Genomic DNA, 144179 nt, shown 5'->3' on the forward strand with positions numbered 1-144179 from the left:
TGCACGTCAATAACACAATATCATTTGCCAATAGAACGCTAGGATTCCTAAAACGTCATCTTCATCACGCTTGTCAACATGATAAGTTACTAGCCTATAAATCTTTCGTTAGGTCAAAGTTGGAATTCTTATCAGCAATGTGAATGCTCATCAACCTTATCTCATTAATTCTCTTGAGTCCGTCCAAAATCGCGTGGCCAAGTTTATTCATGCATCCTAAGCTTTTAACATTAGCGTTTCTGCCTTAAAAACGCCATCCGTTTACCGTCCTTATCACTCCTTTGTCGTACTTCCAGCTTATCTTTATTTCATCAAATCTTCAAAAGCCCCATGCTCCCCGCTCCTTTAATTCTTCCTCCCCCAGCACGCATATCAATCCGCACCAGTCATCATTTTTATGTGGACCAACCACTCTCGCGCACTGGCACCATCGCCAATTACTTTTTTCCCCGAACAGCCGCAGACTGGAACGGCCTTCCAAGAGACACTGCCACAATCACCTGCTCATCCAACTTCAATGAAAATGTAACAAATTATGTACAGTTTAAAGAACTTTTTCTTTATTAGTCACCACCCCATATGTTATACCCCAAGCATGGGCTTTTAAGGAAATGAAATGAAATGAAATGGAGCAGCATTGATTTCAAGCTACAACGAGTAACAGAGAGCCGCACATTGCTTTGAGTAGAGGCTGCGGGCCATGCGCATCGAGCTATGCAAGGTACCTATCTGGGTTGACGACGGTTCCTTCCCCCACAGATGAAAATCTGTTCGCGCGAGTTAGTCGTCATCATAGAAACCACCACTGCATGCTGCAAAACACACCAGAAAAAAAAATTAATTCTATCAAGGTATACACGTGCTCAAAAAGATTGCAAGCCCAGTTTTTTTTCTTTCATTTCAGAAACTGATTGGGGATTATAAAGTTGAGAGTTTTAAAAAAGGCAATTTACCTTTTCAGTCTCCACGTTATCTATCGTGGTTTCAGGCTCGTTACGATAAGGATCCGCTGATGGTGGTGGTGAAAACACTTTTTAGGAAGGGACAGGAGGTATGTTTTGATCAGCCCGTACGGGACCGAGTTAAGGTTTTCGTAAACGTCGGATGATGGCCAGTTTGGGTTGGTCGGATGCTCGTCGCAAGCGAGGATAAGGATGGTATGTTGGTCGATGGTCCTATACACGGCGGTTAGCAGTACGAAAAGCGTTTCGCATCTTCGTGCACTCCTCCGGAGACACGTTGCCGGTTGGGGCAGCAACTCCAACTTCTTGACAATAAACACTGATTTATTAAAGTCAGGACCAAAATACAAGCAGTAAGAGAAAAAGGCGGTTTAAAAGAAAGGCTGTTTAAAACCGCCAGTGATTAAGAATCGGTGCGCTCCTCCCAACTCTTTGTTTGCGGTTGGTTTTAAATTCTTCAATAATTGGGTGGAGATTCACTAAATCTGCTCTGCGCAATGGTACTATACATACAAGTAGGCGAAGCCCAGGGCTCGCCAGAGTCCGACTCAGAGGACCCGGCACTTCCGGCAACATGCAGGGTGCGCAGTTCCGCATATACATCTCGCTACACCTGCAACCTGTCTAGGCATCCCCGCATCGGCTTTACTGTCCCTGCTGCAAGTCAACAAAATCTCATAGCTTAGTGGACAGTCGGGTGGTTTGAGAGGTCGCCTAACCTAATCACCCCCCCCCCCCTCCTACCTGAGAATTCATTTCTCCTCAACGGAAAAAGGTCGCCGGCCCTTTGCGACCCTAACAAGGTCGTTCGCAGTGTCACTCCCCATTTCCCACGGCCTTGGACACCCTACGAGGCGCGCGATGCGCTGTCATTATTCTTGACCCCTCTAGACTTCCCAGGGACATGGCAGTTAGCGGCGAAAGGGGCAAAGGAGCCGCCGGTGCCGTAGGCTTCTAGCTTAACGCCTCGCCGACGAGAATGTGGGAGGGACACGCCTGTCGTACACGCAACATGCCAAAGCGCGCAAAAGCACAAGGGACCCGGCCCTCAGCAACATAAAAAAAGCGCAACAACACAAGGAACCCGGACCATGACTGGGAGCGGCACCAATTACTGAAAAAGGAGCGCTTCTGGGTCCAAGCAGCAATTGCAAAAAAAATTCCCAGGAAGAAACCTTCAGGTATGCAGATACAAGCGCAATCCTTAGCTTGCACATTTCAGTCAGAGGCACACAAGCAAATGGAATCCTCTGGTAAGCTCATTATAAAAACCACAGGTGCATGCAACAACACTGCAATAAATACGGAATGAAGAAAACATATGACGGCACAGTTTTCATGAAGTTGCATATACATAGCAACATGATCCCGACGAGGGCAAGACCGACATTATAACACGGTGCTTTTCGTCAGACGCGAATGATATGTCAACACAATAGAAAACAGATCACACAAGACAAAATCAGCACATCAGCATGGCTCTGTCAATTCATTTTCAGACTCTTAGCTGTAAACTGTTCTCGTTCCCCCACTCTCACCCACCGCCCCATCGCGTGCTCTAGCCTCACTGTATTTTTACGCTTATCGCGATCTGGCAGTGGCAGAGTGGGTTAAGGCGGTGGCCATTAGGCGTTTGTCGCTATCAACCAGGATCGAACACGCCGTCTGGTCGCGTAAATTTGAACTCCCCGTGTTGCGGCGAGCACAGTTCTCTCATTCGTCCTGCTTTCCGGTTGTGTCGCCCCTCTTCTGCCTCGGTGAAGGCGCCGACCGTGTGCGCATATGGGTCGCAAGCCTCCGCCAAAGGCTCTCAGCTCTCGTTCCCAGAGGGCCCATTGGAATGTGACATGGCCAGCTGAACGGTCCCTGATCAGCGACATCTAGGATCGTGGTCCACCAGCTGGGCTTACCCGTAAGGAGATCGTGGTTCGCCCCTATCAGCGCCAGTGTAACTTACCCTCTCTGAGCGCACCGGGCGAATTCGCCATCGCCACTGCTCAGGTTATGCTCATTTACCACTAAGCTTATCGCGGCGTTGCACGAGTCTGGAGTTTCCAGCTCAAAACACCCTCGCTTACCATGCTGTGATGCTGGCTTCTGTAATTCCGCTGTGAGTGCTGAGCATGCTGCATTAAAGTACGCGCTGCTTTCACCAAACTCTACCTGGCAATCCGACGCATCACTTTGCAACAAAAGATCGCACTGGGCATCTCGGCCAGACGAGAATTTCATGTCGTTGCACTGATCAGTGAAATTAGAATCTCTAATAACATGGTGGCATGCCTCGCAGCAGTGGACCTGCACAGTATGATTATAGGTCGAATTTTTAGCACTCAAATCCGTGGAGCTCTCCTCCACCATGGGAATTAAAGACTGCTGGTATGTTTGAACATTATTGGCTGACTACACAACTTGCGGCTCCTCGACGCTAACGATAGCTGGACTGTTTGCAGGAACCTGTGATGCCCCTTGTCAGTTCTCAATAGGAACCGAATGAATTCCGCAGCTTTTATCCTCTTTATTTGCCACCTCGATCAGCATTTGACCAGCGTCTTTCGCGCTATTAACGTATGGCTTTGTCTGTGCCGGCTCCGGCAGTACACACGCAGCTCTCCTTGAGTGTTACTCCACCTCAGTTCTCTTCCTCTCCTGCCGCAGGTTCGGCTATCGATATCTGGGGATTCAAGTCTCGGATATACGCGTCACTTCTCTCATTTTGTCTGGCCCGCTTGGCCTCCGCCATTGTGCTCGCTACTGGCTATGCCGATACCCGTAGCCGTATCCACTCCGCCAACTGAATGTAGCCACTTGCCTTGTTTTTTCTAACCTTGCGGCACATCATGGCACCTGCTGTGCAGCAGCGGTAGATTGCGTCCATAGACGCAGATGTCTGGTCGGCATCCAGGCCTCGCCGCAGGCCCATTGCGCAGACGAAGTCGCCAACCACAGGTGCCGCCGAAGTCGCAGCGCTTCGGATCGCCGGTCTAGTTCCGATCACTCCTCGCCGCTGTCCTGGATTCTTGGCTCCGAGGCATCTGACAAAGATATCGCCTCAGTTGGACCTTGGACACCGGGGCTTCTCACCAGAATGCTACCCCGTCAATCTTCGGGAAGTACTGCCTCCAACCGCTTTGCAGAAAGCTGCTCAGATGATCCTGGTCACGTCACCAGTTAAGTTTTTCTTAAACGTCGGATGGCCAGTTTGGGCTGGTCGGATGCTCGTCCCGAGTGACGAATAACGACGGCACGTTGGATACACGGCAGTTAGCAGTCCGAAGAGCACTTCGAGTCTTCTTCCACTCGTCCGGCGACACGTTGCCGCTTGGGGCAGCAACCCCAACATCTTCGCAAACAAAACTGATTTATTAAAGACGGGACCAAAATAAAGCAGTAAGAGAAAGAGACGGTTTAAAAGAAAGGCCATTTAAAAGCCGACGAGATTGAGACACGGCGTGCTCCTCTCAGCTCTATTTTTTTGCAGCTGGTTTTAAACATTTCATTAATTGGGCGGAATTTTGCTAAATCTGCTCTCGCCTAATTTCGACCGATAACAGCGGAATGGCACGATACATAAAAGTCGGATGAGCCCAGGGCTCGGCAGAGCCCGACTGAGCGGACCCGGCACTTCCTGGAACATGCATGGTGCGCGGTTTTTCGCATGCATCTCGCTACACCTGCAACCCGTCGAGGCGCGCTGGCATCGGATTTACTGCCACTCCTGCTAATAAACAGAAACCCACTGCTAGCTGGACAGTCGGGTGGTTTGAGAAGTCGCCAACGCTAATAACTCCCCCACTTGAGAGCTCCTCCTTCCTCAACAGAAAAAGGGAGACGGCCTTTTGCGACAGTGCCAAGGTCGTTCGCGGTCCCACTCCCCATTTCCCATAGCCTTGGACAGGGTCCAAGCGCGCGCGCGCTGCCATCATAACTAACCCCTCTAGACTTCCCATGGACGCGGCAGCTACCGGCCAAAGATGGAAAAGAGCGACCGACGCCGCAGGCCTCTAGCTTAAAAGACCGATCCTTACAAGCACCAGGTGGAGAACCATAGTTTGGGACCCAGTGGCGGTGGCCGCCACCCGGGCACGCCCGACTAAGGCTTGTTGGGCCTGTAAGTCGTCGCAGCCGAGCAGGTTCACCTCCCAGTCCCCGGGTTGGGTTGGGGATTGGAGGGAATAGCGCGGTTGGAGGGGCAGGTCCACGCCAAGTGATACGTGTCCGAAGAAACTGCTCTACAGTGCGGGAAGCTGCCGTTAAAGCAGGGGTCAAAATTTTGTAGTGCTGCCGGGCACAGCAATGCATTGGTGCGAAGGCGGAGAAGGAGCCGCTCATCAGCCTTCTTGAGGCCTTTACATCGGCGAAGGTAAAGGCTATGACTATCTTGACTGTGGCATCATTGAAGGTATAGACCGTATTAAAATCGGGTTCCTGATCGGGTAGGGTGGAGAAAACAGCTCTGTAAGAGAGCCCGCGGGCGGCTGTATCTGCTGCCTAGTTTCCTGCCAGCTACGCTTTCGTCGTCATCAACCACGACGAAACCTTCCTGGTTTCCATGCAAAACCTCCTACCTAGAATTCAAGGTGACATAATATTCGTAGGCAAGCTTTTGTGATATGTTGACAATAATAATTAGGCTTTTTACTGTAGAACAGATTATTCTCTAAACATTACACTCGTTCATATGTGATACATATAACTATGCACTTAACCCATGAGGTACCGTCTCTGTCAAAGGTAACTAGGCTGCATGGTTTCCTTCTACCTTGTATAGTGGAGCCCCTGTGACTTTCCTAAAGATGAAAAGGTGTTGGAAGGTAAAAAGGCCCCATGTCCTTACCTTTAACGACCATTTCAGCTTGAGAGAAGGTGTAAGGGCTCCGCTGTACGAACTAGAAGCAAACAATGCAGCCTGGTTACATCTGGCTCACCTTGCAAGAAATGTTTCTGCGTGCTTAAATATGCTCTAATTTTTTCCAACGACCATGGCAGAATGAAACCGACCTTCCTGCTGATATATTGGCAAACTAAAAAAGCAATTGCCCTCTAATACGTCCTACACATAGATTACACCGCTGCAGGGTCGCATGTGTAATTTGTCTCGTTCTGTTGTCATGTGTGCATAGTCAGTAGAGCTAAACAAACCTTTATACACTCGTCTGGTCACTCCAGTACCAAAGACTCAGATGTAACAAACGGCGACCTAGTGGTTTCTTCACGACGACTTAAAGCCCACGCTTGTTCTCGGCGCGACCGTTGGTGTATATTTTGATTTTCTTTCCGCTGTTGTAACGTGCGCCTTTATGAGGGGCTATAAGGAAAGAAACCGCAGCTTTGGCGCAAGCACCGATAGTTTAATGCACGCGGCACATTATAGAGGTTTTTCACCATCACGCGCCTCCTCGAGACAGCGACACTGTAATGCGGCTACGCTTAACAGGCGCCTGGATTGGACGCGGAGCCCGCCACGCGCCCTATCTAGGCGGCCATGCTGCGGGTTTCCTGTGGCGCTTTTTCTAAGAACAAAGAGGGGCAAGAAAGTCTGGTTAGGTCCAGTTTTAAATACTTCAGCACATCTGGCGACTGGACGTGAACAAATGCTTAAAATTGAATGATTCCATCCCAAGCTCAAAGCGTGGTAAGGCTCCGGCTGTGGTCGAATTGTCTGTGTGACCGGGATACGGATAAGTTTGTTTCTGCTGGATACCGCTGTCATGACGACGATACGACGGCCTAGTTCGCTTCCCTCCGGCCGTTATGGGAGGATGGTTCCTAGCCTTGGCAAAACCCCGCTGAAAGAGCTTCAAAGCGTTTGGCGGCGAAGTGTGTTGGCGGGGGCACTCAGCCATTACGCCGTGATTGCAGAATCGGCAGTCCGGATATACTTCTGCTCTTTGGAAGTGGCACGTCCGATTTTTCGCACAGGTCCATCGTATATTCGTCAAGTAAATAGCGTACCTGTGCTTATGTTCTCTGGGAGGTTTGAATGCGAAAGGGTTTCTGCATTCCCAGTGGCAGTTTTCGCAACAACCCAGACAGATTTCCAAGCAGAAAAAACGCCGGTAATGTCCCCAAACAATAATCAATGCATCTCGCGTAAAGCCTTCTCCTCACAAGGACATCAAGAGGGCATTTGAAAATATCGTCCACACAACCATCCTTAACGGCCTTATTCCTATCAATTGTGCACCAGTATCTATAAGCACACCATCTCCTTCCTCTTCAATCGCACCGCCACAATCGGCATGGGCACCATGCGATCACAGCCCTTGTACATTCCTAATATGGACACTGCGAAAAGATCTGTCCTCTCCACGCTGCTTTTGAATATCGCTATGGCCCCATTGGCGCACGGACTAGCTGCTGAAGAGGACATCGGCTATACCTTGTATGCAGGTGATATTACCTTAAGGTCTACTCGTGGCTCCCTCGCGGTTAAGGAAATGCTCTTCAATAAGCCATTCTAACCGTCGAGGATTTCGTCACTGAAGCGGGCCCCGGAGAAAAAAACCGAAGTCATTTGAATCCATTCATCGTATTCTTACAACATCAGTGTATCAGCGTTGAAAGCTGAATCCGACTTACTGCCCTTATCGCTTCGTCGCCGCATTGCCAGCCTTTGCTTGTTCCATAAATTTTTCCATAATTCAGTTGGCCACGCACCCTACATCGTCCCTCCAGCCCGCATATCTCATCGCACTCGTCATCCTTTTCAAGTTTCCAGACCTCGTGCCCGTACTACCACCTTTGCCGCATCATTTTTTCCCGTACTGCAGCAGACTGGAACGACCTACCCAACGAAATCGCTGCCATCATGTGCTCATCCAACTTTGCTAATAATGTTACCAGTCATGTTTCTTTGTGTTAACACTTGCTCACCAAAATATATGTACCCACCCCTTATGTAATACCCCTCGTGGGTCTTTAAGGTAATAAAATGAAATGAAATGAATACATGGAACCCGCAGCAACTCGCCTGGCATTATCTACCTTCGAATCCATGACCGGATTGCAGTGGAACGCCCGCGTATCCGAGTCCTCGGCCCCTGTGTTCAACGCGACGGCAAACCCATCCACATTCTTCAGACCCTCCACACCTCGGCTGTTAACATCACCCGCTTGATCCGCGGCAAAGCGGGGCACAGAAGGGCACGCACGAAAAGGGCACACTCCGACTCGTCAAAGGTCTGGCTATCAGCCGCATTGAGTGCATCCTTCCCGAACTCCACCTCACTAGGACTAAGCAATACAAGGCTGAAGTCTTAATTCGTACTCTTTTTCAAAACCGCTCTTGGATTCCCCATGTGCGCGTTAACATCTCGGTTAGTGACTAACACCTTCAATGAAATCGGAGATGTGGTCCTCTCTTGCCCAGACACGCGGTTACTACCTCCGCGTGATGGGCTCGTGGTCATTAAATAATCTCCTGTCAATCGTTCAACGCACCTAATTGTTCGGATGGCTGCCAAGTAACATTTGGCGCGGGTTCCTGGTGCGGGTTCAGCTGCGGGTTCCTGGTGCGCGTTTTCCAGCTGTGCTTTAGCCTGTCAGACCCAAACCGACCTCGCTGTTTCCCCCCATCACGTCCCCTCCTTCGACCACCCGACAGGACGAGCTCGAAGTGACGCCGTGACCGACCCGACATACCGAGCCTCCCGATGTGAAATGCTGCTCATATGTCAAAACACCGTCCCACTGCGCATGCCGTTTGGCGCGTTCAAGGGCCTAGGTCGTCAGCTCCTGGCTAACAGTGGCTAGGAAGTTATGTGGACCAAGACACAATTGCTCAACATTCATCGCGGTGGACAGCCCAACACCACCTTGTGATCTCTGTTTCACCGTCATTGATTGGTTGGCCTTAAATAAAATGGCACATACCCATACGGAGGAGTGGCCAAGACACAGGCGGTGAACTGCTGGAAAGAGGAGCATTTTTAGAGGAAAAGGAGTAGTAATAGGGTATAGGCTGCCAAATTGGACGACGCAATGATAGGGGTCCTGTTAGCTGGGAGATCGAAGAGGGGACGATGGCTTTATGTTCAGATTCCATTACAACACATGGAATGGTTCAATTTTTCACTGACTGAGAGAGAGAAAAAATAAAATAAGAAAATAAATGTTTGAAAGTAAAAAAAATTAAAATAAATAGTAAAAAATAAAATCAATAAAACTAAAATCAGCAGTGGAGTCGCTGTGTTTCTGGAAGAAAATTTTGAACAGCACAGCGCGCACTCTTGTTGCTTCGTCCAAGCGAACAAGCGCCAAACGGAAAAACAGCCGCAGTGGACACAGCCAGACCCAGTTGGTGAAACGGAATTTCTAATAGGCGCCTCCTCAAAGAAGAAAAGCAGCGGCATAACAGCAGGTAGTGATCCACTGTCTCAGGCTAGGCACAAGGCACAGTAGAGAAACCGTCAGACCAGATCTGTGAAGGTAGAAATTTAGCAGAGGAACTCGGCATCACAAATTCGTGAAAATGACCTCCAGTCTGCGCGAGCGCCAATATTGCCTACTTCAAGAATGCAGAAGATGCTGATATTCGGGGGATGATGCGAGCGCCGTGGCTGAAAATTCCTGAAATAATTTGTAACTGCGAAACCTCACCGCAGCTGTATATGCGCAGGTTGGCAGGACAGCAATTACTGGTATGCACCGAGAAGCCCTTGTTAGGGAATCGGCAACTTCATTTAACTGGATGCCCATATGCCCCGGTACCCAGAGCAACCGTACTGAATTTAGATGGAGCGGGATCAGCTGCTAAAATTGGCGTAATACCCGAAACTCAGTGGGTGATGATAATGTAGAGCAAATTGATAGAGAGTCCGTCATAACCATGACTTGGGAAACGGTAAGATCTACTTTACGTAAGGCTAGAATTACTTCCAATATTTCGGCCAGATAAATTCGAGTGAAGTCAGGAAGACGGAGAGAAAAGGACCATCAAAATGTAGGGGGAAAAATGCCCACACCAGTCTTATCATGATCCTGCGAGGCATCGGTAGCAAAAAGAATATGGAACAGAAAGGTCCTTAGGTGGTCCAGCAACAAACCATGAAGGGGAGGAAAGGCTGCAGCTTTGCATTCGATGGGAAAATTTCATAAAGTGCAATCTTGACTGAAGGAGAGATGTTATACATTGGATGAATACCTGTGAAATGAATGTTTAAGGGATAAAGGAGAGACTGCACGAAACACATCTGCGGAGTATGCAAACGAAACCACGTGGCATTTAAAAAGACTGCAGGTAGACAAAGAAATATTGCGCTTGAGGTGTGAAAAGGAGAGTCACACAAGTTTAAAAAGGTTTGGACTGTGAAAAGGCAAAACCTAGTTACTAAAGATGGAATTCGCGCCTCTAGATGCAGAACAACATTAGCTACATATTTTGGAAGTGCCAAACAGAGGCGCAACGCCTGACGCTCCAAGAGCACAAGAGGGCGAAGTTCATAGGCAGGAGCTCCTGAGAATGAAACAGAGCTGAACCCCTAAATTGGGCGGACATACAATTTACAGATCAGCAGGAGTGTGTGCCTTCTCATGCCTGACCTAGCGCTGCAAAGCCTACGCAGGATGTTAATGGACCGAACTCCTTTTGCAGAAGCTTGCTCAATGTGTGCCCACCAGGAGAGAGTAGAGTCGTATATCACTTCAAGATACTTTACAGTTTGAATTTGAGGAACTATATGGTTTTTATAAGCAACGCAGATATTTACGGGATGAGAAACAAGGATCATTTTATCACATTGAGGGAGAGATGAATACTTCCTAGCCAGTTGCCAAGAACATTGAGGTAATTCCGAAAGGTTTCATAAAGAGAGTGAACATCACTTGCAGAAGCAAAAAATGCGATGCCATCAGTGTACACGTAAGTTGTCACATTATTGATGCATGGAATTGAGCTTAGAAAGATGTTAAACAGAACACGAGAAAGAACTGAGCCTTGCGGTACACCTCTTGTCTGTCGAAATTCCCTACAAGAAACACCATTTCGGGAGCAATAAAATTATCTGTTTAACAAGAAAGCATAGGTCCAGGCTACGAAATAGTTTGGCAAATTAAGGTCCTGTAATGTGTGTAACAGCGTCGAGTACTCGGCGCTGTCGTAGGCTTTACTCATATCCAGAGTGACCAGTGCGGCAAACTGTTTAGTGCTCCGAGCTAATTTAATACGGCTCACAAGGTCTGTATGAGCACACCAAATCGAAAGCCCGGCCTGAAACCAATTTGACAAGGATTGAAGAGATCATTTGCAGAAATAAAATACAACGAAGCAGGACCCGTTCCACCAATTTCATTGAATTAAATGTTAATGAAATCGGGCGTATGTTGTCTGAAGTGAAACCCTCCTCTTGTTTTTTAAGTAGTGGAACTATTTCCAGAAGACGCCACTCATGGGGTATCCAAGGACCCTTAACGGAATGGTTAACCAGAGCCAATAGGTCTTCAGGAGTTCATACTGAAATATGCGCAAAAAACGAAGACACAGAACGAGAAGGTACGACACGGGCGCAGACCATCAACTGAATTTTTATTCACATGAAGAGGCCTATATAAGTATCTTCTGCCCACAGTGAGACAAGCACAAAAATACAACAACCGCGAAAATCAACCCAAAACACAATCACTCACTATCCCTTCGCGTGCACCGTGATGCAACTGTCAATTACTCTTCCAAAAAATTGCGCACAAACAAGAGCACGACAACCTTAACGGTCGCGCTGATATCACGCCAAAGACCCATATCGCCTGCTCGCCTTAAGAAAACTGGCCAAAAAGGCTATCTCCCTATCAAGCAAGGCCACAGATGGTGATGCCACACAGGAATCTGAGTCTTTCTTGGTTAGGTAAGCCTCCACCATCTCCCTGCATACCTGATCGCTATGTTTGAACAAGACGCTGGTCCTGTTCAAATGAATGTAGGATTTTTCGCAACCCTTGCAATGCACGGCGAGATTAGAGGAAGCCGCGCCCTTCAGCGACCTGCGATGCTCCGCCATCCGCTCGTTCACACAACGACCCGTCTGGCCGATGTACTTTTTTCCGCACGAGAACGGCACTTCGTAAAGAACACCAGTGTTACACTCTGTGCACCTAGAGTCTGAGGACAGTCGTGCTGGAACCCGTTGTTCGGTAGCGCACAGGAAGAAAACTAGGTTCACAGAGTGTAACACTGGAGTTGTTTACGAAGTACCGCTTTCGTGCGGAAAAAAGTACATCGGCCAGACGGGTCGTTGTGTGAACGAGCGGATGGCGGAGCATCGCAGGTCGTTGAAGGGCGCGGCTTCCTACAATCTCGCCGTGCATTGCAAGGGTTGCAAAAAATGCTTCCCTCATTTGAACAGGACCAGCGTCTTGTTCAAACATAGCGATCAGGTATGCAGGGAGATGGTGGAGGCTTACCTAATCAAGAAAGACTCAGATTCCTGTGTGGCATCACCATCTGTGGTCTTGCTTGATAGGGAGATAGCCTTTTTGGCCAGTTTTCTTAAGGCGAGCAGGCGAAATGGGTCTTTGGCGTGATATCAGAGCGACCGTTAAGGTTGTCGTGGTTTTGTTTGTGCGCAGTTTTTTGGAAGAGTAATTGACGGTTGCATCACGGTGCACGCGAAGGGATAGTGGGTGATTGTGTTTTGGGTAGATTTTAGCGGTTGCTGTATTTTTGTACTTGTCTCACTGTGGGCAGAAGATAATTATATAGGCCTCTTCATGTGAATAAAAATTCAGTTGATGGTCTGCGCCCGTGTCGTGCCTTCTCGTTCTGTGTCTTCGTTTTTTGCGCAGATTTCACTATGAACTCCTGAAGACCTATTGGCTCTAGGAGCCGCTGGGGTTAGGCGCAGAACAATTTTCGGAAGCTCAGACTTAGTGACCACAATGAAATCACTTGAGATGCATGTGAATGTAGCTAGAGAACAAAGTGCAGATGTAAATCATCGTTCTAGGCCGCACGTAATTCCTTCTAAGGCCTTAGCGATATCAGCAGAGGACTGAACGAGGGATTCAATGGTGACAGCCGGTGGAATCCCTTTCGTTCTCCTCAAAAAATTAAACAAAGCCTGTTGTTTCCTTACTGAGAAAGAAAATCATAATGACGTAATATACTCCAACTTCGCGCGGAAGACTCTGCGCTTAAATATTACTGGGACGTACTTATAACCCAACGAATTTTTGAGCATTGATTTATAACAAGTTTCTTCCAGGCTGCTTTCCGCCGTCTATAGGCACGCGTGCACTAAGCATTCCAAAAATTATTGGTGACTGCATCCTTGGTTCCTGTGACAATGAATTCAGACTTTTGGCTTGCGCGTTCCAAAACTGAGCTTAGATGTGTAGGTTTGCATTCGGAACATGTCGCGGGGTTTCGATCTAAATTAATTGTGAGCTGAATTGAGGGTGTCTTTAAAACGACCGTAGTTTATGAAGGAGCGCTATTGTCGTTCGGAAAGAGTTAATTTACCCGCAAGCTTCAAACTAATCGGTAGATGATCACTGTTTGCGGCGCAGTCCACAGGCGCCCAAGATGTGACAGAGACTCCTGGGGAGGAAAAAGTTAAATCTAACGCAGAGCGCATTGACCACGTACAAGTGTAGAGATTCCTCAATTGTTGCAGACTCTGTTCTCACAAACCGAATAAAATAGTTTAGAGCCGAAGCAATCTGTTTGAAAACCCACGTCACGTGGTGCAAATTGAAATCCCCAACTAATAAATCCTGAGATCGGCTACTAGACATGAGTGAGTCAAGAGGCCGAGTGTCATGCACACCTGCAGGGAAATATGCATTAGGTACAGTAAAGGGCTGTTGACCTAGGATATTAAGATCAACCGCAAGTATTTCACATTGATTGTCCGAATACTGAAAAGAAAAGGAGGCCCTGCGACAAAACGTTGAAGAAATCAGCACTAACAACCGCTCCCCTCCTCGTGAGGACTGGTCAAGTTGGAACGAGCGGTAATGTTTGACCCGATAATAAAAATCTGTAGTAAGCCATGTTTCCTGTAATGCAATCAAATCCGGTAGAAGTTGGTTGCATAGACATTTCAAATGTGTTGAAGCTGAGAATATAGATCGGCAATTCCATTGGAGTACACTTATCGACCCTATCTTAGCGGGAGTGCCGCAACAGAACTGCCGCTTCTAAAATATTCGTCCTGGAATTTTGACTAGCGTGATTTTTCTTTCACTTGGACTCAATACTCAAAGAAGACCGACTTCGTTTTCGGGCGCGGATATCAAATCCTATCTCAACACATTCATCAGAGGATGGATCCATAACGCTGTTAGCTAGGGATATTTCAGAAGACGTTTGTCGCTCGTGCTGACTTTGGCCCTGCGGAGTGCTATTGATGACCACAGATAGTGGAGGAGCATCCCAAACCACACAGGGCAACAGCGGAGCGGTGGGTAGCTGCGGCAGATTGGTAGTCTGGGTAGCTATGACCTGGGAATTGCACGTGGATACGACTTCCATAATGCGTTCTATTGCATTTGACATCGCTTTTTGAACTCCCGCTGTGATTTCCTGTGGCCAAGAGGCGTCCATTACGGGTGGACATTTGGAAGACACACTAGAATAACATGAAGCTGCCTGTTTGACTGCCGCAAAGGCTTCTCGTCGCGTGCATCGGCGTTTATCTATTACCTCTAGAACTTCAACATTTTGAGTTCGTGCAGGACAGTCAAGTTAGCTGAGTGGCAACCACCACACAGACGTTTTCCTTGCTGTTCAGGACATTTCTCTCTAGCATGACTTTCGCCGCATGCACAGCAACGTAAGCCCGGTTTGCAGGCTTTGCTGCTGTGGCCAAACCCCCAGCAGTTCTCATACTGAAGGGCACGAGAGTTAAATGCATCTACTCTAAACACCAGTGGCCACACTTTGATCTCTGACGTGCACACTATACCTGCAAATGTGGCTGTGACGGACTCTGTAGGAATGTGTTTACCTCCACTACCAGTATGCTGCAACGATGGACAGCAAGGACGCGTGCAGACGAGAGCTTCTCAAGCGTTTCTGAAGAGCTCAATCGAGAGTCGAAACCTCGATCTAAGCACTTGGAGCACGAGAGATGAGGTGGAATGAATGCGCTCACCGGGTGCTTTTCGAAAGAGGTACAGTCTTTGTCAAAAGTTTAGAGCCCAGGGGGTTTGCTTCTAAGCCTCGCAGTGGGACTCCTGTAACATTGGTGGTAGTCCTACCCATTGGAGGAGGCAGGACCAGAAATATTATTACCTTCAGCAAATTTGGAGCGCTGGAGATGCATTACGAACCAGACAGTGTGCTTCAGAAGCAAACCCCCTGGGCTCCAAACTTTTGACAAAGGCTGCACACTTCAAAACGTTTGGCGACTCAATCCTTGACCGGAGACCTGCACAATATCCTAACCCTGCAGAACTGCCGCACATCTGAGATCCGCATGTAGTGAGGCGATGTAGTCTGAAGGGCCACCTGTACCACTTCCGGGTTGTTCAAAAGGGTCGCGCCTCCATCAGAAGGAACTAAAGCCACAGGAATGCTGGTTACTCCACTGCGAAAAAAGGACATATATTAGGAGCTGGTCCTGAGGAAGAGAGGCCGACCAAGAGGAAAACCTCTGGCCGGGAGCAAAAGTAGACATTAAGCCTTCGTCCTGCGCCCAATAACTCTTTAACTGGAGCAGGCACACAGAAAAAAAGTGGGCAAGCTAACACAACACCGCCAGGTACTTAGCCACTACCCCGCAGCAGGACAAACAACGCGGCCAGGCCACTATTCTCCGTCACCGTGATCTCAAGCTCATCATTTCACGCGCATTTTGATCATTGTCTTCCTTTTACGATCGCGGCGCTTGCACTAGGCCAGCGGCCATTAATCTCTTTTCCATCGTTCATCAAGTCTCATTTTTCGGCTTGCCGCTGCACAACAATATTAAGGTGAAAGCCTTTTATGGCTCATGAGTGGCATGGACAGGATGTGTCACACTTTCACCAACCCATGGCCAATCCACAATCCAATCTATAGTAATCCAACAAGCAAATCTATAACCCAATCCAGCAAGCCAATCCATATTCCACAATCAATATACACAGAGCATAACCTTTTGGTATTCAGTTACAACAGCACAGCATGCAATCAAAAAAGCAACAATTCTCCGCGCTTCTCTCAACACTATCAACATGACCACATCAAGCCTGGGTCCTATGTCACTATAGCTGTCATCACATAAGTAGCGGCATCTTGGACAGTTGGAGGTTACAAAAAAAACACATCCCCGTCGCTGTCATTCCTATTCCACTTAGCACGCGCACAGATCATATTTTAGGCTTTGTTAAGCAACCTCCGATGCAGCACTACTAGGCGCCGCTTGAGACGTGACTGCATGAAGAGCTCGCCAACGAAAGCGCCACATGACAGCGCGCAGCCCAGGAGGTACACTGCACAGTACAAGACAAGGGGCTCCTTCTGACTCCCGTCGTGGCTCGCACGCGCGTTTCCCGCTGGTCGTCGGTGACGGACGGCGAGCCCTGCTTCCGCAACGGCCAGAACGAGGCGACGATGCTGGTACCTGCGGAAAAATGCGTCCGCGAATCCACATTGACATGGCGGCAGCAGAACGAGGTAGTTTGACAGGCTTTCATATCAAACTGCAATGTTTTGCACGAATACACCGGCTTTTTTCTTCTACAAATTTTCGCCCCTGTTTGCTAAGAATGAATAACGTCTACAGCAATCACGCAATCTAGAAACACAATATGTTTTCTTTGAACTGCAGGCAAGTCTTGTTTCTTTACGATGCACAAAATCTATCCCTCTGGCGTAAGCCAAGAAGGAAAAATGATCGCCTAGTTGAGACAACAATCCACCAGTTTGGGCGACCTTTTAAAGGCTTCGAAAAACAACTGTTCAGTCGTTTCAATTGCGCCCGCAAAGTTACGAAAAACTCAGCTACGGTGATAGCATCAAACAATCTTGACAGTTGTCGAAAACAATCTCCACGGCTCTCGGCCACGCTGATTTCTAAAAGATGCTTCGAAATAAGTCGCAAAAGTCACAAGGACAATCCCGAACAAAGTAAAAGCCCTTGCGCGTGGCTTTGATCATAGTCAAATCTGGTCGCTTCTCGCATAAAAAACAAAGTGTAAAAGCAGCCTGCCCGTCGGATTTTAGCAAAACAAACAATAAAACCCTTCGTGGCCATACTCCCCTCTCTAACAAGCATCGACACGAAGCTTTGCAATGAAAGGAAAAGTGGACACAGATAAACTTTGTAAATACGAGAGCAAAACAAACGTTAAACGCCCCAAAAATGGCTTTTGATGCACGACATCTAGCACTTCTTGTGGCCAGCGTCACAGGGATGCTTTCACTTCATTAAAATAACTTCGTAGTCTAGTCGATAGCCTGCGAATGATGTTATATAGGCCGAATTGGCGGCTTAAAAGTTTCACGCTCAGACAACAGCGGTGAACAGGTATCGACAACAAACCTAGCCAGTCCCCTGGCTTGCATTCTCCGTGGAATCGACGCAGACTGTAGCTTCGGGCATTGGTGTGCTGTGCTGGGGCAGGTGGTTACCTCCAGGTTGTCCTCGTCGGCGACGACCGGCAACATTGCATGGAGCGTTGTCGTGCCCTTTCCTTCTCAATAAAGCAAGCGATTGCTCCCAGAGGCTCTCCGACACCTGGATCATGTTGTAGATGGTGCAATTCTTCCGCTTGATCTCCGACGGCTTGGCTTTCTGGCGGCGACACGCGGTAGGGGCTACGGCGCAGAGTTCGACAGTGTTCGTCAGCTACATTGCGATGTTTGTTAATTGGCGCTTGTGGGACCATTGTCCAAGACGGAAAACTTTCGCTGTAACTTTGATTAAGACTTCGTTCTTGGTATTGTCTGTTACGGCGCAGGGCCGGGATGATGCCAAAGGCGGGCCAGTTCTCTCGGTTGGGCGAATCTCCGGCAGATTCCCCGGACATGGCGAAGGCATCTTGTAAGTCAGATAGCTGCTCTAATAAACCGATATTCAAGCCTGAGGAGGTGTCGGTATTCTTCACCTTTTTGTCAACACCGCCTCAGATTGTACATTTCACAAACAGGCGATGTCTCTAGCGATGGCCAGTCTGATCTAAGACCAATTGCGTATTTCCATCAAAGAATCCCTCAGTTTTCTCTGCAATCACGGTACCTGCCAGAAAAGTGATATTTCACCAGCCTGGAACATTCACTTCTTATTAAGCACACTCAATATGACCCAGTGCTTTGTTCTTGTCTTCGAAGTAAGGGATTCATCCGTCGAAAACGCGACAGACTTTGATTGAATGCCGATGGCTGCTTGGTGCTCAGTCCAACGCTATATGCCAAAGACACCTTCTCGGGAACAGTGCTAGAGGAATATATTGTTACATTGCATAGTTGCTAGGCGAAGACGACGTTGATTTGTACGTTCGGGAGTGGACGACGACGAGGACGTGGTAATTTGGGCTGGAGTGATTTAGCTCGGCGTGCCTTCTGACTGTGGCCTGTCCCGTTTGCTGCTGGGCTAACCCCCGTAATATTTGATGGAGGTCGTGCTGGGTATCACACCGGGACCCTGCCCTGGGCCTCCGCAGCGGTCGTCAGCTTCGAGCCATCACTATGCTGTCCAACCCACCTCCGGCCGCAGCATCACCTCCAGCGCCGACCATTGCCGAGGCTCAGCCTCGCGACCCGGGCGCCTTTTGTGGCACCGATGACGTCGATGTCGAGGATTGGCTCGCCATGTATGATAGAGTCAGCAAGCACAACCGCTGGGACGCGACGCTCATGCTTGCTAACGTTATTTTCTACCTGGCGGGCACGCCGCGCGTCTGGTTTGAGACGCATGAAGAAGACCTCACCTCTTGGGACAACTGCAAAGGAAAGCTCCGAGACTTATTTGGCAAACCAATTGGACGCAAGCCGGGTGCTAAAAAAGACCTTGCTTCTCGAGCACAGTCGTCTATGGAGTCATACCTCTCGTACATCCAGGACGTCCTCGCTCTGTGCCGAAAAGTAGACAGCGCCATGCCAGAGACCGACAAGGTGGGCCACATCCTGAAGGGGATTGCTGATGATGGATTCAACCTTCTTCTGTGTAAAGATTGTGAAACGGTCGACTCCGTCCTCCAGGTATGCCGGCAATTCGAGCAGGCAAAACAACGCCGTATTGCTTCTCGTTTTGATCACCTTCCGAACACGGCGGCGACATCCTCCTGCGAAGACCTGCCAACACTGCGACAACCGTCCCATCCTGCCAATTTAACAAGAATTGTACGCAGAGAACTGGAAGCTATGACTCCCGTCACCTTCGCCCCTCAACCGGTCGACTCTACGATTGCGCTGATCCAGGCCGTCGTTCGCCAGGATTTTGCGAACGTGGGCCTCAATTCTGGCCTGCCGTCTGCGTCGCCCTGTTTGCCAAACACCGCTCCACTGGTTGCTGCTGCTTCACCGACTCCGACCATACTCCCACGTTACCGCTACCGGAATCCTGCGGATTGGCGCACACCGGACGACCGCCCAATTTGGTTCACCTGTTCGCGTGCCGGCCACATTTCCCGTCACTGCCGCAGCCGTTGGTTTTCACCACCTCACCATCGTTCCACTTACCATCGTTCCACTTACGACCTAGTTCCAATTATGATCGCCGTGCCGGCTTCGCACCACGCCAGACGTCTTACCGTGCTTAGTCTCCACACGCTTTCGACACTTCGACCCCGCGAAGGTCCAGCCGCTCGCCTTCCCCTCAGAACCGCCGCTCTCGTTCTCCGCAATTTCGACGCCCGTCCACTCCACCCTTACCTGGCTCTCACTCGGAAAACTAACCAATGCAGCTCCAAGAGGTGATGCTGCATTGATGACCCGGCCCGAAAATCTCTTGACCCCCGCTCCTCGCCGCAGCCTTCTCGATATCTGCGTGGACGGTGCACCAGTTAACGCTCTTATTGACATTGGCGCCCAAATTTCTCTCCTGAGCTCCTCGTTTCGCCGTCGTCTGAAAAAGGTTGTGACACCTGTTGTTTCCTCAGCCGTTCGCGTCGCCGACGGAAGTGCTGCTGCCGTTGTTCGACTGTGCACTGAGCGTGTTTCCATTGCTGGTCGTACAACCCCTGTCGCGTTCATTGTTTTCATTTCATTTCATTTCAGTTCATTTTATTACCTTAAAGGCCCCTTAAAAGGGGTGTTACATAAGGGGTGGCAAGAGTAAAAGCACAAATTCACAATGACAGGAAATTTTCTACGTTATCAGTGAAAAGACTTGGGCAAGTGATGATGGCAACGTTGTTCGGAATTCCGTTCCATTCTGCGGCTGCACGAGGAAAGAAGGAATTAGAAAAAGTGACGGTGCGTGATCCTGGACGGGCAACTTGTAGGCGATGGCTGGTGCGGTGAGATATGCGTGCGGGTGGAAGAATATAAGGTGCGATGTGCATAGGGCTGTGGAAGAATTTTTGAAATAAAGACATGCTGGCAATGCGACGGCGGAGCGATAAGGGTGATAGTCCGGATGCTGTTTTTAAGGACGAAACACTGATGTCATAAGAGTAGGATGAATGAATGAAACGAGCAGCGCAATTCTGAACAGATTCGAGGGCATTGATGAGATATGCTTGATGAGGATTCCATATGGGCGACGCAAACTCTAATTTGGACCTGACTAATGACTTGTAAGCTAATAACTTGACATGATGGGGAGCATGATGAAGATGGCGCTTTAGGAAACCTAATGTCTTGTTTGCTGACGATATTATATTAGTAACATGCAGGCTCCAAGAAAGATCGCTAGAAATAGTTATGCCTAGATACTTGTATGATTGAACTAGTTGTACAGGAACTTCAGATATTACGTAAGAGAAGGTTAAAGGATTACTGCGACGGCTAATGGACAAAAGATTACACTTACGTGGGTTAAGTTCCATTAGCCATTTATTACACCACTCCTGAACGGCATTAAGATCATTTTGAAGAGAAGATTGGTCAGCGGTGGTAAGAATAGCACGATAAAGTACACAGTCGTCAACGAACATGCGTATGTTAGATGTTACATTTAAAGGCAGATCATTAATGTATATAAGAAACAGTAGTGGGCCAAGCACAGATCCCTGTGGGACGCCCGATGTTACTAAGAGTGAGTTAGAGTTCTTATTGTTAACGGAGACAAACTGCGAACGATTAGTCAAAAATTCTTCGATCCACTTCAAAATATGGGGGTGCAAATTTAATCGAGAAAGTTTTATCAGCAGGCGTTTATGGGGTACTTTATCAAATGCTTTGGCAAAATCTAGAAAAATGATATCAGTCTGTAGATTAAAATCAAGGTTAGCATGCAGGTCATGAATGAATGTGGCAAGTTTGGTCTCTCAGGAGTAACCCCGGCGAAATCCGTGCTGAGCAGAATGGAAGAAGATATTCGAATCAAGGAATGCCATGATGTGGGTATAGATGACGTGTTCCATGATTTTGCAGGGAATACTAGTTAGAGAGATGGGGCGGTAATTAAGCGGAGAGTTCTTGTTACCTGATTTGTAGACTGGGACGACCTTCCCATTTTTCCAGTCTATGGGCAGCTGACCTGTGAAGAGTGACTGAGCGAATAACAAGCACAACAGAGATGAACATATATCTTTGGTATTAATCAGTATTTTAGCGTTGATACTGTCAATTCCAGCAGAGGATGATATTTTAATATTTTCTATTAGTGACAAAATTCCTGCAGAAGAAAATATCAGAGGAGGCATAGTATCTTGAATAATTGGGGGGTTTGGAGGAAATGTCGGCTCTGTTTCATTAGTAAACACGGATGAAAAGGCTGTGTTGAACATGTTGGCGCATTCAGTTTCAGAGACATTTGCACCCGAAGCATCAGTGAGGGAAACAGTGCGTGTGCGCTGGGGGTTAATGACTTGCCAGAACCTACGGGGGTTAGTTGACAACATTTTAGACAGATCGGAGTTAAAAAAAGTGCGTTTGGCTTCTCGAATAGTTGATAAATAAGTTTTTTCGGCTGCATAATATTTGTTCCAAGCGTTCTGACTAGGAAGCAACTTGGCTGATCGGAAAGGACGCTTCTTTTTATTTTCAAGACGTTTGAGTGTGTTTGTGAACCATGGGTTTTGAGGGTTATTTCGTATATTTATGTTTGGAATAAACCTGTCGACCAAATCTTCGATTTTCCTCTTAAACAAGGACCAGTTATCATCATGGATGGATCTTTGATAAAAGCTGGATTGAAATACTGGTAAAAATGCGCGAAGTTCATTATTTATTGCTGTGTAGTTTCCTTTATCGTACAGTCGGATAGTTCGTTTAGAAGTTACGCGTAAGGACGGTTTAATCGTGAAGCCGGCATGTATGACGTGGTGATCGCTGACGCCTGGTAGATACGTGACGGAATGAACGCATTCAGGATTATCCGTTAATATTAGGTCCAGGATATTAGCGCAGTCTTCTGTTACACGGGTTGGTTCGGATATAGTTTGAACGAGGTTAAAATTAAGGCAGACGTCTAGAAATTCATTAGCATCCTTATTACCTGTAGCGGTTAGATTATGCCAGTCAATGCTCGGAAAATTGAAATCTCCGAATAGGAGAGTGCAGGTGTTAGGGTGCTTAGCTTTAATTTCATTTAATGCGTTATTAAGTTTTCGAGGGAAGTCTGGGTAGCTAGGAGGCCTGTAGCAAACGCCAATCACAACTGATTTAGGTGAAGCATGGCATAAAACCCATAATATTTCTATATCTGATGAAAGGTGGACAGCAGAGCATGATAGATCCCGAGCAGTTGCAATCAGTACCCCCCCTCCCCTTCGGTCTGGGCGATCTTTGCGAAAAACACTGAAATTAGGAAAGGCAGCAAGGACTTCACTATCAGGAATGTCACTGTTTAGCCACGTTTGCGTCAAGACTAGTATGTTGCTAGCAGATGAAGTGACAATATGGGAAATAATGTCGCGCTTTGAAATGAAACTCCGCACGTTAGTAAAGGTTGCTGACAATGAAAGTGCTTCTTGCTGTGCATGCTTCGAACGATCTGTCGATAGGTGCTGAGATGGTTGCTATTTCACTTCTTTTACTGTTTGTGATGATTCATCGAATATGTAGCGTTTGGGACCAATATGTAATGTTTTGAAGCGCAAAGAGAACTTATCGGATACTGATCTGGCAAAGGTTACAAGATGTTTGCGGGCGTTACGAACGGGAAGGGAGAAGTCTTCGCCAATACTGTAGTTGGTGCCTTTAAGTTTAGCTCCTAAAGAAAGGATGCTTTCTTTAGTTTTCGATGAGGTGAATTTAACGATGATTGGCCTGGTGCGATCAGTTGAGTGGCGCCCGAGGCGGTGAGCACGCTCGACTAGATTGGGTTCGATGGCAAAATCTAGTTGAGTGGGGCAATGACGAATGACTGTTTCTTCCGAGTCTGCATACGTTTCAGTGGGGTTAGTGTCAGGAATATTGTAAAATATGAGATTGTTACGGCGAGAGCGATTTTCTGCATCGTCCATACGTGCTTCAAGTTTGTCGATCTTGCAGGTAAGTTTGGTGTTTAAAGTTTTCAGGCCGTCTATCTCAGAATGAATAGTGGAAAGTGTGGCGTAGTGTGATTCCAGGGTGTCCATGCGCTTGTTTAAGTCGGTCAAGGTTGTTTGGGTAGTTTTTAGTTGATCTTAAATGTCCTGTAGATCGGAAATTAATGTATCTTGCCCGGTAGTTAGTTTCTGGAGCTCGGAAAGTATGCAATCGTAACGGTCGGGGCCTGGGTTAGATTCGACATCGCCTGACAATAGTAAAAGAAAACGGAGAACACGTGAACACTCGGCAACAATACTACAGCAGCACTGAGGGCTCGGCAGCTGCATTAAAAAGTAGTTACTGGTTTTTTTAGCAAATAGGGAAAACTTGTTACTAACCTGCATTGCGAAAAGCAGAGGATTAGTAGTCTGCGTTGACACACAGCTACCGAGCCCACAGAGCGGCGGCGATGACAGCATGGGCTTTATATGCCTGATAAAATTATCAGATGTTGATGTTCCTGGCGACGGGGCTGGCCACTATTGGTCCGGGATCACGTACTCTGGCGGCGAAGAGGCAGTTGATGGGGTAGCAATGGTGATGGGGCAGGCGGATGAAAATAGTCTTCTTCATGATACTTCACGGCGGCCGTAGACATTGATGAACAGGAGGCAGACGGCAGAGCGGCGAAAAGCAGTTTCAGGGCGAGGGTAAGCACCTGCATTGCGAAAAGCAGAGGATTAGTAGTCTGCGTTGACACACAGCTGCCGAGCCCACAGAGCGGCGGCGATGACAGCATGGGCTTTATATGCCTGATAAAATTATCAGATGTTGATGTTCCTGGCGACGGGGCTGGCCACTGTTGGTCCGGGATGACGTACTCTGGCGGTGATGAGGGCAGTTGATGGGGTAGCAATGGTGATGGGGCAGGCTGATGAAAATAGTCTTCTTCATGATTCTTCACGGCGGCCGTAGACACTGATGAACAGGAGGCAGACGGTAGAGCGGCGAAAAGCAGTTTCAGGGCGAGGGTAAGCACCTGCATTGCAAAAAGCAGAGGATTGGTAGTCTGCGTTGACACACAGCTACCGAGCCCACCGAGCCCGAACATTTCCCCCACGATGTGATCCTCGGTATCGACTTTTTAACGACGCACGCGGCTCTAATTGATTTCGCCACTGGCCTTCTTCGTTTGGACTTGCCGCTCTGCTCCGAAAGCGCCGACACAAAGCCGCCTCGCTTACGTGCCGCTCAATTTACTCGCTTGCCGCGTGACGCTGCAGTCCATGTCCCTATGTCCCCGTTTCGCGCCGTTCCTGATGGTGTCTACGTCACGTACCCAATCAAGGACGTTGTCCTCCAGCGTAACGTCGTCCTTCCACAGACAGTCCTGACCGTCACCGGCAACCGCACCTACCTTCCGATTTTGAACTTCAGTCTCTCTCCCCAAGTTTTGCCCTGTGGCATCGCACTCGCTGAACTGGTTCCATTGGCCGAATGTACAGTTTCTGCTCTAACAGCTGAGCCTAACGTTGGTCTCCATGCCCTTTCCCGATCGGCCGCTTCACGCCCGGACCCTACTTTTGCAATGATCGCGGCGGATTTTCCATCTGACCACGCCAACGCTCTCTGCGCCTTTTAGCTTCCTACAGTGATGTCTTCGACTTCGGGAATCATCCTCTTGGCCAAACTTCTGTCGTGACTCATCGCATCAATACGGGCGATGCCAGCCCTATCCACAGAAGGCCCTATCGTGTCTCTCTTCCTGAGCGCCATGTCATCCAAACAGAGGTGGACAAGATGCTGGCAAACGACAATATCGAGCCTTCTAGCAGCCCTTGGGCATCCCCTGTGGTGTTGGTCAAAAAGAAAGATGGCAGCTGGCGCTTCTCTGCCGACTATCGTCATCTTAATGAATTAACGAAGAAAGACGTCTATCCTCTTCCGAGAATTGATGACGCCCTCGACTGTCTACATGGTGCCAGCTACTTTTCTTCTATTGATCTCCGTTCAGGCTACTGGCAAATCGCTGTTGACAAAAGGAATCGTGAGAAGACTGCCTTTATCACCCCGGATCGCCTGTACCAATTCAAAGCTATGCTTTTCGGCCTCTGCAACGCTCCTGCGACATTCGAGCGCATGATGGACTCACTTCTGCGTGGCATCAAATGGACAACGTGCTTGTGCTACCTAGATGACGTTGTCGTTTTCTCCTCAACGTTCGAAAGCCACATACGCCGTCTTGCTACTGTCCTTGCGGTCTTCTGTCGCGCTGGTCTCCAATTGAACTCCAAGAAGTGCACCTTTGGCCAGCGCCAAATTAAGGTCCTCGGCCACTTGGTTGATGCGTCTGGTGTAAAGCCCGACCCTGATAAAGTTCGTGCTGTTCGTGAGTTCCCCAGTCCCCGTTCCTCGAGCGATGTGCGCAGTTTCCTCGGGCTCTGCTCGTATTTTCGCCGGTTTATCCCCAACTTCGCCGACACGGCCCGTCCCCTTACCACCCTCCTGAAGAAGGATGTCCCTTTCTCCTGGGGCCTTGACCAAGCTCGCTCCTTCACGGCACTTGTTGCGGCCCTCACTGCTCCTCCTGTGCTGGCCCATTTCGACCCATCTGCGCCTACGGAACTTCGCACAGACGCCAGTGGCCATGGTATTGGCGCCAATTCTTGCGCAGCGCCAATACGAGCACTTCCGTGTGATTGCTTACGCCAGCCGCCTGCTCTCTCCTTCCGAACGTAACTACTCCATTAGTGAGCGGGAGTGCCTTGCTCTTGTTTGGGCGTTAACGAAATTCCGCCCTTATTTGTTTGGAAGGCCCTTCTGCGTAGTTACGGATCACCATGCTTTGTGTTGGCTGTCTTCTCTTAAAGACCCTACAGTCCGTCTGGGTCGCTGGGCCTTGCGTTTGCAAGAATACACATTTAATGTTGTCTACAAGTCCGGCCAGCTGCACCAAGATGTTGACTGTCTGTCCCGCCATCCTCTCGATACTCCTGATTCCCACACCCGTGATACCGACGACTGTGTACTGTCCGTATCAGACTTTCTAAACATTGGCGACGAGCAGCGCCGTGACCCATCTCTGCGCCTCATAGTCGACCGCCTCCGCAGCTACCCATCTGATCCTGCTCTACGAATGTTCGTGCTGCATCATGATACTTTATACCGACGCAATATGCACCCAGATGGCGCCCACCTCTTGCTTGTCGTCCTGACCCATCTCCGCTCCACAGTACTTGACCAACTTCATGATGCTCCTACTGCAGGGCACCTAGGCGTGTCACGCACATACGACAGCGTGCGCAGGTGGTTCTTCTGGCCTGGTCTTTACCGCTCTGTCCGCGGTTATATTGCTGCTTGCGATCAATGCGAGCGCCGGAAAACGCCCCCACTTCCACCCAGTGGCCAGCTTCAGCCCATCGACATCGCGGCTGACCCATGTTTCCGTGTTGGCCTCGACCTGCTTGGTCCTTTTCCCCCATCAACTTCCGGGAACAAGTGGATTGCCGTTGCGACCGATTACACTACCCGGTAAGCTATCACGCGCGCTATCCCTACCAGCTGTGCCTCCGATGTCGCTGACTTTCTTCTCCATGACGTCGTCCTCATTCATGGCGCTCCTCGTCAACTGCTTACGGATCGCGGCCCCTGCTTTCTTTCTAAAGTGGTCCACGACCTTCTGCGCTCATGCTCTACCCGCCACAAGTACACGACAGCCTACCATCCTCAGACCGACAGCCTTACTGAGCGTCTTAACCGCACCCTGACGGACATGCTGTCCATGTATGTCTCAGACCACCATTGTGACTGGGATGTCAGTTTACCTTTCGTGACGTTCGCCTACAATTCCACACTCCATGATACCACCGGCTACTCCCCCTTCTACCTGCTCTTTGGCCGCGACCCGTTGCTACCCTTCGACAGCCTCCTGCCTCACGACCCTTCTACCAGCAGTTACGCTTGTGACGCCATTGCCCTAGCTGACGCCACCCGACAAATCGCTCGAGATTGCCTCGACGCTTCACAACTCGCTCAAAAACGACGGTACGACCTTCATCACCGTGACGTCCATTACCCTCCCGACTCCCTCGTACTCGTCTGGCTCCCTGCGCGCCGTGTGGGCCTGTGTGAGAAGTTGCTGCCTCGTTACGTGGGTCCTTACCCCGTCTTGCGGCAACTGAGCAATGTGACCTACGAGATCGCGCCCCTGCAACCCCACACTCCTCGTGCGGCTCCCTCCACACAGCTCGTACACGTCGCCCGTCTTAAGCCCTACCATTCAAACCCACTACCTTAGGACGCCCAGGGACTGTGCTTCCTTCCGCCCGGCGGAGGAGGGGCGGGGGGGGGATAGTGTTACGGTGCATAGTTGCTAGGCGAAGACGACGTTGCTTTGGACGTTCGGCAGTGGACGACGACGAGGACGTGGCAATTTGGGCTGGAGTGATTTAGCTCGGCGTGCCTTCTTACTGTGGCCTGTCCCGTTTGCTGCTGGGCTAACCCCCCGTAATAATATGAAGCTCGCAGGGTACATATATTCTCCGTCTGTGTATTGTCCTGACGGTGAGACAAGATGGCTTCCAACAGCCGCTAAATTTCAGGGCCGTGAGAAGTGGCTGTAAATATCTTGAGCTCTGCCGAAAACTCTCCAATGATCAAAGAGTAGTCCGCTCCTGAGACCGCTCACGCCGTTAACGTGCTTCCACTGACAGCCACTTCAATGAAGGCGGTTCGCATACTCGCATTGCAGGCTGTAGGGTCCGCTCGCGGGCCAACTCAAATCCCGCGCCGCTCACCGCGGGTAACCTCGAACCTTTCCATCCGAGTGGTGGGGTGGGGGGAACCAGGCTACGCGAGGGAGCCTTCTTAAGGCGCGACCTCCAAGGCTCTCTCTCTTTTTGGACACCGGATCTCCCGACACCTGCCCTGCCCGAGGACCACCTGACCCCCGCTGCCCAACGACGCCCGATCCCCCTGCAATGTGAGAATAAACCTTTTGTTACGAAGACCTGCCTCGAGTCACTGCCTGTGCGTCCCCGCGCAGAGGAATTGCCCACAAACAATGGCGCCCAGCGTACGGCTTTAATTAACACCTGTGTGGACTATTTCTCTGCCGATTTTGGGACGTGCAGCCAGACTCGTGGCAGGCCCTCTTTGTTTGGAGCCACGCCGGACCGCTGGGGTTAAGGAGCAGGTCAAGCGGAATGTTCGCGGGGTAGCGACTTGTACAGTGTTTTAAATTTGTTAGGAGTTTTGAGTTGTATATGTAGTTTTTTTCTGGCGTTTTCTGTTGTATATTTCATGCGTTTGTAGATAGATTGTTGTGTATATGAATGTTTTTGTCCGCTCGGTTGCCATGAGCCGTTAGCCGGTGCGCCCGGACAGTTGACGCGGGCTTTCCTGGCAAAAGTAGCGCGCAGGGTAGAGCCTCGGCTTTTCCCCGTCAATTTGCGCGAACTATGCCTCCCAAAAGGCACGTTTCAGCCACGGCTTTGGATGGCGGGGCAACCGGTAGTGAGGCGAGGAACGCGGCAGAGATTCCCGACGCGGCAGCCGTAATAGGGCAGGTGACTGAGATGTTTGCCGCATTAGCCCGCCAGCTCGGTTCGGTAGCTGGCGCCAACCAGGCCGCAGCATCGATAGCATCGGCGACAGCATCGCGCCCGTGGATAAATATGGAGGTCCCCTCCTTTTGCGAGTACACGGACGCGAAATCACTCCACGAGTTTTTACAACAACTCGAAGACTACCAGACGGCTCTGGGCGCCCCGAATGACGTGATGCTTGGGCAGGTCCTGCCTTTAGCACTCGTCGAGAGCGCGGCGCGGTGGAGGCGCTGGCAGCCGACCTTCCAGTAGATGGCGGACTTCAAAGACCGTTTCCGAGCCAAGTTCTTGCCGCCTGACTATGAGCGCCGGATGCTGGAGGAGCTCGCGTTGCGTACCCAACACCCAGAGGAAAGCCTCTTCGAGTACGTACGCGTAAAGCAGGAGCTGTACAAGAGGGCATATTCGACGGCAACCGACCGAGATCATGTTGCGCGTGTGATCAGGCAGTGCCATTCACGCTTCAAGCCGTATCTGCGGGGCCGCAGTTTTACAAACCTCGAGGCCTTAGCACAGGAGGCCAAGACCGTGCAGGCGGATTTACTTGCCGAACTGCTCTATCAGCCACCCCCCGGCCAGCCGCAGCGCTAGAACCGGGATGCGCATGGTATGGAGGCCGAGAATACGCGACGAGGGCTCGGCGCGCCGAGCTAATGGCCGTGGAAAGGCAGGCGGAACCCCCTGTTGTCCCTCGCGCGCTTGACCCGTACGTGTTCGAGCCGCGGCGTCGTGCCGGCCTCACAGACCGCGCGCCGAGCGAGCGTCAGGAATGCGCGGAGAAAGGGGAGAGTCATCCCCAACTGCTTCGTGGTACGAGGGGTCCCCAGTCCACGCGGCGGGCGAACGACCGGCTTTGCTGGAATTGCAACCAGCTAGGCCACATGGCACGCGATTGCCAAGCTAGGCGTATGCAGGGAAACGCCAGACTCTGGCGGTGATGTCTGGTGGCACCGGCCTTTCACCGTCAGCGGGAGAATGTCATGGTTGTCAAGGCGCTAGTCAGGAAAAGAACTCGCGCGCCGGCGACGGAGACGCCTTTGTCCCGCTCGCCTGTAGAGCTCAGGGAGTTGTTCCGCGTTCAAGCCCATTTTTGCTAGTGCAGTTAGCGGGTTGATGCTGCTCCGCACTCGTAGACACGGGCTCAACGCTGTCACTGGTCGGTGACGAGGTGTACGAGGCCTGCCGGATAGCTAACATTCGTGTCAGACCGGCCGAAACCCCGTTTAGTTTAGCAGCTGGGCAGAAAAAGCAAAGGGAGCAGTACGTCTCACGATGCGCTTTGATGGCAGAAAGCGGAGACATCGCTTCGTCTATCTGCCTGGCTTGTTGATACCAGTAATTCTGGGGAGAGATTTTCTCTCGAGCGAAGGCATTGTGCTCGACATGGGGGAGAATGGCTATCGTTAAAGCCCGCTCGCCCCCCTCATTCCCTTCGAAAGCGCACCCTTGCCCGGCTGTCGTGCACAAAAGGCGGGCGTCCACGCCTGTGCGACAGAAAGGCAGGGGAGCTCCCTCGAGATGCAGAAAGACGGTGGCCCGTTAGAAGCAGATATTGCGTCTTTATCAGGACCCAGTAGTCAGCGCCGAAGGTTCGCGGCAACTTTACTCCCATTTTCGGATTGCTTCACGGAGAAACCCGGCAGAACCGACCTGCTTCAGCACGAGATTCAAACAGGTGATGCGCGCCCTTTCAGGTGTAACCCGAGGCCGTTAAGTGCACATAAGCGGCAGCTTCTCGACTGTGCCCTTGACGATATGATTGCTACCGGTGCGGTGAGACCCTTAGAAAGTCCCTGAGCGTCACCAGTGGTTCTAGCACCGAAGAAAGATGGATCGGTCAGGCTGTGTGTTGATTATCGTAAGCTCAACTCACTGACGCCTACGGTAGCGTACCCTTTTCAGTCAATCGAGGCTGTGATATACGCGTTAGGGAACGCGAGGTTCTTCAAAGTCCTAGATGCAAGCAGAGGATACCTGCAGATTGAGGTGGGCGGAGGTGATATTGAGAAAACCGCATTCACCTGCCACCGCGGGCTCTTCGAATTTACTATACTCCCGTTTGAAATGTCTAACGCCCCGAGCATGTTCATGCGACTGATGGACATCGTGCTGGGCGATGCAAGGTTCAACTAAGCCATGGGGTACCTCGACGAAGTTGTGATATTCTCACAGTTGTTCGAGGAGCACCTCATTCACCTGAATTCCATTCTTGATAGAATGAGACGTGCCGGTCTAACCATCAATCCAAAGAAAGTGCAGTTGGTATCGAAGAGACTGAAACTCTTGGGCTTTGTCGTGGATGACGGCACACTGAGACTGAATGATGACAAACTGCAGGCAATTCTGAACTACCTCTGCCCAGTAGAGCAGAATGTTGGGCCAGTTGGTGCAGCGACATATTCACCCATGCTTGTGAAAAGTTTGCAGAGGTTTTTGGGGATGGTTGCCTTCTACAGGCAATTCATCTCGCGCTGTTCGAAGCTTGCAAGGCCGCTGAACCTGCTGTTGCGCAAAGGCTCGAAGTGGATCTGGGAAAAGGAACAGAGTGACGGATTTGTTGCCTTGGCTCGCGCGAGAGCAAATGCCGGTAGTTGCACCTCCCCGACCTGAACAAGCAGTTAGTCTTGCAGACAGACGCTAGTGACTACGGTGTTGGAGCTGTTTTGTTGGAGCTGTGTCCTTGACTGAGTGACTGTGGCTTCGGTTTCTTTCTTTTGTCTTGATTATGTTTTTATTTTTCTGGTTTTTATTTTGTGGCCGGCGCTCAGTGCTTTCTTTGACTATTACGGTGATAATGACATTGCAGTGACATGGGTTTTCTCTTTTTTTATTACTATTATTTATTCCGTGGACTGCACGCTGTGCTTTGGCTATCTGCCTGCGTCTAACTTATTATGACGATACTTTTGTTTTCTTTTCTTATGAGTTTTTTTTAATGCTCTGTTTTTCGCTTAATTTTTTTTTCTTCTTTGGAACATTTAGTTATTTTTCATTTATTTTGAATTGACGTTAAGCCTGGCAAAGCATTGCTGGTCCAGGCATCCTCTCTCTTTCTTTTATGTTTTTTACCTGTTTTTTTAGAGGACCAATAAAAGGAACACGAGGGAAAACTGCGCCCTGTCGCGTTTGCTAGTCGCACGCTCACATCAGCGGAGCGGAATTACTCCGTGACCGAAAAGGAATGCCTGGCGATCACGTTCGCATTGTCGAACTTCGACATGTACCTAAACGGAGTGGTCTTCACCGTGCAGACAGATCACCAGGCATTGTCTTGGTTAAAGAGGCTCAAGAACCCCGCAGGTAGAGTCGCGAGATGGGCGCTGACGTTGCAACGTTACGCGTACGCCATTGAGCACCGCTGGGGCAGCTTGAACAAGGTGGCCGATGCTTTATCGCGCGCACCATGGAAGGCTGGCGGAAGCGCTTCGGAGGCGCAGCCCAGCTTTGAAGAAAGTGGCGTCACCGCTTTTAGAGAGGAGGACAGGGCGGACGGGAGTGTCACGCCCGGTTTGGCGAAAGAAGAGACGGACAAAGGTCCCGCATGGTGCTGTGCGAGAAAGGAAGCACAGCAGCTCGTGGCGGCGACGGTTGGCCTGCCAAGGAGCGAGGCAGAAAGAAATCTGTCTTGGGGAGTAGCGGTCAGTAGAGAAGAGCTGATCGAGGGCCAGAAAGCAGACGGTCTTTGCCAGCGGGTGCTGAAGGAGCTTGCGAGCAGCACAGCTTGCACCGGGAACGCTGAGGGCAAGTACGACGCGAAACTGGTGGGCGATGATAGGTTGCTGCTCCGCTACATACCCCAACTTGACGAGGAAGAAGCGATAGCATCCCGTTTCCGAGTCTTGGTCCCGAGAAGGTTGCGGAAACGGTTCCTTCAGTACTTCCATGACTCAGCGCTGGCAGGCCATGGCAGCGGCAGTAAGACTTACACAAGTTATGCCGTGTCGCGACCTGGCCAGGCATGAGAAAGGATGTGCTGGGATGCGCGCGTACCTGCCCGGCATGCCCGGTATGCCAGGTAGCCAAGCCTCGGGCGCGCAAGCCCGCTGGCATGATGAAGGCGGTAGTTAGCAACTACCAGTGGCAAGTGGTCGCGTGCGATATCATGGGACCCCTCCCTCGGTCCGCGCGCGGAAACCAATTCATCCTTGTAATAACGGACCACTATTCCAAGTGGGTCGAGGTTTTCCCCCTTAGGAAGCTTGTGTCGGAACGAATTTGGGAAAAACTGTTGGAGACATTCACTCGTTTCGGTTTCCCTTCCGACCTGATTACGGACAATGCTTCTTATTTCAGAAGCAAAGTTTTTGTAGACTCTTGTTGGACGATTCAAATTCGTCACAGGAGAACGAGTCCCTACCACGCTCAGAGCAAGATAACCGAGCGGGTGAATCGAAATCTGAAGAGCATGCTGGTCGCGATGACCGAGCAGCACAGAGACTGGGACGCGCGGCTGTCCGAACTGGCGTTCGCTACAAGGACAACCGTGAACAGGTCATTGGGTATTACACCAGCTTATCTGAATTTTGGGAGAGAGATCGCTTTTCCGCTAGAGAATGCCCTACTGGACGCGGCGGGGCCCGCGCCCCCTCCGCTTTCGCAGTACGCGGCAAGGCTCCGGGAGCGCCTGGAGTCAGCGCAGCGCGTGGCTCGCGAAAACCTCAATGTCGCTCGCATGGAGTAGGCGGATCAGTACAACAAAGGCCGCCGTCACGTCGTTTTCAACACGGGCGACTTATTACTCAAGAGAACGCACCCGCTTAGTAACACAGCACGCGGTTTCGCCGCGTCGCTAGCTCACAAGTGGACTGGGCCGTACGAAGTTACGGCACAGACTACGCAGCTCACCTACCAGCTGCGGTTGTTGACAAACGGCGAAACCGCCGGTCCGGTGCATGTCGCTTATTTCAAGGCTTTCCACCTTCGCAAGTACGATGACTGCGAAGCGGTGGAAAATCAGCGCAATGCGGCGATCTCACCCCCGGGAGGACGAGCAGGTAGCGGTACGGTTCGCAACCGACGCTACAACCTGAGGGCCAGGTAGCACCCGTGTCTCTCAATTAATAATCACTCGCAATGCTCTCGCCCTTCAAGTATGCCTTCTAAGAAGCTCCAGCGGACCGACACCCGTGGCTCGGACTCCAGAAGGGAAGGCAGACCACGTCCAACGGTGGCCGCCATCCAGGCGCGCCACCCAGCCGGAGGTAGGAGCCGCGCGAGTGGCGCCGGTTACACGGCTGCGGTGGCCCCCACCGCCAGCCTAGCCGCGCCGCCAACTACTGGAGAGCACCTCCCAGTGGTGCAGGCCAACGCAAGAGGGACGATCAAGCGCAGGGCAAGCCAAGCGGCCCAGGGTCCTGCGGCACGTGGCCACCTGGACCATGGTCGCCAACGGAGCGGCCGTCTCTTACTGCGCGCGGTTCAGGTGGCGGGACCAGGCGCAGCACCTTCGCACGGCGACCTCCAGGAAGTGCCGCTGCCTTTCCGCAGCCTGACCCTGCAGGAAAGGGACCAGGAGCCACCGGCCGTGTACAACGACGAGGAGCGGGCCGGCCTGTGTTCCCTCTGCGGCACACTTGTTGTGCACCAGCTCCACCACGAGGCCGGTGCGCTGCATAGAGCGCGAAAGAAGGCGGCGGAGAAGTGCTTGGCGGCTACAGCAGCTTCCCCCGCTGCGCCACTGCTGAGGGGCAGCCCGGAAGAGGCGGCCCTCCGAATCCTCCAGTCCAGCCGCCCAGACCTGCTGTCCCCGGCGGCCGAGGAGCTTTGCAGGGCGCTGCCGGCAGCGCCCCCAGTGGAGCCAGGCTCCTCGCTCCCACAGGCGGCTGGTGAGGAGCCCATCCATCCAGCGGTGAGCGGCCCCCCAGCTAGCTCCCCTCCCCCCTTCGACAAAACCATGGACGCCGACCCGGACCCAGAGGTCGTCGAGCGCCTACTGGCGGAAGCCGAGAGGGACGTTTGAGGGGGGGGGGGGGGCGAGATGTAGGGTCCGCTCGCGGGCCAACTCAAATCCCGCGCCGCTCACCGCGGGTAGCCTCGAACCTTTCCTCCCTAGTGGTGGTGCGGGGGGAACCAAGCTACGCGAGGGAGCCTTCTTAAGGCGTGACCGCCAAGCCTCTCTCTTTTTGGACACCGGCTCTCCCGACACCTGCCCTGCCCGAGGACCATCTGACCCCCGCTGCGCAACGACGCCCGACCCCCGCAATGTGGGAATAAACCTTTTGTTACGAAGACCTGCCTCGAGTCACTGCCTGTGCGTCCCCGCGATGAGGAATCGCCCACAAGGCTCATCTTGGACTTCGGTCTCGTCTTCTTCGGGGATGTGATCGCGCCTGAGGTCGGTCGTTGTGATTACGCTGCAAGGTGGCCTCATTATGAACTCATGTCAATTCGTGGTAGAGCTTGTCTTTGCCTGCGCCGCAGACGTACTAAATACGGCAGCGTCGTTGGGGGACCTTCGGCGTTTCGTTGTAACCTGTAACGTGTAACCTTTAGGTTGGAGCCCCGAAGATATGCAGCATGCCCTTGAGTCACTGCCCACGCACGACCTGCTCGATGACAACCGAAAATCCTTGCTCACTCATTTGGTAGACAGAATGGAACAGCGTTTACGACTGCAGGCGTATTGCGGGAGACTCTAAAAAGATAAGAGTATTGATTGTCAGTGAAGTTTGCTCCTCGCAAAGGCCGAAGCTCCAAAAAATAAATATCTGCGTAAAACTCAATGCCTGTAGAAAGAGACAGGCATTATTTCTTTATTTTTAATTTCCCAAATCAGCAAGCATTTGACATTACTTTTGCTTTGTTTTGTTCGATCATTTCAGCATTTTGTTTCCTTTGAAAGGTGTCTAAAAACAGAACCCTGTGACAAAGATCGAAATATGTTGCCGGCAGAACCCAGCAAAAAACGACGCGATCAGAAGAAGTAAATAGGACGATGCTGGAAACATATAAAATACGGTAAAGAGGGCGGCTTTGTTTTAATGCCCAAAAGCCTGTTATCCACGAAAGCCCAAGAGGCTATTAACAATTTCAAGCCTGTGAAGTCTAAATCGTCAACGATAAAATGTCGCGCTCTTGAGCATTTTAAGAACATAAATCTCGGCAGTTTTCTTGAAGATGTGAACAGAAAGAGAGCGACATACACTTTCCTACAACGGCACACAGAACTGGAATCTCCGGCGGGGCTCCAGAGGCTCGCTTTCTACATTTGAACCGCGCGCTGTCTTCCAGTCATCTGGTGTCTACAGGTGCAGCGCAACTGCGCATGACCCAACAGTTGCTAGCGAGATGTGGCATGTATTCACTGGGGCGACTAATTAATTAGGGCGGCGAGAATAACGTGCGAGGGGATTCCGGCCGGGGATCGCTGCTGGGGCACGGTCACGCTATGGCCGGTTAGCGCGAGCTGTCGGTATGGACACGGAGTACAGGTCGGTATCTTACCGGGATGCAGACAGATGATGGAAGCGGCATCCCCGCAGAATGCATAGCTGCTTGGCGTGAGTGGTTGCTCTTCCAGCAGCCTGGTTTTTTTGTGCTGCTTCACGCCCTTATCTCTGCCGCTTCGTTCTCACTGTGTCTCAGTGTGTCTTTGTGTCATCAAGCTCAAGTGTTAGCGCAGGTTTGTTGTAACTGCATTGCGCCCACGAGAGCCTTAACCGCATGCTCTGCGCCCCGTTTGCATTCCATGTTGACCCTCTGTAAATGCTTTGGCATGTTCTGGAATAAACCGGTGTCTTTTATGCTGAGTGTAGTTTTGTCACTGGTCGGGAGAGGCCCTGGCTAGCGAACCGCGTACACTGGAAGGCAGGGCCTTCATCCCTTAAGGACATTTCCATCGAGAACGGCTCGTGGCAAAAAGCGGTAGACGAGTTCTTGAAACGTTCACTGGACCTCTTAGCGCCCGACGACACCTCGGGCGTCCAAACCTCGATGTGCGTTGTCGACTTCTTACCTAGAACTGGCGCCTGTGCCATTTCTGCCATTTCCGAGGACATGGAGGACTCGTTGTATTCAGTAACCCAACACAGGTTTAACGAAACTTTGCGCGAGGAAGCTTTGCGAAACTGTGCTTCAGGTCATGCCTGGAGCTCTTATTTTGTGCTGCTCGTTTCGGCGACACATGAGGCGTGGTGAACTTCTTCCGAACCGCGACCCTGAGCGACGCAAGATGAGACAGCAAATAAGATGGCACGAGTGTGCAAACTCCTACCGAACAACCGCGTGGATGTTAACACATAAGCTGCCATTGCTGGTCGTTGAAGTATCCGCATGCATCGTAGAGAAGGCTGCTAGCGTCTGGTCGTATTGGAGAGCACGGGCCTCGAGGATCTTCTTTATTGTAGTCACATTATCTGTGGCTGCGGTCTTTGGCGGGTTTCGGACCACCTCGTCTAAAAGTTTTTCCTTGATGTCCCGCATGAGGAGCGCAGCTACTTCTCCTCGGTCATGTTAGAGTCTTCGGGACAGAATATACACGCCACAGCTCATCACCGTATGAAACGATGCTCTCATTTGCCTGTTAAATGCGCGTCTGGAACAACGAATTAATTTTTTCTCGGCAGACGATCTTCGTGAGTAATTTCAAGACCTCGTTTTTAAATGAGTTCCAAGACTGCAGGGAAGCATCGTGATACTCGTATCAGGTTCTAATTTGGCCACTTCGAACAAAGAATGCTTAGCGTAGTTTTCCTTGGTCCTCATATCGGTCGAAGTCCGTCACACGCTCTTACTGGCCCTTCCATTCTTGGCGCCTTCCTAGGCCAGTCCAGAGAACCCAAGATAATTACGTGGCTTTTGAAGAACCATCTCTGATGACGCAACGTCACCCCCCATTTTCTGAGCATTGCAGGTTCGCGGTGCACCAGCTCTAGCAGATGCCACGTATTGGTAAAGGTGGTCAAATTTTTTGCACACAATGAAAGGTTCTAAAAGGGAAGCCTTTATTTGTCTGATTTCAGCCCAAAATAGCCGAAAAACTAGGCGACGGGAATAGAATCAAACATTCTGGGCGGTCGTCGAAGAGCGAGATCTCCACTGCTGTCTGTCGCGCTGAATATGAAGCAAGAAAATAACCTTCGAGGTAACACTAAAAAATTACGACAGTCTCGAACAATGGAGAGCGCTTGCGCATGGCTGTGATCCTTCTAGTTAAGTCTGGTGCCCCAAATTGAACAGACCCATGCCGGCGGCTTTGAGCAAAAACAAAGAAAATCCTTGAAAGAAAATGCTTCGCGGATATATTTTACTCGTCAATTTTCCTTTAAACAACATTTGGCTCATCGGATGCTCCTGATGAGATAAATCACCACACTTTTCTCCGTAAGCGCACACTGCTGTTTAGAATTCTTCAACCTTAAGCAGGGCCGCACTCTCTAAAGAGATATACCTAACCCTACCCCTGTCGCTGAACACTATTTATGTAAGCTCGCCAATAATGTGCTACAGAAATGTTCATATCTGTTGTCAGTATGATACCGAATCATTCCAAAAAGTGTGTTTCGAAATGGGAATGGTGAAGAAGGGTGCTAAAGCCTGAAAAAAGTTTTTTTTTTTAAATTTGGGCTCTGTAAATTTCGTATAGTAGACGGAACACGATGTCTCAGATTAGGTTTCTTAGTTTTACTGGCGCCGCATCGCTTTGAGACACGAATTTAAAGGAGGGAAGAAGGACTTCACAAAAATATGCGTATCGCTAACAGGACACTGAAAGTGAATGCTAAGCCAATACAACTGTGCCGGGATCTCAAGTTAGCCGCCTTTACCTGTAACAACGCTCAGTCACCTCAGAAATTACACAAACAAATTCATGCAGCGGCTTCTATCACTCACCCCTGTAACTGCATCCCATCAAGTGAATTCTTCACCGTCGCTATTGCTTTTTCATTTTAACGCGCACTACTGTTTCTGCTGAAACGAACCATGCAGTTTGCAAAAGGTGCGGATACAGGCCTCTGTAACACTGCGGGTGGTCTTGAGATACGTGAATAGGAAGCGTCGCTGCCTTCGTGTGGTGTGAAACATGACCTGAGACAAGCTGCCGTGCACAGCAACTTCATCAGCTCAATCTATGAAAGTATGAAGTCAATCATAAGCCTTCATAACTGTGAGACTGGACACCGATAGGGAGGACTTCACAGAAAGGAGTCGGCTGGAGAAATCATTCTTTTAGCACAGTAGTTTCCAAAGGTTCTCGCAAAAAAATCTACTGCCTGCGATTAGAGCGCAAAACGACTTCATGCTATAGTGCGAACCGTTTTTGGGAGCCCACTTTACCGTTCCTAAATCCTTAGCATAGTTTGACATAGCTCGACTTCTGTGCGGGAAGCCTAATGTCGCACGAAATGCATATATATATATATATATATATATATATATATATATATATATATATATATTGTCAAAATCAACTGTCGTGCAATTGTGAAAATTTCTTAAAGGCGAGTCAACTGTTTTTTTAGTCATTATTTCTGATTCGACGATGAAAGTGAGAAATTAATATGTAATTAACAAGATGCGACATCCCATGCGTTGAGCCTGGAGTGAGGCCCACGGCGAGACGAGAATCTGAAAGTTACAAAAAAACAAAGTGCGCATATTTGGCGAATATCTTCCCAACGTAGTTTCTTGTTTCGGTTATTATTTGTTCTTACTGCAGCTATACAAATATCTGCTAATTGTTAAAAGCTACAGAAAATATATTTTTAATGGAAAACAATGAATTTCACCGCCAAGAAAACTTTGCTTACCTATGTGGGTTGAGTGTGTGCATTGCAGTTGCTTGCAACATCGTCAAGTGGTGTTCACCCGGGACGAGGCCCCACTGTGAAGCGACTGCCACTTCGTCGTCAGTGCAGACTGAGAGGGCCACATGCGTTCCTTCACTTGTTTTCTGGTAGCACTGGGAGATGTAAATCTGGAGAATGGGACCCTCTCCGCACAATTTTTCCCACTTTCGCATCATGGACAGAACCCTTAGAAAATCTAGCCGCATATAGTTTGAAAAGAAGTTACGCCATTCGTTGCTAAGACACGGACATACTATGCCACTTTTAATCTGCTGCTTCATTTCTGAAAAAGAGTTAATGCTTTTAAGTGTTGATGTTGTGCTGCGTACAGAGGTGATACTAGACTGGACATAATTTCCCAGCACCATCATGCCAAGGACCCAGGCAGCAGGAGCTAAACCGCGAAAAGAGGGACTGCAATTCAATGACGTAGGTAGGCCACTTTTAAGAAACGTACAGGTGAAAAACAGAAAAAAGCCCAGATTGCTGGGGTTTTGCAGATTGCTTAATAGAAGGCGCCAGCGAATGTTCAAATACAACGCAAGGCAGAACCCCACTGATATCAGGGAAACAGCGAAATAAAGGAGTGCAGTCCAAGAGTCCATGAAGGTGAACCTGTCAGCCCTACGAAGAGACGTGTAAAAACAAAGCGGAGCAGGAGCATAGTGTGCATATAAGAATAATTCCCCTATCTGCAGGGCATCGGCTCCGACAGAAACAACAGTGAAGTCAACGAGCTTGTTGCTTACTTCACGCCAGTCTGCGCCTTCAGTCGCATCAATGGTGTTGTTCAGCGTCCTGTAAGCGTCTACCAATGCCAAAGCTTCTGGCTTTGTCTTAATGTCTCCCTGCGCACCACCGGTAATAGACGCGATTACTCTGTACTTCTGCCCTTTGGAGAATGTTCCCTCCGATTTCTTGCCGACAAAGACTTGTGACGGGAGGACCGTTTTTCGAATCTCACATAGCCGAAAGCGGTCCTCAGGAACGTTGACGTCCTCGTCACCCACACTGACCACTTGGCAGAGTCCACGGGGAAATTCGCGCAGCGCTTCTCTATGCGACTCTGCCGAAACGATCACCAAGTTGCGTGCTTCGTTTACTACCAAGCTTTCAAACAGAGATTTGGTGGTCAGTGGCAGCTTACGCCATGAAGGGGGCAGAAATACTATTCTTTTCTCACGCCCGAATTCCAGTGAGTTGCTGCGATCGACAGCGCATTCCCTTCCGCGAGCGAAGCCTTGAAATTCACACTGTATCTGATAATCAGAAGTACTGACAAACTTCAGTGCAATGGGCGACTGCTTAGCGATTTGGCGAACTATACTCGTGTCTAGCAATGAGTGCAGCATTACTGGTCGTGCAGTATACGATTTTGACGCCGCCATTACGGTTAACAATGGGTCCTGCGTTTTCATCCCCTTCACAATAAAGGCACGCAAGAGGATATATGTTTGAAATATTAGGACAACCAGACAGTTTTTGCTTTTCAGATTCATTTCTGGCAAACCTTGTGACAGAATTTCGATGAACAGCAGACCATACTAATGGAAGGATTGCAGACCATTAATTTGAGGCTCAGTAGCTTTTGAGTTCGACCTAATAAGCTTAAGCTGCTTTCCACTCACCGCTTTCCGCAACTGTGGGACAAAACGTCGGCCTCTTCGTGGCAGCTTCAGTAGTGGCGTTTCTCTTTAATGTTTTTATTTCACGTCGGGTGCCGTCTGTGGGATATTTGCGGCAGCGTACATAATTTCGTTGCACGCTCTCTTTGGGCGGTCGATTGAAAGGGTGAGGTATATTGAATTCAGAAGCGAGCGCGGCTACGGCCGCTTATCTCTTTTTTCAGCCAGCGTACGCTTCGCCGGACGCGGTTGCTGCGACGCAGGTTTTTTTGAGGCGAAAGATTTTAATGCCTCACTTAAAAAGAAAACCTGTGTCGAAGCTGTCGACCGAACCAAGGCCTTCAGCATTTGAAGTGCAGACGCTATCACCTTGCCGCGAAACAACAAGGTTTCTGCATGCATAAAGGCTCATCTAGTGAATGCATGAGTTTCATAACAAATAAAAGAAATAAAAAAAGAAAAGCAGCAAAAATTTAAAAATCAGTAAAAAAATAAAAAAATGGAAAAGAATACTGCCAGAGGAAAGGCTCTCTCCTTGCAATAGTTTAGACAGCCAAAGTGCCCTCTGAATTTTTCTTTTCCCTTTCCTCTTATCTTTGAACTCTCCTCTATCTGTACGCGGCAGTGGTGGGGCCTCGGCTTGAGGCAGTCGGCAGGACCGTGCACTTTCCTTCTCATCTTCTCTTAGTCGCAGCAACAACAACAACAGCGTGCAACTCTTTCTTATCGAAAGAAGGAAAAATTTCGGCTAGTGAAAGGTAGAATTTTGTTGTTCCATCCAAACTTGGCCTCTAAAATTTTATTTCGTTCTCCAGCTTTTAAAACTAGCTGCTCTTCTCAGACAAGCTCGTACAGCTGCCAATAAGATTTAGTGCACTTCAAATCGAGAGAAGTTCAGTTGTGCAGCTCCCTCTTCAGGAAAGAGCATACGTTTCTCTTGGGATCGTAATTAAGGCACTCCTCACACTTTACAAATGATGTTTCTGTAGACTCCTTGATCAGTTAATGAAGATTTTACCGCAATGAACTCCCCTTGCGGCCAACCGCTCCTGACTCCCGTAACGTGCCACTATGTTTGGCCCGCTTTTTGCATGTTTCGCTCAGCAATCCATCTCTCATTTCAGCATTGACTATTTCAGAAGATTAGTATTTGTTGCAGCGCTCCCTGTAAGGTACATTCTGCATCAAATTAGCGAAGCAGTGAGCACGATATCAACGAGGAGCACCTTTGAATACGAACAGAGGGGATCGAAGCTGTGGGCTGTTCTCCAGCCAAACGTCTTGGAGGTTCACAAACACTCTTTCTAAATTTATATTATAACTGTGTCTCTGTGCTGCTAATCTTAGTTTCGAGTTATAAGCATTTGGTTTCAAATCCTAAGACTTCTTGAAGCTTTGTTTCAATCGCCTCTAGTCTTTCGTGCATGTTTGTTCGGCACTTCAAGATGTCATTCGCCATCTCTGCAAGGCAGCGCGCTGACTCTTGTTCAGTATCCCAGCAGGCTACCAGGAAGAGCATCACAACATCAACAATTCAAACAAATTGTAAACAGGCTCCGGAGCACCTCTTGTTGACAAAGAAGCGGTTGCCTCGATCGTCTGCTCTGATTACTTGTAAAGTCATTAAATTTTACACGATTAAAAAAAACGTTACAACTTTTGCGGGAGGGCGGGTGGGAGTGGCTAGAAATACCAACAATAAATTTATTTCTAGGTTTCAATGCAACTAACTCACGTTATGAGGTAAAAACGCCTGCATTTCTCGCGCAGCAAAAATATCTGAGGAGATAACCCTCTTCCTATCGATATCTATTCTTAGAAACTCTTTGAAAACCTCGCCATTGCCTAAAAGAAGGAGGGTGATGTAATGCGATGTTAAAATGGCGAACGTCACTCAGGAAAACACTTTGCTTACCTGTAAGGGTTTAGAGCATGTACTGCAGAAGCTTGCACAATCGTCAAGGGATTTTCACACAGGACGAGGCCCCACTGCGCAGCGACGGCCACTTCGTCGTCAATGCAGATTGAGAGGGCCACGTGCGTTCCATCGCTTGTTCCCTGGTAACACTGGAGCAAGTCAATCTTAAATAGGGCCGCCTTGCTACAGTGATTCTCCCTAACATGTATCATGACAAACTAGCTTAAAACGCCACGCAGGAAAAGATTCGTAAGTATGCTGCGCCACTCCTTGCTAACGCACGGACACACTCTACCCTTACTAACCTGCTGATTCACTTCGGAGAAAGAATTAATGTTTTTGAGGGTTCTTGTGGTGCTGTGGACAGCGATTACACTAGACTGAATATAATTTGCCAGCGCCATCATGTTAAGGACCCACGCCGCCGTGGCCAGACCGCGAAAACGTGGTCTCTCTGCCAGCGACGTGGGTAGGCCCTTCCCAAGAAAAGTGGAGGCGAAGAATAGGAAAAGGCGAGTACTGTCGGGGCGCTGCAGTTTGCTCGATAGAAGGCGCACCGGACATAAAAATACAATGCAAGCATTAACCCGGAAGCAATTAAGGAAACTGGGAAACAGAGCAGCGAATTCCAGGGGGTCGATGAAGGCGAGCTCGTCAGCATTGTGAATTGCCGTGTAAAAGCAACGCGGAGCAGTAGCATAGAGTGCGTGCATAACAGTCTCCTGTGTGCAGGATAGCGGCTACGACGGGAACAACCAGGAAATCCACGCGCTTGCTGCTTACATCCTCTCAACGACCGCCTTCAATTGTATCAATTGTGTTGTTGAGTGTCTTGTAAGCGTCTATCAGCGCCAAAGCTTCTAGCTTTGTCTTAATGTCTACTTTGTAGGCACCGGCTGTGCACACCACTGCAGTGTACTTGTGCCCACTGGGGAATTTTTCCTCGGACGTTTGGTGGACGAACAATTCTGAAGCAGCAGTCGTTCTGCGAATCGCGCATCGCCGAAAGCGGTCCTGAGGAGCGTTGATGTCATCGGCGCTGACACTTATCACTTGGGAGAATCCACTTGGAAACTCACGCAGAGCAACTTCGTGTGACTCCGCAAGAGCGAATAATAGATTGCCCGCCCGGGTTGCCACTGCGCTTTCAAGAGATCTCGCGGGACCTAAAAACTTGTCCCAAGAAAGGGATAAAAATACTACTCTTTTTTCGAGCCAGAATGCCCATACTTTTGTGCGGACAACCCCGCAGCTCTTTCCTTGTGCGTAGCCTAAGAATTCACGCCTTATTTGATAATCTGAGGCACTGACAAATTTCAGTGCAATGGGAAACTGCTTGACGCTTTTGGGAAGGAGACTCTTGTCGAACGATGAATACATAAATACTGTTCGAGCAGGAAATGCTTTTGAAGCAGCCGTTATGTCCAGCATGATGTCCTGCGTTTCCACTTCCTTGACCAAATATCCGCACAGGAGTGCGAATATTTTAATTACGGTCAATCGCCACATTTTGCTGGTCACGTGCATTGTTCGTAAGAGTGTGGATAGGTGAACAATAAATGCCGTGTATATTTCACGAGCCACTAACGAACAGGCAAGATGAGGCCTGGCCGTTTTTCAAGTTCGGCAGTTCACCCTAATGAATAGTTTCCACTCGCTGTCTTCAAAAACCGCGAACCATGACGGAAAGTCGCCCTCTTGATGGCTGTTTCGGAACTAGGACTTCACTGCAATTATTACACCAACAGGTCGCTTCTATGATACTCGCGTCACGGAGTTTCAATTCAATTCAATTCAATTCATTTATTTTCAACTCGAGGTTGAAGGCCCCCAGGCGTAAAAGCTGTTCTACGACAGCTTGAAAGGTGCCTGGGGGCCCATACAAAGCAGCAGTGGTTACAAACTAAATTACAGTGTAAGTACACATCTTCCTACAATCATTAGAACAACTATACAGTACAATTATTAACAAAACAATCGTTGTTAATGAGAATTTCAGGTGATCGGCGTACGGCCTCAATTCTTGCTGAACATCACAAAACATAGCGGAATTGACATACAATACAAAGTTAGCATGGTTATTTTACACAGGTTGTTTAGTGGGTTACAAAATACTGTCGCATTTGTTTTTTACTGTAGGTCTCGAAATATACATCCTTCTTTTCATAATCGTTCAGAAGAAATGGAAGCAGGTACTGTAGGGACTGACAGAGATAATCGGTGCGGCGGTGTGGTACAAACCATCTGTCACAACTGCGAGTACGACCATCGCTTTTTTGTTTACGTAAACTTGCGGTGTTCTTTAAAAACGTTTGAAGGGCATTATTTGCATAAAAGAAAGTGTGCAGTAAGCGAAATTCTAGATAATGTTTTGCTTTTATTATTTTATACCTCACAAACAATTCTTCTGTCGGATGGTAGTACGATACATTACCAATATTACGAAGAGCTTTTTTCTGTAGAAGGAAAATTGCGTTAATGTTACTAATCGTTGTTGTTCCCCAAACAAGCGAGCAATAGTTTAAATGTGACGTGAATAATGCGTGGTAAATGTGAACCTTTATTTTTTCCGGGAGATAATGTCGGCATCTGGCAAGTGCTCCCGCAGCCGATGATAGTGATTTGCGCAAGAAATCGATGTGGTGTGTCCATTTCATATCAGACGAGAATGTCACTCCTAAAATCCTATGTTGGTTGACAACTTCTATAGTAGCAGTACCGAGTGTTAAAAGATGGTGCATTATAGCCTGTTTGCCACTCGGTTTAAAAATGATGGCTTTCGATTTTTTTGCGTTAATCTTAAGACCATTGGCATTGGACCAGTTGATTATCTTTGTCATCTCAGTTTCTGCTTTAGCAATCACCTCTTGTATGTCATGACCAGAAACAAACACGCTGGTATCGTCAGCGTAAAGAACATAACAAGCATCGGAATTGGGTTGAACAATGTCATTGACATATACATTGAAAAGAAATGGTCCCAAAAGACTGCCTTGTGGCACACCAGATGAAATGCTCTTAAACGATGAGGTATGGCCCCCAATACTAACACACTGCCTTCGATCACTCAGGTAAGAGTTAAACAACACCAAAGATACACCGCGGACACCGTAAGCACTAAGTTTTTTCAAAAGAATTTTGTGGTTTAGAAAGTCAAAGGCCTTGCTATAATCTATAAAAATACCAAGCGTAAGCGTCTTGCATTCAATATTTTTGATGATGAGCTCTTTCATTGTTAGCAGCGCTGTTTCGGTTGATTTGCCTCGACGGAAACCATGTTGGTACTCTTGTAATATGTTATGTCTGGAGAAAAAGTGTTCTATGCGCACCAATATTATTTTTTCTAGGCCCTTTGAAAACACGGGTAATATAGATACCGGCCTGTAGTTAGCCGCGTCGTTTTCTTTGCCGCCTTTAAAGATGACCGATACCTTTGCTTTTTTCATGCGACTTGGGAAACAGCCAGTTGTTCGGACGAGGTTAAAAATATATGTCAAGTGAGGCGCAATAACGTCAATTACGAACTTGACAGGCTTTATCTGAAGATCGTCGACATCGACTGAGTTGGTGTTTCTCTGGTTCAGGAATGCGCTACAAATTTCGATTTCATCCGTTGGTTCCAAGAATATAGTGGCATTTTGTTCGTCAGTGGGCGTTGACCCTGTTTCGTCACAGGTTGGCTTTATCATGTCTACAAAGTGCGCATTGAAATGCTCAGCTAAAGCTACACCCGAAATACATTTGCCATCTATTGACATTTCAGGGGGGCTGCACTTCCGACGTTTCCTTTGGAGAATTTCATTGACCACCTTCCACACTTCCCGAGGACCGGTTCTTGAAGCATCAGATATGAGGTTATTATAGTAAGCGATCTTTGCTCTTCTTAACTCTGCGGTTAACTTATTTCGGTATTTCTTGAAGTCTGTTAGTGCTGTCATTTCTCTCGTACGCAAGAAATCTTGGAATAGTTTTTGTTTCTCCTTAATCGCCTTCAAATGATCGGGTGTTATCCATGGCTTCCTTATTTTGTTCTTTTTTCTTGCTTTCTTGTATGGAAAGCATTCGTTATAGAGACAGCAGAACATAAGCAGGAATTTGTTGTAAGCTTCAGAGGCATTACTCTCGTTATAAATTGGAGACCAGTCGTTGTTTGATAGGCGGGCCCGAAAGGATTCCATATTACCATTCGATATATTCCTGTACAGAGGTACGTCCTTGCTTGTCTTTTCTCGTGGTCTATAGCTGGAGTACGCAATAAATATTGGACAGTGGTCGCTTAAGTCATAGCATATGGTTCCAGCAGTATGTACGGAAATATCTGAGTTGACAATGAAAAGATCAAGGACAGACTCGCCTGTTTCGGTTACCCGCGTTGGTGTATTGATAACGGAATAAAAGCCAGAAGCCAGAAGTGTGTTATTGAACTGAACGGAATGTGTGTCATTTCCAGCTAAGTTAATATTGAAATCGCCTCCCAGAAGCAAACGGTATTGATGACAGGAAGCGTACTCCAACATTTCTTCGATGAAAGTCAAAAAATGGTTTTTGTTCCCGGAAGGAGGGCGATATACTACAGAAAACATATCTTTCCCACTACAAACACATAACGCCTCCAGATCAGCAGTAGTACACGTGAAACGGTGCTCCACTTCACAGCATATATCATCCCTGATAAGTATCGCTACGCCGCCGCCCCGTCCCTCAGTTCTGTTTTGGTAGTAGAGTTTATAGCCTGCTAATGTTAGCGTCTGGCTTTCATCGTGATACCATGTTTCCGTGATCATGATGACATGCATTCGGAACCGGAATTCGTCGAGAAACATAGTGAATTGTTCTAGCTTTGATGCCAACGAACGTGCATTGATATGGACAGCCGATATTAATGCCTGGGTTGGCGCCTGCAGTGTTATATCAGAAGGTGAGCAGAACTCTCGATATAACATGATGACGATGAAAGCAAAGAACTAGCAACATACCACCTTAGTCAATCTTTGACAAGTCTTTATCGTGTTCGATTCGCACCACATCGCTTCCCTCAGCTTTCCGCGCAAGAACTTTTCCGTTCCTGGCCCATACAAACTTCCAGTCAAACTCATGTTTCTTTTTTATCGCCAAGGAAAGAAGTCGCTTCAGCGTAGGGCAAAGGTGTTCGTTAACGAACACACTTTCTCTATCTACGAAGCCGACTTGTTCATTCGTTATGTATTTGCTTCGAGCCTTTTCCAGAAGCGCATCTCTTTTTTCGCGGCATTTGAATTGCACAACTATGTTGCTTTTGCCTTCCTCACGAGTTGGCACGCGATGACAAACTGCTATGTCATCAGCAGTGATAGTCTCGCCTATAGCACTGCCTACCTTTGTTACCAGTTCAGCAACATTTTCATTCTCTTTCTGCACCAGGCCTTTTATTTCGACATTACACCTTCGAGAGTACTGCTCTGTTTGAACCATTCTTCGCTGAAGCTGTTCAATGGCATGTTCATTTGCCTTGACCCTTTTCCGCAGACTTTCATTCTCTTTCTTAAGATCTTTGTTTTCATCTTGTTGTTCAGCTAGTTTCTTTTTGATTTCCTCAAATTCTGCATTAATAAAAGTCATGGAATCTTTCAAACTTTTCATTTCAGCACGAAGCTCACGTAGTTCACTTCTGGCATCCCTGTCATCATTCGCCGAGCCTTTAGGCATCACTACAGGATTCACTTGGTACACACAAAGAACAAAAACTGCGGCAGCAGCAACAGCAAAAGCTACACAGTTCTCCCGTTCGACAAAGTCAAATTGATACACCAACCTGCAGCGTAAAACACGCAAGAATCAGCGAAACAGTCGGTTAGCCGTCGCTGCTGCCGAGTGCCAGATCCGGGGTGGGAGCCTTCTTTTCTAGGTTTCCGCTGGTGACGTCGGTAGTGACGTCAGATGCGTCCGATATGTCCTCGATGGTCGCTGAAACGCCCAGGTGATAGCGGCGATGGGTACAGCTGTCTTCTTTCTGCAGCGTAAAACACGCAAGAATCAGCGAAACAGTCGGTTAGCCGTCGCTGCTGCCGAGTGCCAGATCCGGGGTGGGAGCCTTCTTTTCTAGGTTTCCGCTGGTGACGTCGGTAGTGACGTCAGATGCGTCCGATATGTCCTCGATGGTCGCTGAAACGCCCAGGTGATAGCGGCGATGGGTACAGCTGTCTTCTTTCTGCAGCGTAAAACACGCAAGAATCAGCGAAACAGTCGGTTTGCCGTCGCTGCTGCCGAGTTTGGTTGAAAGCGCCTTTCGAGGCACAGAACTCAAGGAGGTGCAATCTTCATTTCCAGAACCACATTTCCAGTATTTCCATCATAACACTTTGCACTGGTGAAGTGCCGAATGCTGTGGTTCTCGCCGGTTTCTGTGTTCTGTGACGTTAGAAGTGGTTTATTATCCTTATCAGTATCTGGTAACAAGCATCAGGCAAACAGCGCTCTTGTCGTCATGTTCTTTTCTGCTCTGTTCCGTGGCAGTTTTTTTAAAGCTCGAGGGATGAAAAGTTCTGCTGGAAACTTCGGTTTTCTCCAAGAAGTTACATTATCTTGTCAGCATTCTCAAGGCGAACTTATTGTAGAGTGGATAGCTTCCTGGAGAATTCTTCGTCCGTACAAGATACTAAGACTTCGCTGCACCCAACATCCGCGTTGCACTGAGAACTACCATAGATATGCACGGCTAGCAAGCCCTCGAGGACACTAAAGCATGCTAAGCGAAAAGTAGTGATAGCAAAAATGCGACTGCCTGGGAAGGCAGTTTTGCAACCGGGGACAAACCATGCATGGCCATATTTTTCATTTCTCCTGTAGCCGCCGCGGTGGCTTAGCGGTTATGGTGCTCGGCTGCTGACCCGAAAGACGCGGGTTCGATCCCGGCCGCGGCGGCTGGAATTTCTTTGGAGGAGAAATTCTAGAGGCCCGTGTACTGTGCGATGTCAGTGCACGTTAAAGAACCCCAAGTGGTCGAAATTTCCGGAGCCCTCCACTACGGCGTCTCTCATAGCCTCAGTCGCTTTGGGACGTTAAACCCCATAAAACCAAAACCAAACCATTTCTCCTGTTCCGCGAATAACTGCTGCTATATTGCTGCTGTAACACGACGGCCCACCGCGCGTTATTCATGCGGGGAATTCTTTAAAAAAACATGTGATATATATCTACGCAGCATAGCAGAATGATCTGCCGCTCCAGCACTTACTAACCTCGCTATGCCCTGTGTAACCATTCCAAAAACGCAAACTGGTAGAGCAGAAATGCAAAACACCTTTCGGTCTTGACGCCACTTTTAACTGAGTGGTAGGCCATAAATGTTTCCGAGCTTTCTACACCCCATTTCTTCTCCTTGCAAAGAGGTTTATTGGCCTTAAAAGCAACAGGCACTTTACAGCGTTTCTATACCCGCCGGTGTTCGTTCCAGAGCTAACCAGCAGCGCGCCCTCATCGATAGCACTGCCGGTACCGCGTCAAAACATCTTCGTCGCTACAGTTCATCCTTTACCGTGGCAGAATTTTTATTGTGAAACTTTGATTGAAAAGCGCTTTGAGTTTTTGTTGTTGTGGTATTCCATATCATTTCTTGGAAGTGGAGAAGCTACCGGTTCGGACAGCGGGAATTTATTAAAGTAGAGCAATTCAGGGGAATAGAGGCGATAAGGGCGTGCCGACTGTTTCCCTTTCCATAACTTTCAGATAGAAGACTTAGGGGAGGTAGCTTATTGGGGGGACAAAATAATTCGACACGTCACTACCCCTGCATCTGGGTAAGTTTCACTATTAAGGCATTTTGCGCACCATAACAGTCTGCGAAATACCGCAGCTCCTAGGACTCTTTTTCCCATTGCCAAGAAGAGAAGGCTCTCGGAGCGCCGTGAGTTTGTTTTACTTTTAGTTCTAAGACCTCTTACAGTCAGAACTCCGCTCAAACAGTCCAAAAAGCGAAACCACTTCTTCAGACACCTGGCGGAGTCTTCCTAACACGGGGAGCCCACGTTTGCGCTCCAGGGAGGATGACGTCAGTTATTGGTTGCTTCATTGGCTGAATCCAGAAGGAGTTTTAGTAATAAGTGCATGAGTCACCACCCTCGGCCAAAAAGAAGTAACGCGTACCCTCACGAGCTTCTACCTCTGCACTATCATAATGGTGTTTGCCAAGGACCTCGAGACTGTGCAGGAGAACTGCCGACATCAGTGCCATAATAAGACCCCCCTTTATCAGTATCTACTGCCCCTGCCCCATTTTCTTCTTCTCCAGGAGACTCGGACGGCCCGAACTGTGCGAGGCTACCGTGCCTAATTTGCCACTACGGTCACACCGCTTGTGTCTATTTATGAACGCAGCGAAGTGCTCGTCGAGCCATTTTACATCTCTTCCACCCTTCTTAAATATTTTGTTGTTGCGGTCTATTACCATCCTTCTCCCCGCATCTGACTCGCCCTTTTGTCTTTCTACAACCCCCCTGCCACTTCCTCTTAGTTCTCAGTCCTATGCAAGTTTCTTCACTCTCTTCCTTCTACCTCCCATCTGGTCTTTGGTGGTGACTTTAATGCCCCGCGCACATTCTGGGGATACCCCCAAACCCTCAAATCCGACCTCCTCCTCCATTTGCTGGCCCAGGAACGCCACCTCACCTTTCTTAATACTCCTGGTTCCCCTACTCGAGCGAGCACTGCCTCATAGCGTCCCAGGACACCCGACCTCACTTTTTCTCGGTGTTCACTTTCGTTTCACTGCCAGGTGACAGACGAAACTCTGCTCAGTGACCACTTTCTCATCCATATTACCACCTCACTTTAGCACATCCCTCGATGTCATCCGGTTATTAAGGCGGAAGCCTTTTATGTCTCATCGTTGTAAGCAGCAGTTGTCGACAGAAAATGTCACGCTTTTCAATTGGTCGAAACGGTCGTGACGTCACAGTGCGCGAATTTCAAACGGGGCCAATTGTACTTTGGCTAGTAACCATGCAACCAATTGAAGGGATCGCATAGTGATGCTCCAAGTGGAACTGAGCTTAGTTAATTGCCTAATTACACAATTAGCCTAATTAGCTTTACTAGTCAGGCCATATAAATAAATAAAACCGATTAAGAAATTGGTCGAGCTCAGGAATCGAACCCCGGTCTTCGACGTGAGAGACGAGCATGCTATCCACTCCGCCATGCCAGCTCGATGGTTTGGAATGAACAAAGGCGCGTCTAGTGAATACGGTGTCTTCACTCACTCTCATCCTCCTCCATTCCCTTCCGGCGAGGTTTAGGTGTCCACCAACGAATGAGAGACAGATACATTTCCTTTCCTCAAAAACCAATTTACCAACGAGCGAGGCGCAGAACCGAATGGGCGATGGCGTTCTATGGACTCCTTGGCAGCGTTGCAAGACGCTGTCGCGTTCCACTCTTAGGGGCGAAGCTTAACATCTTAACCTCACAGCCGCGGTGGCTCAGTGGCTATGGTGCTCGGCTGCTGTCCCGAAAGACGCGGGTTCGATCCCGGCTGCGGCGGCTGAATTTCTATGGAGGTGAAATTCGAGGCCCGTGTACTGTGCGATGTCAGTGCACGTTAAAGAACCCCAGGTGGTCAAAATTTCCGGGGCCCTCCACTACGGCGTCTCTCATAGCCTTAGTCGCTTTGGGACGTTAAACCCGATAAAACCAAAACCAAACACTTCAGTGACCACACTTTAGGTCAAAAAAGTGCCCCCCTGAATTTTGTGAGACAGTTACTGCGTAATTTCCTTTCCTCAAATACAATTTTCATTTTCTTCATTACGGCTCCTCTTTATCTATCTTCTTTCACTCCCACTTTCTCCCTTCCTCTACGGTGCGGTTCAGGTGTCCACCGAGATGACAGAGAATTACTGCGCCATTTCCTTTCCTCAAAAAGCGTTGCGTTCAAAGGGCAAGGCATCGCGCCGAACGGGTGGTGGCGTTCCGTGGACTCCCTGGCAGCGCTACAACGCGCTGTCGCGTTCCACCCCTAAAGGCGAAGCTTAAGCGTCATTAATTAGAAGTTAATTAGTATTCAGGCATTAATCAGCAATTAACCATTAATTAGTGATTTGTCATCACTTAGTAATTAGTACTCAATTATATGTGACGCCACCAGTGCCACAGAAACAGTGAAGGTGGTGCGGAAAACGCTTCCGCCTCTACCCACTTTAGACAGTCAAAGTGCCCCTGAATTTTTTATTCACATTGGCTGGCACGGCTAACGCACTAATCTCGCTTCCGAATCCTTTCAATCCTACGACGACTGGATGTCGCCCATCTCTGCAGCGCTCACGTCCAGTAGCCGTCGCGTTCGCTCTCGTCACCCCATGCCAGACCCAGATTCTCACTTTCTCCGTTTATGGCGTCGCCGTAAAATTCTTCAACGCTCCTTTCGCTCTCTACCCCACAATGCCCAACTTTCCTCCCGCATCACTGCTCTGCGGGCCGAGATCGTCGCCCAACGCGCCTCCATCCAGCACTCTCATTGGAATGCTTTTTGTGATGGCCTTCAGTATGCATTGCACTCGCGATCCGCATGGTCTCTTTTTAAATCCCTCATGTACGCTAATCCTGCCCCTCGTCCCACTCTAGCTAAAGCCCTCCCAGGGGACTCCCTCCGATGTTTTCGATCAGCTCGCCTCTCTCTACCTCCCGCCCAAACTGACACCTTCCTACCCGGTATACTCTGACGAACCTAACCCCGATAGTGACCACTCCTTCACTCCCCGGGAGCTCGAATCGACTCTGGCGGCCAATGCTACACACTCGGCTCCCGGTGAGGATGCAATTAAATACACCACACTTCATAACCTTCCTGATTGCGCCAAAGCATTCCACCTTCAGACCTACAATGAGGCCTAGGACAGCGGCTGCCTGCCGAGCTCCTGGACCTCCTCCCTCATTTCTATGATTCCAAAGCCGGGCGAACCTCCCTCTCTCTATTACCTCCCGCCCAATCTCCCTGACGTCCTGCGTTGGTAACACCGTTGAGCGAATGGCCCTGACTCGACTCTCTAATTTTCTCGAGGCGAGGGAGTTCTTCCCTTATTCTCTGATTGCCTTCAGACGCCGCGTCTGTGCACAGGACATGTTTCTGATTCTTCAGCAAACCTCCCTGTCACCTATACCCACTCAAATTCATGCACTTTTGACCGTCGATGTTCACAAGGCCTTCGACGTTGTTTGCCACGAACACGTCCTTTCTCAGCTCGCCTCCTTGAACTGTGGCCCCCGCATGTACTCCTATATCCTCTCATTCGTCTCTAAACGTGTGGCTCGCTTTCGAGTAGACACCCATCTGTCCGACCCCGACCACCTCACCCAAAAGTAAATACACAAGCAAAACCAAATACACGCCTGGATGAGGCGTTCAGATAGGAAGTCAGTATCGCCCCTATCCGCCCTGGAGAGCACACATGTGAATTAGTTCTTTTGCACTTACTGATCTCGGCAACGAGTCGTTATTTGCCGATGTGTTCTTGCTCACCATTTCACGGCACCATGCGTACTATAAGTCGCAATTTTTAGCGAGTTTAAATATAGAAAACGTACGGTAGAAAGTAATCATCGCGCAGTTTCCTTTGCGCAGCTTTCATTTTTTGCAATGCTAATTTAAGCCCGTTTCGCCGAGGTTTTTAATGACCACGAGAAAATGCAGCAGCCCTGCGTAGTATGTAATCCATATAACTGGTTTCATACTTGGCTAACGCACTGCTGGAGCGATTTATTTCGAAAATATAAACGCAAGAGACCGGTGCTGCCCACATATCTTCTCATTTTTATAGAATTGATTTTTGCTTAAAATTCATAATTCGATTAAGAATAAAGTAATATTTACTGCACGTGATTGCAGTAAAAAAATGTACAGGAATATCATGCAAGAAATGTGAAATATAAGTTTAAGCTTTCCTAAACTTTTGTCGTTTTACTTGCAATCCACAATTAAGGTGTCGGCCATCAGTCTTTATGCTCAACACTGACGCCTGTATTTACTCAAGAGGACCACGAGCGCTTTGTGAATTTACCCGAGTTTGGCAATGGGTCATGGAATGCAACTTCAGCAGGACGTTTTGTTATGCTGATGATTCCTTAGTAATTGCTAACCATTGTGGCTTAAATCCACTTGTGGTAGACATTATGTAGGTGTTCGAAAAGAGCACGCATGGGTTATCTTTCACCTTCGAGCGACGAAAGCAAATAGTTTTCGTATTTATGCATTTGAGGTTTAGCTTTTTATCGTATCATGGCCGCTGTGAAGCTGTTACTGCATTTTTGATAGCACCCTGTAGAGTTATGGGCACTGTATTTGCCTGTCGATACTGAAATAAATTATGTTATTTGACTTGGTAGTTTTCTCTTAGAGCAAAAAATGGTACTGAATTTTAACAGCGCACATTATGCACACAGTGCAAAATTCTGGACTCTTTTCAGCATTGAAGAGTGCTTTGTTACTTGATTGATTTTAAGCATTGGAGCAGAGCTTTCATGTGGAGGTTGACAGGTTGCACGTATCGGGTTTCACTGATACAGCATCTTACCTTATTTGTGAAAGGCTTGTGAAGTCAGTAAATACTGGAAGGTGGATAGCTATGAAACGCAAACACAAAAAAATAACAGTGGCAGTTATTAGTTATGTTCACCATACAATACTAAAGAAAAAGCAGGTGGGGTGATACGATGTTGACACATCCTTAGTTTCTCCGGCAAAAGTTGAAATGTGGCTGTGGCGGTTGAGTAGAATCTAAAGCTGTTGAAAGGTCATCATGAGCCATTATTTCCAAAATTTCATGTAAAATGTCATGAGAGGCCACCTGTACTTTGTTCGAGATAACCGTGGTTGCAGTTCTGGAATGTCGTTGGCTCGAAGTTCCAGAAGCTGCCTTAGATGACTTTCTGCGTCATCATGACCACGCACTGCCAGTCCTTGGCACTCTAAGTACTGTAATGAAGATAATAACACTATCAGTGCTTTCAGTCAGTCTTTCATTTTCTTTTGCTTCCCAATTACATCAGCAGATGCTACGTTCAAACACGCTTTGGTAGCTGCGGTTACGCTAATGGCCGCACGATGCAGCTTCGAGGCCTCATGTCTCTAAAATCTTATAATAGCTTGCTTCCAGTTAGAAAAACTCCTCGTCACAAACGTCAGTTGAGAGTCTTTATCCCTGCAGGTATTTGGCAGAAAGATTCTATTACAGTCCTTGATTTCGTGACGGCAGAAAAAAAAACAGGATTTCCTCATTTGCGCCTCTTACTGCTGGTCGCAGTATTTCATGATAAGGTGTTTAAATGCGGGCAGCAGCCATTTATACTTTTAATCGGAACAATTCATATTCACAGTCTATACTGAATGCAATCATCGCACACATTGAACCACGCAGGAATAATATTTTGTGATTTTTGGCAAAGCACGTGTATTGTCAAGATGTTGCAGATCAAAAATGTTTTCCGTAAGGACGGTTCATATATTTATTTCACCCAAAATAACCGCTCATCGGGTGTGCTCCAAAAGAAAACCACTTGGGAAGCAAAGCCTGCTGAAAACATTCGTAGCAGTAGTCACGAGCTTTTAACGCGAATCTTCTCTACGCTGGAAATTTTAACCAGCGCGGAAAAACGAGGAGGATTCAAAAGAAAATAGGCACAACAGAATCAGCTGCAGAGCCAGTGCTGTAGTCTCAGTGTGTGTTCGTCGTCTTCATTTTATCGCGCTGCTGAGGCTATTCATTACGAGTAATAGACTTGCCAGTACTGATCTAAAGGAACTTTACTATGTATTCTTTCTCGAGCTTACAGTCTAGAGGGAACATAACGCAGGTTTATCTCACCTTTGACCGTTCAGCTCGAGCACAGGAGTAGATAAAAAATGTGATTGCTTTTACGATTCCTGCGCATGATGTGCGCTTCACAAGCGTTCATCAATTGTATATTAGCCTATTGCCGTGACTGTGTAAAAACATCAGAAAATTCGGTGAACCTGAACTTCGTTACAACTTGAAGGAACAACGGAAGTGGGCGATGGTCCTAAACATCCTGTATAACGTCACTGAATAATCACAGCAACGAACAAAACCCCTTTTTACCGTTAGATTGTATCAGAGAAGTAAGAGGCTTTGAAATTGTTGAGCTTTTAACTTGTTCTTGTTGGAGTTTGGACAAAAAACGTGGCCAGGGTCTGCATTTTGTAAAACAGGAATTGTGTTTAAGGAACCTCAATCCAGCCCATCCCTAAGACTGACCCATTAAATAACCCCTAACCTTGAGCTGCCTCCCCTGGTGTCCCTCCAAGAGTCAAGGAACAAATCGGTTTTGCCATAGTGCCTTCACTGTTGAGTGCTAGAGCAATAGAGAGTTTTTGAATAGGCAGCCCTAATTCTTGGGGCGACAAGGAAGTAGCCGGCTCCAGTGATAAAGACACCAGCACAGGAGACATTTAGAATGCAGGATTCCCGTAAGCAGATGCATCAGGCTTGAGTTCCTGGACTGCGGCACCATTGCGGCTAAAAAGAAAAATCGTAAAACTAAAATGAACAATTTATTATGTTTTTGTTTCATACCTCTGGGGACTTCTCTGCAGAACTAGATACGCATAAAACAACCGAAAGAAACGTAACATGCAGTGGATGCTTTTGACGTAGTCTCTTTCTTGGACAGCGTCATCTCGGGCGCAACGCGTAGGGTAACTCTCGCAATTGTAATTATTTTCACTTTTGTTTCCGCACGCATGAAGAAAATTTACTGCATAAATAAGAAAGCAGTGTGTTAACGGAATGCTGATTTTTCTCACATTTCACACAAAAAACCGCGGACCTGTTTGAACCTCGTGCGCGTTCTGACAAGGAACGACGCGAACTCACTAAGCGTACCAGCTCTGTAAGCACCCAAGTAATCTGTAACAATTGCTCCTTTTGAATTTTGCTGTGCCGAAACCACAAAAACGCTTACCCCTTTTCACCCTACCCACCCCTCTCCTGAACAATGAGCAGCCCATGCCCGACACCAGAGGGACAAAAGCTTGGCTTCTTTTCTTTTTTCCCTCCCCTCTGCAGAACTTTGAAGAGGAGTATTCCCGGAGTATAGTAGCTAAAGCAGTTCCGGCTTAAACAGAGCATAGGCATATGAGTCAGCTGTGGACACATAATCCGCTGTGCACTTGGCCAGTTTATTTTGTGAAACGGCATAGTTGGAATAACACCTACAGCGAAGGCGTTCCCCATTTTCATCCGGCATTAAGTGGAAAAAAGCCCGTTGGCAAGAAGTTGTACGGGCGCTTTCGAACACTGAAATTTCAAGGAATGGCCAACGCCGTGGCCCATTTAGCGCCCGGAAGGGGGGAGTGGGATGGGGGGGGGGGGGGGGGCTGACGCGACCAATTTAAATGGGAATTTTTGAGCGGCCCAAAAGTGGTTGGTCGCTCAGTACGGGAGCGCAATGTTCACTGGCTCATCGGGACCCGCAATGTGCTGCAGTTCTCGCCGGAGACGCTTTTTCACGGTGTCTCCCTCGCGGATCGCTACTTGCAGGTAAGCAAAGCTTCTATCATTACATTTGAATAGTGTTCACAAGAAGCTCCCGAAAGAAGAGTGGAGCATTAGAAAATAGAGCGCTGACTTTCAGCTTTACTTAGTCTGGTACATGTACGAACAAATTCGTATTTGATGCAAGTAAAAGATGGCCTAGAGTTACGTTTCAGCTTAAATCGACGTGAAACTTGCGACATATAGGAACCATCTTTACTAACTATTATGCTAGGAAAAGCTTGAAACTTCACTGTGGATTCTTTATCCTTCCATTCGTTAAGGCAGCACAATTTTTTTTGGATTTTCTGAATTACCGAAGTAAAGTATTATACGTCAAGTTTCCCATGTAACCCGATCTCTCAAGTATTGCAAGTTCGTGTGTCTTATAACAAGGCATCTGCAGCTTTTATTGTTTTTCCTTTTTCATTCGCAAAGCACCAAGTCGTGATATAAGTTGGTTCATCGTTTGTGGCTGTGTGATATCATGTCGCCATTGCTAGTTGGTTGCTGGAACTATTCATGCTGCAGCTTCAGACCGTGGCTCGTACTGAAGACATGCTCTGGTAGGTGTGTCGTCTTAAATATGTACAGTCTTTGTCAAAAGTTTGGAGCCCAGGGGGTTCACTTCCAAGCTTTATATTGGGACTCCAGGAGCATTCATGGAAGTCCTACCTATTGCAAGAGGCAGTACCAGAAATGTTCTTATGTCCAGGAAATTTGGAGCGCTAGAGATCCATTAAGAACGACGCAGTGTGGTTCAAAACAAAAGCCCCTGGGCTCCAAACTTTTGACAAAGGCTGTACTTGTAAAGGTACACTCAAAAGGGAACACTTTATTCGAACACAAGCTCTCGTTAACTCCATATCGTCTACCCTTCGTTAGCGTGATGTGTTGTGGTGAATGACGGATAACAAAGGGCTTCTGACGCCATGGCACTAATTATCCTGATGCGCTTTGTAACTAAGCCAAGAGCATATCAATCAGTTATTAGGCTTGTTTTGCTGCAGTTTTATTTGACTAAGAGTGCCGGAAGAATGTGTATGTGTGTACAAAGCTCTGCTGGGAGCTATGAGTGAAGACTGTCTCTTGACTGTTCCGTGCTCCGCTCTCTGCTGCTTTTCCCTATTCAGATGCGCTCCGTGGATAAGCGCCAGATGGAGCTGCTGTGGGCTAAAGCACTGTGTGTTGCGGTGCAGCACAAGGAGCCCGAGTGCCACCTTCCCTACCGTTCCTACCTCGCATCGACTCTAGGCACGGGAGAAACCACGGAGAGGGAACTGTGCAACATGGAAGAGGACATTCTTCAGACCATCGATTGGTCCCTGAACTTGCCGTTGCCCCTGGACTTCCTGAGTCGCAACTGCAAGGCTGCCAAGGTATGTGCACTTCGTGCTTTCGGTTATATTCCTGGCTTACGAGGGGGTACCCAAAAGAAACCGGACTTATTTTTGTTTGAACTTATTTGTTCACATTTTAAGCACAGACCTTCAATCTCCTTCAAAGTATTCCCCACTTGCAATGATACGCTAGTCAAATCTTCCATTCCATTTTTCAAAACATTGTTTAAATTCATCTTTTGTGATGCTTGACAGTGCCTCCGTCGTTTTTTTTCTTCACCTCAGCCACATCAGCGAAACGCTTTCCATTCACCTATTTTTTCATTCTAGGAAACAAAGAAAGTAGGACGGGGCAAGGTCGGGAGAGTATGAGGGTTGAGAAATAGGGGTCATGCCATTTTTGGTCCAAAATTGTCGTAGAGACAGGGCTGTCTGAGCACGGGCATTCCCATGATGGAAAAAAACCAGTCACCCGACCGCCACAAATCAGGCCGCTTCCACCGCACACATCCAATCTTTCCAAAACATCCTAGTAGAAAGCTTCGTTAACTGTCTGACCCTGCGGAGCAAATTCTCAATGGACGACTCCTCTCACGTCGAAAAAACAAATCAGCATTGTTTTGAGGTTCGGTTTCACCTGACGAGCTTTCTTGAGGCGAGGTGAATTTGAAGTTTTCCATTGGCATGATTGTTGCTTTGATTCAGGATTCGATTCAGGAACACTTGAGTTGTCCCCATAGCATCGTCCTTGTACGTCTTTCTTAATATTTCAAGAGTTTCCTTTCAACTTTCTCCGAGCAAAAATCAGAATTTCACCGGCGCACGCTGTTCACGAAAATCAGCCATTGCAAAAACGACATTCACACAAAACAGTCGTCACTCTAAAACTCTGCCTAAACTAGTCTGTCCTCCTTCAACGACGGCACTTGGTTTACTGACTCTGGAATGTTCGTTCTATGCGCTCCTAGTGGCAAAACCCGGTACCACAGAAGCTTTGCCGACCAAAAAATTTAGTCCGGTTTCTTTTGGGTACCCCCTCGTATTGTGGTCTGCGGAGGGTGTTCCACAATGACTGCTTTTCATAGCAGAAAATATAGAAGCTTTCAGAGTATTGGAGTGGTGTGCTCATTAATTTGTGGATGGCAATAAGCCTGTCATGTTGCTCGCCATCAAGGACGTGCCTTCGCCGCGCAATAAGTTAGATAGGTGCTGGATACCGGCGAGCTTTCAGAACAGACTCTAAGGTGCCACAACATTGTCACCATTGTACTATCGCTGTTTGGAGGTTCTAAGCGGAGCGGTGAGGTTGTAATGTTTCCTATAGAGCACAGACCGATGCGCAGATGACCTACAGACGCATGCATGCGGCACGTTTTATGGCGATTAGCTGACGAAATATCGAAACTTAATTTATTAAACTATACTATGGTTCAGTAAAGTGAAGTCCTTAACATCGCGGTTTGCCTTCGTCCGAGAGCAAGTCATTACTTATTAGATGCACGCTTTCATTTAAAGGGACAACTATCCAGATTTTGTTCTCAGTAAAACCAACTACACATTTATTTCTGAGCATGTTGTTGCTGTTCAGCAGCCGAAATGGCTGCTTAAAACAGTGTAAGACTTTTCGCGCCACTCACTTCACTTCTGATCAGTTTGAAACGATTTTCGGTGTAGAAAACTAATGGGGCTGCGGTGGCGAACGATGTCGTCTACCTGCTAGGCTGTGGTAAGCTAACCATACTGGCCAACAGCAATTTCCTCCTATAATAATTAACCTTCACGACGTCGAAGTATGCTCGAGCATGGTTTAAAATTCCAGGTACTCTCGGTAATTCCTCTTGGAGTGCCATGTGAGCAATCGGCAGCCATGTGTCAAAATTGAAATTCTTTTTTCTTAAATATGACTGCATACTAAAAGGCACGGTTCTTTCTCTTCCTTGAGAAAGGCACCTGAACAACTCTGCAAGTCCGAAAGGCTGGGAAAGGATTGGTATATTTTGAGGCATTGCCAAAATAACAACTACTAGGGGTAATAGTTTTGTTAGACCAACCTACGTGTAGAGGTGGTAAATTTTTTTAAAGAAAAAGTTGCTGGCAAAGATTTATTGTCCATGCACCATACAAGCAACAATTTTTTTTTCTGAATAATCTAATGCTGTTGAGTGCTGCGCCTGAGCGGTTTCCTGATGGAATATTTGTTGATTTATTTCTCACTAGTTTCAGGGGACGAGAAATAGCCATTGATAAGGTCCTGTCTGCTCCACAGACCCGTGTAGTGAAGTTGCTGCCTTTTTAACTGATTGGCTGCCCCACGTTTCCTGCCCTTCACTGGCAAGCAAAGCGGAACATCTGACGGCCTTGTACATCCTGGAGGTGTGCCTGGACGACTACACCATGGCCTGGATAAAGCCCTCCAAGAAGGCCGCATCGGCTCTCTACTGCGCCATGCACTTTCAAGGCAGGAAAAACCTCTGGTATGCCACTGAGACCTTACTGTATTTCCTTCTGTAGAGGGTACAACAGGAAAAGCGTGAAGTAATCAAATTCCAGAACAGTATATTAAGTTGCATCTACATTAAGGTCGACAATGTCTTAGTTAAACTTTAGACCAGAATCATCGTTGGTCCGAGTTCACAACATGCAAAATTCTATCTGTTAGTTCTTCGCAAGAAGGTTTTCTCGAACAAAGACAAATCTCGTTCACCAAACCATTAGCCACAACAGGTGTTAGCACGATGAGAAATGCCCGTGTCCCCGCTATGCTAATTGGTTTAAAAAATGTGAGATCTTACCTTCTTTAAGCGCATTTATAGTTTTTAAGTACAACTTTTTCAAACTGTTTTTTTATATACTATTCAAGAGTTGTGTTACTTTCATGTTGCCGTGCAGTGACCAGGGCATTTTTAGCGCTCCAATAAGATTCGTTCTGTTTATATTCTAAGGTTATCGCACAATGAATTTGCGGCACAAGTGCGCGGTAATATTACAGCTTCTTATCAAATAGGTAAATCAAAGTGGCATTATATCTTATGTGTGCAATGTTATCTTCTCTGCAATTCTGCCACAGGTACTATTTTAAGGCACATAGGCGTTTCTGGAAAGCCATAATTTGTTCCTGAAATAAAATCAATTCTATCATATGTGACTAATGAGCGCACTGCTGTTAATTTCCAGTTGGGACTACAAGATGCACTCCTCCAGTGGCCACGATATAGGCGCCCTGCGGCCTATAGTGACGTGGATGCAAGAGTTCCTGCTGGCCGCATGCGAAAGCGAAAAGTGGGTGGGTATCGTTTTCCGTCTTTTCTGTGCCCAATTCTAGTGATACCTCTTCTGTTGTCACATATTCTGCATCTCACTTGCGGCTAGTTTAAACGTGCGGCCTTTTTCATTCTCTGGGAAGTGTGACACATAGCAGGTAAGCACAGTGAGCGATAGCGATGACTAAAGGAGTCTCATACCCAGCAATTGCGGCCGAAATCACATTTCAATTCAAAAGATTTTATGAACACAATCACTGCATATATTGTAAGATTTCACTTTGACAGTCAGTACATCCGCAGTTCTTCCTTCGGCAGGCTTTCATTCTTTTGTTTTTTGCTCGTAACGTTTTCGCTATTGCCAAAATGGTTCCCCCAATGGTTTTCTATGGCAATTTTAAATGCTCTAGGCGGGCGACGGAAGAATCGGCCATTGCCTATACTTCGACAACAATGACTTACAATCTTCCAAATTAAAAACATTTTCACCAAGAAAGCCGGAAAGGTTGGTAATGCAAATGTTGCACTATCGTGTATTTTTGCCTCGTCTACTGATATTCTTTCTTTTCCTCTAGCTACTGTTCCTATTGCCGACCTTGGAAAAATATTGGCCCAACGATCTTGCAGCATTTGTTTGTCTCCTGCGGCAACAGACTGAACATTTCTGTTTGCTTTTGCAGACTCCATACGAGATCTACGAGAAGGACTGGTATCACACTCTCGGCTGATATCGAACACCCAACCCAACCAGCTTCTTCAGATTCCAAATAAGGCCTTCTGAAGTTCAAGCTACACATACCACTGCACATCATGGGAGACTACATATTTCTGCAATTGTTGTCATTCTCTGTTTTCTTCATACTTCGCATGCATCATTTGTAATAAATCTTTTATTAAAGTGACCACACCGCCTTGTGTGCGTGTGAAGCAGCTTCCTTCGTGAAGTAGTGCTGACATTAAGGTCAGGCAGCTCTATTGTGAATGTGGAAGGTTGTGCATGCTGTGTTGATGATATTCGTGCTGTACACACGAGACCATTCCAGGTTTGATAAGTACGCGCAATTTTCTTGAACTGTGTTCTCGTTTCCGCCGATCTGTCGCAAATCTGAGGAGCAATGCTCCTCTGCTATTATATACCTTAAGTTAGCGTAGGATACATCTCTGCAGTGGATATCTGACGGCTCCACGCCACGTAGGAAACATGAATGTCAGAAGGCAAGGTAATAGAAAAAGCATGAATTATGGGGTACTGCAAGATTTAAGCGGGAACAGTTTACCTGTGCTACACCCATGATTTAAATGCTGCGTAGTTGAGTGGTCTCCACAGAACTGCCAGTGCTTTTCATCTGCACGAGGTGCTTCAGAAACATGCGGGTTCGTATTGCATTCGAATCGCCTTAGCGCCGCTAGGCCGTTCGAAAGCTTATTTGTAAGTAAAAAACAGTACGTCTCAACATACACAGAAATCTTGAAATTATGGCTGCTGAATTTTCGAGCGGCCACACTAGATCTCTGTTACACATGAGAATTAAATGCTGCTTAGCCGGGTGTGTTAGTGGTCACGTGTAACATTGCGGGTTCTCTGAAATACCTTCCAAGGTGGGCACATGTCAACTTGGCGAATGACTGCTTTGTGTTGTCATGAGCACCTCAGCCAAATAATGGACTGCTACACGAGGCACAGATGCCACAATCACGAGCGGAAGTTCGCGAACCGTTCCGTCGCCTTTTTCATGCTTGCATCCTCCGCTGTCGCACGCACCTGCGTATACCAGTTGACAGTTGGTCATTGGTGAGAGAGTTTCAGAAGTTAGCAGCTACTATAGCTGCGGGCAAACTCCATCTTATTTTTTTTTGTATTTTCCCTCATCAATTCAGGAGCCCTAATGCACAGTAGCTGTTCTGAAGGGAAACTGAAAGACCGTTTATCGGCGATGCATCTCTGAAAGTAGGTTTATAGAAATTTATTCCATACATAACAAACAAGTGCTTTGTATGCACGCAAAGCACTATATCTGAAAAACAGGCGCCGATAAAGAGAGCTCCGCGGAACTCCATTTAGTATGAATGCCATTTGAAGGTGCCATTCGACTAAAATGGCATTCTCAACGTGACCGTATAGCAATGGAAGGTGCAACTTCTGGCAACGTCGGGGAGACTCTTGATGAGGTGAGGAAAATATATTGTCCCGTAGTGGTGACTGCAGTACGGCGAACAGGAAAACAGCCAGAACGTCTTCGAAACGAAACTCTTTATTCGGGCTGACTTGCGCCCGCAAAGAACTGAATCACTCGGCGGCGGCGTAGCAACAAGCGTGCTCGGCGGTCGTCGAACAGAATGACCGCCGCTGTCGGCCGGGCTCTTTTTAAAGCTTATAGCGAACATTCGAGATAAAGCTTAGGAAGTTACTAGAACCTTCTGGCGCAAACTAGAATCGGCTCCGTCCGGATGCGATCAATCGAGATAAATCTAGGCGCGTCTTGCGTCACAAACGAAGCGATAAAGCGGCGCGTCGGTAGCCTTGAAGCATGTACAAACAAATACTACAAACGAACGTTACAAATGGTGTCTTCGACTGGTCGCTCCCACGATCCGGTTCGGATTTGGCAAAGTGAGAGCCGCTCTAGCTCTGAGCGCATAGCGAGACCGGTCAAGCCGAATGGTCAGCAAGTTTTCAGAGCGAAAGCGCAGGAAGCAGAAAAAGGACGTAACTTCCGGAACCGCCACGGCGCTGTGGCGCCGCCGCTGTCGCTGGTGTCAACGACAGCAATCACACAATCTGCACCGCCCACGCCGCCGTCGCCGCTGAACCTGTATCGCTGCCCGGCGGAAGTGGCTCTGTCACGTGAACACATCTCGGGGCCGCTCCGACTTTTTTCTCGGAGCGCCTCAGAGCGCTCTGAGCTGGAGGCGGGCACTCTGAAAGAACCAGCCGAATGTAGTCAGAGCGCTTGATTTCGACCAGCCGAACGTGCGGCTGCATCTCAGAGCGCTCTAGAGCGATCTTAAACGACCAGTCGAAGACACCAAAAGATTCGCGGCATTACTCCCCTCTCAAAGAAGCATCGACTCGATGATTTAGAACAAAAACGGCTATAAACAATCAAAAACGGATTGTGCAAAAATAAACACCGAATGTGGAAACACAGCGTCCTCTAGCGTGCATCATAGGGCTTTAGGCGTACAACATAAACTACTTCTGGTCGTAAGCGGCGTCGCTGGGATGCAGTCATTTGGTCAGGAACGACTTCGTAGTCCAATTCACCCAGCCGACGAAGAACCTTGTACGGGCCGAAATAGCGGCGCAAAAGCTTTTCACTCAATCCTCGGCGGCGAATGGGCGTCCAAATCCACACTCTGTCTCCTGGCTTGAATTCCGCGTTGCGTTTTCGTAGGTTGTAGCGTCTGGCGTCGGTCCGCTGCTGGCCTTCGATCCTTAATCGGGCAAGTCTTCGGGCTTCTGCGCGTTGAAGGTAGGCGGCGACGTCGACGTTATCTTCCTCGGTAACGTTCAGCAGCATGGCGTCCAGCGTGGTCGTGGCCTTCCTGTCATGGACGAGTCTAAAAGGAGTCATCTGGGTGGTCCCCTGCACTGCGGTGTTGTAGGCGAAGACTACGTAAGGCAAGATGACGTTCCCAGGTCTTGTGTTCGGCATCGACATACATGGCGAGCATACCGGCGATGGTTTTGTTGAGGCGCTCGGTAAGTCCGTTGGTCTGCGGGTGGTATGCAGTTGTTCTCCGGTGGCTGGTTTGGCAGTAATCGAGAATGGCTTGCGTCAGTTCCGCCGTGAATGCTGTTCCTCTGTCAGTGATGAGCACATCGGGGCGCCATGTCGCAGAAGAATGTTCTCCACGAAAAATTTGGCGACTTCTACTGCTGTTCCGTTCGGTAGGGCTTTTGCCACGGCGTAGCAGGTCAGGTAGTCGGTCGCTATAATGATCCACTTATTTCCAGATGTTGATGTCGGGAACGGCCCAAGCAAGTCCATGCCGATCTGCTGAAAGGGCCTTGAGATGGGTTCAATGGGGTTCAGAAATCCTGCTGGTGGGGTTGGAGGGGTCTTTCGTTGCTGACAATCTCGGCAGGTTTTTACATAATGTGCGACATCGGCAGACAGTCAGGGCCAGTAATACTTGTCTTGAATGCGGCGAAGGGTGCGAGAAAACCCGAGATGTACAGCTGTCGGCTCGTCGTGTGAGGCCTGAAGAACTTCTACACGCTGACTTAAAGGTACAACAAGGAGGTAGGTTGTCTTGTTCGCTGCAAAGTTCTGCTTCACGAGGACATCGTTCTGTAAACAGAACGAAGACAATCCTCGCTTGAAAAAGGCGGGAGGTGAAGAAACCTTGCCTTCCAAGTATTCGATGAGGCATTTAGGTCGGCTTCCGAGCGTTGCTGTTGTGCAAAAGAGCTGGAGCTGATTGGTCCCAGGAAGGCGTCCTCATCGTCTTCTGGTGGCGGTTCATCTACAGGGGCTCATGACAGGCAGTCGGCGTCAGAGTGCTTGCGTCCGGACTTGCAAACGACGGTTACATCAAACTCTTGGAGCCGCAGGCTCCATCGAGCTAGGCGGCCGGAGAGGTCCTTCAAACTGGCGAGCCAACACTGTGCGTGGTGATCGCTGACCACCTGGAACGGTCGTCCGTACAGGTAGGGGCGGAATTTCGACGTATCCCAGATGATGACAAGGCACTCTTTCTCAGTTGTCGAATAATTACCTTCGGCTTTGGACAGTGAACGGCTAGCGTACGCGATGACCTTCTCCACTCCGTCAATTTTCTGAACGAGGACAGAGCCTAGGCCCACACTACTTGCGTTGGTATGAATTTCAGTCTCGGCGTTTTCATCAAAGTGCGCGAGGATCGGTGGGGACTGTAAACGGCGCTGAAGTTCCTTGAAGGCGGCGCTTCCCATTTGAATGGCACATCTGTATTTGTCAGGTGGGTCAGTGGCTCAGCAAAGCGCGAAGAGTTCTTGACGAAACGTCGGTAATTCTCGCACAGTCAGAGGAATCTGCGCACAGCTCTCTTATCGGCCGGTGGCGGAAACATTGCAATAGCAGCTGTTTTCTGCGGGTCTGGGCTAACAATGTGGCCCAGAAACAGCAGCTCTTCATAGGCAAAGTGGCACGTCTCTTTCAAGGCTAGCCCGGACGATTTGATTGCGTCTAGTACTGTTCGAAGCCTTTTTAGGTGTTCCTCAAAGTTCGAAGCGAAGACAACGACGTCACCTAAATATACCAGACAAATCTGCCACTTCAGGCCTGCGAGCACTGTATCCATTACTCGCTGAAATGTGGCTGGTGCGGAACAGAGACCAAATGGCATCACCTTGAACTCGAAGAGGCCATCTGGAGTGATGAATGCGGTCTTCTCGCGATCTCTTTGATCGACCTCAATTTGCCAGTAGCCGCTTTTGAGGTCCATCGATGAGAAATACTTGGCGTTGCAGAGCCAGTCCAGTGTGTCGTCGATGCTGAGAGAGGGGGTAGACGTCCTTCTTTGTAATGTTGTTCAAGTGCCGGTAATCAACGCAGAATCGCAGTGCACCGTCTTTCTTTCTCACTAGAACAACAGGCGCAGCCCAGGGGCTCTTGGAAGGATGAATAACGTCGTCGCGCAGCATTTCTTCCACTTGGTCCCTGATGGCTTGTCGTTCTCGCGGCTACACTCGGTTGGGATTCTGGCGGAGAGGTCGGGCGTGATGGTCGGTTATAATGCGATGCTTGGTGATCGTCGTTTGTCGGACCTTCGGCGATGTCGAGAAGCGCTCGCTGTAGCTTCGAAGGAGATTGCGGATCTGGTCGTGTCTGTTCCGGGGCAGGGCTGGGTTTATGTCGAAAGTGGGCGAATTCTTTTGGTCAGGCGAATCTTCTACGGGTGGGTCGGAGAGCGCGAAGAAGTCTCGTACGTCGGATATTTCGTCGAGGAATGCAATCGTCGTTCCTCTGTTAACGTGCCGGTATTCTTCGCTGAAGTTAGTCAGCAGTACTTCGGCTTGTCCTTTGTGGAAATGTGCGATGCCTCTTGCGATGCCGATTCCTCGGTCGAGAAGCAACTCCATGTTCCCTTCGATAATGGCTTCAGTGTCACTCGTTTCCGTGACGCCTACGGTGAAAATGACGCTTGAGCGGGGTGGGACACTCACTTGTTCCTCCAGGACACTAAGCGCAACGTGATGTTCCGGAGTTCTCGTCGACGGGATGGCCTCGTCCTTGAAAAGCGTGATCATCTTGGATCGCAGGTCGATGATCGCTTGATGCTCATTAAGGAAATCCATGCCCAAGATCACTTCTCGGGAACATTGCCGTAGCACTACGAAGGTCGCGGGATAGCTATGTCCCTTGAGAGCCACTCGCGCTGTGCATCGTCCTAATGGCGTAATGAGGTGGCCCCCTGCGGTGCGAATTTTTGGGCCGTCCCAAGCGGTCGTTACTTTCTTCAGTTGCGCAGCGAATGATCCGCTCATCACCGAATAATCGGCTCCTGTGTCGACAAGAGCGGTGACTTTGTGGCTGTCGATAACCACTTCTAAGTCGGATGTCCTGGCTCTGGAGTTACTCGTCGTCCTCGGCGTCGGGTTACGGCTTCGTCGGGTATGTGAATCGTGGCTGGTGTGTGTGGGCGGAGTTTTTCTTGATGGCGGCGTAGTTTTCAAGGCGGTTTGCGTCGTGGTCGAGGTTGTTGTATGCGTCGTCGGTGTAGTAGGTGCGGCGTCTTCATACGGCGTGGTCGCTGGAGGATCTTCGTCGTTTCCTCGGCAAGGAACCTGACCTCCACAGGTTGCTTTGTTTAGTTTCCCCTACGGGGGGCTAGGGGACCTTCCTCGGACAGCGGCGGCGTAGTTGCGGCTTGGTGATGCAAATCGTGCGGTGAACGGCGACGGGGAGCGGGAAAGACGGCTTGAAGACACGTAATCCACTCTACGCACGTAGTTGTCAATTTTCCGTGGTCGCTGGCCGGGGAGCGGTCGTGGGGCGTCGATGGCAAAACCTCCCAGGCCGATGCGCCTGTAAGGGCAGTGGCGAAGTATGTGCCCGGCGTGGCCACAATGGAAACATAGTGGGCGGTTGTCGGGCCTCCTCCACTCGTCGGATTTCCTAAAATTGTTGCGTCGCTCGTAATGTGGGCGGGCGGGAGCTAGGGGTCGTCGTTCTTGTGGGAGTGGTGCCTGTCGAAGAGGGCAAGAGAGGTCTCGTCGGGGCGCAGGACTGCGTAGTGCGGCGGCATAGGTGATGGCTTCAGCTGCCGTTGGTGTCGTTGGTGGCGGGGAGCCAAGTACATGATGTACTTCTTCACGGATGACGTCCTTGAGCGACGCCACCTGTGTCTCCTGCGTCGGCTGTGTTGGGGATGGCAGCAGTCGGCGAAGTTCTTCGCGAAAAATTTCGCGTATTATATCTCGAAGGTTATCCCCGCTGGTAGGGGTATCTTCTGGCAGGCTTGCCGAAAGCACGACAGCAACGGTTGGTTGTATTTACGGGTCTGGGCTTCCAGGGACTTTTCGATGGTTGAAGCTTCAGCTTCAAATTCGGCGACGGTTTGTGGAGGATCGTGGATCAGGCCGGCGAAAAGTTGCTCTTCATGCCACGCATCAGGAAGGGCAGTTTCTTTTCTTCAGTCATGTCGGGGTTGTCGCGCCTGAAAAGGCGTTTCATGTCTTCCACATACGCAGTCACGGTCTCGTTTGGGCGTTGAATTCTTGACTGCAGCAAGATCTCCGCTTTTTCCTTACGTACGATGCTAGTGAAGGTAGCCAGTAGCTGCTTCTTGAAGGTCACCCAAGTCGTGAGGGAAGATTCGTGGTTTTCAAACCATGTTCTGGCAGGGCCGTCCAATGCAAAATAAACGTTCCGAAGCTTAGCGCTGTCGTCCCAAGTGTTCAGCGCTGCCACACGGTCGTATAAGTCCAGCCAGTCTTCTACATCCTCGTGTGGTTCTCCACGGAAAGACGGAGGATCACGGGGCTGGCGAAGCACGACGGGCGTTGGCTGTGCACCAGGTTCCATCGTGAGGGGCATAGCTGGATAGCAGGTCAGCACCTCCACCAGATGTCACGTAGTGGTGACTGCAGTACGGCGAACAGGAAAACAGCGAGAACGTCTTCGAAACGAAACTCTTTATCCGGGCTGACTTGCGCCCGCAAAGAACTTAACAACTCGGCGGCGGCGTGGTTTTTTTCCGAAAGCAACAAAAATACAAAACAAAGCGGTTGAACTCAAAGGCCTGATCATTCAAGCAGATTCGCAGTGCCGCTGCACTGAGCACGTCAGTAGGGCTGTAATGAGGCCGACACTCGACCGCCGCGCAGGACGATAGAGTATGTCGACCATTTGCGCAAAAACTCAGCCTCGCTCATGGGCAGTGCGTCCACGCATTCTTGCTCAAAGAGGCGCGTGCGGAGGCGCTGCAACATTGGAAACATGGTGCTTTGCGGACACCCATTTAAGGAAGCCACTCCACGCTGCCGCCACAAAACGAACATGCCGACACACAAAAGCATATTAAGGCGGAAGCCTTTAATGTCTCATCGTTGTAAGCAGCAGTTGTCGACAGAAAATGTCACGCTTTTCAATTGGTGGAAACGGTCGTGACGTCACAGTGCGCGAATTTCAAACGGGGCCAATTGTACTTTGGCTAGTAACCATGGAACCAATTCAAGGGATCGTATAGTGATGCTCCAATTAAGTGGGACTGAGCTTAGTTAATTGCTTAATAACCTAATTAGCCTAATTAGATTTACTAGTCAGGCGATATAAATAAATAAAACCGATTAAAAAATTGGTCCAGCTCAGGAATCGAACCCCGGTCCTCGGCGTGAGAGACGAGCATGCTATCCACTCCGCCATGCCAGCTTTTTTTTTTTTTTTTTTCTTTATTGCCTGGCTTTGACACAAAAAACTGGACAACACAAACAATCAACAAAAGACAATAACTATGTACACACGACTTGTGGTCAGCCAGCATAAATCTGGCTTCGTCCAATTAAAACTCACGCAACGTACAGAGCGGCTCTATACTTGAGAGCCACTCCGGAGGCTCCGCAGCGGCTTTCTGAATGGCCAGAAACATCTCCATACTTTCGCGAAAGTAAATTCTGGCAGGTCTTGCGTCACTGTCACAATGCCAGCCTGCCATTCTGGAGCGCCATATACAGTGGAGGCCTGTCAGCATTATTAAATCGAAAGGCACCCCATCCTCATTTTCAACACATAAGAACCGGATGCCATACGGGTCTAGTGGAAATTCTTTCTTTAATGTTCGCTGCAATACATCCCAAAAATAAACCCCTTCCCAACAGTGTAAAAATACATGGTCTATTGTTTCCGGCTTTCTGCAAATTAAACAGTGAGATCCCCAGGGTAAAAACAATTCCTTTCCCTCTAAAATTTTTTTAACGGGTAAGGTCCCGGTGTGCAACTTAAAAAAGAAGGTTTTTGTTCCAGGCGGCACCTGCATTTTTTTAACTCTCTTTAAAACATCCTTGCCTGGGCCTCCACTGTACAAGGCCCTGTACAAGGGCTCGGGGAAAACTACATCGCACAAAGCACGGTACAGTTTCTTTCGTTTCACACTGCCATGCCAGCTCGATGGTTTGGAATGAACAAAGGCGCGTCTAGTGAATACGGTGTCTTCACTCACTCTCATCCTCCTCCATTCCCTTCCCGCGAGGTTTAGGAGTCCACCGACAAATGAGAGACAGATACATTTCCTTTCCTCAAAAACCAATTTACTGACGAGCGAGGCGTAGAACCGAATGGGCGATGGCGTTCGATGGACTCCTTGGCAGCGTTGCAAGACGCTGTCGCGTTCCACTCTTAGGGGCATCAGTGACCACACTTTAGGTTAAAAAAAAGTTACTGCGTAATTTCCTTTCCTCAAATACAATTTTCATTTGCTTCATTACGGCTCCTCTTTATCTATGTTCTTTCACTCCCACTTCCTCCCTTCCTCTACGGTGCGGTTCAGGTGTCCACCGAGATGATAGAGAATTACTGCGCCATTTCCTTTCCTCAAAAAGCGTTGCGTTCAAAGGGAGAGAGAGAGAGAGAGAAACAACTTTATTGCCATAGATTGGCGGGATTTAGGGCAGGTGGGCTTGGTGTGGCCCCCAGGTGGGGGCGACTTCCTGGGCCCACGAAATGAGTGCCAGCTGGATGCTCTTGTCTGGCCTTCTGAGGAGTTGGTTCCATCCGTCTTCGGAGGGAGCTGGCAGTAAGGTTCGAGGGGGCGGATTTCCCGCGCAACCCCAGAGGATGTGAGCCTGGGTGGCGATTTCTCCCTGGTAACAATTTTGGCAGACGGGGTCGTATTCCCCGTCTGTGATGAGTGGAAGTCTAGAATGGCTAAGGATAGAGTGTGTCTGCAACCTGCGGAGCAAGGTGGCTTGCGCTCGATTCAAGTCGGGGTGTGGAGGCGGGAACTGGCGTCTCATCTCTCTGTAGAGGTTGGTAATTTCGGCAAAGGTCTGGGGAGCCTCGGCAAGAGCGTCTGGGTCCGTGGGGCCGGCCGCCCGGTTGGTTAGTCCTCGGGCTAGTCGGTCGACCCCTTCGTTTCCAGAGTTTCCCGCGTGGGCGGGTACCCAGACCAGGTTGATCTTATGGTCGGGAGTGCAGCCGCGAAGGATGCGTGCAGCGGGGTGGCAGATAAAACCAGCCGAGTAATTTTGTATTGCTCTTTTGGAGTCGCTGAGGACTGTGCGCGTACGTGGGTCAGCAATGGCCAGCGCGATGGCGGTTTCTTCTGCCGCTGTCGGAGAGTGAGCTACTACTGTGGCGGCGGTGACGAGAGTAGACTGTGGCGTGGTTGCACAAGCCACGTATGTGTTTGCACTTTGCCGTGCAGCATCTACGTATATTGCGTGTTCGTCGGCAAGGTATGTGGCATCTAGTGCTTGGGCTTTCAGCTGACGGCGCGTGCCATGGCGGCCAGGTAGCATGTTTTTGGGGATTGGTTTTATAACTAGGCGGCTATAGACCCCTATCGGAATGGGCGTCGTGGGGTGGACGTCGACTATGGGGTTGATGTTGAGACGGTCAAGTATGAGCCGCCCGTGTTTAGTGCGGGAGAGGCGGTGGATTTGGGCGGTCTTGTGTGCCTCTGAGTTCTGTGAGCGTGTTGTAGATGCCGAGTTGGAGGAGGTGCTGTGTGCTGGCGTACTGAGGTAGCCCCAGTGCCGCTTTGTACGCTGAACGTATAATGCTGTTCACAGCTTCCTCGTCCTTCCGGCGGAGGTGATAGTAGGGGTAGGAGTAGACTATCCTGCTAATGAGGAAAGCTTGAGTGAGCCGACAGAGGTCATCCTCCTTCATACCTCTGCGGCGGGTGCTGATGCGGCGGATAAGGCCGTTGATCTGATTGGCTGTGGTGCGGAGGCGCTGAATGACCTCCGAGTTTTGCGTGTTGTTCTGTATTAACATACCCAGAACGCGGATGGTGCGGACCGGAGGTATGGGATGTGTGTCGACTTGAAGCACAATAGGTTCTTGCGGGTCGGGGACGGGCAGGCGAGCTCGTCTGTCCCTGATGACTAGTAATTCGGACTTCGTGGAGGAGCACGTGAGCCCTTTCGCCTGTACAAAGGAGTGTACTTTATCGATTGCGGTTTGGAGGGAGGTTTGGATTTCCCCGTCAGAGCCAGAGTTGGTCCACAGGGTGATGTCATCGGCATATATTGAGTGTTTAATGTGAGGTATCTCTTCCAGGAGCGGAGGGAGGCCTCTCATTGTAGTGTTGAAAAGGAACGGAGATAGGACTGCTCCTTGTGGTGTTCCTCGGGTGCCTAGTGTGATCTTCTCGCTGTGAAGGTCTGCAATGTGAAGTTCTGCTGTACGGTTATGAAGAAAGTCGGCGATGTAGTTGTAAGTGCGAGTGCCTACATTCATTTGTGAGAGGTTTGCCAGGATGGAAGCATGTGACACGTTGCCGAAAGCCTTGCTGACATCTAGGCTTAGGATGGTTCGTGTAGCTCGGATGGGTCTCGGATCGAGGATGTCGTGTTGGATTTGCCACATAATGTCTTGAGTGGAGAGGCCGGTTCTGAAGCCGATCATAGTGGGGGGGAAAAGGTCCTCTTGGTTTACGTGAGTGTGGAGTCTATTGAGTATGACGTGTTCCATGACCTTTCCCAGGCAGGACGTGAGCGAGATGGGCCGAAGGTTGCCCAGCTCGAGTTGTTTGCCTGGCTTAGGTATGAAAATCACTTTGGCATGCTTCCAGGTGTCTGGAAGGCGACCGTCATGCCAGTGTTGGTTGAAGAGGTCCGTGAGTGCCTCGACGGACTGATCTTCGAGGTTACGAAGCATCTTGTTGGTTATGTGGTCGTCGCCAGCGGCCGCGGTGGTTTTAATCTGGTTGAGGGTGGCGCGGACTTCTCCTGCCGTGATGTCGGCGTCCATGTTGGCGTTCTGAGCACCCGTGTATCCTGAAGGGATGGGAATTTCAGTGGAAGTATTGATGTATTTGTCTTTCAGGGTAGCGAGGAGTTCCTCATTTGTTCCCTGAAAAGCGTGTATTACACGGGTGAGGTTCTTGTGAGATGTGGATTTGGTGTGATTTGGGTCCAGTAGATGTCTGAGCAAGAACCACGAGTTTTTGCACCCTAACTGGCCGTTAAGACGGTCCCAGGCTTGATGCCATTGCTCCTGACTTAGTTTGACGGAGTAAGCTTCGATCTCTCGCTCGAGGCGAACGAGACGGAGCTTGAGGGGTCGATTGTGTTTTTGTCGGAGCCAGCGAGCGCTAAGACTGCGCTGGGCCTCCCACATGTGTATGAGTTTGGCGTCGGGAGAGGGGCCATCCTCGTCCTGGGTAGTCGTGGAGGTGGCATTGGCGGTGTCTTCGAGCAGCGAGTTTGTCCATGTGTCCAGGTCGTCTATGGGGACCGAAGTGCGTTTGGCGCGCACGTATCGGAAGGCGTCCCAGTTAGTGTGCCTGATTGTTCGGTTGGGGGCTTTGCTGTGTGTAGCCGTGAAGGTTGTGCTGAGAACATAGTGGTCGCTACCTATGTTCATGCCGAGGTTTTGCCAGCGTGCGTCTGGGATGTTGCGGGCGAAAGTGAGATCGGGGCAGCTGTCCTGTGTGACACTGTTTCCAATGCGAGTAGGCCTGTCGGGGTCTAGGAGTAGTGTCAGGCCCAGTGTTTGGGCTGTCTCCCACACTTTGGCTCCCTTACGACCGCATGCTTTGCGGGGGTAGCCCCACTCGGTATGCGGCGCGTTGAAGTCACCTAAGATGAGTAGCATCCCTGTTTGTGCAGTCGCGCAGGCCTTACGAACGAGGGTTGCCACTCGTGTGCTTTTGTCGCTAGGGGGGCTGTAGACGTTGAGGATGTGGAGCGGGGCTTGTGAGCGACTGTTCGGTAGGACCTGTACGAAAGTGTGCGGAACCTCGGGGTAACTAAGGTCTATATGATTAGCTGCTAAATTTCGGTGGACCAGGATGGCGGTGTTGGGCCGGTGGTCTGGTGTCGTTTGTTGGTTATATGCGGCGTAGCTGGTAAGTTTCGTGTCCATGTATGTTTCCTGGAGTGCGATGATGGGGGGGGGGGGGTGTGCGGCTGGGCCTGCAGGGTGTGCTCCAAGGCTCGCCGCTTCGCCTTGAAGCCCCTGCAGTTCCATTGCCAAACTGTGAAGGGGGAGCTAGCCATCGCGTTTCCCGTAGGGTTCGGGGCGCTGTGATAGCGCGACGGGTGATTTAAGAATGCCGCCTGCACGTGAGCGCGCGGTTGCACTCTCCGATGTGGCGACAATAATGGGTGCTGGGTAGTTAGGAGGGGTTGTCGACTTCAAGGGGGTTGCTGATGCCGGGAGATTCGTAAGGGTATCGAGTCTGGCATGAAGGGTTTGGATGTTGGCTGCCATTGTGGCGCAGCTTTCTACTAGACGGTCAATGGTGGGGGCGAGTCGAAGGAGTGCGCCCTCGAATTGGGCCATTCGCGCATCAGCTGCCTCGAATTTGGCATCTATGTCTGCTTGTGAGGAGGGGGGAGGTGCTTTACGCTTCGTGCGCTTAGACTGCTCAGTGTCCATGCGTGGATCACCTACAGGGTCGGATGTGGAAGCGTGAGCCACCTGCCGCGGTTGCAATTTGGGGTTTGCCTGTGCTGATTCTAGGCTATGAATTTTAGCGTTTGCTTTGGCCAATTGTAGCTGTAGTTCCTTGACCATGTCTGCCAGCTCCCTTACCTGTGAATCTGGTGGAGAAGCGGTGACTTGTGCAGGAGTCTTCCATGCAACTTGTTTGGCTGCTTTGGTGTCCGGCCGGGCTTGAGGGCTGGCCCCAGAGCTGCGTGAGGCGGATGTGGAACGGCTGCGAGTGCGGCTGGAAGGGCTGTCGCTGCCGCCGCTGCCAAGCGGAGGGAAGGAGCCGTCCCGCAGTAGGTTGTGGTCGCCGCGTTTGCGGTCCCGGGACCGGGACTGGCGTCCGGGGTTTGCCGAGTTGGAGCCGGTATCGGTGTCAGTGACCGACGGGGAAGACTTGGGCCGAGTGGAGGACGTGAACCGGTATTTGCAGCTTCTGCTGCCTGTAGGGTGGGCACCTTTGCAGACGATACATGAGGCTTGGCACGTTGGCGGTTGGCCAGCTGGAGGAGGGTTATGGGCTGCGCCACAGCGTCGGCAGGTTGGTTGTCGCGGGTGGGGGCACACATCCGCCCTGTGGCCTAGCTTCCGGCAGTTGAAGCATGCCTCCGGACGGCTTTTGTAGGGGAACACCTCAAAAGTGAAGCCGAGATACCTCACATAGCGGGGTAACTTGGCATTGGCGATAGTCACCACGAAATGTAGTGTGCGGCCCATGCGGCGTGCGGCGACTACGGCGAGATCGGGGTTTCGAGCTTGGAGCTCAGCGAGGATCTCAGCGTCGGTGTCGTGACTGTAGGCTCTGTATATGATTCCTCGAAAGGAGTCATCGGGGGCTGGGGCGTACGTGGCTACCCGGATGGCGTTGGAGTCAATGGTTAAAATTTGTATTTTAGCATACAGGAACGCCCGTTCTTTGTCCGGTGTGCTGATGGTTACAGTGTTGTTTGTGGGGTGGACGCGGACTTGGTCGGCGGTGATTGCAAGGCGGCCGTCGATCTTGGCGGCGTTGTAGATGGCCATCGCCAATTTGGCCGGGCCGACTGCGTTGAGGTCGACGGTACCTTGCGGTCGGAAGACGATTTTGTAGTCCTCTGTTGGCAGGCGAGGAAGTGGTCGTCTTTTAGTCGGCGGTGGTGGACGGCCGCGGGGTCGTTGGTCTGACAGGACAGTGGTGGCTGCGGGCGTTTGGGTGGTGGCCGGCGGCGTTGCCGGTGGTGGCGGGCGTCTGTAGCGGCGTTGCATTTCGAGCGCCGTCCAAGTGCCATCGGCCAGCTCCGCGGCGGTAACATCCGTGCCGGTGACTGTGTACTGCATCTTTAAATGCAGGGAAGCGCCGTCGAGGCGAAGCGGGCGTCGCCGCCGCAGGTCGGAGCAGAGCACGCACTAGGCGTGCTGAGCCGTTAGGCCTAGCTCCAGCAGTCGGGCGTGGCCGCAAATAGGCCGTAAAGTTGAAGGAACTCGCCTGAAAGTGGTTAAAAGTCCCACAGGTGACGACGGATGGGTGGCGGGCCGTCCTGTGAAAAATTGGTGGCTGTAAATAGCCGGAAACTGGTGAAATCGCCGGAAAATCGAAGACCGCATATAAGATGCGTCCGCTCGCTCCGAGCGCAGTCGGCGTTCCCTTTCTACCTCTGTTGTGATCTTTCGTCTTTTTTCGACTCTGCGTTCAAAGGGCAAGGCATCGCGCTGAACGAGTGGTGTTCCATGGACTCCCTGGCAGCGCTACAACGCGCTGTCGCGTTCCACTCCAAAAGGCGAAGCTTAAGTGTCATTAATTAGCAGTTAATTAGTATTCAGACATTAATCAGTAATTAACCATTAATTAATGATTTGTCATCACTTAGTAATTAGTACTCAATTATATGTGACGCCACCGGTGCCACAGAAACAGCGAAGGTGGTGCGGAAAACGTTTCCGCCTCTACCCACTTTAGACAGTCAAAGTGCCCCCTGAATTTTTTGTAAACATTTCGGGTGAACTAGTGCGCGCTTCCAGGCGGGTTAAAAACATGCGTGACACTAGTATCCAAAAGGTTCGCGCCACTACACACTCTAACACTGCGTGCCACAATTTTTCAAACAGACCGCACTGCGGGTATCGGGCGGAGGGCGCCACGCCCCACGCCGCAAGGCGGTCTCTTGTGGGCAGGACCCGCCAGCCTCTTAGCCAGATGAAGTCCCTGATGTCTGCAGGAAGCGCAGCTGAGGTCAGTTGGCGCCAGCGCGCTCGTCTAGTTTTCTGGAGTTGTTCCCGGGTCAGCTCAGCGACCGTTAGTGCTTCACACATCCTGGAGGGCGGGGTTCATCAACATCCAGATCGGGCAAGCTGGCAGTCAACGACGCCAGTGTGCGACGCACGTTAACGAAAAATTCCGGCGGGTACTCGGCTGTAGGGCCAACCACGTGCTGTGTAAAAAACACATTACGCGCTGTACCCAGAAAGTATGCGAGGAGTGTTCTCCCGGGATAGTCTGGGTTGCGCACAAGATCGCGTACTCCTCGTAAGGCGAGCACATTACACATGCTGCGGATGCAAGGTATACTAAACCCACCCATGTACGATGGAAGGCGCATGAACAACCGTGACACAAGTTCGGTTTTGCTCGCCCAAACGAAAGAGCCACAGGCCGAGGTTGAGCTGCGAGCAAACGTGCGCGGTGGGTTTGCGACGCGGGCGACAAAAAAACATGCGGCTAGGACTGTGGACTTGACTATATAGCTGCGCTCTGCCATTGAAAGGCGGAAAGTTGACGCCACCGAGAGGCGTTTCTCAGCATTCGTGCGGAGGTTAGTCCAGGTTTCGCAGACTACTTCTTCGCTGTCGAGGAATACTACTCCCAGGACTTTCACTCCCTGCACCCACTCCACCTCACCCGCAAGGTTCGGTGTGAAGGTGCCAAACCTTAGCGCCTTGCTTTTTCTCCTGTTCAATAGGGCCCCCGATATCTCGCTATACTCGAGAAACAGCCGCGAAAAAGCGGCGTAGCTATCCTCGTCCTTGAGGAAAAGCGACACGTCGTCGGCGTAGGCCGAAACTTTGATTTGGCCCTGGCCAGGCAGAGGGAAGCCGCGTATGGATGTGCTGTCGTTAATACGCCGGATGAGTGGATCCAGGCATAACACGAAGAACGTTGGGGAGAGAGGGCATCCTTGCCTTATTCCCCGGGTGACTGAGAAGGGAGCGCTCTGGTGGCCGTTTACGGAGAGTTGAGCGTTCAGGTCTGCGTAAAGTAAGCGCAGCCTGCTGACAATTTGCGGCGGGAATTCGAAGGCTTCGAGGACTCCGAACAGATACGAGTGTTCCACCCGATCGAATGCTTTCGCCTGATCAAGCGAAACAAAACACCCGGTGAAGCCCGTCCTGCTGGCAAATGTGAGAAGGTCTCTTGTGAGTGCCAATGCAGCAAACACAGAGCGGTCAGGCACGCTAATATTTTGAGCCTGGTGAATTAGGTAAGGCAGAACCGTCCGCATTCTTCTGTTGAGTAAAGATGCGACGATTTTGTAGTCTGCGTTTAAGAGGCTTATGGGCCGCCATGCTTGCGGGGCGGAGGTGTCACCGCCCGCTTTCGGAATGAGTATGATGCGGCATTCGCGGAAAGATTGCGGACGTAATCCATCCGCGAGGACGCTGTTGACCATCTTCAGCAGCGCTCCTTGGATCTGGTAAAAAAATGTTGAATAAAAACTTGTTGGAATGCCGTCTGGACCGGGAGCAGAGGCTGCATTCATACTCTGCAGGATGGCATGCAGCTCTTGGCTTGTGGCTGGTGCGCAAATGTTTTCATGCAGCTCTTCAGCTACTCGTGGAAAGTTTCCAAAAAACCTTTGCAGAAGCCCGTCATAACCATCTTGAAGATTTAGCAAACTGCCTGTAGAGAACAGGTTCGAGAAGTGGCTTGCGAAGATCGCGCTGATATCGGACGCGGTTTTGCTTTGAGTGCCGTCTGGGATTGTCACGAAAGGCACAGTAGCGGGAGCGAATTCCTCTGCCTTGACTGCGCGTACGTGTCGTAGCACAGCCGGGTCTGATATAGGCCGCCCGAGCTGGTGTGCGTGACTAGCTGCCCGTGATGACTGGCAGAGCAACACGTGGTAACGTGCTTTAAGTAGGCTGAGGTAATCGCTCATGACAAAGGTTAAGGGTGATCCCCTCTGCACTATATGGATGCGCTTGAGGGTGTAATTCAGTGCATGAGTTACCCGGCGTCTCCGGTCTTGACCGGCCGCCAGCAGATTTGCCTGCCAACGAGTCTTGAGTGTGTCCCATGAATCAGTTGCAACGAAGCTCTTGCACGATGCGGCCAACGCCGTACGCAGCGACGCCACGCTTTCCGGGTCAGCCACTAGGCTCGTGTCCATACGCCACGTAACAGTACGTGGGGTGTCCTCACCAAAGTCGAGCCTGACTGACAAGGGGTGGTGATCGGAAATCACCGGCGTGCCTGCAGGGAACGCGAGAACCTCGCAGCTGACGACAAAAGAAGCGAGCTCTGGTGGAAAATAGAATTTCTCTATCCGAGTGGCTGACTGTGCTCTCTCCCACGTCGCTCCAAAGGTATCCCCGTGAAGCTGTACCCACGCGTCAGACAAGCGGAACTGAGAGTCACGAGATCGCGGAGCGCGGGGGCACCGGAATAACGGCGACCGTGACCCTGTCCGCGGACGTCACGGTCAATGTTAAGAACACAATTGAAGTTACCGACTATAAAAGTGGGGTAAGGATCGAGGAGGATTGAGTCGAGGCGCACAAAAAAATCGGAACTACTAGACTGCCGTGCTGGCGCGTATACAACCAACGCACGTACCCGCCGCTGGTTTAGTGTGAAGTCGACCGCAAGAGTGCGGCCATCCAGCCCGAAAGTGCAATGAGCACCCGCGCGCAGGCAGGGGTTTACAAAAACGACACCAACACCGCTCATATGAGAATCAGTCAAGGAAAAATAAGCAAAAACAGAAAACCGAGTGTTGAAATTCAGCACATCAAACGAAGTACGAAAATTGCACTCCTGTAAAAACAGGATTTCGACGCCCCTAGCCCTGGCAAAGTGCATAACCTCTCTCTGTCTGTCTACGGATTGAAATCCCCGAACATTCAGGCAGAGGAGATGCACAACCGCCATGACTGCCAAGAGCACCGACGGCATAATATACAACCTAAAGAGCGCTGCCATGGGTGGCGCTTGACGCGCGCGGCACTTTTTTTGCTACAACGTTCGTTAACCGTCCCTTCGGATTCCGATGATTGGGGGTGGGCACGTTTGTAGACGGGTCTGAAAAAGTCATTGTTTTGGGGTCGTCGGCGCTTGCGGCCTCGCTCACCGGTTGCTGCGTGTTCTTGGCGAATCTCGCAGTTGAAGCCGATGCCGACGCCAGGGTCGCCGACGGGAGGGTGTGGCTGGCTGGTGATGGGAAACGCGCGTCGTCCGCACCGTCAGGAGTCGTCGGCCCTGACGCCTGCCCGCACGTCAAGTCGCCTGTCAGGCGAAGCGGCGTGACTTTGTCCGCCACCTCCTCCAAGTCGTCCGACGTCACGCTAGACTCGTCGCCGCTGCTGCTCTCGGTGTTGTAGGAATCTGTGCCGGGTGGCGGCGGCAAGGGTTCCGCGAAAAGTACACTGAACGGCTCCACCTCGTTTGAAGGCGTCCCCTCGTGCTGCTCCTTCATGGGCACCTCCGTCGCGGGGGCGGGCTCGGGCTCCCTCGGGCGGCTGCTCGTAGGGTCCGCGTCGGCAACAGAAGTCCGGACAGCTGGTGTGCTCCGCGTTTTTGTGGCCACGTTGTCCTTGCTCGGTGCCTCCCTCGAGGCGGCGGCCGCCGCATAGGACCGTGGTCGCACGGAGTCATTCTTCATAACTTGTTGCGCGCCAGGAGACACGGGATTAGAGCAACGCTGATAATGAAAGAGGAAGATTGCTTGCCCAGCAACTGTGTCAGTCACGTAACAACGAGCCCCCCCCCCCCTCCTTGAAAAATTCATACTCGTTTCCATCTGTCACACCACGGCGCTTGAAGGTAACGCAGAAATTTAATTAATTTAATATGTGTTGTTACAGACTCAAGCGAAAATAGGGCAACGCGAGAAGTGGTTTAGGCTGAGGATATACACAGAAACGACTTATACGCAGCGCGAAATGCGCGAGAATACGGGCCGCGCGTGCGCTCAGTGAACAGTCCGATGTGCGTCCTCCCCTATATACCGCCAGTTCCGTAATTAAACGAGCGTCGTAGAATGCTCCTCACAGCTAAAACGGTGTATTGTGTATTTCGGTGTATTTCGCGCAGCGATGGCATTTGGTCGGCAGATCTGTTTTATATTATAATTTTATGGGGTACTTGGCTGAATCAACAAGAAGTAGTCCGAAACAGGCCGCTGTCTCAGCGGTTTCACCGGTGGCGCCATCTCTTCGGACGACCGTGGAGAGTGGCTGTGTACACGACTCACGCTGCCGAAGGCCGCTTGCAAAAACCACACAAACCACGGAATGCACAGGAGAAGGGTACAAAAGTTCTCCTTCAAACAGACAATTTTATTACATGTTTTTCAGTTACCTATTGTCCACTCAAGCTTCCACGGGCTTTCGACTAGGCTGCCTCACTTTCGAAGCCCAATAAAGTGTGCAATGATATCGCTGGGCCGAGACACGGTGACGAGCTTCTAGGTCCTCGGTAATAAGAGATGATATTAGTAACATTTTCTTCGCTTTCTAGAAGTAATTTAATTTCAACGCTCTTGCACGCTTCAAGGTTGGCGCTACTCCGCCGGCCCCACCCCGGGGGCGGAGCTTCCTGACTCGCCGGAGCTCACGCGGCTCACTGGCAACAGCTATAGCAGCTGCCTGACAACTGGAAGAAAGAGCGACGGAGGAAGGTACTAGCATCAAAATGTCGACTGGAAAGGGTTCGAGAACTTACGGCGTCATTGTGAGTTTTGTGCTCAGTGTAGAAGTGCAATGTTTGGCTTAGCGGTAATTTTATATTCAAAATGACATCGCGAAGACGAAAAAAGCGAAGGCACACACGAACAGCCCCGCGGCGCTAGGACGACTCGACTGTCTTATGAAGCGAATCTTTTTGAAGCAGCTCGTGCTGAGGCGCAGTACTGGCAGTTCAACGGAATCCCACTCGGCTAAGCAACCTCTAAATCTGAGGTTCAACACAGGTCAACTGTTGCGAATCAAATCTTTTCAAATCCATAATTTCATCAAATCCTTCAATCAAATTCATATTTCATGATTTCTCTGCGACCTTCATCCGCTGCCATTCTTTCTAACATTCGCGTCTTCGACGTGGCGTGGAGCCTTCGCATACCACTGCACAGCTGTATCTTACACTTACTGCAGCGTATATAGTAGCAGAGGTACATTGCTCCACATAATTGTGGCAGGTCAGCGTAGACAGCAGCCGCGCTACAAAAGATTCTTGTACTTATCAAACCTGAAACGGTCTTGTGCGCAGAGCACGTATATCACTATCATAGTATACAACGCTGTTGACTGGCACATTCAAGATGCAGCTGTGCGACTACACTGTCAGCGCCATTTCACGAAGGAAGCTGCTGCACAGGGACACAGGAAAGTGCGGTCACGGGAAATGGAGTGAGATAATTTATTACGAAAAACATGCATGTGAAATATTAGGTGAACAGAAAGTGCCATCAAAAATATGTAGAGCATTCAAAATATGCAGGGGAAGTCAGCCCTTGGAATGTGCAGCTTGAACTTCAGAGCGCTCCCTTTTGAAATCTGGCGAAGCTGCTGGACTTTGGTGTTCGATGATCAGCCGAGAGATCCAGACCAGTCCTTCTCGTAGACCTCGTATGGAGTCTGCAACAGAGCACAAGAAATGTTCACTGTGTTGCTACAAGAGTCAAACAAATGCAGCAAGATCGGTGTTCCAATGTGTTTCCAAGAACGACAATGCGAACAGTAGCTCCCACGCAACATAACAAACTTACATCAGTGGGCACGGAAAAAAACATATGCCATGGAACATTTGGATTACCAACATCTACAGATTTCTTGGACGAAAAGTTTGCATATTGTAAGGTACTGTTATGGAAATATTTTAGGCAGTGGTCGATTCTCCCGCTGTGTTTTTTACCCCTTTTTGAAATTTTCCGTCGCTACTATAAAAAAACCAATAGGAAAATTTCTCGACGCTAACAAAAACGTTTTTAGCAAAAGTATACAAGCCTCCCAATGGGAGAACTATGAATATACTGATTGCTACAGTGTATGAAAAAATTGCGTTCTTAAACTCTTCCCCGTTGAAAAATTATTGCGTCCAGAGTTGCTGCTCACTGTGTTTATCAGCTATGGATTCTACTTGCCAGACAACGAAAGAGGACTTACGTTTAAAGGAGCCGCATATTACATGCACGCTCTTTGACAATAGACGAGGTATCTCTAGACTTATGCGCTGAAAAAATGGAAAACGATACCCACCCACTTTTCGCTCTCGCAGGCGGCCAGCAGCAACTCTTGCATCCGGGTCACTATAGGCTGCAGGGAACCTATATCATGGCCACTGGACAACTGCATCTTGTGGTCCCTCGAATCACGCCGCATCATATCTCGTTTGTGCCTTCTTCACACATTCTATTATCACCCACGGTCCAGACATGAGCTACTAACAACACCACTACGAAGATCTTCCCGTCTAAGCCACAGCCAGTCTCTAGCACGAATTTCCACCCGCACCCTTGCAATGAGTAGCTCATTTTTCCCTCATGCAATAGTCTTATGGAATTCCTTACCCGAAAACATAGCCGAATGCACAGACAGAAAACAATTCCATAATAAACTAAAACTTCAGCCATCCTGAATACTGTCCCCTTTGTACTCTTTTGTTACTTAGTTTAGTTGCATTTCTGCGCCTTAGCGTAATTTTGTTTCTCTTGCGATTGCTTGTTTGCTGTTATTTGACTTCGATGTATGTCTGCATTTTTTACTGTATTTTTTTTCTTCTTGCTTTTGTTTTTGCTTGCCTTCATTGTATTTTGTATTTTGCTCTTCACATTTTTCCACGTTCAAGATTTTTTTACAACATGTTAATTCGCCTCCCCCTTATGTAATGCCCTCGGGCCCTTAAGGAGAAAATAAATGAAATGAAATGAAATAAATAGCACTGTGTTTAGTAGTCATACCCACCCCCGAAGAAAAATAAATACATCCTCAAGAGGGCATTTGAGTGCTACTGCAGTGTTGACGTTGCGGAAAACTTCCCGTCTAGTAATTAGCGGGGGATTATACGTATTTGTTGTTTTGTAATGCAACACTGAATACCTATTCCCTCTCATGATGGCGATCGCGATTCTCTCGTGAGAAACATGCGATATGATTGTTCTCATTCTGGAACAAATGATGCCCTGCAAGGAATGCACATGTATATTTGGTTCGTACATGTAGCAGATAAGCAGAAAAGACAACTTTGGCCCAATCAAGTTGCAAAACGTATATGAATCACCTATTCGTTTAGAAGCTTTCTTAAACGCACACCCATCTCGCCACTTCTACAGAGAAAACGTATGATCACAGTGGAATTTCACGAAACCGAAACTCATTGGAGCGCGAGCAATGTTCTAGTCACAGGAAGGAAATGTCAAAGTAGTACACCTTCAAAAAGTAGTATATTAAAAAACTTTGGAAAAGTTTTAGTCACAAGCTATAAACTTGTTTAAAGCAAGCAAGCCCTTCCCTTTTCGAAACAGAATATAATTGAGGGGAGTGGTGCATCTCTATTCACGAAAGGTAGCATACAGAATTCGCTAATTTGGACCAGCGACAGCTCTCTCCTAAATTTGTACCTCAGGCATTACGAAGCGTAATGAAGTCTTTATTTACGATATTACTTAATCTTTTGATTACAGTGCATTTTTACTTTTCATGGGCTCTAAAAAATTAAAAGATAGTAAGGACTCAGTGGCATACCATAGATTTTTCCTTCCTTGAAAGTGCATGGCGCAGTAGAGAGCAGATGCGTCCTTCTTGGAGGGCTTCATCCAGGCCATGGTGTAGTCGACCAGGCACACCTCCAGGATGTACATCGCCGTCAGGTGCTCCTGTTTGCTCGCCTGTTCAGCAGAGGAAACATGTGGTAGCCAGGGATTACTATTCCGAATCTCTACTTCGATTAAAAAAGGCAACGACTCCTTTGCACATGTCTGTGGCAGAGTCAAGAGCTTTATATTTGGCTTTTTGTCTCCCAAGCAACTGGTCAGAAAAAAACAAAAAGAAAATAAAAACAAAAACGCGGCCCTGCTTGTCGGCTTGTCTGGTACACGAAAAATTCAGTAGAAATTAAGGTTTTAAACTGAAATTGATGATAAATTAATGTTGGCCAATGTGGGTAGATTACCACACTACGCTACAAGTAAACGATATCCTTCGGCATCAAAGCCCAATCCTTCCATAAAAATGCAGGGTGTGAAAAGCTTTCTGCGTCAATTCCGCAAACAAGGCTGCACCTTCACCCACTGCATGGAAAGTTTTAAAATGAATTTCATCCGTTTTAGGCGTCATAACGAGTAGAGAACTGGACGTGCGGAACCGAGGAATACATACCGACACGCGATATTAATCACTTCACCTTAATGAACCAAATTTTAGTTCAACGTCCTAAAGCGACTCGGGCTATGAGGGACGCCGTAGTTAAGGGCTTCAGAAGTTTCGACCATTTGGGGTTCTTTAACGTGCTCTCATATCGCACAATACACGGGCCTCTAGAATCAGTTTACTGAACCAAAATATACTCTAACGAATTAGGTTCTAATCTTTCGCAGGCAAATCACCATGAACTGGACCGCAGTTAAGCCTCTGTACATCACCTGCGCTCCTTTGTGTGCTCTACATGAAGCACTGAAACATCACCCCTCCCCTCGGAGTCTCGAAACAGCGTGCATATAATGGTGCCGACGGTACGACAGACTATTGTATGTTCTAACAGCTCAACTGTATCGAGCACCTATTCAACTTATAGCTCAGTGGAGCCACGTCGTAGATTGCGAGCAGCAATCAGTTGATGTGCAACATCCTCCACAGATCCCTCTAAGCCAAGAATGCAACCGAGAGCGCGACAGGCACCCACCTGAGCAGCCTTGCAGTTGCGACGCAGGAAGTGCAGGGGCAACGGCAGGTCCAGGGACCAATCGACAGCCCGGAGAATGTCCTTTTCGATGGCGCACAGCTCTCGCTCCGTCGTCTCTCCCATGGCTTTAATCGACGCGAGGTAGGAACGGTAGGCAAGGTGGCACTCGGGCTCCTTGCGTTGCACCGCAACACACATCGCTGCCGCCCACAGCAGCTCCGTCTGGTGCTTATTCACGGGGCGCATCTGAACAGAGAAAAGCAGCAGAGAGCGGAGCACAGATCAGTCAGGAGACGGTCCTCCTTCATAGCTCCCACCAGAGCTTGTACAAATGTACAGATTCTTCCGGCACTGTAAAGGTCAACAAAACTGCAGAAAAACAGGCCTAAGAGCTTATTCATATGCACTTTGCCTAGCTGCAATTCGCGTCTGAATCTGTAGTGCCATGGAGTGAAAAGCCCTCAGTTACGTGCCAATGAGCACAACACGCTAACGAAGGGTAGACGATATGAAAAATGAAGTTCCATAATACAACATTTTGAGCAAGTTGGTTACCTACATTCATAATTACAGCGCAACGACGGCAAAGAACAAGAGGGGGACAACACAGCGCTGACTGTCAACTCAAGTTGACAGTCCGCGCTGTTGTGTCCCCCTCTTGTTCTTTGCCGTCGCTGCGCTGTAATAATGAATGAAAAATGAAATGGAGCTAACAGCGACAGCTTGCGTTTGTATAAACGATTCGCTCGTGACTGCGTCCATATAAGTACATACGTAGGACGTAAGCTATTTCGAATTCAAGTTCGAAACGCATCGAATAGTCCAAGTCATCAAATGCATTACAGATTAACGCGCCCTGGCAACTGCAACCTTAATAACTTTAGTGCGAGGCACTAACGGAAGCTGCAGCATCCACAGTTCCGACAACCAACTAGCAGTGGCGATGTGCTTTCCCACAGCCACACACGGTAAACAAGTACCGTGAGTATGGCAAAGAGTATCACAACTCGGTTCTTTACGAATGCAGGAGTAGGAACAATAAAATGTTCAGATGTCTTGTTGTAACACACAGGTACGTACAAAAACTGAGGAAAAGATTTACATGGGAAAAGGCACCACAAACGCGACAAATAATGTAAAATTCGCATGGTAACGCCCTCGAGTTCCGTATGATGCAAGTCTCAGGTCAAATTCCGATGAAACGTAACGCTAAGACATCATTCGCCAGATCGATCGCGGAATTCGTTCGTATTTGTATCGGCATTCAATTTTCTAATACTCCACTTTAGATATGGGCGCTGCTCGTGAAAAGGGTTCAAACGTATAACAGAAGCCTTGCTTACCTGCAAGTAGCGATCCGCGAGGGAGACAGCCAGAAAAAGCGTCTCCGGCGAGAACTGCAGCACATTGCGGGTCCCGATGAGGCAGTGAACATTGCGCTCCCGTGTCGAGCGATCCACCACCTTTTGGCCGCTCAAAAATACCGGTTCGATGGGGCGTTTCGTCTGCAATGGAGAGGAATGAAAAAGAACATTCTAAGTGACGAGACCAAAGAACTAAGCTTAATAACGCTTAATAACGTATAGCATAATGATCGCTTAATAACATATAGCATAATGATACAGCCAGTCCCAGACTATGCAAAAGTTATCTGGGATCCCTTACAGGAAACTAACATAAAAAATCTAGAGCAGGTGCAAAACAAAAAAAAAAAGCTCTGTGGATATTTTACAGTAACCTCTCTAGCACCTCCGAAAGATAACTTTTAAACGAGCCATGTTGCTTCCACACAGCGCAATCGAGTTTCCCGACAAAACTATCGCATGAACTCGGCTTTTTCTCAAACGGAAAAGTTTTCGGCTTTATTTCAAGCTCCGATTCCATACCTAGCCGTACGCACAACGTAAATATGACTGCCGCAGCACAAAAAGCTGGAAACGATCACAGACCGGGAGGTGGAATTTATATTTTGCTATTTTTTCCGATTCGCCTAATAATTCACACTCTTGCTCAGTTCAGCCGATTTTAAATTTCACAACATGATACCATGTCACAGAATTCTATCGGTGAAATCCTTTTTTTTTTTGCTTATTATTAGAGCAGTAGTAGGATAATGTATTTGGTATTTTTTCCATGTGGCGCTATCTGAAAACAAGTGGACAAAAGACAAGAGACACTTCACAGTGCGCTATAGCTCAGCAGTGCTGAACGATTTCGTTGACCCGCACCAATCACCGTAAGAACGCCGTGCCATAAAGGAAGTTTCCGTGCCGGTGGTTATTCACCACAGTGGTCAGTTAATAAGGCTCATTGAAAGTAATAAAAGGTACTTACCTCTTGTGAGAAGATGTCGTCATTTGCATGACTGTCCGGCATTCGGGATGTGGCGTTCGTTTCTAGTTGACGGACAAAATTCCTGGCCGACGGTCTTTCGCTTAGCACGCGGAGGAATACTCCCGTCGGGTCCGAGAACTCTGTCCGGGACGCTGTTTCATCCGCATCTTGGGTGCATCTCTGTATGATGAGGCAAGAATCGAAAAAGCAATATAGTAAAATGGCGGCCATTACAATATTCGCAGTTATGCTTATTCAAGGCGCCTTGGAATAACCTTAAATCGGCCTGTTGATCGCCATGCGCACTTCGATTGTGCGGTTATTAATAATCATGCGGTAAAAGCTCCGTACGCATGTTACATTTACTTCCTTAGCATCCCTGAACGGAATTCTCGTAGATAGGGATCAGCCCGATTTCTCTTCGAAAATGAGCTTTCCAGACTATGTTGGTACTGTTGTTCACAAAGCTCAGAGGGCGCAGCAAAAATTATCTGCGGATACCCAGAGCTTATCTCAGAGATAAATTCAGGCCAGTCTTGCTCAGACGTGGGTGTGCTCGGCAGAAGTTTGGTATCAACACGAAAAAATATTTTCAACAGTCTGGGAACAAAAAGTTTTAATCGGTGTATAATTTTTCCTGAGAACCTCGATTTCTGTGTTTTATTTTATGAGAGAAGGAGCAAAAAATAGTACACCGTTTGTCAAGCAGGACAAAGAACTATTTTAGAGAACTGTCTCGTGCTGCTGAAAATGACCCTAAAAACCCGAATTGCTGCTCAAAACATATTGCGCAAATTATACCTCCCAAATTTCGGGAAAAAAAAAGACCTGAAAACGAACGACCTATGTATATTGAGCATTCAATAGGACGAGGCAACCTACGGAAGAGGTGCAATTTCTCCATTGGAAATATTGTACCCGCACAACGCAGCGACATATTCCCTTATGTAATAGCGGTAAAAGCATTCGTAATGTATTCGTATCGTAAAGCTATTTACTCTTGTGCAGAGTGTACATTTCATCTAACCCCGTCAATTTTCGTCCGCGCGACGGAATGTTGTTCAACATTCCTTTTCGATTTGCCGACAATTACGCCCTCCACTTGGAGTCGATCAGGCGGGAACCGAGATTTCCTCCATCCATCTAGTGCCTGTTCCCTCTCATTAAAATCACGAAAGCTTATCGAGATGAGTATCAGAAAAGTCTGAACAAACCTGCAACTCCAACAGCAGCATGCAAGAGCGCGCATTAATGTGAGAACGGTCGCACTGCAAGGCTTCAACAAACCCATAGATGATATAAAACGATAATTTATACGCCGACAAATGAATACAACAGGATTAACTCACCTCAAGAACTGATGGGTTGTAGCTCGCCATATTGCAGGATGAGTCTCAAGGCTGCCTTCACGCCAACTGCACGTTTGAAATCAACTGGCGACCAGCCCAGTGCAACAGCTGCTTGAAAAGTGCGTAGCCTCTACTGCGGCCTCTATATCTATAGGCATGGCGGCCCAGGTCACGTGTGGATGAAAGAGAGAATGAATGGATAGAGAGGAAGGGGAAAGGGAAATGTCTGGGCACGTCACTATTGGTGAAGCTGGTAAGAGGAGCGAAAGACGAGATAGAATAGAAGAGAATAAAGAAAAAGCAGATGGAAACTTCTTCTTTGTTACCCCCCCCCCCCCCTCCCTCCCCCGACCCATGCAATAGACGGTACAAAATGCGTCACGGCGTTTGCCCATTCCTCGAAATTTCCAAGTTCGAAAGCACCCACACGAATTTTCTTTGTCAGTGGACCTTTTTTCAATAGATGCCAGCTGGAAATGGGGGAACAGTGCTCCGTTGGTGCTCTTCCAACTCTGTCATTTCACAGAACAAGCTGACCAAGTGTCCATAGCTGGCTCATGCCTATGCTCCGTGGAAGTCAGAACTGCTCTTCGTCTCCTATATTCCGGGAAACTCTTCTTAGCAGTGCTGCGGAGGAGAGGCAGAAAGGGAACGATAGGAAGGCTAGGGTTGGGTTGCTGATTCATCCAAATAAATGGGAAAGGGAGAAGCTTTTTGTGGTGCCTGCACCACAAAATTTAAGGCGGGCCAATTTTTGCCGATTACTTCCGCCCTTAGAGAACAGCTACGCTTAGTGAATACGCGCCGTTCGATGCTAGAAAGCGCGCGAGGTTCAAACAGGTTAGAGATGGCATTAACGCACTGCTTTCTAATTTATGCAGTAATTTTAGGTCAGGAAGCTACATTTTCGAGAGTAACCTTGCAAGTACCACCCGAGATGGCGCGGCACGTGGCAACCAAAAAAAAGTCAAAAACATATTTTGTAACTAAAGTTTGTTTCCGTTGTGATATGGAAATTAAGCTCTGCAGCAATATAACGAGATATACAAAACAAAATTCTTTTTATTTTTTATTTTAGGACTTCTCTTCTTGACCACAATGGAGCTGCTGTCTGCGATTGGCGACGCTGCGTATAGAAAACACCTATTCTAAATATCTATTCTACAATTATTCTAAAAGCAAATTCGTGGGGCACCGATATTTCAATCCTTGGGGCATTTAATACTTCGGGCATCCTATTCAAAAACTGTCTATTGTCCCAGTACACAACAATCGCAACACTATGGCAGATTAGAATTATTGGGCGACTCCTGGAGTCGTATCACGGAAGGCGGCGCAAGGCCAGGGGTAAATTTATGGCCCTGCAGTCTTGGTGGCGGAAGGAGTGAAGGGCAGGGGGTGAGTTTCCTAACCTAAGCTAACAAAATAATCTCTCGTTAAAAGTTTTATTCCAACCCGAACGAGAAGCTAATCACAAGATAAATTATAAGCACTACCCTTACGAAGCTTTTGGCTTCCCTGATTCGTTGAAATGGTACAAACTGATTTGGTTCTCCATTATGAGTTTTGAGCGACGTAATAGGGGACGCCGCATACCATGGCCTCCTTGTCTTGTCCTTTCAAGCGTAACAAAATTTAGGTTTTAACTGCGTTTTGAGCAGTGTTTTTAACACGGCAACAGATTAATAAACCATTGTGTATTGCTTGTAAAGAAAACATTATGGGCAGCAATCCTGAAACTAATATCTACTCTAGTAATCGAATTGATCGTTCGAAGGAGAGATTACTCTGCGTACATTCCCTCTGCAGCCGAATCTCAAGAAATGGTGCACAATCAAGTTTATTTAAATTGGCGTGGGCATGTCGGTTACTGGTAGGGATTGTCATCAGCAGCGCGACAAAGCGGAGACAACAAATAGCACACACAAGACAACAGCACTAATAGACGTCGAGAACAAAGCGGCTTTTCTCCGTCAGAGCATCGCCTTCCAGCCAATGGCGGCGGCCGATTCTCGTGAGCCTAGTAGTGAGACAATCAAGGAAGTGGCAGATGGAGGGGAAAAATCACCCCCACCCCCGCCATACTCGCTGATTATTACGTGGCTCCCTGGATTTCCGCACACCAGCAGGATCATGAGAATTCACCTTCGCCATTGGCTCGAAGGGGGTCCTTTCATGGGGAAACGCCGTTCCGTTCTTTATTTTCATTCGGCTATGGCAACGTATTCCCACAATAATGTGAAACCGGAATCTGCTAAACTTTCCTTGTACTGAATGGTTCTTATCTAATTTTGATGCGCCTTGTCGCACCCTGTAATAAACAGAATCACTGTGACAAGAGCAAATGAATCTGGAGTTTAAACCAAATGAAGACACTGTTTTTTGTAATATCAATAGTTCATATCAGTCAATTGCGAGCTCTTTTTTTTATTCAAGTAAGGTTAAGCCACATAATGTAGCATATCTCCTCCACCTGGGCGTGAAGTCAGAATCTTTTAATGTGTCCTCTGTGTCAGGTAGAAAGCACCGCTTTCGAGATTTAGCGAAATACGCCGAACGAGAGGGTAACGGGGGGAATGACCGGAGAGACGGCGGCGGGGAGGAGAGGGTGATACAGAGTCGTTACTTTTGCAGGGGCTTTTGTAGCCCCAAGAGAAAGTTTGCAGCTGATAGGTGGATAAAGGGAGATGGAGGGAGGGTGCATGAGCAGGGATGCCCATATTTGAGCGCCACGGAAAACAGATCAAAGAACGCAAGTACAAAAAAAAACACAACAAAAAACTAGCGCTTTGCCTTGTTCGGCTAGCACTCTTCGTAGAAAAAGAGCGCGGCCGGGATAAACGGTGGGGTGATATGGGAATTGAAAGAGAGGCAAGGCGAATCCTGTGAAAGCGGTCTGGAATTCCTGGAAAATGCGTCATAGGCAGTTCAGAGAGAAGGAAATAAGAAATGTGCAAGCGCCAAAGTGTCATCGCAGTGGAAGAGAAAATGCCTAGAGTTATTTGCAAGCCACGTGTTCGTATCCCGAAACATTTGAAGCGAAAAACTTGGAGCATGGCCATCGATTTCGTCAAAACGGCTTGATATACTCTCGTAATGGGAAGGGACGTGTGGTGCGGCTCTTATTGGTTGAAAATAGCCCATAAATTTTGCCATAAAAAACAAAAATCATCAAACAATAAATAAATATGTTTCCAAAATAAATGCACTCCTTTCATGGCTCCATATATAACTCGTGTGGCAAACAAACTAGAGTAACACACGTTCAACTATATTCAGCCCTTTTTATCCGCTGGTGGAACAAAGAATGCTGTACTTTTTTAAGAACTATGCAGACAAGTCTGCCCGAGCCATGCGGCCGTAGTCTGCCCGTGTCTACCGCGGCTAGCTTAAAAGAACGCGAAGCACTAGTCTGCAATGCATCACTCTCAACCTGTTGGCTTTTCTACCAAAAGGCATTTTGTGAAAGCAAAAAAAAAAAAATCTGCATGGAATCTGCTAAAGACGTAAGCAAGAACCCTAAATATAAATTGCACAAGAGCACAACAAAATGCATGAATAACAATAATTTGGAACATTAAGATAGCCAGGAAAGGAAGGAAATCGAAGAACGTAAGAAATTGCTTAATCACAGTGTACGACGCACAAAAGCGCAGGAATGTCATAGCACTTCGCCGCGTGCTTTTATGATGCCGGCCTAAAATTTCGCACATCGGCAACATATAAGTCTAAAACACGAAACCATTGCTTATTTTCTAGCGAACGAAGTCGGGTCAGCGATTGAACTCTTACTAAGGCATTACGGTCAAGCTGACGTACTCGTGTTTGGAAAAGTATTGAAATTTTGAAATGCCTCTATTACTGTCCTTGATTTCGTGACGGCAGAAAAAAAAAACAGGATTTCCTAATTTTCGCCTCTTACTGCTGGTCGCAGTATTTCATAATAGCGAGTTTAAAAGCGGGCAGCAACCATTTATACTTTTATTCGTGACAATTCATGCTCACAGTCCATACTGAATGCAAGCATCGCACACATTGAACCACGGAGGAATAATGTTTTGTGACCTTTTACAAAGCACGTGTATTGTCAATATGTTGAAGCTCAAAAATGTTTTCCATAAGGACCGGTCATATTGTCACGTAGCAGTTGGTACAGGTAGCGCCGCGTCCAGATGGCAGAGGAACGCCAACACCGAGATGATGCCAGCGCACACCGAGACGGCCAGGAAGGAACGTCGAGCTTCGTCTTCTTCAGCAGCGAACAGCGTGGCGCACGAGCTGCGCGCCGAACAGCCGCCGAGCGGCTATTGTTGTAGACGCGGCATTACCCTCGTCTCGGTGTGCGCTGGCATCATCTCGGTGTTGGCGTTCCTCTGCCGTCTGGACGCGGCGCTACCTGTACCAACTGCTACGTGACAATATATTTATTTCAGCCAAAATAACCTCCCACCGGGTGTGCTCCAGAAGAAGCCACTTCGGAAGCAAGGCATGCTGAAAACATTCGCAGCCTTAGTCACGGGTTTTAACGCGAATCTTCTCTACGCTGGAAATTTTAAGCAGCGCGGAAAAACGAGGAGGATTCAATAGAAAGTAGGCGCAACAGAATCAGCTGCAAAGCCAGTGCTCAAGTCTCGGTGTTTGTTCGTCGTCTTCATTTTATCGCACTGCTTAGGGTATTCATTACGAGTAACAGGCTTGCCAGCACTGATTTAAATGTATTCTTTCTCGAGATTACACTTTAGAAGGAATATACGCATGTTTATTTCGCCTTTGACCGCTCAGCTCGAGCACAGCAGTAGATAGAAAATGTGATTGCTTTTATGATTCCTGCACATGATGTGCGCTTCACAAGCCTTCGTCAACGGTATATTAACCTATTGCCGTGGCTGTGTAAGAACACATATCAAAATGAAGTGATAAGCTGAAGTTCGTTACCACTTGAAGGAACAACGGAAGTGGGCGACGGTCAAAAATGTCCTATAATACGTCACTGAATAATCACAGCAACGAACAAAATCCCTTTTTACCATTAGACTGTATCATAGAAGTATGAGGCTCCGTAATGGTTGAGCTTTTAACTTGTTCTTCTTGGGGTTAGGAGAAAAAGCGTTGCAAAGGCCTGCACTTTGTAAGATAGGGAGGGGTAGGGATGAAGGCTGGATCGAGGTCCCATAAACAGAATTCCCAAGACTAGCCCATAAATTCACCCCTAACCTTGAGCGGCCTCCCCTGGTGTCCCTCCAAGAGTCCCCGAACAAATCGGTGCTGTCATATTGCTCACTGTTGAGTGCTAGGGCAATAAAAAGTTTTTGAATAGGACGCCCCAAGTATTGGATGCGAAAAGGAAGTAGCGGGCTCCAGCGATAAGTACACCAGCACAGGAGACATTTAGAATGCAGGATTCCCGTAAGCAGATGATTCAGGCTTAGGTTCCTGGACTGCTGCACCATTGCGGCTAAAAGGAAAAATCGTAAAAATAAAAATAAACTATTTATTATGTTTTTGTTTCATATATCTGGGGACTTCTCTGCAGAACTAGATGGCATAAAAGAACCCAAACAAAAGTAACATGCAGCGGATGCTTTTGACGTCCTCTTTTTATTGTGCAGCGTCATCTCGGGCTGAACGCGAAGGGTAAGAAGGGTACAGGATTTCACAGCGAGCACGTAGTAAACTTCCGCTACTTTCAACGAAAGAAATTTCCGATAATCACGCAGCTAATACTCTTAGTTGGGCTAGTTGGTTTACGGATTCTGACAGGGTAACTGAAGCTAAAAGGACATGAACACAGAAAGAAGCAAAAAGAAAGCCACAAAAAGTGAGGAAACCGTGTCCTGTCGCTTCTTTCTATGTGCATGTTTCTTTAGCATTAGTTACCAAGTCAGGATCATCACGCAACTCCTAAACAGACAATGTGAATAACTGACTCTGTTTAATGTCTTTTTGATTCCATGTAAGACTCGCACAAAGCTTGAACAACAAATTGGTCATTCTGACTTATATTTTGGGCAACTTGTTTCGACTGACTGCCGCTACATTCTAGTAATGAACGCATTGTCCAAAGGTGCGCGTTTGTCATATACACATGCCGTCTTGAGCGCTGCGACAACCATGACACTTGCCGCCAAGAAGGACAACTGGCATTAAATTTCTAATGAAGAGATGCTATGGTACTTGGGGTTAAACGTGATCGCAAAGCTGCGCTTAGACTGTGGCGGATGCCACAGTGGAGATGTCCTGATTAATTTCGACCATCTGGGGTTCTTGAACGTGCACTGATATCGCACAGCACATAGGCGGTTTCGCATTCCACCTGCATTGAAACGCAGTCGCCTCGGACAGGATTGGAAAACGCGACCTTTAAATCAATCCGTAGCCGAAAGGCATAGCAGCGAAGAAATCGCGCCGGTTTGTTCTGATAAAGGGAGACCCAGAGCTGAATGCGGCCAGGGGCCAGATTTGTTCACTCACAATTTTTTGGCTGTGCTGGCTCTCTGCACCATAACCGCCTTTGTACACGACCTCTCGAAGAGCGTAACTGTTGTTATCTCTAAGTGGGACAGCGCATATCACCAGGCTACGTACTCAATGCAATCGGAGCATGAAGGTTTGGTTTGGTTTATGGGGGGTTTTACGTTCCAAAGCGACTCAGGCTATGGGGAAGTCGTAGTGAAGGGCTCCGGAAATTTCTAGCACCTGGGGTTCTTTAGCGTGCACTGACATCGCACTGTACATGGGCGATTGAAGGATTGATTGAATTGAAATGAGGGATTGACTCAGCTTTATTGAAGAATTGAAGGATTGATCGAAACAATATAGAACAAAACAGATCTGGTTTTTCGATGGCTAGGCTGGTTCTTCTGATTAAAGAAAGATACTCACTTGCGACGAACAGCTCAACGTGAGCCTTGGTGACAGTCACGGGAAAAGTGGCATTGTCGTCGTCATCCCGGTACGTGACGTTGCAGACTTTACTCTCGGTGTCATTATGTTCCAGCTGGTTCAGCAGCAACGCTGGTGGGTCGCTGAGAAGCGAGAAGAACGCCCTACCCGACCATGACGGCTGCTTCCAGTGGGTGCCGTCCACTAGTCCGGCGCTTCCAGCCAGCACCGGGGTGGAGGACGTAGATGGCACAACCAGTGCGTAAGCTTTCTTCGCTTCCCGGTGGACACTGGAATTCCGAGACGAGGGGTCTTCTTGTTTGCTGGGGTGAGTGGTGGCGAATTGATACCAGACGGCCGAGAGAGCCCGCCGCGGCGCCATGTCGATGCGACAGGGTAGCGATGTCTGCTTGCCTTCCAGGACGTTGTTGTGCCATAGAGGTGGTCCCGTTGCGCTCGCCACCCGTTTCGTGACTGAGCGTTGCCAGCTCTCTTAGCGGTAGCGAAGACTCCGAGTCAGGCGTCAGTGAGACTAAGAAAATGCTTTATACACTATGTACAGGACATAATATAGTTCAACATCGGCACGGGGGCCGAGAGCTATACAACGCGACTGTTCTCGCACAGCGAAGATCAGCGAGACACCAGCCCGTCACACCATCCGACTCCACTCGTGAGCAGCACTCGACTCACGGTGGGTCGGTCACTCGGTCACTCCGTCACACACTTCCAAGCTGCAGCGTTGGGGCTTATATAGCCTGAGGAACGGTGGCCGCTCAGAACTGGCCAATCCAAAGGCAGCACTCGACGGCAGTCCGAAAGGACCAATCAGCGATCGCGCGGGCCAACCGCTTCAAATTTTGCCGCGCGCGGTGGCGTCCGGGAGAGAAGGAATCTGGCGCCTCGCTGTCTGGCCTCTTGCGACAGGTCCAGGCGTGTTGCTTGCAGATGCTTCTCCTTAGACTCCGCTGCCGTACGGCGCAGCATCGTGGCTTGTCAGGGAGCGTTAGGGCGCGTGCCTTGCGGCGCAGCACCAGGGCTTGTCAAAAGGGACGCTCGTAGGAGAAAGTTAGCGGCCGGCAGAATTGGAATCCGGGCGGGTTTCCCGGCATGACAGCATCCCCGCCATCAGATAAGGCGCCGGGAAGACGAGCTGCTTACACGTGGCTCGGATGCCAGGCGCGCATCTTCGTCAGGCTCTTCCAAGTTCACGTCCAGTCCAGGTAACTTCACGAGCACCAGGTACCACTCGCAGGCCAGGAGCTCTGTTGACCTCGTTGTCGCCAAGGCACCTCGACCAGCTTCGCTGAGGTCGTTCCGATCCCCTTGCTTCTCGCCACTGGTCATGGTTGGTCGTTCTGCAGACTACAAAACCGACCGGCAAAAGGCAACACCCAACACAAGCAAGTGCCCTCTGTCTCCCATCAAACACCAGACGAAGCCATAATCCAAATTAACCTAACTAAATTGATGTCCTCATTTATTCCCACTGCAACAAGAGGCATGTGTACGACCTAGTACACAAGGTTCAAACAACCATTTTGCAAAGTATCAACACATAAAAATAGCAGGAGCACTTAAGAACCAGCAATAATAATGAAAATCAGATTGGTCCACTTGAAATCATTTGGACCGAAAACACACTACTGAGGAAGCAAATGAGGTCATTCATTTTTGCCCCTTTCTTCCTTCGAACATGATAGTTTGCTGCAAAGCGAGAGAAGGTAAGTAACGAGGAGGTCACTGAAAGAAGCGAGGCCTAGAATGCACGACTTAGAGCATCGGCGTTCGCGTTCAACCTTCCCTTCTTATAGCGGACAACCAGATTGTGCTGCTGGAGGGTCATGCTCCACCTCAGCAAACGGCCGCTTTTAGACGACATGTTACTTAACCAGGTTAGAGGGCAATGGTCCGTTTCCACAACAAACTTAGAACCGGAGACATAACAAGCCAGCTTCTGAACTGCCCACACAAGGCAGGCGCACTCTTTTTCAGAGGTGCTGTATGCCTCTTCCCTACAACTTAGTTTTCGACTCAAATACAAAATTGGTCGTTCATGACCACTAGCATCCTCTTGGCATAGCACCGCTCCCATTCCGCGATCACTCGCGTCACATTGAATGATGAAACCTTTCGAAAAGTCTGGCGCCGTTAGAACCGGCTTATGGCTCAATGCTTGTTTCAACATTTGGAACGCATTTTCTTTCTTCGAGTCCCACGTCACCTTAACGGGCTCCGATTTTCGAAGCGCGTCTGTTAGCGGGCTGGCAAGGTCAGAGTAGTCTCTCACATAGTGTTGGTAATATCCAGCTAAACCTAAAAAAGCCCTTATATCCGTCTTAGTGGTTGGCCGGGGATAGTTTACAATAGCGGCTACCTTGATGTCGGAAGGTCTACGCCGGCCGCGCCCCACCACATGGCCCAAATAAGTCACCTCACCGCAACCTAGGTGACATTTAGCTGGTTTCACAGTGAGGCCTGCCTCTTTCAACCTGCACAATACAACTCGCAAGTGCTCGAGATGTTCTTCCCAAGTGTCCGAAAAGATGGCAACATCGTCGAGGTATGGCAATGCAAACTCGCCCAAACCATGAAGCACTCTGTCCATCAGGCTAGAGAAACAATACGGCGCGTTTTTAAGTCCGAAGCTCAGCATGAGTGGGCGGAAGGTTCCGAACGGGGAAACGAACGCGGCGCAACGGCTAGCCCGTTCCGTAAGGGGTACTTGCCAATAGCCTCGCACGAGGTCCAGCGTAGATATATAATTTGACTTCGACACCGTCTCCACTCTTTCTTCTAGGTTCGGTATCGGATATGTCTGATCTCGGGTGATCGCGTTCAGACGCCGATAATCGACGCATGGCCTCGGATCCTTTCCCGGAACCTGGACAAGTATCAGGGGCGATGTGTAGTCGCTCTCACTTGGCACTATAACCCCCAAGTCACGCATGCGCTGAATCTCCTCAGCCATGATTTTTTTCTGCACGGGTGAACAACGATACGGTTTACTGCGGATCGGTTGCTCAGATGTTAGCTCGATGTCGTGCTCTAAGACCGTGGTCTTTCCGGGACGGTTCGAAAAAACCTCCTTAAACTCGGAAACTATTCCCTTTAAATCCTCCTTTTGGGTGGTACTTAGACGCGCGTCCAAAGTCAGCTGTTCCAACATTAGCTCTAAACCACAATCTTTCATGTCAGCTGTCGTCAGGATTTCCGCCCCTTCCTCATCGGCAGCATTTATCGTCATGCTTACAATCGCGTGACGCTGAATGTAGGGCTTCATCAAGTTGCTGTGATAAATTTTGTTGGGCCGTCTCCCTAATTTCACTTCGTAGTTGGTATCGGAAAGCTTCGATACAACCTTCGCGGGTCCTTCCCAGTGAACCTCGAGCTTGTTTTTCTTCGACGGACGCAGCAACATCACTTGACTACCCACTTCGAAGGTGCGTTTTTTTGTTGACTTGTCGTAATATCCCTTTGACAAGATTTGCGCCGCCTTCATGTGCCTCTCTACAATATCTTTTGTTTTCCCGAGCCCCTGAAGAAGGTCGAGGACGTAGGAGACTACATTTGGGTCGTCATCACTGCCTTCCCAAGACTCTCGCAACATGCGCAGCGGAGTTCTAAGGCTTCGGCCATACACGAGCTCCGCGGGGCTAAAGCCTGTGCTCTCATGGGGAGCAGACCTCAAGGCGAACATAGCGGCGGGAATGCAGGCCTCCCAGTCACAGTGACGCTCAAAGCACAGGGCTCTCAATATGCGCTTCAGCACCGAATGCATTCGCTCTACTGGATTAGATTGCGGGTGATGGATAGAACTGTGCACCACTTTAATGCCGCATCTTTCCAAAAAGGTAGAAGTTAGGCAGCTGGTGAAGACGCTGCCATTGTCGCACTAGATCTCAGAAGGGAACCCGACGCGTGCGAACATTGAGAGCAGAGCGTCCACGACCTGGGAAGAATTTAGCTCCTTAAGTGGTACCGCCTCCGGGAACTTGGTCGCGACGCACAGGGCCGTCAGAACATACCTACACCCGTTCGTTGATTCTGACAAAGCACCTACAATATCAATTACCAGTCGCCGAAAAGGTTCTGTTATGACTGGCACTAACTTCATCGGCGCCTTCCACTTGTCAGTGGATTTGCCCACTCTCTGGCAGGTTTCGCAAGATCGCACGAATTGTTCGACATCCTTCCAACAATACGGCCAATAAAACTCCTGAGCCAATCTAGCCTTGGTCTTTTTTAAGCCAAGATGCCCTGCCCACGCATTTTCGTGCGCGAGTTCCAGTAACTGACAGCGATATTTTCGAGGGATCAAAATCTGCTCATATTTGCGACCCTGCTTATCGGTGTAGCAGCGATACAATAAGCCAGATCTCTCGTAAAATGAAACCCTCTTTTTCTCCACTCCCAGTCTGACGCTCTTCATCAGATCGGCTATTGAGCAGTCTTGCTGCTGCTCGCGAATGAGCGTTTCCTTTTCAACTGCGGCCAGCTCCTGCCAGCCGGCGGAAACCGGAGCGAGTATGGAGCCCGCGTCGCCTAACTGCGGCGTCGTGTCTAGATCGCGGCTAGCAGTGCACGTATCACTCTCAGTCTCGTCCAAACCGCGCTCTCCCAAGCCAGTCTCCGAGCTCTGCATCTCCCGTGTCTGCCCGCCACTCAAGTTACCTTGATCGCTCCGCGTGCCGCACGGCTGTTCGTTCACCGACTCAAAGTCCAGTTCCCTCGACAGTTGGCGCGCTTTGGATCGCGTGAGGGCCATGTACGCCACGTCGGCAAAGAATGATTTGCCCTGATCCTTCAGCATCTGCTCCGAGCTATTTGAGAACAGGTAGGGAAAGTGCTCCGGAAGGGCGGCAGACACAGCGGCTTCTGTGTTAAGTTTTCCAAACTCTCCTTCAATGATGACCGCTGCGATCGGTAAGCAGACACTCTCATCCTCGGCCACTTGCCGTATCCAAGCGCATTCTCCTGTAAAGTCACTAGACGAGACGAAAGACGGGTGGACGACGTCCATAGTTGCTGCCGAGTCCCGAAGTGCTCTGCACTTCTTGCCGTTTACTTTAATTTCCTGCATGTATAGGCTCCAACAGTCGCATGTTTATGTTTGTTTCCCGTATCGTTGCAAAAGCAACTTTCTCTTGGCAGTTCGCCGCGATGTGCCCTTGCTTTTTGCAGTTGTAGCAGATTAACGGCTTCCGTTTTTCAAAAGAACGCGTCGCATCGTTTCGCTGCTTGGGACCATCGCTAGCATTCTGAGATGCATTCTGCCCTTCCTTCACAGTTTCTTTGGTAAGGGACTCGTCTTTCCGAAACTCGCGACGCTTGATTTGCTTCCGTTCGTCGGGCTTCCTTGAAAACCCGTCTCTCTTATCTGCTTTTTCTACACGCACTGCCCTGCTGTGCAAGCTGCGGCGGAGGTAATACTCTCCAGCGAATTCTGCCGCCTTGTCTAGCTTAACCTCCTTTAGCCTATCTTGCAGCCAGAGCTTGACATCCTCATCAATGCAACGGTAGAACTGTTCTAACGCGATGCATTCGACGACTTTATCGCGGTCGTCGTAAGCCTCTTCGCCTTTCAGCCATTCAACCAGGTCGGCTTTTAGACGAAACGCGAAGTCAACATGTGACTCCCTGCCCTTCTGTGCATACCGGAACCTCTGCCGGAAAGCTTCGGGCGACAGTTTGTACTTTCGCAATAGCGCCTCCTTCACATCACTGTAGCTCTCAAACGCCTCTTTCGATAAGCAAGTTATCACGTCAGATGCCTCCCCGGGAAGCAAGGCTAACAGATTCTGTGCCCAGAGGGATCGCTCAATGTCATTCCGTTCGCACACATGCTCAGATTTAACGAGGTATTTAGCCATATCCTCGGCGACTACAAAGGGCGGCAGTTGGTCGCGTATTTTTGGAGCGTTAGAGGGAACCGTCGTCGAAGCAAGACTAGGCGCTGGCGAGGTTTTTCGGGGCTCCAGCTCTTTCATTTTAACCTCGTGCTCTCTAAGCGCCTGGCGCTCTCGCATCTCCTTTTCTTTCATTTCCTCCTCGCGACGTTGACGTTCCTTTTCTCTCTTTTCCTCCCGTTCACGCCTTTCATTGATATCAGCCCAGGCCTCTTCGGCTTCCTCACCGTCACGTCCGCAGTCCTCTGACCTCAAGGATCGCATTCTTTCTTTTTGTTGAGCCCAAATCAATGCCCAACTCTTCACAAATTTGGAGAAGTTCTTTAACCTTGTAACTCTCCATCGTTCACACTGCCTCTTGCTGTTTGCCCTTTTAGAAACTACTTGCCGTACACTACTATATCGCTACTAGTTCGGTACGCGCAAGAATTTCACACACTGCCTTGTTTACCCCTTCAGCATCCCTTGGTTTTCAAAACACTCTTCCTAGGCTTGAAACACACAAGGTTAACGCAATGCTACACCAATTCTTTCTCTAAGCTACTATAACCTGTGTTAGAGAAAGTCTGGCGTTTGAGGAAAACTTCAGGCACTCACCGCGCCGAGGTAGCTGATGTCGGTCGATCCCATAGCTGCCATCCAATGTTGTGCCATAGAGGTGGTCCCGTTGCGCTCGCCACCCGTTTCGTGACTGAGCGTTGCCAGCTCTCTTAGCGGTAGCGAAGACTCCGAGTCAGGCGTCGGTGAGACTAAGAAAATGCTTTATACACTATGTACAGGACATAATATAGTTCAGCATCGGCACGGGGGCCGAGAGCTATACAACGCGACTGTTCTCGCACAGCGACGATCAGCGAGACACCAGCCCGTCACACCATCCGACTCCACTCGTGAGCAGCACTCGACTCATGGTGGGTCGGTCACTCGGTCACTCCGTCACACACTTCCAAGCTGCAGCGTTGGGGCTTATATAGCCTGAGGAACGGTGGCCGCTCAGAACTGGCCAATCCAAAGGCAGCACTCGACGGCAGTCCGAAAGGACCAATCAGCGATCGCGCGGGCCAACCGCTTCAAATTTTGCCGCGCGCGGTGGCGTCCGGGAGAGAAGGAATCTGGCGCCTCGCTGTCTGGCCTCTTGCGACAGGTCCAGGCGTGTTGCTTGCAGATGCTTCTCCTTAGACTCCGCTGCCGTACGGCGCAGCATCGTGGCTTGTCAGGGAGCGTTAGGGCGCGTGCCTTGCGGCGCAGCACCAGGGCTTGTCAAAAGGGACGCTCGTAGGAGAAAGTTAGCGGCCGGCAGAATTGGAATCCGGGCGGGTTTCCCGGCATGACAACGTCGAGCCGCAACAGCGTAGCTGAAGACATGACTGTGGAAAGAAACACCCCGTAACTAAACACTGTTCTTTGATACGTGTAGAATGAGCTGATAACATAAAAGTGCAGCGGGAACTCGGGCATTAATTTACCTTGAGCATGGTGATTTGAGCTTAATAGCTGTCATTAAGGTCTAAAACAGTATAGGCTAAAAGTAGCTAAAACCATTTGTGATCACCCGGTGGCCACTAATGAAGATCGGTGGATGGTGCCGAAGGCCAAGGACGGCGAGAAGGAAACTCGGTTGAAATTTTAAGGCGGAAGCCTTTAATGCCTCATCGTTGTAAGCAGGAGCTGTCGACAAGAAATGTCACGCTTTTCAGTTGGTCGAAACGGTCGTAACGTCACAGTGCGCGAATTTCAAACGGGCCAATTGTACTTTGGCTACTAACCATGCAACCAATTAATCGTATAGTGATGCTCTAAGTAAGTTTGAGTTTAGTTAATTGCTTACTTAACCAATTAGTCCAATTAACCTTTCTAGTCAGACCAGATAAATAAATAAAACCGAGTAAGAAATTGGCCGAGCTTGGGAATCGAACCCCGGTCTCCGGAGTGCGAGTCGAGCACGCTACCACTCCGCTATGCCAACTCGATGGTTTGGAATGAACAAAGGTGCGTCTAGTGAATACGGTGTCTTCGTTCACTCCCATCTTCCTCCCTTCCCGTTACGGCGAGGTTCAGGTGTGTACCAAGATATGCGAGACAGATACATTTCCTTTTCTCAAAAAACAATTTACTGACGAGCAAGGCGTATTTGTCCGCGTTTCAGATTGGTCCAAATTGTCGTGATGTCACTACGCGCGAATTTTGACGGGTGTCCACCGAAATATGTGAGACAGTTACTGCGCAACTTTCTTTCGTCAAATACAATTCTCGACTCGTGTCTACTGAGATATGCGAGTCAGTTAATGCGTAATTTCCTTTCCTCAAATACAATTTTCATTTTCTTCATTGCGGCCCCTCTTTCTTCTTTCACTCTACTTCCTCCCTTCCTGTACAGTGCGGCTCAGGTGTCCACCGAGACGACAGAGAATTACTGCGCCATTTACTTTCCTTAAAAAGCGTTGCGTTCAAAGGGCATGGCATCGCGCCGAACGGGTGGTGGCATTTAATGGACTCCGTGGCAGCGCTACAACACGCTGTCGCGTTCCACTCCTAAAGGCGAAGCTTAAGCGTCATTAATTGGCAGTTAATTAATGCACCAACAAAATGTGAAGTGAACAATCGTGTAGCAGAATGCAGCACTCAGGCTTTCGCCTTTCAGCACTTTAGTCGCTAAAGTTCCTCGTAATTTTTTAGCATCTGCGACTTGGCGATTTAGAGCACGTGATTCAGGCGTCGCAATGCGAAACAGTGACGCTCTTCGTGGGTTATGCAATGAATATTAGCTTTAAGTGTGACGGATTGTTGGGCAAGATGGTGCGTGGTCATAAACAGGGGCGCAACTGAGACAGCACAGCATTAAAACAGCGCCTGAGTAGTCTCCTTTCTTGGGCTGTTTTAATTGTTCAGCTGTTTGCTTGCACTTTAAATGTGTCCATTCGCTAAAGGAATCGGATGGTGCATGTTATAAATTCTTCGAAATGAATCGATTATGTTTTCAACTTTTAAAGTAAATTTTCAATAATTGTCACGAAGTTCCATTGAGACATGCCATAGTTTTTTTCCAGAACTGCTTCAAAAACTGGGGCCGCGACCGATACAGTCCATTCGTGTCGTGGTGTTGATAATTCTTAAACATGGCCTCCGTGATTGGGCTCCGCTAAAGGGCCCTGGCTGGTTTAGCAAACCCTGCGGTGACACCTGATCTCAAAGGCTATGGCTGATCGAACATGCCCCTTTCACCTACTTAGATGTGGCACCAACTTATTACTTTGATACAATTACAAACAGATAATTTTCATGTACGTTTGTCATCGCAGTCACAGATCGAATACTGATATCATTTTGCGTACCTTTTAGTGGAGACAGGTGTGGCTTCTTCCGAGCGCTCTAGCAACAACATTCTAAAAGACAGCACCTTACCGGACGTCCCCACTGGTGCTTCGGCGTTTTGCATGACTATACATTTTGCAACATATTACAATAAAATTTTTCACTTATAGGTATTCGATTTGGTTTTTTCACTCTTCGATTCGTATTCAATTCTTTTTCTAACTTCGGTTTTCATATTTCATCTGTTAGCAAAGCTGTGCTTTCCGATTCTATTCGTTTTCGGAATTGTATTGCTTGCTCACCCCTATTCTGTTTCATGTGATGGTGTTCCTTGACTATGTTTAAGTTGTGCAAGAGCTTCCTGAAACTGCTGATAAGGCGCAGTTTTCTGCGCCTATTTTACACATTGAGGGAACCCAGAGCGTAGCACAAAGATATCATCCAGATTCTCAACATCTGTTCAACTTAACTTCGAATTTAGTGAAAGTGGGACTACATTCTTATGGGAGAATCCCTTAAGTTAGAGACAAGAAATCTGGAGAACTTCGGCACGATCCCCACATCACTGCAAGGGAAAGGAGAACAATATTACTTTGATCATAACACCGAAGAGAAAAGCCCGATTCTTTTAGAAACTAATATAGAACACTATGAATGTGGGACCCAACCAAAGGCGATTGTTTGATCAGAAAAAAAAAGAATACATTAATCTGCTTGGTGAGCTCTATCCATCTGCTGCAAAATTTGTATCCAGGTAACGTTAGCCGCTATCTCTACACATCTTTTCATTAGAGTGCTTCTGAAAAGGAAACATTTAAAGTAGCGGTCGTCTCATAGGACACACAGACAAGTGAACATCATGCGTATCTTCATTTCCCACAACAAAAAAAGCAAGTCGTGTGTGCAATTTAAAAACTCCTCTTTCTAGCAGCGAACGTTAAAGGAACTATGCTAAGCGAATTTAGTAGTTTTCCTGTGGCGAGCGTGAATCTACACAGCATATACACTTTTGAGTAATTCCTAACTTGATGCGGCAGACAAATGAAAAGTTGAACGAGGGAATATGACCGATATTTATCCTCAATATTTCTGATACCTAACAATTCTTCCCTGAAAAGCAATAAAATACTTGAGATAAAATATGCTATAAACAATGAACAATTATTTAATACTGCGCGTTTCATTTCAGTACCTTTGTGTTGGTCTACCTCATTGTAGTTATTCCCAGTTGTCTTCGAAGGCAATATCCCCATGAAAATCACCAAACATCGCACGGAAAAAGACCCCAGCAGAGTGACTTTCAACTCCATCTCTTTGTAATCCACAAGGAATTCGCTGCAGAAGCAATCCAAAGAGCGGTGCAAAGTGATGTGCTCGAGCTTAAAACACTTGATTAGAAAAAAATTTTTCAAGCGCTCAGTGGGGCACGGAGGGAAAGTTAGAGTTATAACATGGACAGAGCTCACAAGCGCGCGCACCGCCTTGAAGTACCCTAGCGGCCTGAACGTCCGAAACGCGAATGGGGAAGCGAGCGCGCCGTAGGAATGAACCACGGAAAGCGGAGGGACATAGGGAGCGACGGAACGGGAAATAGGAAGCTACGAAGACGGCTCGTCAGCGACATCTCTCGAGAACACGCCGAAAGCCTTTGGAGGCGCCCTAACGCTCGCGCGCCGCCTTCCCACGGTGTAAGAAAGCATACAGTCGATATGGAGGCATCTCAGAGGCAGTGGATAGTCAATCCTTTGAATGGGAGAGGAAGCGGTGGACATGAAAGAGAAAAATAATGGGAGTGGCATCCAACTTGTGTTGGCCCACCATGCCATTGTTGTGTTAAATCTATGGGATGTAGTACGAAACGAGTCAGATTAACCAACCTATGCACTGTGTAGGACACCACTTTTTTCATCTGTAACCCTAAAAGTTTGCTATATAAAAGCGCACGTCTTTAAAGATAGCTTCAGAAGCACTAGACTATTCCTGGGAATGTTAGCTTTCTGTGCATTCAGTTTTCGGCGCACGGCGAATATTAACACATTATGGGGTCGCGCGTGCCATGAGGGGACTGGAACGTTCCACTTGCATTTCACTGCCCAAAGGAATGTTTGCTTTATGCAGTTTAGGTCACATTGACACAATAATGTACATTCAATTCTTGATCTCGCTTTCCTCATTGGAACGCGAAGGCTATGAACAATTCGTTATTTTAGCCCAAAAGGAAGAAAAAAAATTACCGACGATTACGTTACTTCCTAATGCGAAATTTGAGCGCAGCAAATAAGCTGTTTCACCTTTTCGATAGATTGAGGCAAAGAAATCGAGCAACACATGTATGCGCTATCACAGAATTTTTTTTTTATTTTTCACACGTATTCGCAAGTTCGGCTCGGGCGGTGCACATATACAGATCCGCCGCCACCGATCTGGCTCTCTGATTGCCACCGCACAGGGGTTGCATTGGAGGAGGAGCGAAGAAAGGAATTAAGTTCGAGCCGGCGCTTTGACAACCGGAGACTCGCAGGAAGAGGGGGGAGGGGGGCGGCGTGTACACCCAGCGGCAAACGATGGGGGCAGAAGCGCGCGCAGCAAGCGGACAACACGATAAAGGGAGGAGGAAAGAGATAGCAGCGACTGACTGATGCCGCTGACGCCGATAGCGCTGGGGGGATGAAAGGGGGGCGGAGCTGGTTACGAGGCCGACGCCGACGACGACGCGAAACCCAGGAACGGACGCCAAGGAGCTGCGCTCTAAAAAACAGAACATGCAGAAAGATGCATGGGAGAGAGAAGGGCAGCAAATGGTGAAGTACAGGCAGACACTGAGCTAGTGAGGTCAGCGTGGCACTATTCGCACGTGTTGAATATACTGCGGTGGGTTCGAGTCAGCACTCCTGTCTTATACATTTATTGTGACGACTGTGTTGACATTTCTCATTAACAATCTTTGAAGGCCAATGAGAAGGTCAATCGCTACCATAGGTGCTTTGTGCTGGGCGCAATATGATCAGGCAAGCATGTCTGTTCTTTCGAGCAATAACTTATTCATTGACAAAATGACGTTACAGAACATCTGTTTATATCAAAAGCAAATAATTTCTCATTTTTTTAGGGCATAATTTCTAGAAGAACGGAACATAGTCACGAGACTTCCATGTCCAGAATTCCAGTGCAAAAATTTTTGAGTATTGCATTATTGCTAGCTACTCTTATGGAAATATTTAAGGTTGTCGCGACGCCGGACGGGGGGCCCGAGTCGAGGGTAGCGAAGACCAGCGAGGCGTCGAGGAACCTCGGAGGCGAGGAGCTCTCGTAGGCGAATTAGAATTTATTTACATCTTTACAGATGGAGATTTCAGAGAAGTCTGCCCCTTACGAGGCGAAAACACCGGGTTTTAAGCCTTGTAAAGTCCCTAGGTCCCTAGGCAGGGAATTTGTTGTCCTTGGGCACGCACCAATCAAAGAGCACAAATTGCCATTCTTTTCACACGGCACCATAAAGGCCCGCCCCCGAATTCCTGCACGTAAGCCACAGCACGTGAGCACACACACCACCAGCCTTCCGCAGGCAACCGCTGTTTCTCACGCTGCGAACTTGGAAGATCGTGTTCTCGGCGGGTCTGCTCGTCCTCCTGTAGGCTTGCTTCTCGGCGATGTGTACGTTTCTCCAAACGGCGGGTTTCGGTAAACCGACCCCGGCGCGAAGCCAGCGTTGCTTGTGTTATGCCCACGCCGTTGCACCTGGGCGAGGCCGCCGTTCTCGGGTAGCCTTGTATATCTTCTGCCTCATCCGGACACTCGAAACGATGCGAACTTGAGCTCCGTTTACGGCCACGCTCTACGGCAACCCTCGTCGACGAGTGCTTGTTTCCAGGCCGTGGTTGCTATCCGCCTTTATGCGCTCCATGGTATACTTGTCATCAATGAGACGCACCGGCGCCTTCGTAGACAGTTCAGACATTACAGCTCCTCCGCCGACGGGATGATCTCGGACGGCGAGGAGTGTCGGCTGCTCGACGTAAGAGATCTGCTTCATGGTCCGGTTGATGGACACTCCTGAAGAGTAAAGACTAGCGCCACAGAGCAAGCAAGCACCAGCAAAAGCTTCCTGGCAACCAGGCTGTTGCATGTTAAGAAAGGTCCTGCCCAATATCTTATTTCGCGGTCATTGTCACACTGTACTGTGGTCTTTTTCTTTAGCAGAACAAGGAAGAAAAAAATCACTAGGTTACATAAGCTGCCAAAAGAAAGAATCACTGCAACAATACTTAGCATAAACACTTAAAAGAGCAATGAACATAACCCTTGTTCCTGTAGGCGGTTAAAAGGATCAATAGGCACGGCTCAAGCCATCGACATTCGCGTTCGCCTTTCCTCTTTTATATCGCACATGAAAACTTAAATCTTGAAGCGCAAGGCTCCATCTCAGCAATCGGGGGTTTTTGCCTGACATTTGCGATAGCCATGTCAGCGGGCAGTGATCGGTCACAAAGACGAACGGGGTTCCGTAGAGGTAGCATGCCAGTTTTTGGGATGCCCAAACGAGGCATGCACACTCTTTCTCACATGCACTATAGGCCTCCTCTCTCGCTGTTAGCTTCCTGCTTGCGAAGAGCACTGGATGTTCATTCCCGTTTTCGTCTTCTTGACAGAGAATAACCCCTAACCCACGGTTACTTGCGTCGCATTGAACGACAAAGGGTCTATCATATCTCGGTGCACGCAGTACAGGAGAACTGGACAGGGCTGTTTTCAGCGCCTGAAAAGCACTGTCCATTTCTTTGCTCCACCGTACTCTCTCTGGCGCGTTTTTTCTCAGTGCGTCTGTCAATGGAGCGGCAAGTTCAGAGTAACGGGGTATGTATCTTTGATAATAACCCGTAAGCCCTAGAAACGCTCTTATTCCGGACTTGTTTTGTGGCTGCGGAAATTCAACCACTGCCTCGACTTTCAAATCATCCGGTCTCCTTCTGCCTTGCCCCACGACGTGCCCCAAATACCTCACTTCTGCTCGCGCCATTTGGCACTTTGCGGGCTTCACAGTTAGACCTGCTTTCATTAGACGGTTGAATATGTCTCGCAGGTGACAAAGGTGCTCTTCCCATGTAGCCGAAAATATAGCTATGTCATCCAAATAGGGGAGAGCGTAAGCCTCCGCGCCTTTCAACACTCGGTCCATGAGCCTGGAAAAGCAAAATGGCGCATTCTTTAGACCGAAACTCAAGGCAAGGGGTCTAAAGGTGCCCGTAGGTGTTACAAAAGCGGCGTACTGGCTAGCTCGTTCGGTCATAGGTACCTGCCAGTAGCCCCTGACTAAATCCAAGGTAGATACGTAGTTTGCTGAACTCACTTTCTCTACGCGCTCTTCTACGTTCGGAATAGGGTAGATCTGATCTTTGGTTATTGCATTTAACTTCCGATAATCTACGCAAGGTCGAATGTCTTTGCCCGGAACTTCCACAAGTATCATAGGAGACGCGTAGGCACTCTCGCACGGTTCAATAACTCCAAGCTCGAGCATGCGTTCTACCTCCTCCTTCAGTATTTCCTGCTGACGGGGCGCCATTCTGTAAGGCCGTAACTTGATCGGTACATCAGACGTAAGCTCGATATCGTGAGCAACAAGCGCTGTCCGCCCTGGTCTCTCGGAGAAGAGACCGTCGTACTCGGAGATTAAACTGTGCAAGTCAGCCCACTGCGCCTCGGTCAGGCCCTCAGCAGGCGCTGCTACTCTCATAACCTCATCAGCCCCAATGCTTTGTTTAGAGCCTTTCAGCTGAGGAATCTCTGTGTTTAGTTCCTCACTGACGTTAAGAGCCATGTTGACTGTCTCTACATCTGCGACATATCGTTTCATGAGGTTGTGATGATAAATCATGATCTCTCGGCGCCTTCCTTTCCGTTCGATGGCGTAGTTCGTATCGGAAAGCTTTTTCACAACTCTGAACGGGCCTTCCCATTGAACCTCGAGCTTATTCATTCGCGAGGGTCGCAGAACAAGGACTCTGTCTCCTTCTTGATACGACCGAAGTTTCGCGTTTCGGTCATAATAACTTTTCGCCCTAGTCTGCGCCTCTTTCATGTTTGCTTCTGCGATTTCTCGACATCGGTGAAGCCTACCTAGCAAATCCAATATATATTCGACCACCGTAGGGTCTGTGCCTTTTTCCTCCCAAGATTCCCTTAGTAGGCGTAACGGTGAACGTAAGGTCCGCCCGTACACTAGCTCTGCTGGACTAAATCCAGTCGCCTCATGAGTGACAGTCCGCAAAGCAAATAGCATAGCGGGGATACATGCGTCCCACTGGCGTTTCTTTTCAAAAATAAGTGCCCTCAGTATGCGCTTCATTACTGAGTGGCACCGTTCAACGCTGTTTGACTGCGGGTGATAAACAGAGCTGTGAATTAGTTTGACCCCGCATCTCTCCAGAAAACCGGACGTGAGGACACTCGTGAACATCGTACCCTGATCGCACTGAATCTCTTGAGGAAATCCTATTCTTGAGAATATGGACAGTAGTGCGTTGACTACTTCCACAGAACTCTGTTCTTTAATGGGGATGGCCTCTGGAAACTTTGTGGCTGGACAAACAGCAGTCAGCAAGTATCGATGCCCTGATTTTGTCACTGGGAGCGGTCCCACGATATCTATTACCAACCGATGAAATGGCTCCGAAATCAGGGGTACTAGTTTGAGTGGAGCCTTCGTCTTATCGTGCGGTTTCCCCACTCTTTGGCAAGTGTCGCATGCCCTGACATAGTTTTCGACGTCCTTGAAGCAGCCGGGCCAATAAAATTCAGACAGCAAACGGTTTTTCGTCTTACGGACGCCTAAATGTCCCGACCAACCTGCTCCGTGACAAAGGGTCAGAATGTCGGCCCGATACTTGGCCGGCACCACCAGCTGGTCGAACATACGGCCTTTGGCGCAGCTGTAGTGTCGATACAATATTCCATCTTTCACTAGGAAGCGCACATTCTTACGAGCTATTCCTTCCTTAGCCGTTTCCCTCATATCTTTGAGCGTCGGATCTTCTGCCTGCTCCTTAATGAGAGTGTCCCTTGTCACCCTTCCAAGAATTCGGTCTAGTGAATCTGACGATGGAAGCACAAACAATCCCTCACAATCCAGCACTGCGCTTTCTGATTGCCCTGGCCGGTTTGGTTTGTCTCCTTCCGCCTCCATCACCGATTCATCCGAAGGTAGTGCGGACGGTTGCTCCTCAGTGTCATTCTGTGTGTCTGACTTCTCACCTTCGCACTCTTTGTGGCTGCCAATCTGCAATGTTGGAGGCTGTGCACTAGTGTCATGGGTTTCTGTCGCATCCTCATCCGAGTTAGGTACCGTCGTCTCCAACTTAGCAGCGAGAGCACGCGCTTTAGCTCTTGTCAGAGCCTGAACCGTTCCTTCTGTCAAGGTTATTCCTTCATCTTTCAGAAGTCGGTCAGTTCGGTTGGAAAACAAGTACGGGTACTGTGGGGGTAGCTTGTCTGAAACCGCCGCCTCAGTATGAACTTCCCCGAACGGCCCGCTTATGACCACGTCTGCTACTGGAAGGCAAACGCTGGCTTCTTCCAGTATAGGTTTTATCCAGGCGCATTTGCCGTTGTACTGCGTTTGTTCAACGTAGTCCGGATGTACAAGGTCAATTGTCGCTCCACTGTCTCTGAGCACCCGACATGTCTTTCCATTCACAGTAAGATTAAACAAGTATGGGCTCAGCAGCTCCTCATTTGAGGCTGAATCGCAAGCGTAAGCAAACGTTACTTTTGGTTTGCGACATCCTGCAGCGATGTGCCCTGTTTCATGACAGTTATAGCACGTGAGCGGTCTGCGCGCCTCAAAAATTTTTTTCTTTGAGCGTTCATCATCTCCCTTTTTCTCTCGCTCACTTTGCGTGTTCTCAACTTTAGTAGGCTTTATCGTAGCCTCTGGTGTATCATGCTTCGGCTTTGGTGCCGCTCTCCACTGGCGCTCTGTCCAGCTCTTCCCCCTGTCAGCCGGCCTGGCGGAAGAAAACTCCTCTCGTACCCCTCGGCGGGAGACATACTCGTCCGCCAGTTCGGCCGCTGCCTGCACCGAGCTGACAGTCGCCCTGTCTTGAATCCAAAGTTTCATCGACTCTGGAACTTTCGAAAGGAACTGCTCGATGGCGATAATTTCTAGAGCCTTACTAAACTCATCATTAGCTTTGGCGCCTTTCATCCATTCCACTAGGTTTGCCTTCAACTCATAGGCAAACTCTGCGTAGCTAGCGCCCTGCTTCTTTGTTAGGCTCCGAAACCTATGCCTAAATGCCTCTGGCGATAAGCGAAATCGCTTAAGAAGGCTTTCTTTCACTTTGTCATAATTGTCCGAGTCCTCAGCAGAGAGTCTAGCGATCACATCCGCTGCTTCGCAAGGTAGCAAGCTCAACAACCGTCGCGGCCAAGAGCTGCGACTAAACTGCGCTTTTTCGCAAGCTCTCTCGAAATTAACGAGGTAGAGGCCTATGTCTTGCCCAGTTTTGAAGGGCTGCAGCAGTTTCGATAGATCATATAGATCTGGCCGGGCCACTGCCTCTACGCCTTGAACACTGCTCGTCTTTCTGAGATCAACTTCTAGGCGAAGTTTCTCTACTTCCAGCTCTAACTGCTTTTGTTCTGCCGCTTGGCATCTCTGCATCTCTTTCCATGCTTCTTCTACTTGCCCGCTCTCGGCATCCAAACTTTCTATTGCCACGATGATATCAGACTTTGTCATCTCCGGACCGACCTTAATGCCTAGCTCCTCACTCAGACTCACGAGCTGAGTCTTGAGTAGCCGCTTCAAATCCATGACTGACAGCAGTGCGACAATGCCGTGGCCTCCACCCAGAAGTACTTTAATTCACGCTTCTGCGGCTGGCCTCACCAGGGAGAAGATTACACCTCTATCTTATCAGCCTGGCAACCAAAAGCAATGCCGGCACTCACCACTCTGCAACTGCCAGTCTCTGCGATCTCTGCGTGCTGTCCTCCGTCGGTCAGCCAGGCTCGATCCCACCACGCTGCCACCAGTTGTCGCGACGCCGGACGGGGGGCCCGAGTCGAGGGTAGCGAAGACCAGCGAGGCGTCGAGGAACCTCGGAGGCGAGGAGCTCTCGTAGGCGAATTAGAATTTATTTACATCTTTACAGATGGAGATTTCAGAGAAGTCTGCCCCTTACGAGGCGAAAACACCGGGTTTTAAGCCTTGTAAAGTCCCTAGGTCCCTAGGCAGGGAATTTGTTGTCCTTGGGCACGCACCAATCAAAGAGCACAAATTGCCATTCTTTTCACACGGCACCATAAAGGCCCGCCCCCGAATTCCTGCACGTAAGCCACAGCACGTGAGCACACACACCACCAGCCTTCCGCAGGCAACCGCTGTTTCTCACGCTGCGAACTTGGAAGATCGTGTTCTCGGCGGGTCTGCTCGTCCTCCTGTAGGCTTGCTTCTCGGCGATGTGTACGTTTCTCCAAACGGCGGGTTTCGGTAAACCGACCCCGGCGCGAAGCCAGCGTTGCTTGTGTTATGCCCACGCCGTTGCACCTGGGCGAGGCCGCCGTTCTCGGGTAGCCTTGTATATCTTCTGCCTCATCCGGACACTCGAAACGATGCGAACTTGAGCTCCGTTTACGGCCACGCTCTACGGCAACCCTCGTCGACGAGTGCTTGTTTCCAGGCCGTGGTTGCTATCCGCCTTTATGCGCTCCATGGTATACTTGTCATCAATGAGACGCACCGGCGCCTTCGTAGACAGTTCAGACATTACAAGGTCCATTCTTGCGAAGCGTAGCGTAAGTTTTTCCATAATTGGCATCGAGCAGTTGACTGCCATAGAAACACGATTTGGAAGATTTTTGACGATAACAAAACGTTAATAACAAAAAATACAAGTCTGCTCACGGGAAATCTGTTGATATATAAATTGCTATTGTGCCATCTTACAATATATTAAAAAATTACGTTCATAACTCGTTCCTGTTGAAGAATGCTTTATACGAGGTCTGTTGGGCATGACTGCTTATACTTTCTACCTTCTCAACTATATTATCATGCTACATTGTCTTGCTGGCTAAAGGCGCCTTCCCTAGAGTACTCTCAAACCTTGTTTTAGTTTTGTTTGCTGTAAGATAACAGAGTAGCAAAAAAAATAATAGAAATGGTGCTTTACTGCTTCTCAGGTAGTCATAGGACATGAAAATGACCTTCCAGACCTAACGGGGAGTTCAGTTGCCTTCAAAGAAATTCTGTCACGTAGCCCCGAGGTCTCCTTAGTAGGAAAACTTTTAAACACCACGATTGCAGAGGGGAAGGGAACATATGGTAGTTAATGCTGTTTAGAGACTCGAAGGTCGCGCAATAAAACGCGTCGCTAGGGGCATCAGGCTCATCTAGAATGTGCCTTATATGATAGGTGCTAATAAGGGAGTAATTACTCATTGGCATCCACCCAAGCGCAGCCATACAGCTACAAAGGAAAGCTATACAGCTTTCTCAGAAACTTCGTAGTTAAAGAAAAATTCGTCCTGGTCCGGGGTTCGAACCCGGGACCACCGTTTCACCGGAGCAGTCGCTCTACCAACTGAGCTAACCGGGACGGCAAGCTTATGGTAGGGCGAGAGCTATTATTACAAATAATACTTATTACAAATTTACTCCACCTTGGGGGAGTCCCCTAAACATTTGACCATGATAGGTGCTGTCACCGGCGTGCAGTTTGGTTTGCGGAGGAGGATCGATTACTGGTATTCAAAACTTCGTTAGCGATCTTTTCCAACGAAGTCAAGACTCCTGAAGTAAAAATGCAAGCTGAGCTAGTTGCCGGATGTTCATTTTTCGTTCGCGCACAAAGCGCGAACGAAACCAAAGGGTGAGGAAGGTCCATAACGTGTGCCTTGATAAACAACACTTGTGCGCTTTCTTTGCCGATTATCGTGGTTCACGCTTTTCGCGAGGACATTTTTTGTGGACATCTTCGCTGCCATGGTCACTCTATGCAGATCGTTGTATTATGGCCTTCTATCCCTTCTGTGAACTCTAGATTCCACCCCCTTTCTCCCGCGTGGAGTAGCAGGCGAGGGCCACATTACCACTAATCGGCCTCTCCGTCCTTGCCCATATAAAACTTTGCTCTTTGTAGCGTTCAAGATGAAAATCTCCGTATATCTGCAACTTTGCATTGCTCCTCTTCCAAGGCATATAAAATATCATGCACTCGTTTTTCTTGCAAAACCTTGATTTCTCTTTAAATAGACAGCAGTTTCAACCCACAAATAAGAACAGAATGCTGGTAACCTTCTGTGATAAACAGTTTCAGTTCACTGTCTCACTGAGCTAATGTTAATGATCTCTCAACAGTGTGTCGCAAGCTTACGCGGATACTCTTACCATTATCACTGATTTGTATGACGTCAATAAAATTTTATATTCTGTGCCCGCTGAGACAGCACAGGCGCAAGCGTTCTGTTGTCAAACACAAATTCTACAGTATCTAAAAGACCTAAAACCTGAGACTGAAATCCTTACTCAAGGGCAAGCTGACTTGCTTGCCGCTGTAAATGATGTTAAAGTACAGCACAACAGTGTATGGAAGCAAGATTTGTTGAAATGGACGCCCGTTTGTCAAACGTTGAGGCTAGATACACCAATTTCGAAAAAATTGAGCAAAGTCTTCAGCATACTAAGGAAACGTTTAACGGCGTCCTGCAGCAAACTGATCAGATACGGTCTCGGCTTTGCGAGCTGGAGGACAGGTCTCGTCATAATAATCGTATTTTTCACGGTTTACAAGACAGCACTGAATCATGGGATGAAACTGAAACAAAAATTGTAAATTTATTAACAGAAAACATTGACCCCGGTCTCACTGGGGAAAAAATTGAACGTGCCCACAGACTCGGCGGCCCGTATTGTGAAAGCAAGAACAGACCGGTGATTGTTAGATTCAGTCATTTTAAGGTTCGCGATAAAGTCTTTCAAGAGCGATCTAAATTAAAAGACTCCGACGTTTCTGTCAGTGAAGATTTTTCCCCGACTACCAGGTATGCAAGAAAAAAGCTTGCAGAGTTTGCGAAGGCTCTTCCAGAATCCCCTTTTTTCCAACTTCGTCATGACAGGCTGCTTGTTAACAAAACTTTCTATGTTTATGACCGCGAAAGTGACACGTGCACGCACAGACAGCTAGACATCCAACTGACGCCCACCAGAGCGCCCATGGGCCCGCTGCCAACACTCGCTCACACTCTAGCGCATCATCACCAAGTACTGGGACGCAACTTGATAAATCCTAACAATTAATAAGCGGTACTTGTGGGCTTTCTACTATTTCATGCATCCCAGTTATCTTCACAAACATTCGTAGTGTCATGAGCAAACGCGATGAACTAAACTCTGGTGTAAGCGCAAGTGACGCTGACATCGTTGTTCTGACTGAGACATGGCTCAGCGCAAAGGTTTCTAGCGCGGAAATTTTCCAGGGACCAAAGAAATACAGTGGCCGCGGCGATCGACACTCTCGACACGGCGGTGGCACACTGACAGCCGTATCAAATGAAATTCCCTCTTTTCCAATCTTTATTATCTGTGATTTGGAAATAGTCTGGGTCTCTATCACCGTCAAAAGCATGCGAATAATCCTTGGTGTCTGCTACCGTCCCCCGAACGCTCCAGCTTCTTTTGTTGATAATCTTTATGACGCCATCAATTCAGTGGTTTCTCGTTATCCCTCAGCCCCCATTGTTCTTCTCGGGGATTTTAATTTTCCTAATATCATCTGGTCTGGTCCTTATCCCCGTCTCAAATCAACGTCTTCACAGTGCCAAGATTTCCTAGATTTCTGTTCAGCTTTTCATCTAACACAAGTTGTAACGTGTCCCACAAGATACAATGCACAGTCAAGTAATACGCTGGATTTAATACTTTGTACACACCCGGATTTTGTATCTCCTATCACCTACTTACCTGGCTTGAGTAATCACTCACTGCTTCATTTCGACCTCACCATTTCCATCCAACGTGGTAGTTCAGTGGTGAAACCAATTCGTGATTACAAAAAAGGAAATTATGATGCTATAAACTTTAAGCTGGCCATTTATTTGGACTCGTATCTTGCTGAATTCGACCAGCGAAGTGTCCAAGAAAACTTGGACCTCTTTTGCAATAAAATAAAGGAACTCACGAATGCACATGTACCATTAAAACATATCCGGTCTAACTCAAATGCTCCATGGTACACGAACACACTCAGACACCTTTCCAACAAAAAAAACTACGGGGGATACAAAAGAAATTACCGACGATTACGTTACTTCCTAATGCGAAATTTGAGCGCAGCAAAAAGCTGTTTCACCTTTTCGATAGATTGAGGCAAAGAAATCGAGCAACACATGTATGCGCTATCACAGAGTTTCTTTTTATTTTTCGCACGTATTCCTTTAACAAAGATTCCACTAACAGTTCTTGACAGTCATGAATGAAGCTTTGTGGTCGGAGAAATAGACTGATATATGTTCGACTTGGTACACCAATGCTTGATTCTCAAAGACGAGATCTATACAAGTGCCTCGCGAGGTTGTCACAGCCGTGGGACGCGTTACGAGCGAGAGGAACGGGATGTTCTCCCGCATAAGTGTTAGGAAATTGCTGTTTGTCTTTATGTCAACATTAAAGTCCCCCACTACTAACATCGGTGTGGATCGATGGACGGTTAATGCGAGTTGCAGGAAGTGCACGACGTCTTTCGTGAGTGCGGTAGGGGCGAAGTAGGCAGCTACTACCAGCAAGCCGTTGGGCAACTTTGCGGCGCACAGTTCGCCAACTTCATGTGACGTGCCAAACATTTCGACTGGTATTGCAGAGAGACCTGTGCGCGAGCAGAAAGCGACTCCCGCCGCTCTGTTGTGGTCTCTGCGAGCACCACAGCAGTATAGGAAATCTATGATTTCGAGAGGCTCTTCGGGATCCATCCAGGTTTCAGCAAAGCAAAGTACAGAGGAATGGCGCAGAATGTGATCGTGGTGTACGTCCTTGGCATGTGCGGCAAGGGAGCGTACGTTAAGAATGTGGTTGTGAATGATGAATCAAGTGCTGCCAGCGAATGACGCGTCCATTGGCTGTCTGCGTGTGTTACTGATGTGTGGTTAACATGTTAAGCTTCGCCTGTAAGAGTGGAACGAGACAGCGTCTTGCAACGCTGCCAGGGAGTCCACAGAACGCCATCGCCAATTCGGCTGTACGCCTTGCTGGACGGTAAATTTATTTTTTGAGGAAAGGAAATGTATCTCTCTCGCATATCTGGGTGGACACCTGCACCTCGCCGTAAGGGGAAGGGGGAAGATGGGAGTGAACGAAGACGCCGTATTAGCTAGACGCGCCTTTGTTCATTCCAAACCATTCAGCTGGCATTACGGAGTGGCTAGCGTGCTCGTATCGCACTCCGGAGACCCTGGTTCGATTCCCCAACTCGACCAATTTCGTTCTCGGTTTTATAGATTTATGCGGTCTAACTAGAAAGGTTAATTAGGCTATTTCATATTTACATTATTGCATTTCTATCCATCGTGTTCTGTCATTAACCTGTCAATTGTTGGAACTGTCTAGGATGTTCGACACAACGTATATGAAACGAGCAACGTCTTACTGAGTGGGGAAGTGCGTGGTGGTGGTGGGAACGCGGCTTCTGTTTTTTTTTCAGTAGCGTCTCCTTCCGCGGACGGGCGCGCGTCTTTCTTTTCCTTTCTTCTGACCTCTTCATTCTCCTCTATATTAATTAGGCTAATTGATTAATTAAGCAATTAACTAAACTCAGTCCAACTTAGTTGCAGCATCACTATACGATCCCTTTGATTGGTTGCATGGTTACTAGGCAAAGTACAATTGGCCCCATTTGAAATTCGCGCACTGTGACGTCACGAGCATTTCGAGCAATTGAAAAGCATGACATTGGGGGCGGAGCTGGTTACGAGGCCGACGCCGACGCCGACGACGACGCGAAACCCAGGAACGGACGCCAAAGAGCTGCGCTCTAAAAAACGACTTTTCCGTTCCGCAAAGCGTCTGAACAGTGCCGATCGCTGGGAAGCGTACTGGATGGCTGAAGTTCATTACCTCAAAGCGGTGCGTGACGCTAAAGACTTTTTCTTTAATAACACTCTTCCTTCAATGTTAAGAAACAGTCCGGGAAAATTTTGGAATATTGTTAATTCACGCGACAATAGTGCAATTTCGCTTAACAATGACGACGGGGAACACCTGTCGTCATCTGAGTGTGCCTGTACATTGAATAATGTGTTTTCCAAGAACTTTTCCTTATCAACTGGAAGTACGCTTGAAACTACTTTACAATATAATTTTCCTCCGATGCCTCCCATTGTCGTTGATCCTGCTGGAATTGTAACTTTAATTGATTCATTAAAAGTTTCCTCCTCGTGTGGCAGTGATGGCATCAATTCTAAGTTCTTGAAACAAACCAAAATGCACTCGTCTGTATTTCTTGCTAAACTATTCCAGCAGTCGCTCGACCAAGGGATTTTGCCGATGGACTGGAAAGTCGGGAAGGTGGTTCCTCTTCATAAATCAGGTAGCAAATCATCCCCTTTAAATTATCGACCCATAACACTAACCAGTATTCCGTGTAAATTATTGGAGCACATATTATATTCCCATATCTATCATTTTTTGCACTCCAATTCCTTTTTTACATCTGTTCAACATGGCTTTCGCCCTTCCTTCTCATGCGAAACTCAGCTTCTTCATTTCACGCATTCATTACGCAGCATACTTGATCGGAATTCCCAGGTAGACTGCATATTTCTGGACTTTTGCAAGGCCTTTGATAAAGTACATCATAAGCTCTTGATGACTAAACTGTCTACTCTGAATCTTGATCCTGCGGTACTAAACTGGCTTGAACATTTTTAGAGCGCAGCTCTTTGGCGTCCGTTCCTGGGTTTCGCGTCGTCGTCGGCGTCGGCCTCGTAACCAGCTCCGCCCCCAATGTCACGCTTTTCAATTGGTCGAAATGCTCGTGACGTCACAGTGCGCGAATTTCAAATGGGGCCAATTGTACTTTGGCTAGTAACCATGCAACCAATCAAAGGGATCGTATAGTGATGCTGCAACTAAGTTGGACTGAGTTTAGTTAATTGCTTAATTAATCAATTAGCCTAATTAATATAGAAGACAATGAAGAGGTCAGAAGAAAAGAAAAGAAAGACGCGTGCCGCAGCGACAACAGCGTCCGCGGAAGGAGACGCTGCTGAAAAAAAACAGATAAGTACGAAGCCGCGTTCCCTCCACCACCACGCACTTCCCACTCAGTAAGACGTTGCTCGTTTCACATACGTTGTGTCGAACATCCTAGACAGTTCCAACAATTGACAGGTTAATGACAGAACACGATGGATAGAAATACAAGAATATAAATATGAAATAGCCTAATTAACCTTTCTAGTTAGACCGCATAAATCAATAAAACCGAGAACGAAATTGGTCGAGTTGGGGAATCGAACCAGGGTCTCCGGAGTGCGATACGAGCACGCTAGCCACTCCGTAATGCCAGCTGAATGGTTTGGAATGAACAAAGGCGCGTCTAGCTAATACGGCGTCTTCGTTCACTCCCATCTTCCCCCTTTCCCTTACGGCGAGGTGCAGGTGTCCACCCAGATATGCGAGAGAGATACATTTCCTTTCCTCAAAAAATAAATTTACCGTCCAGCAAGGCGTACAGCCGAATTGGCGATGGCGTTCTGTGGACTCCCTGGCAGCGTTGCAAGACGCTGTCGCGTTCCACTCTTACAGGCGAAGCTTAACATGTTAACCACACATCAGTAACACACGCAGACAGCCAATGGACGCGTCATTCGCTGGCAGCACTTGATTCATCATTCACAACCACATTCTTAACGTACGCTCCCTTGACGCACATGCCAAGGACGTACACCACGATCACATTCTGCGCCACTCCTCTGTACTTTGCTTTGCTGAAACCTGGATGGATCCAGAAGAGCCTCTCGAAATCATAGATTTCCTATACTGCTGTGGTGCTCGCAGAGACCACAACAGAGCGGCGGGAGTCGCTATCTACTTGCGCACAGGTCTGTCTGCAATACCAGTCGAAATGTTTGGCACGTCACATGAAGTTGGCGAACTGTGCGCCGCAAAGTTGCCCAACGGCTTGCTGGTAGTAGCTGCCTACTTCGCCCCTACCGCACTCACGAAAGACGTCGTGCACTTCCTGCAACTCGCATTAACCGTCCATCGATCCACACCGATGTTAGTAGTGGGGGACTTTAATGTTGACATAAAGACAAACAGCAATTTCCTAACACTTATGCGGGAGAACATCCCGTTCCTCTCGCTCGTAACGCGTCCCACGGCTGTGACAACCTCGCGAGGCACTTGTATAGATCTCGTCTTTGAGAATCAAGCATTGGTGTACCAAGTCGAACATATATCAGTCTATTTCTCCGACCACAAAGCTTCCTTCATGACTGTCAAGAACTGTTAGTGGAGTCTTTGTTAAAGGAATACGTGTGAAAAATAAAAAAAAAAAATTCTGTGATAGCGCATACATGTGTTGCTCGATTTCTTTGCCTCAATCTATCGAAAAGGTGAAACAGCTTATTTGCTGCGCTCAAATTTCGCATTAGGAAGTAACGTAATCGTCGGTAATTTTTGATTAATCGCTCCCAGTACGTCTGTATTAACGATTGTAATTCTTCCTTAACCGAAGTAACATCAGGCGTGCCCCAAGGCTCCGTTTTAGGGCCACTTTTATTTCTAATATACATTAACGACTTGCCAAGCTGCGTCTCTTCTTGCATGCACTTATACGCTGACGGCTGTGTCATTTATCGCGACGTTCGTAATGATGATGACATACTAATTCTTCAGTCCGATTTAGGTAACATTGCTCTTTGGTGCAGAAAATGGCGCATGGAACTAAACATTAACAAATGTAAAATAATGCGTGTCTCTCGACAAGGTGAATGTACCTCGGTGTACACACTTTACAACACTCCACTTGAGTCCGTGCCTTCATATAAATATCTTGGCCTAACCATTTCTTCCATATTAAACTGGAAAGCTCCCACTGACCATATTATTAGCAACGCCAATCGCACCTTAGGATACTTAAGACGTAATTTCAATAAAGCCCCTACTTCATTAAAGCTTCTTCTTTATAAAACCCTTATCCGACCCAAACTCGAATATGCTGCCTCCATCTGGGATTCTAATCACAACACTATCTCATGCTGTTGAAATGGTGCAGAATAATGCTATTCGATTTGTACTTTCTAACTATAACCGAACAGCCAGCATAACGTTAATGAGGTCTAATGTCGGTTTACCGTGTCTGTCTTTGCGCCGTAAAATTTTTCGCATTTGCTTGTTTCATAAAATTTTCTACCATGAGTCTCTACATAGTGAATTCATTATGTCGCCTAGCTACCGCTCCTCACGTGTCGACCATCGCAACAACGTTTCTCTTCCTAATTGTCGCACTAACACCTTTTATTATTCATTCTTGCCAAACACATCTAAAGACTGGAACCACCTTCCCGCTGAGATCGCATCCATATCAGACCACACTCTTTTCAGGCAAGCATTGTCCAATCATTTTTGTGATGTCACCTAAGAGTTTATTAGTGCCTTTTTTTTTCCTTTCTGCCGTTTTTTTTTTGTTGTTGTTGTTATTGTCATCCATGTATTGTGTTGCTTTTCGATTTACTTTTCTAGTGCAATTATGTTCGTTTTCTCGCTTTTTTAGCCTTTCACGCTGTATGATTTATTTTGTATTTTGTACTATATACCTGCCGCTATCATGTTCTGTTGTTTGCTTTTTGTAACCCACTCCCCTCTGCAATGCTTCGGCGATTGAGGGTATGCGAAATAAATAAATAAATAAATATAGAGACACGGATCCATTCAAACCTAGTTTTGGGAGTAGTTAGCAATGATGAGCCAGTTGAGTCACCGAAAGTGAATTTCTGAGCTGAGGCACCTAACATACCATAAATTACTATTCTTATGCATTGTACAAGTGGTGATATCGGTGTGATTGAGGTAAAAGTAGGCGCGAAAACTCCGAAACAAAACATTTCTGCCTTGAGGCAATAGTAAACGCGTAGAAAACATGGGCAGGACAAAGGGAGGACAAGTTACCTGAACTTTTCGTTAAAAAGAATGTAATTCATTGTTTGCTTGCGCTGTACACTACCGTAATTAGTGTGTGCAAGCTGCTTAAAAGCGTGCAAAATCCAGGCAAAATTTCGTCTCCAGTCATCTTAGCTCTACCATGGTCGCAAACTTATAGCAAAGAAAAAAAGACTGATTACACTGCGGAATTCGGCAGACTTACAGGTATAGCTTTGATATTCGCAGTAAATGTCACTCAAAATTCTCTCCCTTCAGCGGACGTATCCTTAGAGCGCCAACATGAAAAAATAGAAGTCAGATTAAAGGGCATGAAAGTAGCCAATTCCAAGCCAAATTGAATATCTCAAAATAATAGACTGCACACTTCTAGCAAATATGGCTCTGTTTTAGTTTAAGGAAAACACAAGTTGGCAAATACAAACCTATGCAGTCGTTCAATCGTAATCTGAATATATATGAAGAAACCATGCTCCTACAACCTATAAATATTCCACCTAACAATATGTACGCGTCCCTACCCAATGTCGCAGGAATACGCTGCTCCGTGATCCGCTCAGTAAAAGGTCAGTGTTGGAGCACTACAAAAGTATAAAAGAGAAAAATATGAGAAAATATTCGCACAAATTCATGCCTATCTGTGGTTTATAACATGGTTAAAGAAATCAGCTAAGCAATTGACTACACTTGCGAAGGGCATTAAATGCGAATATTGATTTACCCACGAAAATAGCCACTTTTGGGTGCTTTTAAAGAAGGGCTACAAATCTGTGCCACACGGAGTAAGTTAAGGCTATTGAGGGTCAGACGCCTAAAATTTTAACGCCATTCGCGCAGCGCCGAACGTTCGCATTTAAAGGCAAAATTAGCCTTATTACCGTTTGCCACATATTGAGTTCGCGACAACTGATTAACCCAAAAAATGCCTACTCTTGTCCCCATTCCTTGCACAGAAAGGCATTCAACTTTGTTCGTAACAACCTGATATTAGATATCAAATGTTTTGTTGCGATAGCTTTCCTTCAAAATTAGGTGCAATCGCGAAAAAAAGACAAAAGAGAAGCACGTGCGAACTGCGCTGTTTGCATTTCTTTTGATCACTCATTTAATGTTACTACATTTTCGGGAGGAGAAAGGCGACAGTTTTACTACAAATTCTGATCAACAACATCTGCTTGGCTGCTCACACGGAAGAATATGGCTATTTTCTCGCCTTGTCAACCAACAACAGGGCGCTATTTGCAAGGTAAAATATCACATTTAGGCTACAATACAGAAATTTTGGACACATTGCGCGCTGTTTATACTGTCGGGTAGTGTTGACTGCAGTCCGGCGAACCGGAAAACAGTGAGAATGTTTTCTAAACGAAACTCTTTATTTGGGCTGACTTGCACCCGCAAAGAACTGAATCACTCGGCGGCGGCATAGAAAAAAGCGTGCTCTCTTTAAAGCTGACAGCGAATTTTGGAGATAAAGCTTGGAAAGTTATTAGAACGTTCTGGAACAACGTAGAATCGGCTCCGCCTGGATGCGATCAATCGAGATAAATTTAGGCGCGTCTTGCATCACAAACGAAGCGATAAATCGGTGTGCCGGCATCTTTGAAGAATGAACAAACAAACACTATAAACATTCGCAGCAATATTCAGGAAAAATTTATTGCTGGCTTGTAGGTGTTATCATTATCGTGATTTACGCAAAACGAAAATAAATCTGGACTTGGAGCGCAAACAATCAAAATAAGGGCACTAACAAACTAAAGACACTAAGCATTTAGTGTCATTACTTAACATTCTTATGGTGCTTTTAATAAGGTCTGGCTGATTTGCCTTCTGTAAGTTTTAGTAGAACCCACAGAGACTGTGCATGTAAAGCGCGAACAGTCACTGTATTGGTTGTTGGTTTCGCTTCGCAACATTTTCTTTTGCTCGCAACCTATGCTTCCGGTTTCTGCTCAGGCGCTAATGAAAACAGAAGCAGGCGCAGCTGATAATTTTATGCCACGTGCCGGCCAGATGAGCTTAAAGGGGCAGTAACCATAAATAATATTTTTTTGTGTGTCGTTCATTGATTTGTATGGTATCCGCAACTGCACCACTAATGGGCTGCACGGGAAGTCATTTTTTCTTGCAAAAGAAAAGTACAGTGATTTCGCCAAAGTAAACTTGAGTGCCATGCGTGAGGCACTGAAAAGCGAAGAGATAAATCATGGCTGCCTCACTGCGAGTACGTCTCGAATAAAAAGAGGGATACGCACCGGGTTAATTCTCGTTCATTGGCTAGAATTTTTTTCCGCTCATAAAATAGCTGATCAGAAATGACAGTGTCTATTTCTGAGGTTCTTTATATATGCTCTGGTCGTCATGTTTTCAGCTTTTTGTTTTCTCTGCTGACCTATTTCCCTGTCTCTGAATTATGAGCAACAGCACTCAGCCAGACACGAGGTGCTGTTTCTATAAAAACTAGTACTCTTTTTTCCACGTGAAGAGTAGCGTACTACGTTTTGTTCACAAATTGTTTATAAAAGACAACGTATTCTCTTGACAGAACTTCAGGACATAAATATCGGAAGGCATTACAGCGATGCTATAGATAAGAACCATTACGCCTTTTATTCAACACTAGCACGGTTTGGTGGCCCCTCATTTTGGGATTGTAGTTTCGACTTGCCTCTTACCTTCTACGCATCCTTCTGGCAGCTCGCTGTTCCTCTTTGCCAGACCCATAGTAGCGTAAAAGTTTACTAAAACTGATTTTAATTATTATTGCTACCTTGATGTCGGTAATGGCTTGAATCTGGCGGTCATTACAGCGCACGACAAGGTTTCAAGGAAAAGATTCTGGAGCAGCGAATTGGAGAGAAGCGGTGAGCACTGAAGCGTAGATGGGGCCGATAATGTCACGTGGTCCGTGACGTGATTTGAGGGACGTTTCTGCAGACAGTTCTGTTATTGCCACATCATTTCCATATCATGTTCTCATGCTTGTGGCGGCCGTGATGCGTGTTTGATGTCAGCAACAACTACGGGAGAGGAGGGGGAGTAATAAATCTGGGGGGGGGGGGGGGGGTGACTGGAGCATAGCGCACAATACCAAACTAGGCGCACGTCTTACCGTTGTTATGAACAAAAAAAAGCCGTGAAGTGATACACGAAAGCGTTCTACGTTCCTGAACATCAGATTTAAAATGAAAGAAATGTTGTCAAAGCTACGGTGTTCCCGACCGAACTGCTCCCATTGCGGAGAAAGCGCCTGTGTGTGCAACGCCGTCGCTGTGACAACTTCCGCCCAGACGACGCAACAAAAGTGACTGCATTTGTTATTTTAACAAAAGATGCGGTCGCTGCTTTTACTACGAGCGCTCCTGAACTGTGAGATAGCATTCACATTTCAGAAAGCCCAGTGACCATAGAAGCCGTGCTAAGAGTTCCCTTGCGTTACCTTATCCGATCAGCGGATGTAAAAGTTGACCGTCTCTCTCACTTCATAAACAAAAAAAAAAATCACCAACAAATGACTCCTTGTTACGTGTTCATGAGCATAGATGTTTAAGACCGGAAGCCTCTTCTTAAGTCCTCGCGCAGAGGATCACTTGGACCGGTCGCCTTGATTGGCTGACCAATCGTGATTCGTCATTGCGTGGATAAACCAGTCTCTGACTGATTCTGCCTTCTTCCTCGTCGATCTGCGTTTATATTTTTATACATGTGTCTTATAGGACATACTTACACCTCGTCAAACTACCGGAGGCGTTTCTTTCTCAGGACGAGAGAAGACATCTTTTCGCAAAAGCAAGAAAGAAAGCTATCTTCTGCTCTACAAGCTCGCCTTTTAAACCGCGTGTTATGAGCAGCCTTTTTTATCGCACACGCTGCAATTCAGTTACAAATTGTGCTAAACAAATGACCCAACTTTCAAAGTTGCAAAGAGCAACGAATAAACGAGCATAGCCTCCTTTATACTCTCTGTGCCCGTCAGCTCAGCGCGATAACAATAGCGCGGCACCGTCGCGGATGTTGCGCGACGCCGCCGTTCTCACTGCTGGGGGCGCCACTGGCGGAGGGTCAAGGCGCAGACAGCGTGGGGTGTACCGCGACGTTGCTATTTGCCACAAGCGGAACGTTTGCTACTAAACCTGTGTTACACCTTTCTATTCTACTTGAAAGCGGACATATCTACGCGTAACGGCCATTTAACGCATTTTGTTGCCGAGACGTGAAAATTTCAACATTGCATGCAGTGTGCGCACTGCACATAACATTACAAGATTCATCAACAGTGTTCTGCTTTTTCTGCAGATGCAGCTCGAATAAATTAAGATTAATAACTGCACATAGCATTACAAGATTCATCAACAGTGTTCTGCTTTTTCTGCAGATGCAGCTCGAATAAATGAAGATTAATAATATACTCATATAAAACAGAATTCAGGAGCACAGGTACCAGCGTTTATTTACAGGTAAAAAAAAAACAGCTGAGAAAGCTAGAAATAATAAATGATTCAATTGCACTCATCTAAATCAAAACTGAGGAGCATGCATAGCAGTATTTATTGGCAGGTTTCAGGTCAAAAACAGCTGCTCTACAGCTTCATGCATTTCCGCGAAAGAGGCTTCTGGCTGTATGGCTTGTACAAGTCATGTTTGTCCGTTACTGCACTTGCATAGTTGGTTAGTAGTGGCCTGATGAACCTGGTGGTCATGAGTTCAGCCAAAGTTTCACGGTGCCCTCTGTCATTTACAGGACACTTCAGAAGGTGTGATCTGCAGACAGCTGACACTGCTGCCTCTGTCAGGGTCTTCAGTGGCTTTTGAAGTTGTGGTTTCTCCTTCAAAGCTGCTTCCACAAACAGTTGCAGTGTTTCCAAAATGTATAATAGCTGATCTGAGGGGTAAAGTAGTCCCCCTCTGTCCTGCAGCCGAGTAATCTGCTGAAGTGGCTGATTAGTAGGCGGCTTTGTAGTGAGCGCACAACACTTCTCACAATCTATATGCTCACTTACAACGCGAGCTATATACCCCCCTATATAGACTGTTGCAGACAACTGCAAAGTGGGGAGAGCTGCAGGGACACTCTGCACATTTAAACGTTTTAATACTTGCACAGCTGCCGCTGGCAGCTCGTCAGTGCTCTCAGATGCCTTTGGCATTGCAGCCGTAAGCGCTTTGCTGTGCTCTTCATCTTCACGACGTAGCACATTGCTGTATTCCGAGGCCGCTGCGATACCAGTCTTGAAGATTTTTTGTAATCCTGACAGTACTGAGCGCACATCCAGTTGGTCATTGCAGCCCAGTGACCGCCTCAAAGTTCCAAATAAAGATTCAATAGGGTCACTGCTGAATTTCCTAGTGAGAACAAAGAAGAACTGCTCCTCAACTAATAAGTAGCGAATGCAGGCAGCAGTCGAGTATGTGGTCAGCAGGAGAGCTTCATATGTTTCAGCTGTCAGAAAGCCGCGTGCATAAGTGGCACTTTTTTTTTAATTTATCTATATACAGTGGAAATGTCACTTCGAGCCATTCAAGCCTCTCGTCGTTTGCATCATCGAAGTGCCTGACATCAGGGCATCTTTTCTCAATATGTTGCTGCTTGTTGCTCGTGTCATGTAGCAGGAACCAACGATAGACATTTTTCATGAACACTACTGTTGGTCCAGCATAACCAAACGATGGATGGCAACTGTGTCCTGCTTGTTCTTTTAAAAACTCGAGGGCAGAGGTAACGTCTGGTGAAAGCACCTCCACAGCACGCCTCACGTTCATTTTCTCAATGTTGTTGGGAAACACATGCTTCCTAGTTAAATTTCTTACTGGCTTTACTATCCATTCCTTCTGCATTTCATATAACTTCTTCAAGTGCGATGATGATATCTCTCCCTTCTCTCCGAGGTCCCGAGCAAGAAACTGCGAGCGAATGTTCTTCACTATGTGGCAATAGTCGAAGCTTAAAAAAAGCAGCCGTTCTGGATCACATGGATGCGCTATCCTGTAGGTCAGGAATCCACCGCTGAGTTCTTTCATCGCACTGACGTTTACTTTATGATTGTCGCTGACAAGACGCACCACCTTGAAGCCGGCCTCCTCAACCTTGTTCAGAACAAAGAGCATCAGTTTTGACAGTTGCTTGCCGTTGAGGCCTTTTGTAAAAAAATATGACACAGGTATCCTGTATGAGGTGGAGAGCCCATTAATAATAAAACAAAGCAAAGAATTTGCCAGTACAGATTTGCTGTCAGGGTCATTGGCTACACCCATGTCTACATGGCCAACAAAGCAATCTTGTTGCTTATTATATTGCAACTTTGCTTTAATCCTCATTTCGTCCACAATCAGGGAACAAACTCTGGACTGTGCAGAGTTAAGGTTCTCCAGCTCAGATTTTAGTCGAGCTTCTACAAGGCCACTAAAACCAGTCTCTCCAGAGGTATTCCCAATGAAGTTTTGAAGCGTGTTCCTGCTTGGCAGCTTCAGAAGTCTTTCCTTCCTGATGTGCTCATACGCCTTGGTAGAAAGGTGCCTAAGCACAATGCAATGGCGTACTACATCTTCCGACCACGTTGGCATTTTTCGCTTGTAGTTCACAATTTGGTTTAATAGGAATATTGCAGCAATGTCCTTCTGACTTGCCTGTTCCTTAATATACGTAATATCACCAAATCCAGAGTCCTCATTAAGTCTTTTGAGCTCTCTTTTGTAATGGTCTACTGTGGTGCGGAGCCTCTCTATTTGCTTCTTCAGATCTCTTTCCTTCCTCTTCCATTTTATTCTTTCCACGGCCAGAAGGCTGGCAGGTCTGAGGTCAGCTTGTGTTGTTTTGTCAGCAAGAATTGGTGCTTCATGTTGATTTGCGCTAATGGACCTTGAATGCTCTTGTGCCACATCAAAAAGGTTGTCACTTGACATTGGGGAGCACTCAGCTATATAACTAATGTTTTGTCAGGAAGAATCGGTGCTTCATGTTGGCTTGCACCAATGCAGCTTTGCTCTTGTTCCACGTCAAAACAGTTTTCACTTGGCATTGAGGAGCACCCAGATATTGACACTTCAGGAATTGTATTTTCGTTATTCCTCTTTCGTTTTTTCGTGGGCTCATCTTGGCTGTGCTGGCTCTCCAAAGCTGATCTTTTCCTGATGGTTTCACTATTTCTTTCTTTCAAAGTACGGGGTTGCATGTACGGCGGGTAGTCGGCAAACACAGAGGGCACAATGCCCTTTTTCAAACGGCGCCGTTTGCCCTCTAAGAAGTCCGAGTCTGTGAAGTGTTTACTACACACCTTCGAATAGTTCGAGGTGCAGTTCGGGACCCAGTCATCTCTTCTTATCTTTTTCATCCACTGCTCGCGTAGCGAAGCTTCGGCAGGAATCTCGTGGAAGGAGACGCCAGGTTCCTTCTTTTTCCCGTCTGATCGGCACAGTGGCACACAGCAGTATGCCATCGGGATCTGTAAATTGAATATTCCTATTCTTAGTAAAATGTTCCAAGTTTCTGGGCTTCGTGCACAAACTAACTTGCTAATCACACTTGACAAACAAATGAAGCTGAAATACGTATTATAATATTCGATTTCGCGGACATGGTAACGTATGCTTACAACTGTAACTTATGTAACGTTGAACACACAGTCACTTAATTAAATAGCTGATAATGCGATGCGCTGCAAAGAAAACTTGCATAGAAACACGTGCATCATGCTGCGCACACGTGCTTGAGCATCACAGTAATGCAAATTCACGCGCAAAGTTATCGAAACTGCAATACTGACGCATATGGCTCTTCCGAATGATATCAATCTTTGTTTTTGCGTCCTAATGAAGCAGAGTATGAGTTATTACTTGATTTAGTTCACTGAAAAACACGGCCCGATCGCTGAACAATAAAGTAATTGCTGTCACTCAGATGTCTGTAACATGAACAACAAAAACAGCAACTTACAGGTTGTTCCAGCGGCGTAGTCCTGCTACATCCAAATGCAGTAAGAGTAGCACCAAAATCTAGATGCAACAAGCAATGCTGGTGCACGAAATGAAAGAAGCACGACGGAAGAACGTACGCCAAATGCGACTTTCTGCTACACTACGCACGATACGCCAGCGGCAGGGCACCCTCCGTCGCCGTCGCCATCTGTCGGCAGCTAGCCGCGTAACCTCTCGATGGTGGAGGAGGATGGGAGGAGGGGCAACGACGGCCGCGGAGCGCGCCGTTGCCAGGCACAGAGAGTATAAAGGAGGCTATGAAACGAGCCACCTAACTTCATCTTCACTTAGTAGATGGCGCCACTGCCATGACAAGCCTCGAGTTGTGCGCTTCTCAGGTAGCGAACGGAAGCGTGGCAGCGGAGATGCACGGCAGAGGCAGTTTATTGATTTCACGGAGCAGAAGCACCGATTTCTTAACTGTGGCCCGACAGAGACTATTTAGTCGATTTTCACTTAAGCGTGATGGCATTGTGTTCTCGATAAATAAATAATTTGGCACATTTTTGAAGCTCAACTTAAGTGGCAATAAAATGACAAGTAATATTGAGCATAGCGAACATTTCATTGATTGTTTTCGCCTTAGGACCTCGACATAGTCACACAAGGTGAGCCGACTGGTGAGTGCAAGCTGCATGGTTGACAGGGTATCTAAATAATTTTGAAGGAGAAACACCTATGTATGCTGAAGGTACTCAAAAGAACAACCCAATTTTTAAAAATACTTTTTCACACCGGTGGTCGTCATGAGTTTCTCAGTGTTTCTAAGATAAACTGACATTCTGCTGCTGAGAAATGCAGCTGAGAATTCCGATAACAAACATTCACGCATAGCTTGGAACGGATGCAGTGAAGCCACTAGAACGTGACTAAAATCAAATATCTTTGTAAAGGAACGGGTAACGACAAAATGAATGTAACGAAGGAAGTGTCATTCCATTCGAAAGCTGCCGTCGAAATCTGTAGTGGATATCTTCGTTTCACGAAGTAAAATTTTCCTACAGGGGGATATAACGGACCTCTAATGAACCCAACTGACAACTAGCACATAATATGTTAACTTGTTACGGCGCGCAACTGCACCACGTCGATTAAATGTGGAAAACTTAATTTCCTCCGTTTTCAAACTTCCTCGCTGCACACGGCACACAGCGTGCGCGCTCTGCTTCATTATTTGCAGGCGCAGTTTAGTTTTCATTTTTGCAGCTTGGTCACCTTGTTAAAGCCCTCTGGCAGTGAGTTTGGTGCGCTTGACGATATGAATTCCCCGCTGGTTTCACGGGACCAAGCGGCTGAAAACGAAAGCGACAAACAATTTTCATTTACTAGGAGGCGGCCATTATCCAAGCATTCGGGTGGGCTTACACCGTTTTCACAATACGTTGTTGCCAGGCAAGAAAGTTTTGCGACCCACATGGTTTTAAGGTGTGAAGTGAAGCCGACCAGAACGACTAGTCACAATGAAACCGCAGTCACACGCCAAAATTAAATCAAAATTTAACCGGAACCCTCCATATTACCACGTTCATTTTCCACACCGGAACAGATCAGTGAGACATTCGTTGAAGCTCACAGTTAAACAGATCAGGGCTAGCATGTTTCTCTTTATGCCTCACCTACCTACTACCAGTAAATGTATTTATGCCCCTCACCTGTAAACGATGAATGACAAGCAAGAAGCGACTCTTGCTGAAAGCTTCAATCAACTTTTGTCCATGTTAGTTGGCACAAAAAGTTACAAGCTTCCCCTATCTTCCTTTCTGCGTAACCTTCGCTCCACTAGAATCTTCAGTTCCTTTAACTTTAGCGAACGCCTGCGCTTCCTACATTGGGAGGCTTCGGCACATTTGCTTAGTGCCAATCTTAGGATGTAAGTGAAATGCGTAAACAAACATGCATGAGCTGTTTTTGCATTTATGCGTTTATGCGTGAGCTGCTTATACATATTTGAGATGAGCACGTTAAAGAACCGCAGGCCGTTTAAAATAACCCTGTCCACCAACTTCAATTCGACGACCCTCATAGCCCATGCGTCGAATTTAATTCCCCATATCAGTAAAAATAGCTACCTGCATGGCCACATAGAAGCCATTGAATTTTCGGATTACTGTTAGGTTCTCTCAGTACGATGAAAGGACAACAGTCGATGTAGACCATGTGGTCAATGAATCTTCCGCTGCATGAATGCCGGATACTCTGAGGTTTACTCGCGCCTCATGAAGTAAACTATTTTGTTTCATCAGCAAAATAAGACAAGCGTCTGTTCTGTCAATAAATTCATTACATTTTAGAGGTCGTAATTTATTCCGGTTTCTGCTGCTCCACCTTCTTTTATTTGTTTATTCAGCGGTGTGCTGGCAACCGTTTTCATACCAACTTGATGAACAAAATTTTACAAAATGTGTTCAAATAGGAAGCATTGATCGAGTGCTAGCCGTTAAACAAAGCTGTTTTTCCAGTTTTATTTCTCATTTATTCGGCAACTGCCACAATCGGAGTGAAAGAATTATTTGGGACGTACTTACATACACAGCGATGTTTGAAACATGCTTGGAAACGAGTAATATCGTCTAGCCACAAAATAAAAGCACTTCTTTTCGAACAGAGGTCGAGTTTCACTCTGCTTCTTTTTTCTTTTCCCTTTCCCTTTCTTTGCCCTTAATTTTTCCTATCAGCTTTGTAGCTGATAGGCAAGGAGACTTCTTATGTCTCTGTCTAGCCATTAGGTGTTTATATCCTATCTTGAAGTTTTGCCGCAACGCTGGTTTAGGTTTAGTTTTACGGGGCTTAACGTTCGAAAACTACTCGAGCTATGCGAGACACCGTAGTTGAAGGCTCCTGATAACTTGCACCACCTGGGGTTTTAACGCGCACTGATATTGTACAGTACAGTAGCCTCTAGCATTTCGCCCCCATCGAAATGTGACAGCCGCGACCTGGATCGAACACGCGTCTTTCGGATCAGCAGTCGTGCATCATAACCACTGAGTTGCCGCCGTGGTGGCGCGCAACGCTCTTTCTTTTACGCAGAGCTTACATGTCTGATCATCATTTCAGTTATTCTTGTATTCAGGCGGCAAAAAGCAAGAGCACATTATCGCCCCTCAAATTCGATTTGTTTCCTCCGGTTAACGCTTTTTCCAGCGGGCACAACAACATCCCTTGTGCCCTCTCTATCTGTTTGTCCTTAGTGTAGGCAGCAAACAAAAGCGGATCAATGCGATGACCCAAACGCCGAGACATTGAATGCGGCGTTGTCGGACACCTTCATTTGCGGGCATGCAGTTTATAATCTGGTGCTTGTAACCGCTATCAGGCCCGTTCAACGATCGCAATAAAAGCGGACCACAAGACCTGACAGGCGTTTTATTGATCCTTTTTATTGATTTCCGATAAGGTAATCATGCTACGTCAAGTGTTCACGCAGGTACAATTGGAGGCCTTCATAATGACCAGGCGCACCTCTGGCGGTGCTTGTAAATTTGATGTCCACTGCCTGCGGTTGTTTGCAGTGTTCTGGGAAGAATACTGCTTTAAAATCGTATTCACTAGGGGGCGAGGTGTGTGGAGCATAGTCTAGTGATTTCATTTTGTGTGCTACGTTTATCTACTGTTTTCCATGTAATGTAACAGCTACTTTGTTTTCTTCCTTTTCTTTGACGGCGAGTAGCAACAACTTGTAATCAGGCACCAATATTTTCGTGTACATTCATATCAAATACTTCTTTTAGGGACTTATTCACCATGTGGAAGGTTACCGCTTGTGCTGGTATTAATGTGAATAAAATGTTCCCTACTAATTATATGTGCCCTAAAATTGTCGCAAAAGCAAAGATCTTTAGTCGATAGCACCTTGCGAATGTCAATAACAATCGCAGTGTAGCGAACCTTCAAATTTAATCGCTGCTTGCCTATTATCAGTTATTGGTTTACGAAGGTCACAAAACGCTATTTTAACTTGGATTCAAAATAAAGAAGCATCACGAACGAATCCCTATTTTAAAACCGTTCCTATGTCGCTTGAAGACTCGGCACTTTTTACGTTTGTTGTCCGGTAAAAACTCTGTACCAGCTTTTTTATAGTGTGAACCGGAGTGATGTGGTTATAAAAGGCGTACCATGTCTTTCGGCAGCAAAATATTCCTTCAATTTGTAACGTTTGGTGGTACAATTTTTACAGGGCGACGTTTTGAACAGCCATAACGTAATACTCTCTTTTGATGGTCATTCCTACAATTATGTTGTTACACCAGCTCAGTACAAAAAAATCGCAACATAGGGATTAGATACATTGTCCATGGTGTGAACTGGTGAAGCCTGAGATCAAAAGAAGCATGATCAGCTGATGAAAACTGTTAATTGTTAGGTGCCTTCGTGGCTTCCAATTTGTAAGACAGCGTTCAATCCCAGCTCATTTTCCCGTGGAAGATTACAACAAGGTATTATTTGAGTGGCTAGTTAGAAGAGCCAAATACAACAGACCAGTAACCACTTCTTTTGTTAAATATTCGCGCATATTTGTTCGAAGCCGGTATGTATTTCCCATCGCGCATTCCTGCAAGTGAAGCGTATCCAGCTGTATCTTCTTGTAGCAACAAAAACTGACAGTGAAGGTAAGCGGCTGATTTTGCTACGACAACTGTAGGTTGTTTTACTTTTTTACTGTACTCTTGCGCACAGCGATTCACTAGAGTTTTCAGCATGTTGAGTGTGTTGGAAAGTCTCCTCTCATGACTGATTTCTGAAACGGTGTATTCGATACTGAATAACACCTTAGAATAAACTATGAATAAGACGATATCATAGCTGCACTTCATCTTGCTTCTACAGTTTTATAAATCTACATAATTGTATTCTACATGAGATTCACAAGTGTGCGCCATTTCCTGTCTGGACTCCTAGAGGCCAAAAAGTGTGAACTGCTAATCAGCAATTTTTATTACACTCGACCTGTAGCCGGGCTACGTTCCTCTGCGTCGTAGACTATGTAAAACAGAAAACCAGCTTTTACAAAACTAAATGTTATAACAATGAATAAAGGTGCTTGCTGCAAAATCCAGCTTTGAGTTAAGTAAGGCGTAGCGTTCCTGTTCCGCGTTATGAAAGCGCCCTTTGAACATTCGCTGCCGGCCAACCGCTGCTCGAAGAAAATTGTGGCCGCGGCTTAAAATTCCGTCAACGCTAGTTTGCATTGGACATAATTTTTACTTAATTTCTAAACTTCAGATGCAACCTTAAATCGCGCAGGAGCTTTTTATCGATACCCTACGCTGTGATGCAGTTAGTCAGATGCCAAGCTTCAGCCATGGCTTTCAGTCACAGTCCTTGCTTGGATCCTCATAATCTTATTTTTGCCAGCATCCACCTAGGTCCTCAAAGATGGAATAAATAAATATTGCCTCTCGCTTGGTGCGATGAGAGCCAGTATGTACTTAGCGTTTCGTAATAAATACGCCACGCAACCTGTAGTTATATATGACGGCTGACGAGTATTGTTTGATTAGCGAAAGGAGTACGCTACTAGGCGTACGTCGAGATTTGAAACCCTGCTTAAATAAAGTTTTCACGAAATTTTAGCCGTTAATATATGCTTCCAGTACCTGCCTCTGTCCTAGTTCTTGTACGCACTCGACCACATTTCTCCAGAGCGCTCGAGCGGTGCCGTCTGGTGGAAATAATGCAAAATTCTAAAGAAGGCATTCACTTTCACTGCTAATACTTGCGCTGGGGAGAAGCCTAATAGACAGGTGCGCCACACAGGCACCAGCGCCTTACCCCCAGCAAAGCAGCTGCGATAAGATTTAACTTCGTTTGCTCCCCAGCACACCGCTCGGCTAAGATAACCTTTATCCGTAGTACATATCTCTCCCACGAAATTGTTATTCGGCGCTTTGCACAGAGCTCAGTAAAGCCTTAGAACACTTCATGCTTCGTCGGACTGCAATTTGAAGCACTTTGGTTAACAAGAACTTGGATAATTTTTTTTCGTATTTAGCTACGTGCCTGTAATATTATTGCATGTCTGATACCACTTGCCCGGCAGGGTGAACTTGTAGTGCCCGTCTTTGAAGTCGGTCTAAAAAAACACCAGCAATAATGCACTACCACAGAGGTCGGCAGGAGCGGCGACTTGAGCGCGCCGCAATGCATTAGGCACACGCCGATATTGCCACGCCGACATCTCGCTCTCCGAGTTTCTCTGCATTCTCACTGGCATGTGCTGTGAATGCTTTCTTCCTTTCAACTCGCTCCTCGCAGACCTGATTAGGTCGGAGTGCTACCTGTCAACATTGCTGCGAAACGAAATGCTGGGGGGAGCGACGGCCAGGTTCGGGAAGCGCTCTGCTAAGGCCTCTGATTAGATTGCCTCGATGGGACAGCAGAGGCACGAGCAAAATTGGTACTGTAGCCTGAACGTACGGACGGACGGAGGGGGGAATAGATGGATGGATGGACGGAGGGATGGACGGACGGTTGCCGTAAAAAATTTTGTCGTATGCAATAGCGGCATGAGCGTTGCTTCAGTACCATGTGACCAAAAGCCTCCATTTCGTCTCTTGAATTATAATTTAGGAGGTTATCTAAGCTGGACAGGCAGTAGATGCTCTACACTATTAGGCCGTGTATTCCATGTGGACTAAACACACTAGACGTAGCCAAACCCGCTCTCATCGGGCAAGGGGAGTGCGCAGTGTCTCTCTCACGTCTTCGTCATGAAAAAAAAAGCCAACAAGAGATATTAACGATGATTCCTAACGGTTCTTAACCAGTGCTACAAATAGAAATCTTTTATGCCAGGCCGCCCTGGCTGGAGGAATCCACGAACTGGAAGCGCCGTAGAAGACCCCTATCATCTTCTGCATCAACAGCACACGCGCCATCGTCTCTGGTCTTCGTCTTAAGTATCTCGCTCGATGCCCTTCCTCGTAATCTGTCCCAGCCTGTGCCGAACGCACATTAAGGTGTGCTATTCCTCGTATCTCCTTTTTTCCCCCATGACTGCCAAAGTGTTCTGTGCGCAACGAACGAGGCCTGCGCTAAGGTAATGCTGGCATCGCATCCGCTCCGAGTACTGTTGCGAAACCGAAACCGAAACAAGACCGTCCCAAGTCGGAAGGCAAGACAAGCCAAGCAAGCTGGGAAAGGGAAACAAAGGAGCGCCCCTTAGGGCGCCAGTCGTGTCATGTAACCTGAAATAAACGGATGTCGTTTGTACTCGCTGAACGAAGTTGTCTATTTTTAACGAACGCGACATAATATAAGCTGGTGCCAAAACCCGGGATATACCCCGAGACCTAACGAAGACAACTACCTGGATGCGACGGCAACGAATAACGAAGAAAAAGCTCATTTCTACTCCAAAGCCGCCGCCCAGTGCTACCGAGTGCAGCGACATGGACAGACACAAAGCGAAGAGATCAGCTGTCCAATCGCAGGTGACTAGACTCATTACGGAAATTGACTCCTGCATGAAAAGCCGCACGGGCAACGAAAAAGAACTCAGTGTCTTTTTGGCAAGAATGAGCTCTCTGCAGACCCGTCTAAACGAAGCTAACGCCGCTGTCGAGGCGCTATTGCCAGCGAAAGAAGCGGAGCAGGACTATATCGAAACCATCGAGTATGACGACAAGATCGTTACATACATTGCGAAGCTCCAAGCGGAGATTCAAGAAATTCAAGTAAACAGGCAGCCGAAAGAAGAGCCATCACCAAGCAACGACGCAGGCGCGGCAACCACGACCTGCCAGGTGAAGCTTCCAAAATTAGAGCTCGTAAAATTTGACGGCAAAGATGTGTCCTGGCAAGAATTTTGGGAACAGTACGAGCAAATGATTCACAAGAACGATCGGCTGACGACCTTGGACAAGTTCGGGTACCTAAAATCGGTTGTGACTGGCGAAGCAGCAAGAACAATCAAGGGCCTTCCCCCCACATCGCAGTGCTATGACGACGCCATCTTGCTGCTGAAAAGACGCTTCGGCGGTGAGGACGCCATCGTGCAAGCGCACATGCGAAGGCTCTTGGACCTTGAGCCTGTGCGAAACGCCGAAGACATACGGTCCCTCCGACGGTTGTACGATGCCCTCGTCTCTCACCTCCGCGGGCTGGAGGCGCTCGGCCAGAAACAGGAGACCTACGGCACGCTCCTCTACCCCGTGGTACAGCGCGCCCTGCCGAAAGAAATATTGCTCGAGTTTCACCGAGCCGTGGCGAGGGAGGAACCCTCCGAAACGTCAACACAGAACACGGAACGAACTGGATCTGCGCTGCGGAGCGACGACGCACCGGGGCAGACAAAAGAAACAGCTACAAAAGGTACTCCGTCTTTATTTTCGAAGCTACTTGATTTTTAGAGGATTGAAGTGCAAAGCCGCGAGAATCTGGTTGCTCAGCAAGGTACTGGCAAGAAGCACCAGGTGTCAATGCTGAAGACGTTAAACCCAACTGGGAGTTACAAGAAGAGCATTGGAACGAAATTTAAATCATCAGCTGCTGTACTGCAGCAGTCAGCAAGAGCAGATAATTGTTTTCTTTGCAAGAAGAATAACCACGAATCCGCTGCCTGC

General features: G+C 48.2%; 2 protein-coding genes and 1 pseudogene across 2 annotated transcripts; 1 reads left to right on the forward strand and 2 right to left on the reverse strand.

Annotated features, from left to right (window-relative positions):
- Positions 1–22951: 22951 nt before the first annotated feature.
- Positions 22952–23974, reverse strand: LOC149326979 (uncharacterized; annotated as a pseudogene).
- A 10187-nt stretch (positions 23975–34161) lies between these two features.
- On the forward strand, positions 34162–64248 carry LOC149326980 (G2/mitotic-specific cyclin-B2-like). Its single transcript, XM_089564745.1, has 8 exons — positions 34162–34401; positions 34492–34618; positions 58808–58926; positions 60054–60299; positions 60916–60920; positions 62597–62734; positions 63435–63543; positions 64201–64248. The coding sequence occupies exons 1-8, from the start codon at positions 34162–34164 to the stop codon at positions 64246–64248; spliced, it is 1032 nt and encodes a 343-aa protein (XP_089420871.1).
- Positions 64249–85383: 21135 nt separating this feature from the next.
- Positions 85384–92406, reverse strand: LOC149326981 (G2/mitotic-specific cyclin-B2-like). Its single transcript, XM_089562568.1, has 7 exons — positions 92377–92406; positions 91028–91207; positions 90037–90198; positions 88694–88939; positions 87538–87680; positions 86053–86158; positions 85384–85431 (listed from the first exon to the last, which is right to left on the reverse strand). The coding sequence occupies exons 1-7, from the start codon at positions 92404–92406 to the stop codon at positions 85384–85386; spliced, it is 915 nt and encodes a 304-aa protein (XP_089418694.1).
- Positions 92407–144179: the final 51773 nt, after the last annotated feature.

The sequence above is a fragment of the Amblyomma mixtum genome, chromosome 10 (genome assembly GCF_055824585.1).
Source record: "Amblyomma mixtum isolate Tamu chromosome 10, ASM5582458v1, whole genome shotgun sequence".
Classification (NCBI taxonomy): Eukaryota; Metazoa; Arthropoda; class Arachnida; order Ixodida; family Ixodidae; genus Amblyomma; species Amblyomma mixtum.

Coding starts and splice junctions, on each gene's coding strand:
- LOC149326981 (XM_089562568.1), bottom strand. CDS start 92,406: ATGGCGAGCTACAACCCATCAGTTCTTGAG. Junction 88,940..90,036: donor TCGCGGATCGCTACTTGCAG/GTAAGCAAGGCT, acceptor TTCTCTGTTCAG/ATGCGCCCCGTGAATAAGCA. Junction 86,159..87,537: donor CAAGGAAGGAAAAATCTATG/GTATGCCACTGA, acceptor GCGTGATTCGAG/GGACCACAAGATGCAGTTGT.
- LOC149326980 (XM_089564745.1), top strand. CDS start 34,162: ATGCCTTCTAAGAAGCTCCAGCGGACCGACACCCGTGGCTCGGACTCC. Junction 34,402..34,491: donor GAGGGACGATCAAGCGCAGG/GCAAGCCAAGCG, acceptor CGCGCGGTTCAG/GTGGCGGGACCAGGCGCAGC. Junction 58,927..60,053: donor TCGCGGATCGCTACTTGCAG/GTAAGCAAAGCT, acceptor TTCCCTATTCAG/ATGCGCTCCGTGGATAAGCG.